General features: G+C 40.8%; 1 protein-coding gene across 4 annotated transcripts; it reads left to right on the plus strand.

Moving 5' to 3' along the window:
• Positions 1-6,238: 6,238 nt before the first annotated feature.
• Positions 6,239-104,144, plus strand: LOC117010386 (synuclein alpha interacting protein). Of its 4 annotated transcripts, XM_033084812.1 has the most exons (12): positions 6,239-6,441; positions 46,060-46,162; positions 59,984-60,056; positions 70,334-71,196; positions 72,821-73,000; positions 74,585-74,698; positions 80,056-80,181; positions 85,461-85,630; positions 92,908-93,000; positions 95,350-96,418; positions 98,185-98,252; positions 103,575-104,144. In XM_033084812.1, exons 2-12 carry the CDS (start codon positions 46,106-46,108, stop codon positions 103,657-103,659), a joined length of 2,898 nt encoding a protein of 965 aa, XP_032940703.1. In that variant the 5' UTR covers positions 6,239-6,441; positions 46,060-46,105; the 3' UTR covers positions 103,660-104,144. The 4 variants fall into 4 exon arrangements, 2 of the variants coding, with proteins under 2 accessions (XP_032940703.1, XP_032940705.1); XR_004420650.1 differs by lacking the exon at positions 98,185-98,252 and having other exon boundaries at positions 95,350-97,037; positions 103,575-103,661; XR_004420649.1 differs by lacking the exon at positions 103,575-104,144 and having other exon boundaries at positions 95,350-97,037.
• The last annotated feature ends 40,035 nt before the right edge of the window (positions 104,145-144,179 follow it).

Here is a 144,179-nt window from a genome sequence, read left to right on the forward strand (position 1 = left end):
GAAGCTCAGGCAGACAGGTGGTTTTAGTAAGCTCTGGTAAACATAGATTGGCCAAATAAGAAGTCATGTGAAGGGGGATTTTTATTCCTTGTGTGAACATTAATGTTCAGAAACCTGTTGTCAGAACTGAATTGAGAACTTGTCTCAACATCTGATCACAGCGATGATCCGATGCTACAGGTGAACTGGCTTTCTTCCAGGACAAAGCAGCACCTTTACTAAAGGTACTGTAGCCTTGTCTTGACACTTACACACAAAATGCCGATACTCAACCTTCTGTTTAAATGCCCCATTTATTTGCTGTCATCTCTGTCCATATATTGAAACTCTGTTACCAATTTTACCCCAAATAGTGCCTTTGATCATGACAGAAGTGTTTTCAGAGGTGGCTTAAGAAGGCATTATAATGAGAGTAGTCTGTAATGGGAGTCGTGTGGGAAACCCTCTCTTCTAAGTCAACAAAGAGTGATAAAGAACTGATGTTTACTTTCCAATGAATGATTTCAAGGCTAGTTTTAGTGGTCATTGTGTCAAGTTCTTTTCAGATAGGTATATATGCACATGGATATGTGTGCCTGTGTTGCCTGAGATTCAGTAAGACAAGAAAACAGGAAGCAGCCACCTCTCTATCTGCTTAGAAACACATTTTTTTTCTGTATCCCTCAAGTTCCCTCCACAGAGAGTTATTGTAGAACTCTTCAATTCAGCAGAGGTAACAGCCCCAATACACTGTTCAACCCCCAAACCTGAAGCTTTTCTGCCCTTTTTAATGGGAATTTGCCTTCCTTTTGGGCCTTTATTAGAGTCAGCTGGTTTACAGAGTGTTTTCTCTAGAGTGTTTTTAAAATCATTATTTTAGCAATTACTTAAAGGCTGTTTGAAATGTCTTGCTTTGATCTAATTCAGGAAATAGAGTCTGCTGCCAAGGGATTGACAGTAAGCATGGGTTTAAACTTTCTCAAAATAATGTTATTAATTGGGGCATCGTCAAAACAGTCAAATCAGTAGTGGTGTACTGGTTAAAGCTATAAAGTTTTTTATTAATTCACAGGGTTGCTGTGACCGGAATTCACTTCTGGCTCTTACAATAAGTTTGTGGCAGTACAGATTTTGCTTGAGGCTCAAGTGAAACATAATATTTGGTCTTAATCCAAGTTAATGTGTTCCCCAGTCAGGATTTCCTCTAATGACTCATTCATACCCCTAATGAATTGAAAAGGATATGTGTAAATTGACATTGAACCTAAACTCCAAGGCTTTTGACTTTTTATCTTATCTCTGAAGTGGCACCATACAACATCTTTATATTCTAATCACATTAAAAAAAACAACTCTTCTTCCTTGTTTTTCTTGCCTAATGAGGTCACATGAGAGAATGCAAGTCATATATACAGGATGGAAGAAAAGTGGACCATAGTACTGGACAGCCAACCACATGTATTCCCAGTGTAAAACAGTAGCCAAGTAATCCCACAAAGCTCTAATGCTGTAAGATAATGTAGAAACCGGTCAGGTTCAACTGCTTTGTGCTTCTGTCTATGCTCTTACCCTCTAAAAAGTGCAAATTCCCTTGCCCCTTAAACAGGAGCATTCGCCAAAGTGATCTGGCTTCAGCATGGGAGGGAGAAGGAGCTACACCAGGACAGTTATGGAGCAGACATGAAATCCACTCCTTCAAATTGTCTTGCCTTGTGGCAGCTTGCTAATGTGGCCAAAAGTGGTCTTGGTATATGAAGCAGAGGAATAAGGGATAGAAAAAAAAAAAATAAAAAGATTCATTACAATCTGTAATTTGTTGTGTGGATTACACTTAGAAGCTTTCCAATTTGCCAAAATTAATAATAAATTTATAATAAAATCTATGATGTCAATGATTCACAAATTCAAAGCTGTGGGCTTGTACTGCTGTTAAAGTATCAGGGAAATTTTAAGAAATCTTTTTAATCTATCCAAAAAAACTTTTGGAAGGGGGCTTGAAAGTACATAGATTATAAGAAAATCTTTAAAAATGGACAGCTTCCTATTTACATTAGGCAAAGTCAGAATCTCAAAACTCAAACAAGCTGAATGAGAAAATGGACAAAGCATACATAATTTAACAGGGAAATTAATGATCTATTACAACAACTTTGTTAGGAGTGTAGTAATCAAGATTAGATCACTTTCTGAAAAACATTCTCCAGTTCAACCAGGAATTGTGGGGCTTTATGCCAGAAATCAGAGTAGCTGGTTATGGTAATTGTCCCTGACCTTTTGATGCAGTAATGCCATGTACTAGCTTTCCAGCCATACATACTGTGTTCAGTTCTTCTGCACAGCTGTGCCAAATGTGTGAGCAGAACCTTGGATGTCACATTGTGAAATTTTCTGTGTGATTTATCCAGCAGAATAGATCAAATAAATAAGCATTTAATAAAGCCCAGGCTTTAGTTTCCCCTCCACCCACGATACTGCCAACTAAATGGCCTCATTGCAGAAAATACTTTCTGCCCAATCCCAGAAACAAAGCTATATGCACTGAAAGATGGTTTTGAACTAATTATTTGTGTTTTTGTATGCCTCTCTTTTCTTATGGATGAGGAACTGATCTGCATTCTTTTCAAGGCAAACTCCTGCTTTCTGAATTCTGCTGATGTCAGATTGGCCCACTGTGGGCTAGCAGATCAGGTTTAGGCATTACAAGCACTGAAAACAATGCAAAAACACAGCAGAAGAATAATTGTTTTACTGCAGTCCTAGCTATGTAGTCTCAATTTTTCTTAGATGTAGCACTTCCATGAATCTAGCATGGTTGACTTACTCATCAGCATATGTGTGATGCTGTTTGTCATAATCAAGGTGAAACAATAAATCATTACTTCTAGCAGTCAAGCAATATTGAGATTTTCTCAACCTAACAGGTTTGTGCCTATACCATTATTTGCTGTAGCCTCATGTGCTTCTAAGAATTGAAATGTTTTTTCCCAAATTGAGCAAAATATTTTATGTATTTATTGCAGGGTAGACTGAAGGTGGGAAAAATTAGAAATGATGTTTTTCGGAAGTTAGATGCATGGTTGACTTGATCTATGTCCTGTTTACCTCCACTCAGAATCTGAAGACAGGAACAATTCATCTGGTTTGGACTCATTTGAAATCAGTGCATAAATTCTGTCATGCTCTAAAAATGGTAGTTGCTCTTACTGATTCTCAAAGCTAAATGTGTTTTTAATATTTTTAATTTTTTTTTTAAATTTAAGAGAACACTTAAGTGCCCCAATGACTGCCTTGAATGACTGTGAGTCATCGTGGTTCATCATTTGACTGAACTAAAGGTTGTTCTTTATTACTTCAGGAGATACCTTTATATTGCAATTGCTAGGTTTTGCTTAATATGATACTGTTGGTAATGTTCCTTGGTGGAGATATTATACATCAGGAGTCCTGGATTACCATCTGCAAGTTCACAGGCTGCCTGTATGTATTAATTAGTCCCTAAAGTTATCAACTGTTAAAGTAACCTGTACAACACTGATTCCCAGCCCTAATGCTCTGGGAAAAAAATGGCAAGGTAGTGTATATCGCTTGGCTCATCTCTTCCAGGCTTCTGCTGCCTCCTTTCTGTTCCTGTCTACCTTTTGCGTCACAAGACAGCTGCACATATCCAACAACAAATACAGAGGCACCAGCGTTAGTCCTGCACAGAAATAGAAAATCTCCTGGAGGAAATGTCTCCATGGGTTTTGTACCTTAAAATAATGTGGTAATGTCTTTATGAACAGTGTCATCAAGCACCACACTTTTAAATCTGTCTCAAACTCAGCTCTGAAAAGAATTTCAAAAGTAATGGAGGGTTTTGTCTTGCGTTCATTATAGTCAATGTACGTGATCACTGATGGATGCTGTGATTGCTGCTGACTGCCATGGGCCCCTGATGTGGCCACAGATCAGTCTGTTCTGATGTGCATCCAGGCATACTCTGCAGTTGACACAGATACTGGCCTTGGCTCCACCACGTAGGAATACTGAGGTTCAACAAGCCACTAAATGATCCTGGACAAGCATACTAGAAAAACAATGGGCAACACATTTTTGAATCACTTTGCTCCATTGGGAATAGGATTATCCATGACAAGCTTTTTACTATGCCAGCAAATGTTTGTATCTACATGCACAGCAAAATCACAATTGTGTGATTTTATTTTAGACAAAAAAATAACAATGGGGCCATATACTTGGCAGTAAAAATCCATCCTGAAATTCTTAAAAAAACTTAAGTTGTATATCTTAATTTAAAGGTTTTTTACAGTCATACAGCCTAATCAGCACTTCTTATTTGAACAATATTTTCAGCAATGATTTCAGAAGTACATACACAAACATGGTTATCAGTACTAACTGAGATACTGTTGTATTTGACACATACAGAGACACTTGCCAAGCTTTTCTCTTACAAATTGTATTTGCATATGAATGGTATTTATAGACTCTAAATTAAAGTAAGATTTTTTTTGTTTTGTTTGTTTGGTTTTTATTTCATCAACGCTGTTTGTCAGGCCATACTCCTTTATGACATTTTATTCTGGAGCTGACCTGCATTCCTTTCAAACCATTTAATCACACACAGCTGACCAACATTCCTGGATAAAACCACCTAATCAAGTGCATTACAAATACCCCAAATGGTTACTAATCTCCATATATGTACAAGTGTGAAATGTGCAGTATCCAAATATCCTTTTCCTAAAAGCAGAAGACCTGTCCAAAGTACTCCTTTCCTCTTCAATGTGCACAGGTGGTTAAGATAGTATTGCACCACATAGTTGGCCTTGCAAATAGAATCCATCACTGTAATTCATATTCAAGTTTGTTTTGTACACATTTTAAAAATGTCATTTAGAAAGAAAGAAACACAACAGCTTTCCACTTCTGGGCAAGTATATTAAATAAGCTGAAAATGCATGATACTGCAGCTCCTAGATAGCTCAAGTAACGTGTCATGGAGGGCTGTGTTTCTTTTCATGTCCAACTTGCTGGGTTCAGATGACAAGCTTCTCAGCGTTGTTACTGTCTGCTGAATGTGTCTCAGGATTAAGCAGAATTAAAATGGGGAGAGTATGAGAGTTTAGGCACTTTCACTAGAAATCCCTGCAGGAAGAACAGAGACCTACTTAGCTGGAGACTAAAGTGTTTTCCCCAGTTCCAGAGACACTCGTCCAGAACAGACGTGCTGTCTGATGTGGGCATGCCTGTGGTACTGCTGAGTGTGCTCTGTGTGATCTGTGGGCAGTACTTTTCCAAAATGCCAAACTAATATAAATTCACTTAAATTTTCCATATACATCTCTCAGGCTTTTGCAGTTCTCACTCATCAGAGTAAATGAAATGTAAGATGTTCTGTGTTTGAAAGGCAAAAACACACGGAAGCAGTGGAAAGGTATATAAAGGGATACACTTTAAGGGACAGGATGGAAAACGTGCCTATGAAAAGGGGGAGACAAAACTGGCTAAATCACAGAGGACAACCCAGCCAAGGGCTCACTTTTTGCTCTCCTGCTGCTGCCATCCGATGGCTGGGTGGCAGGCAGAGCCTGTTTGGAGGACTCCTTTCTCTGCGCAGCCCTGCGGTGTGTGAGGCTCACCGAGCACCTGCGCCCGCGGCTCCACTCCGGGAGCGAACGCTGGCTTCTTGCCAAGGCAGGTTGGACCAGCTCGGTGGGAAGGTGTGCGAGGATTCCACCGTCCCCAGGTCCTCGTGAACCTAGGAACCAGAGGAAAGCAGAGAGGCTTTCCAGGTTTTATAGCAGACCAAAGTGAAAAAAAAAAATTTAAAAAAAAAAATCTCTCCCCAAACCCACCGAGTTTTATTTTAAACAGATGTGAGCGGACTGAACTCGCCATTTTCAGGTTCGAGCCTGCGTTTCCATTATCCTCAGCGCGGCGGGGGTGCCACGCGCTTCGCACTGGACGCTGCGGAGCAGCGCTTCCAGACAAACCCGCGGGCAGGACCTGCGGGGCGCGGAGGGGTGGCGGCAGCTCCGGGGACTCCGATCCCTTCCCCGGCTCTGTCCTTGTCCATAGCCCTGTCCCACAGCCCGGTCCCGATCCCTGTCCCGACCCCGCCGCCGCCTCACGCGGGGTCCCGCGCAGCCCCCGCCCCGCGCCGCCGGTCACGTGGCAGCGCCCCCCGCATTGTGACGCAGCAGGGCCGGGCGGGGCCGCCCCCTCCCCTCCTTTCCTTTCCTTCCCTCCTTCCCTGTCCTCCTTCCCTCTCCTCCTCCTCCTCCCGCTCCTGCCGGCCGCTGCCCGGTGGCAGGGCAGGGGCGGAGGGCGGAGCGCCGCCTGCAACCGCGGGGAGTGGCGGGGGGCGGCAGCCGAGAGGCGGCACCTGGGTCCTTCGCCCGTCTCCATCACTCGCGGCTGCTGCGGAGCGGCCGCGGCCGAGCGGAGCGCAGGGGTGAGGTGAGGAGAGAGAGCGGAGCGGAGGCTTTGTTGGCGCCGGCAGCGCTGCCCCCGGGGCGGCGGGAGAGGAGGCGGCGGCGCCCAGCCCGCAGTGCCCCGGGGGGTGCGGGCGGCGCTGGAGCCGCTTCCCCCCACCTGAGCGGGGCTGCCGGCGGCGGGAGACGCGGGCGGGAGCGGGAGCGGCGGCGGGGGGCCAGCCCCGGCCCGGGGAAGTGCTTTCCGCGTGAAATCAGGGCTGAACGCGGCGGGTTTCGCTGAAGCTGAGCACAGCCGTGATGGCAGTGCCGCGGACCCCTCGTAGCGCGGTGCGAGCCGCTGACACTCGCGGGCGCTGCGGATCTGCCGCCGCTGTGCCCGGCACCCAGCCTCAGCAGCCTCCTGTCCCGCCGGGCAAGCCGGAATCTGGAAGGAAATCAAGTAGGAGTTGCATGCTTGTAACTGTGGGGAAACAAATGCCAAGTTGTCTGGTAGAAACATGCTCCAAGGCTTATGCTTGGGTCAGTCCAAAATCGTGTTTTTGCAGCAGCAGGGATCAAGCCTTTCTCACTGAGTGTTTTATGTGAGCATATGTAATTTATATAAAGAAGAACTCGAGGATCAGGTTCTGATGGTACCGGATACAAACCAGCACCTAAACAGTCTATCTTCATTGTCACTGTTATCACCTCAGAGCACTTTCAATGGCTGGCTTAAAGCCACATCTCTTACAGAGCTATTAATCAGTCACAACTGTTCCTCCAAAAGTCCCCTCAGCCCAAACCCACCAAAAAACTGCTAGTGCCTGTGTTTTCCATGGAAAATCTTAGCATCTAAGCCTCATTTTGTGCTTCAGCATTCCAATAGCAAAAGGTAACTGAAAAAAAGTTTTTAAAAAATTATTCTAAAGCAAATCACTTGACTGTTAGACCCTCTTCTGTTATTTAAATGGCTAAAGAATCTTACATTCATATAGTCATAGCATTGGGAAATCAAAATAATTTTGTATTTTGTGCAAATAGGCTGATCCTGTAGCCAGAAATTATGTTGAATGATGTGCATGCATTTGGCCTTGTGCAGCATGCTGTAGCAGACTTTTAGTGGTGTCCTGCCCTTGCTGAATTTAGGAGTTATGTGCTTCCAGTGAGCCATAAAGAGCATGACCTGTTGCCTTACTACCATCCATAAACATGACTTTCTTCACCCTAAAATCCTCTACACCAAGCTCATGTGTGAGCTCACGGTTGGTGAACTTGGTAAGCCACTTCTGTCTTTGTATGCTAAGCCTGCAAATATGCCTCGTGCAATACTAGAGCCATATTTTAAAGATTTAGCAGGTAAGCTGAAAAACTGGTTAGAAAAGCAGAATTCGTAGGTCGCTCAAGAGATAGTTTAAAGACAATGAGAAGCACTTTTCATCTGAATAAGACAATAAGAGTTTGACCTGTTCAGTTGTCAAAGAGACACCTTCCTCATCGCTGTAGTTGCAGTATACAAAAACTGTAGCTTTTCCTTCAAGTATGCCATCAAGGTAGCCCACGTGTGAAAAGGCTCTAGTGAAAAGGCTCCCTTTGTAAGGTGTGGTATGCTTAATTTCTGCATGTTTTATGTGTCAAAGACTGACTTATGCAGACTGACCATTCTGCTTAATGCAGTCACTCACTCTTGCCTTATACTAGCAGTTCACTTATTTTTCAGGAGTTTGTGATTTCTGGTCTGTGTCATTGATTCAGTGTGCTGCAGAAAGCATGTGTGTGACTTGTAGCTTGTTGAAAAAGTGAGTACAATAGAACTACATCAGAGTATTGCCCCAGTGTAAAGTTACCTCCAAATTCAAGGAGCCTGTTGAAAGAAACCCTTCTTTTTCGAGCTATCAGTCCAGTGCAGGCTACTCAAAATGCTTTTAAGTGTCTGTCTTGGGTTACAACAGTGTCAAAGTGTCATTTTGTTATAAGGAAATGGGTGGTCTTTCAGGTGAGGAAGTTCTGTAGAAGACAGTAGCTTACATTAGGTAGAAGCTGCTTGTCTTAATATTTTTTTCTCTAATGACAGCAACATGGAAAGTAAGTATGTCATGAGTTCTTTGGGACCACCTTCTGGATTTTCAAAGAGCTGCATGTAAAATTAGACTGCTTGGACAAGGTGACTGAAGGTACTCTTGAAGATTCAGTCCCTTCATGGAGTTCTGTGAATAAGGGACAAGTAATTTTTTTTTTCATAATTTCAAAACCATGGTCCCAAATATTACATTAATTACATAATTACAAATATTTTGGAACTGTTTCTTGACTGGGCATCAGCAGAGCTTGAAAAATTATGAAGTGTCCCACTTGTCCAGTTTCCCTGGCAACTGAAATTGTTCCCATGTGGACTCCATAGGTGCAAGAAGTCTTCATCCCACACACACTTGAGGTGAAATACCACCTGGATTGGCACAGCTGTCTTTCTCACAGTCCTCTTCCAGGATGTCTCAGACTTAGACCTACTTCCACAGCAGCTCTGTGCTTGGACACTTGTCTGATTAGAAGCAGGAAGGTGAAAGCATGACAGCCCTGCTGCAGCTGCTATAGCTTCTGTCCTTTGAAATGGAGACACGCAAGTAGTGCTGCCTCCATGTGCGAGGAGATGCCAGCAGGAAAGGAGGAGCAGACAGCCAGAGGCAGCCCCAAGGGGTGATTGATTTGTCACAGGCAGCAGCACAGGAGTTGGCAGTGGTGCAGGGATGATGGTACTTGTGACACCACTTGGTGTCGTGGAGCAGTGATGCTGCACCTCATGAGCACAAGGACCAGTAGTTCAGCAGCCTTTGTGGGATGCAGCAAGTTATCTCCCTCATCTGGTGTTTAGACGTTTCAGCTGACTAGATGAGGTGTGTCGCAGAGGTTTATCTGCACTCTTGTCTGTCTCTGATGGTGTGCATGAAGTTCCAGAGGCAGCCCATGAATCATAACCAAGGAGGTAGGGAACAATTTTTTTTTGTATTTCAATTTTACTAGAATCAACCTGCACCTCGTTTCAGGTAGATGTCAAGAGGAGAATATTCTGATTCTTGCTTATTCAGCCATGATAATGAAAATTAATACCAAGTAAAATGAGGAAAGGTTTATATTTTTCATATGCAAGTCTGTAAATAATATATTTGCCAGTGCATTACTGTGTGTTGCTTATCAAATACAGTGGGATTTTTTTCCAGTTGAAATGTATATGTTCATTGTTAAAATGAAAAATATGTTAGAAAAAGTTGAGAAACATTGGATTGTGGAAGGGCAAATAGTAATTCTTTTTAACTCCAAATAGGAACCATAACTGAACTAAACTGAAGGAAATTGTGCTTAGATAATTGGCAAGAGGACTTGGAGTAGCATTGTATCTGCACTCTCTCTTTTTCTGGCAGATGTGTTGTTTCTTGAAGGAGGTAGAGATGATAGGCTTACATGGAACAGGTGTATAGTAAACACAAGGGAATTTCTCTTTAAATGCAAATGTGGTTCTACAATGGATTTATATGCACAGTGGAACCATTGGAAACAAGAAGATAGAACATATGCATCAGATACTTTATTGATTTAAGTCCCTAAGAGAGTTTTAAACTGACGAGGCAAAATAATTAATTAATTTTTGTGGTAGAAGTATTGTCTGCTGTTTACTTGTCAAAGGTGGAGCTGTCATTTAATCTTCTACATTAAAGCTCCAAGTGATTCAGAGGTCTGGAGGTCTTAGAGTTATCCAAGAAAGGTACAGTTCAGTCCTCACAGTTTGGCAATTGGGGTACTCCTTCGTTAGGTATATTTTCTTGTATGTTAAGGAGTGTTTACAAAAGCTTATTTTGAATATGAATATGGTTTATTTGCGCTTCATGAAGAATTACAAAGCAGCACTTGAAAGTGTATTTTTTCTGGTTAAAACATAGCATTAGGTTTGTGAGGTTTGCTGTAAGCATTTCCTTTTTGGTTCAGTTTCCTCCTGAGTTCTTGTTTGCAGTCAAACTGCTGGCATTATTTTTGTTTATGCCAGATAAAAAAGCATTGTCTTACTTATCTTTTAAACTCAATACAGTATACTACATGACTTCTTCTCATATATAAATCCTCCCCCTTCTCCCCCCTTCTGTTTTATTGTTACTGAATCAATCGGGAGCTTTCCATTTAAAATGAAATTCTAATCAGGAACTTAGCACTTCCCTTCAACCCCCCATTTTAACCAACTTGTTTACATCTGTGACTAAAAATCAGGCTGTGCTGCATAACTTTCTTGAAACAGGCTGCCCAGAGAGGTTGTGAAGTCTCCTTTCTGGACCAGCCTGGACATGATGCTGTTGTGTAGCCTGCTCTGGATGAGCCTGCTTTATCAGGGGGATTGGGTTCAGTGATCTCCAGAGGTCCCTTCCAACCCTAGCCATTCTGTGAATCTATGACGTGCAGGACAGGGGCATGTATGTGATTGTGATTTGAAGCTGCATTTCTCTGCAGGTTGTTCATCCCTGTAGTTCTTTTGCAGGATCTCACCATACTGACTGGCCTCTTTTTTCTTTTTTTTTTTTTTTAAGAATTAGGAAATACCTTTAATTTTTTTTGTTATGTGTATGTACATACCTCATGTTCTTTTTTACTAAAATTTGGATGTAAATATTCTGCCTTTTGTATGCTATGCTGTCAGTTCCTGTTTAGTCACAGTAGTAAATTTATGAAGATCCCATGAGCTGCTTTTGAATGGGCTTAAGATTTTAAATGTTGAAGTTGTCAGCCTGTTGAGACACTTATTTGAGTATTTGTAAAAGCTGTCTCCAAGATGCTTTTAAAAGAAAACAAAAAAAGGCACCAAACGAAATGAAGCAAAATATATCTGGGAAATACACTGCACACAGAAGCAGAAGAGTACTAGTAAGGTAAATAAGTTGTGTCATATTCCCTGACCCATTCTATTGTGCTAAGTGTAAGTGTACTCATTTCTTCTCTTGTTACATGGAAAGAGTCTTAGGGTATGTGTCTGAATTATGCTAATGTCTAGGATATTACCATTTTGCAAACTCATATGCTGAGCTCTGGATAAAGCACAATATTTGTGCTTGTTGCTAGGACATCGCCAAAAACTTATCCTGAGTTACAGAATGGAATCACCAGGAAAATGAGTTATAGTTACATCATTAATTATTTGTGTCTCGTTAACATTGAAACTCTGACAGGCTTGGTGCTGTGACCACTTCCCTAGAGCAGGAACCTTCCCCCTCTCTGTGAACAGCCTTTTCCATATCCAGTCTATACTTCCCCTGATACAACTTCAGGCCACTCCCTCAGTCCTGTCACTGCTCACCACAGAGCAGGGATCAGTGCCTGCCCCTCCTGTTCCCCTTACAAGGAAGTTGTGACTGTACTGAGGTCTCCCCTCAGTCTCCTCCAGGCTGAGCAGACCAAGTGCCCTCAGCCACTCCTCACACGGCTTCCCCTCCAAACCCTTCACCATCCTCATGGCCCTGCTTTGGGCACTCTCTTAACAGCTCAATGTCTGTTTTGTGTTGTGGCACCCAGACCTGCCCCCAGCACTGGAGGTTAGGCTGCCCCAGAGCAGGACAATCCCCTCCCTCCCACATCTGGTGATGCTGTGCCTGATGCACCCCAGGATGTGGGGTGTTGTTCTTTTGTTGACAAGAACTGAGGGTAGTGCTTGTGTAGGTACAAACTGACATTTATCAGGTAGAGGAATTTTTTCATGTGCTGGATGCACCCCAGGATACAGTTGGGCCTTTTGTCTGCCAGGGAATACTGTTGGTCCATAGTCAACTTGTGATCAGAACCATCGCATCCTGTTGTGTGGGACCATTCATTCCTTCTCCAGCCTCTCAGTCTGTCCTTACAGCTGGGACTGCCCTGTCCCAGGTGCAGAATATGCCTCTTGCCCTTGTTAAGCTTCATATGTTTGGTAATTGCCCAGCCTTTTAATTTGTCAAGGTGTCTGCAGGACATCACTTCAATGGAGTCAGCAGCTCCTCCCAGTTTAGTGGAATTTGCTGGAATGGTACTGTGTGATGATTGGAGGTTTTGCCATGTTTGAGCGCTAAAATGTTCAGGTCCGGACAACTGATTGGAGCACAACTATGTGTGTGTGAGTGTGTAGGGTTTCCACAAAGAGACAGGCAGCAGCACAGAATGTTTATCCCTGCACCCAAAACTTTATGTATTTCACTAGCTTGCTTCTTTCTATGATAAATTAGCCTGTATGTAATCCCTGCTGCTGTGATCCAGTTCCTACCAGATCTTTAATTGTCTGAGTCAACATTAGCTGTTGTGTGTCTGTATACTCTCTGGGAAGGCAGCAAAGTATGCTGAATAACTGCATTCCTTCTTACCTTCTCTTCTGGTTGTGATTTAGCAAAATGCACACAAAATCTCCTCAGAATGAATCATTCACTCTGCAGTTTAAGAGCATGCATGGATCCCTTTGGTCATTTGCTGGACAAATGTTAGTAAGCCATCCTTGAGAGGATGTGGTGTCTGTCTTGGTTTGTAGTCAGTAGAGGCTAGAGCCAGCAGAGTAGTTGTTTGTAGTGTTGCTGCCATGCAGCGAACCACTGTTGGAGGAGAGGAAGTCCTGGATTTGAAGGATTTTGTCAGCTCTGGGTTTCTACATCACAGTAAGTTCTGTCCCTGTTAGCAGCACTAATAGATAAAGGCATTGGTGTCTTGATGTTCTCCTGAAATGACTGGCCTTGAATCGGTAGATAACTGATATGCCTGAATGGGTTAGGGGTTCAGAGCCCAGCGTTGGTACTGCATTGGAGTGGAGTGTTGTTTACATGTCGCTAGGTTGTCCCTAGCTGCCTGTAGAGTGTACGGTGTCTCCTCATCATCAAACAGTAAAGCTTGGTGAAATCCTGTCCTTGAAGGTTCAGGTTAATGTGGCTTGACTGTGAAATCCCCACAGGAAAGGCCAACCAGCGCATGGTACAAGAGTATAAAGGAAGCCCTCCAGGAGTACACAGGAAGCAGGTTGTGTAGAGGGAAGAATTAGCACAATTCCAGCTAATGGAATTTAGCAAAATGGACACTCTCTCCAGCATATGTTTCTCATCAGGACCCATATGCTTTACAGTATGCTTCCAGGCTTTGCTTTTTGCAAATGCAGTTTTTAGATGTACGTATCTACAGTAGCACTATTTCTGGATGTGTCTGCACTGAAATCGAGTAGTGTGATTGCAGGACATGCAGACAGCTCTGCAAATGAATTGCTTTGATCTGTATGTGATGTGAAGACATGCCAGCCTAGACTTAAGAGAAGGCTTTCCAAGCCTTCTGGACAGATTATTTAACCATACTGAAGTCTGCTTTCATCTGTGTCTACTGCTATTTTTAACTGTCCTCTCTAGATTTGCACTGTTGTGGATACACCTGCACGTGCTGACATAAATTCACGACTGCATGCCCACTTCATGCCTCCTGCAGTATTGTTGGTGGATGTTCTGCATTTGGGTGTGTATCCCTTATTCTTTGTACTGAGATAGTCTGCTTTTTCATGGAGTTTAACTGACTGTTTCACTCTTTAATTCCCCTCTGTAAGGAATTATGGAAAGGGCAGTAGAGTGTCAGAGAGCCTCTCTTTCCACTCCAAAAATTAATTTTTGTAGTCCCTGTTCCAAATTTGATTCTTAAGTTCAACCTTAAAGAGCCATCATATCCAGGCCATGCATTTTTGTGTTAAAATCTAGATGAGAAACTGAGTTAAAGGAGCAATATTAGAAAGTGAGCATTTTAAAATGTGAATCACACATTTTGAAATCAAAACATTGAATCCCAAGTACAATTATGGGGGGGCAAAAAGTGAAATTATATGAATAAGAAATATCAGTAATAACAGTAAGGTCACCATAATATAAAAAACACAATCCAACTCTCTTCAAAGGATTTGAAATTATTTTTAAGAGAAGGAATGTATATGTTTTTCCAACATTTCAAGGAAGATCATTGCACACTGCTAGGAGTTTCTTGTTTTGGTTTGTGGGAAGATTTTGTTGGTTTTTTTTACTTTATGTGATAAGGGTTATTTTTAATTTGTCAGATTAATTTTGAAGTTACTCCATACTCTTGAAGATTAAGTCAGTGAACCTTCTTATTAAGGTACTGTATTGTATGAGTGAAGTTTGACAACAGGTATACTCGCACATCAGATTTTCGTAATTTTTTTAATGCAGAAATTGATTTTATTTCCTCATTAAAACCAATCAACCAACCAAAAAAAACCCCAAAACCTGCAGAAAACAGTAAAACTGATCTATATCTGAGGATATAGTCTGAAAACATCTGTCAAGTATCTAATTATTTTACTGTGCAATTTCCATGCTATTTAATGAAGTAAACATGGCTTAAAAGTTAGAATCTAAAAGGATTAATTAGTGCAATTTTTTTTCATGCCTCAGAAATGTTTCACGTAAAAGCAGTACTGTGAGAAAAGGGGAGTACAAAATAGACTCTAACAAAGTGTGTCTTACTGTGACATGAGATATGCTGTAAAGGATTAAGGTGAAGCTGAACTTTTCAGCCTGGCGGAATGCTACGTCGTATTTGTCTGCCAAGAAAATATTTTGTTTCTAGATAAATGGTTAAACTGCAATAAATAAAACATTCATCTTTCATCAAACAATTCTTTAAAAGAAGTGTTTCTTAGTCCTGTCCTTGACACCTTTCTGAGGAAAAAGAACAGCCTTAGTTCACTGAATGCTAAATAAGAATGCAAACTAAGCTTGGTTTCAGCCACATGTGCTCTTGAATAAATTATCTAATTATTTTCACTTCTAAAAAGAGAAGAAAATACAGTAGGGAACTGCAAATTGACAGTAGCAACATGTTTTTGTAATGTGACAGTCAAACAGTGCCTAATATTTTTGTTATGAAAAGGATTCATTCTTTATGTTGAACAGCTCCAGCGCTTTCAAACCGCAAGAATGCGGGGCACAGAGTGGGACATCCACCACTTCTCTGGGCAACCTGTTCCAGTGCCTTACCAGTCCCACAAATTAGGATTTGTTCCTAATACCCAAACTAAACTGGCTGTTTTTTACCTAGAAACTATTGCCCCAGTTTCATTTCCACAAGTCATGCTTTAAAATGCCTTTCCAACTTTGTTGTAGGCCTTCTTCAGGTACCAAAAGCCACGATGGAGTCTCCTCAGAGCCTTCTCCAAGGTGAACTATCCCAGTTCTCTTAGGAGACATATTCTATCCTTTTTAGCATCTTTGTGGCCCCCTTCTGGGCTTGATACAGCAGGTCCTTGTCTTTCCTGTGCTGGGACCCCAGAGCTGGATGCGTGGTTCCAGGTGGGGTCTCACCAGAGCAGAGCAGAGGGGCAGAATCCCCTCCCTCCCCTGCTGCCCACGCTGCTTTGGATGCAGCCCAGGACATGTTTGGCTCTCTGGGCTGTGGGTGCCCATGGCTGGGTCATGTTCTGCCTCTCACCCACCAGCACCCCCAAGTCTCCTTCCCAGAACAGCTGCTCTCAATGCCTTCATCCCCCATCTGGACTGGTAACAGGGGCTGTCCCAACACAGGTGCAGCACCTTGCACTTGTCCTTGTTGAATCTCATCTCGAGCCCATGTGCCCTGTTGAGCCTGTTGTTTGGATGGCATTCCACCCTTCAGGAGTGCCAGCTGCACTATCAGCTTCATGTCTTCAGCAGTCTTGCTGAGGAAACAGTTTATCATGGTGACCAAGAGCTGGCATAGGTTTCTCGGAGGTGGTGGAGCATCTCTCCATCCTTGGAAGCATTCAAGGGCCACATGGATGCAACGGTCCTGGGCAACAGGCTCTGGCTGAGGCATTGGCGAGAGGGTGGACTTGATGTTCTCCGGAGCTCCTTTCCAATCTCAGCCGTTGTGTGATTCTGTGAAACACTGAAAAGAAAAAACATAATTCATACACGCAGGGCTACACGGAATAGCCCGTGTCTCTGCCTCTGTGATGGTAGCCTTGCATGCTACTAAGCACAGCCAAAAACGTGGCATGGCTGTAGCCATGAAATATGTGTGCTTTCATATTTAGATTGTCTTCATGGAGCCTTTTGGTGTCGGGATGTATGTGGTAAGTGAACTGCAGTGAGAGCCGCCTCCCACTTCTGCCAGTGATCAGTGCAGTTTGGAGATGTGGACAGATACACAGAAACACCTGTGTGCTCCCATGCTTCTTGTTCTGGTCCTTCTGCTGTGTTTTTCTGTGGCTTCCTGTAAGCCCCTTTGTTCCCTGCGTCTGGATGGGGATAATAATGTTTTCTCATCCTGTAATCCTGTAAGGCTGTGAATGAGTTGAGGAATGCTTGTGAAACACTTGGACATTACTCATGAGCATCCATGAAAAAAACTGCAAGGATGTCTTCCACTTGCTATAGGGCTTTGGCAGTGTAAAATTTTAAGTAAATTTAGGCTAGTTAAATGCTGGATGGTGAAACACAAGAAATTAAAATGTACACTTGATATTAATGAGTAGTTTGGGTGTGCTGTTTGTAAGACAGATCACCTTTTGCAAAGCATTGATATGGCATCCTTCAGTTAGTCACTGCATCAAAATCAGCACATTCAAAGAAATGTGCTCATGTGTAAATTTTGTAATATCATGGTTTTCCATGTAGTGAGGTTTATTTCTTTAACATAGTTTCCTTTTTTTTGAGGTTTTTGTTTGTTTGTTTGTTTTGTGGAGGGTTTCAGGAATCTCTGAAGACACTACAAAATTTCAGCTTAAAATAATAGTAGTACTTGCATAATTGGCATTTCTACCACCTCATCCACACTTTATTACAGCACTAATTACTGCACGACTGAATACTAATACTGATTGTGTCTGCTGCCCATAACTTTTTTTAACAAATAATGTTGGATAGCAGTGCTGTAATAGGATAGCAGCAGAGGTGCAGTTGCAGTCTGTTTCTCAAATGAGAAAATAATGATAGTTTCAGAAGACAGCATGTCTCTTAGGAATAATTTAGCTGTTTTTCACTGCATATTCCAGTTTCCACCAAACTGTAACTGAAATAAAGGTTCTTTTTTGACAGTGGTTAAATTTACTGTAGTTTACTCTGTTTAACTTTTTAGAATTTTTGCAAACATCATAGCCTATGTGTACAGAATAAAGTATGAAAAATTTTGGAGTTCCTCTACTGTCTTAATTTTAACTTTATCAAAATGAAAACATTTGCATAGATGTTAGTGGTCAAGTGTCATTGCTAAGTCAGAGAAAAGTTAATGGTTGCAGTAGAAATAGATTTTTTTAGTATTTTTAGTATTTTTTTCTTTAAAAGTAAATACCTGTAATACATGCTTACAGTATTTGTCAAATTTCTTTTATTCATCAAGTAGTCTCAAAGGAAAGTGGGTTTGTCTGAGTGACAAGGAACGTGAGTTCTGGAGTGAGTTTTTTGAGTTCAAGGTTTGCTTTTTTGAGTTTGAGGTTTGGTTCTTTTGGTCCATGGGCACCATGTGCACAGATACATGCTGTGTGTGATGTGCCCTGTGTGAGGCTGGCTCATCTCCCAAATTGAAGAGTAGTTCTGGTTACCTACCGCTTCTCCCCGATCCTGACTGTTGCTGGAATTCACCTTGTATCAATGGGAAATTCAGCTATGAAATTTGGAGTATCAGAATTTGCTAGAGTGTAGCTCTTGGATATTCTAGTCAGTTTCAGGGTGCAAGGGATGGGTCAGTGGAATTGACAACCCAAAAATTTAAAAGAAGAGAACAAAAAAGCGTGTAGTTGGAAGACAGAATAGGAAAGTGGATTGAACCTTGTTGCAGGCCTCCCGCAAGAGAGCAGGACAGTGCACAGACTTCGCACAAATGGTGGATACACTTGGCATATTGTGATCCTTGAAGCAGAGAATCTACTTACGTTGGAGTTTTCCCTTGAATTTATAATTAAAGCTCACAGGAAGCAAAAAATCATCATGGGACTAAATGCAAGATTTTGGCAGGAAAATGTAAATAAGGCAAGTTCTAAATTTCTGACTTCAAATACAGCATTTGAATGTTGCAAACTTAAGAGCACTGTTTGGCATTAATTCTTTTCCAGAATATTTCCAGAAATAATTGAGCAGGCTGCTATGGGGCTACAAGGTGCTGAAATTCTACTGGACTGTTACTGAATTTAGGTTGAGTAATTTAAATGGGAAAAGGAAAGATGCAAGGAAGGTAGTGTTTGAAAAATTCCTTTTACTCATCCATGTAAAAATAAAAATAATTTAAAAAAACCTCAAACCCTAACATGACCTAACGGATGCTTTCAACATTAAAAGTATGTTAAGCAAAGATATTTTAGATTACCTGGTTTTATTGAAACAACCTTATAAAGGAAATGTGTTTTTCAGTGAAAAGAAAATACTGTTTAGGAAGATTTATAGGGATGGTATACTGATCAAATTGGTTCTATATTTTTCTATTAGTACCTGTAGAAGATAAGGTGAATAAGGATGCAAGGCTTTAAGGAGAAAAACTGAAGTCAGGATTTGTATAACAAAATTGCAGTATCAAATAGTATAATTTAGTTGAAATTATTGTACTGTGCAAAAACTTTTTAAGGATTACTACCCCAGTGCTACTGCCCCCAGTGCTGCTGCTACTAATTCAGAGAAAGAAGAGAAACCTCAGTGTATGATTTGAAATGAGAGTGCAATGAGTCACATCTGCTTTATTAAAGACGTTGACACAGAATCCTTCACCTCCTCCCAAACCAATGCATGATTTGGAAAGGCTGAGCTCTGCTATGCTTGATTTCATCCTTGAGTAAGTGCTGGAGCCTACATTAGCAGTGGTAGTTGCCATAAGCCCTGTGTTGCTCTGTCTTACATTGGGGCCAAGTATCTGGTTCCTTGTGGATGTGGTTACTAGGGTGTATTATTTTTGGATTTTTACATAAGAACGAGGCTACCAAAAGAAGGCATATTTTTTATTTCTGTAGTTCATGAACTCACAACAGCCCTGCAGATGTTCGTTATTCATTACCTTTGCCAAAAGGCTAGAAGTTGTGAGTGCTTTGACAGCATAGTACTTTTAAAATTGTACCTGGAGTAAAAAGATGGTAAATCAAAATATCATGCGTATTTTTTGTATCAGTTCCTTCTCAAGTTTATTGGGAACCTTATCAAGCCATTAATTTCTGGCATGTTCTGCTTAATTCTCCTAAAATGCACATTTCCAAAGTCTTACTCAAGTAAATATGATGGCAGTGTACACACACATTTTCTTCTGTGGTGTTTCTTTACTTTAGTGAAGTTTTGTGCTGCTTTTAAGTAGTTCTTGGGGATACATGGCTTTATACACTTTCAGCCACCATTTAGGATATTGTGGTTAAATTTTCATTTTTTCTGGGTATTTCCATACAGAACATGTAGTGGTTGATGTCTTGAGAAGTGGCTTATGGTGTGTTAAAAAGCCTGATAGGGAAGGTAGATGTGCAAAGCAAGACATTGCCTGTATTCAAACAGTTAATTCCTTCTTATTTGATGATACTGAAAGTTAGTTACACATCTGTGTTTTCTGAGTGTATGTTAGCAGTGTACTGCTTGCATAAAATACCTCAGGACTTGGGTCAGCTGATTTCCCAGTCCTTGCGTAGTCCTTGTTTAGTCCTTGTTACTGCCTCCTGAATTTAAGGGCATAAGCACTGGCTTTATTGTGGAATGCACTGTATTGTCACTAATATTCTTTGAAATAATTAAGAGAGCTGCAAATAATCTTGATGTGAAATAACACAGCATTTTATGTCACTCAGTGTTCCAAGTGACCATGGCTTGATCCGTGTAACTGTTTGGTTTGGTTTCAAATCTAGGTTTAATGGAGGATTTACAGAAATGCTGAACAGCACTTGTACTTCTACATGATTGATGCAGTGTTCTGTATATATTTTACAGTTCTGCATTATGAATTATTTGATGTTTAAGTATAAAAAACAGATGAAAACTTACAGCTTTAGTATTATGTATGCAGAGAAGGTGGGTATGTATACTTTCATGCTCTCTGTACTTGTGATTGTTGAACCTCTACATATTAAAATGTATTATTCATTTCTGCCAACAGTCATGAGTCAGGGGAAAATAATGGACGCAATCATTTGAAAAATGCACATTCACAATTTGCTTGTATTCATCTCAAAGTTCAGGCTGCAGATGTGTAACCATTCATTTTACTGTTCTCAGTGATCCGTGTAAGCCTCCTGAGGATTCACATTTTTGAACTTCCTGCATTGGCATTGGTAGAACAGATAGGTAACATGAAATAAAATTTATTTTTGCCATAGAATTCACTGATATTAGAGGCAGTTATTAAAAAGAATCAACACTCAACCTGATTTTGTTAGTTCAGCTGCTGAATTTCCGCTAGTAAAGTAATAAATTCAATTTGCAGTGGACTTTTCCTAGTAATTGCAAACATTGTATGTACGTTTTCTCTGGGGAGTCACACTTTGGAATAGCAATGGAGTTTTTTTCCTGAAATTTTGCAGGAAGTAGAGAAAAAAGATGAGCGTCTTTTAAGATTAGTTGGTAAAGAAAGTTTTTCTGGTTAGATTTCACACTTCTAAAATGACTGAAGAACAGATTTGTTAAATTTCTGATGTTCTACTCAGTCATAATTTTCCATGGAAAATTGTGTCATGCGCAATCTCCAGGTCTATATGTGAATGTATTATTTTAACCTGGGTTTGGTGTTAGCATTGAATTACCAGTACTCAAAACAAATGTATTTGAAGACTCTTTGGCTAGTTCTGCTTAAGAAAATATTTTTTAAAGCTCAGAGGAAGTACAATGAACTAGTTACTAGCTGCACAATTTAAACTTGAGCCTTTGTGCATTCAGTGCTACGAAATATATCAATGGCAGGTTTCCCACTGTTGTGCATGTTCTGTTTTACTACTGGTTTTTCCAGATTCTGGTTTTGGTCTAATTTAATGTTATTCATGACTTGATAGGATATGTAATTTTTTCCCTTTGGTTCAGTTGCTTTTGTTTTGGTTCAGTCCAGTCATTGATATGATGTCCTGTATGGTTTTTCACCATTCAAAAGCAAAGAAAAAAGCCCTTTCATAGACCCTGACAGAACTGCCTTTTACATGTTGCTGAGATTTTGTAGTTTCTGGGGTTGTGTTGATTATGGGGTAGTACGGTGTGATAAGTCATAAATTTAGTCTTACTAGAACGTCCATAAGAAAATATTGCACTATCTATTCATTGCTGTAATTTTGGCTCTTGAAACAGTTTGGTATCCTTTTTTTTTTTAAAGGAGGCATTTTTTCTTACTTTATTAATACTTTAAAACGTGTTAAGGTTCATGGCTGTGATGGGGAAGAAAGCAAAACCCATATTTTAATTACCGGTATAGGGTACTGTAATGTTCCCTAAGTCTATTTTTGATCTCCATCTGCAGCATGGAAAATTGAAGTTTCACCAGGACCAGGAGAAATAAATATACTCTTCCCATAAATGGAGAGGTTTAAACCAATTGTGATGCTTGAAAAATTACAGCGCTTGGAAAATATTTTTAAAATATTTACAGATTACAGTTTTTCTAGACATGGGCCTGCAGAATGGCAGCATAATAAATAAACTGCTTTGAGGGAGATGGCTTCCATAAAATTGAGAAAGTGAAAAATTCTCCAATTCTGGTATTTATATCACTGTAATTGTGCAGAGTGAACAAAGTCATTCTCTTTCTTGCTTTGTAAACTAAATTCAGTGTACATTAAAAAAGAGATAGTAATAATAGTTTTGCATCCCTCACTCAAACCTTGTGGTGTACTTTAAGGTGTCCTGTTGTGGGTGATGGAAGTGGTGATGGTTTGGCATCAGCACAGCTTCTTCTCGAACTTCTACATGATTCGCTAGTGAAAGTGGAAAGGTGGTCAGTGCTTGCTCTTTTGTAGATTCAAAGGGGGCTTTTCAAATATCTGAATTGAAAGGTAGATATATATTACAACTTCACTTAAGTTTATTTTTGGGGATTGGCTGATGTAGCAACTCTGGATTTCAGGTGGGTGGGTGAATTTTACATTAGAAAGAAATCCTTCCTTCTTCAGTGTAAATCTGAATTTTAGGTTCTAGGTGATAGATTAGGTAGAATGGGATATTTTATGGAATTGCTTATTATATTCAGTCCTGGTTTCTATATGTAGATAAGTATACAAGAGTGTATTTTCTGTCCTAGTGAGACTGCCAGCTAATTCTGAAAGATGCTGCTTAGACCTGGCTTTTGTTAAGGAAAGAGACACTCCTCAGCATCAAAGGACTGTGCATTCCATGCTTAAAAGGTCCCGCTAGGGCTTTAAAGAATTTGTACAAGCATTAACTAACTTACAGGCAAAACGAACGTTGCTGTGATCTTGCGGGGAAGAATGTAGCTTCCTAGGTATTTTGGTGATGGGCTCTTTGGATCTATCACTTAAGGGTGAGATTAGTGTCTTTATCACTTATAGTTCTACAGATGTGCCCAATCTCTTGTGGAAGCTTTCCTAAGCCGCTTAGTAGTTTCTTAGTGTGACTTTCCAGCACTTCATGGCTCTGCATGCTTTCCTGCAAATCCTCAAAGAACAGTACTGCTACAAAACCCAAATTTTGCTGGTCTGCACTTGTGACGCTGAATCAGTGAGTGTTTGAACAGCCAAAGACGGTGAAATTCTTCATTAATGGTCAGAACTTTGAGAACTTGGCTCTGAAGGCTGAAAACAGTTGGATCCAGGATTTCAGACAGATTGGATTTTGACAGCTGCAGACAATACACTCTTTTCTTTGTCCATCATGGTTCTGCTGGAATTGTAAGACATTGGCTCTTGTCTCCTAAGAGCGTTTGTGAGAGTAACAACTGACTTTTGGATAGCAAGACTATACTTTTTCAAAGACAGATTTGCTAGATAATAGGCAACCTAAGATCATATTCATCAGTAGCAGCTAACTGCTTAACTGACATAGCAATCCAAAGTTCCTTTTCAGACTGTGTGACTATGATAAATATCAGTGAATCATCTGTGTAACTGAAACACCATATGAACATCCTGGACCACATAAGGTTCATGACTTTGTCAGTATTCCAAAATTCAATTTCTGGGATTGGCAACACTTCTTCTGTGTAGTAGGATACACAAAGCAGGAAATCCTTGTTCCTCTTTCTCACCAGATGTAATGCCCCTTTACCTTGCAGCAAGTGAATGGAAAAGATTGGAGCTTGTTTAAAAGGAATAATCTTTTAAACAGTTGCAACTGGCGCTGATTTGCTCTAAGTAGTATAAAAGCTGTCTTCCCTTCCTGAAACAGGGAGACATCCTACTGGTGGCTTGTTTCAGTGTACATGTGTGTGAAAAAAGAGACAGTAAAATAAGGCCTTTGTTGGAAAAGATGGAATAACACTCTTACAACACTGCCTAGCCAATTGCATTTATTCCTGGTGAAGTGACTACACTTGTACCTTGGTCACATGCCAAGACTGATAATTTGTTTTATAGATGCTGAAAATTATGTTAATAAACTACAAATTATAGTGCTACTATCCACGAGCTCAGGCTTTCCTATGACAGTCTTGTTTACTGGAAAACTAAACATTCTAACATTGATTCTAAGTTGCTTGCGTAAATTTTTGAACCAAGTCTAGCCAATCAGTTTTTATGCTTTCTTAGTTGCAGACAACTAAATGCTTGCTTTGTCATGCTGAGGTGCTGTTTGCCAAAAATTGTCGGTTTGGGTTTTTTATTTTCCCTCTATTCTCAGTTTTTAATTTTATTCTTTTGCATCCTCCTAGAACTAGGAGTAGAAATGTTGGTTGGCATAATTTTTGACTGAAAAAGCAAGACAGTGTGGTATTTGGCCATACGTTTTTTGAAATCCCTATCAATAGATTGTGCTAAATGTAACAGCTGTTCTTGGTGGACCCAGGAGTGATCACTAGAAAAGTTTGTGAGTGTGGAGGTGGAGGAGTTGAGGGGGTCTGGAAATGAAGATAATAGCTCAGTAGGGAAAGATCAGTTCCTCTCTTTGTATGATAGGCAGTTTGGGCGTACAACTTACGTATTTTAAATTGCAGTTCTTCTCAGAGGTTGTCCTAAGAAACATGTTTGTATTGTTTCTCTTGTGAATGCTAGCAGCTAGAAACCAGAATGTGATGGTATTGGTTAGGTATTAGTTAATAGTAACCAGAAATTGGAATCATCTGGCTTTGGCATGCTTTTTGCAGGCGTTTTTGTTGCTGTGAACAGAAATGGATTTGTTGTGGAGCAAAAAATGAGGCTACCACAGAGTAAAAAGCTTAATTTCCAATCAGTCAGTAAGTGTGTATTTGTTGCTCCCTACTGGTTTACTGCCAGGGCCTATCTGATCATCTTTAGCTACTAAACATCCTAATTCACTCCCTCTAGATGACAGAGTTTTGGTAGGTTTGCGAATTACTGCAGGTTTAGTGAAGTTTAAGGAGGACATATAAAAGAAAATAAAAGATATTCTAATTTGCAAAAGTAAAATTTGTTTTAACAGTTGTGATAGGCTCGTCCTTATAATGTCTTGAGCCGTTTGGGGTACATTTGAATCTTTGAGGTCATGGCCCCAGTTTTCCATTATTTTGAGGCTGAATTTTGTTCGTTCAGCTTCATATGCTTTAAAAGGGTCTCTAGTTAAACTGTTTCAGTAAGCTGCAAACATTTCCTGTTATCCAACTCTGATTTTTCCTACTGTTGTCACCCATGTCCGTGTATTCTGAGGTTTTTCCAGACAACAAGGCTGCTTTTTGGCTCCTTCATTTCCTTTCCATGTGTCCTTGATTAACAGTGACACCCACAGAAGTAGCTAGAGTCCTTTAGGCAGAGCGCTTAAAACTTTGGGCTTTAAAAGAGTAACATGTAACACAGAGAAAGGAAGTCTCAATACTTTTTGGTCAGTAGAGTCCTGGATGGAAAGTAGTAGAAGTGCAAATGAAAAGTTTTCCTGTTTATTTTAGTAATTTATAGTGTGGATTCGAAACCAAGAGATAGATTTAAACTTCAGTGGTAGAACATTTGTGGTCTGGTTTCTAAGAGTAGTAGCAAGTTATAGTGGCCAACTGACATCCAGAAAGTTAAAAATACTATTGCAATATTTTTGCATGTAGTAAAGGAAAGCACAGTCATTTAAAAATTAATCTTACCATCTGTGATATTTCAACGTGGAGGACATTGGTTATAAGTTTCTGTATGTTTATTGAAGGGCTGACTTTTTTGTTTCCCTCCTGCATTTTCTGCAGCTATTTTTACAGATGCAGCATAAGTATGAGCATAATGCTGGTATATCAGAATAGAGGAGTTTAAAAACCACTTTTTACCAATTTTGTAAATTATACAGGTCAGAAGTGTATCATCCCCTTTCTTATCCATGCTGTCGTTTTAAACGCCATTTCAAGTTGCACAAATTGTAAAGGTCAGTTTTGTTCCAGTAAGTGGAAGACAATGAGGATGGGTGGTAAACAATTCTGGAAAAAACAACAGTTGAAAATGATGTGTGAGACAATATGCACAGTAAGTCCTGGCAGACTTTTTATTGCTACTGATTCTGTTTTTGATAAAAATAGATAATTACAGTAGGTGATACTGGATCACAGAGCTTTTCAGAAAGTAATTGCTAGGTTTCTGATTTGGAATATCAAAGAAACTATATTTAAAAAAAAAGAACTCAAGATACTTCTTGAATTTTTATCTGGTTGCATTGAGAATTTTTCCATGTCTGTAATGTGGTCTCATTTTCTGTGACTGAATTGCCTTGTTTGATGCAAGAGGGCAAAAACTGTTAAGAAGTACGGAAGAAAAAATAGTTGAGGACACCATTCTGTACATTTTGGAATGTGAAGAGTGACCTACTTTTTTCAAATAGTGAAGTTTTTTAAAATTTTCATCAGTGTTAGTTTGCCCATACAGAAATTTGTGACTTTTATATGTCCCTAATGGCTTATAGATATTTAGCTGAATGACAATTAGTAAGGGAGCTGCGTTGATCTGTTTGTGTTCTTTTTGACATATCAGTCAATAGTAATAAAAAAAAAGAAAAAAGAAAAAAGTGAGATCAATTTCAAAACCTCTTAGCAACCATATAAAAAATAACTACTGTATTGATTTTCAAAACCTCTTAGCAACCACATACAAAATAACAACTGTATTGATTTCTCTGATAATTGCCCTGGAAGAAAAAAGCCCTGGAAGAGCTTAGTGGTACAAACGTAATGAAATGCATTTATCAATAGAATGTGTGTCAGATAGGCTGCATTAGAAGCCTACAGTTAGAGCTGTCAATAGGGAGTCTAGTTGTAAACTTTTACAGATTCGTGGTAGTGCAGAAACCATGAAAATAGGAAAGAAAACAAATACTACAGAATACCTGTTGCAAGAGGCATACATTTGGAAGGAAAAAGCAAGAGTAATGTCCTCTTCATTAGTGTCGCAAGCTCCTTAAAAGGATGTGAAGCACAGTCTGCTGTACATATGTTGTAGATTTTATGTAAGAGACTTTGTGAGAAATATTTTCAGAGCCTGCTGGGATATAGTCAGGATTATGGCAATTTCCCATAAGAACATGTGTTTACCAGCTACAGCTTCCTTCTGAAACACTATTAAAGAATTGCTTTCATGAAGGGTTGTTTTTTTTGTTTGAACAGGCAGAACAAACAGGATATCTTGGCCATAATGAGCAGCATAATGAAATGATAAGTACGGTCTTATTGCAGCTTGTTTATGCCATGATTATGCAAACAATTATTTTAATAGGTATTTCTATTTCTACATATGCTAAAAAGCCTTTAAACTGTGTTAGCTCTTTTTTGTTCTTATCTCTGCTAAACACTTCAATATATAAAAAGGACACTAGAATGAAAAAGCATTGAAACCCTGCCAACCTGGAAAAATGCAAAATTAGTCCTGATCTCTTCCTTGGATTTAGTTCTCAGTCTTCGATATCTTATATTAATAGCATTATGATATCTTGTGCTTGAAATATAAATTTCTTATTACTGAGTTTCACGCATATTTATGAACTAGCAAAATAATAGAAAATAAATGCTTAGAGGAAGAAGTCATTGTTAGTATAAAAGCCACCAATACTGGTCTATACATAAGTTCAGAGACCTGCTTGAAAGAATCCCTTGGGTAGAGCCCTGGAAGGAAGAGTTGGAAAGAGCTTGTTGATCATAGAATTGTAGAAAGGCCTGACTGGGGAGGGACCTTAAGGATCATGGGCTGTGGTGGGATACACCCCAGAATAATGAGGGAACTGGCAAAAGAACTTGCCAAACCACTCTCAGTCATTTAACAGCAGTCCTGTTTTAGTGGAGAAGTTGCAGCTGACTGGAAATTAGCAAATATAGTGCCCATTTACAAGAAGGGTTGGAAGGATAATCCAGAGAACTATAGGCCTGTCAGCCTGTCACAGGTGAGAGTGGGAGCTTCAAACAAAATTTATTAGAGAAGCTGTCCCATTGAGACATGAGCTGCAGAAAGGACCTCCTTGCTTTCCTAACTCTTCATAAGAGGAGCTTGGATGCAGCTGAATCCAGTATTAGCCCCAGACTTCTGTCAAAGTTGAAATAACTTTGTCTCACAGAATTAATGGTGGCACATAGATGCATATATATATATTTATAAAGTGTATTATTTATGATGACCATTGATCAGACAAAATATCTTGATCAGAATTACTACACAGTTTTAAAACTAAAACTACTAGTTTAGTGTATATATGTATAGTATAAGATAGGATAGTGCACTATATCAAAGGAATTATATTAAAGCTAGCAAAAAATAAGCAATTATTAAGTAAAGATTGATGTAACTCACTTTACCAATGCTTGTGGACAGATCTCTTTCTCTCAGCCTTGAGGAGTATCCTTGAAGGGACATTCCCACTTCAGGGGAGGAAACTTCATACACACTGAAAGAAGGAATACGTTAGAAGAACCTAACCACGTGAGAGTGGACTGGACTTTTATACTATAAAGTGATTGATTGCCAGTCACATGTCTCCAGTTGCCTCAGTAATCAGGATGCTAGTTTGGGTTTTAGCATAATTCGATACCAAAAGCAGTACATGCCACTACTGATAGCCTTACAAATAGGATGTTGTCTAGTGGCTGAACTACATTCCAGGGCAGAGCATCCTGCTACGCATTCTAACCTTGGTCCTGGGAAAGGTTATGGAAGAGATCATCCTGAGTGCCATTGCATGTCACATGGAAGACAACCAGGGAAATGAAGCTCCTACTGGGCCAACCTGATTCACCTTCTATGGCAAAGTGACCTGCTTAGTAGGTGAAGGGAAAGTGTGGGTGTAATCTAGACTTCATTAAAGTGTTTGTAACCATCTTCCATAGTATCCTCCTAGAAAAACTGTCTGGCTTGGATGGGTTTATTCTTCAGTGGGTGCAAAACAGGCTGGATGACTGAGCCCAGAGAGCTGGTGGTGAATGGAGCAAACCCAGTTGTCAACTGGTCCCTAACAGTGTTCCCCAAGGCTCAGTTTTGGGACCAGTCCTGTTCAACATCTTTATTGATGATCTGGACATGGGGATTGAGGGTAGGTAGCCTCAGTGAATTTACAGATGGCACCAAGTTGTGTGGGTGTGTTGGTCTGCTGGAGAGAGACCTGAACAGACTCTGTCAGTGGGGTGAGGATGCTGCGGGATATTCAGCTGCAACCCCAGTGCCAGATCCTGCACTGGGATTGCAGTGACCCCCTGCCACAGGCTGGGACAGAAGAGACTTGAAAGCTGCTCATCAGAGAGGGACCTTGGGTGCTGGTTGAAGCTGGCTCAATATGAGCTAGTGTGTGTTCATCCCCTGTACTCAGCAGTGGTGAGGCTACACCTGGAACTTGGTTCTGGGCCCCTCACTTTAAAAAGGTCATGGAGGTGCTGGAGCACACCCAGTGATGGGCAGCAAGGATCTTCGAAGGTCTAAAAAACAGGTCTTGTGAGCAACTCCTGAGAGAGATGGGTTTGTTTAGTATCAAGAAGAGGAGGAGAGGGGGGAAATCCCATGGGTCTCTACAACTCTGGTAGGAAGTTGTGGTGAGGTGGAGCTGGTCCCTTCTGCCATGCCTGCAGTGAGAGGATTAGAGGAAATGGCCTTAAACTGACAGCAGATTTAGCTTAGATTTTAGAAATTGGTTTCCCTGTTAGCATGGTCAGGCACTGGGATAAGTTGCCCAGGGAGGTGGTAGACTCACCATCCCTGGAGGTGTTTAAGGGGGATCTATATCAGGCATTGGATCATGTGGTTTAGGAATTACAGTGGCAGTGCTGGGTTAATGGTGTACTTAATGATATTAAAGGTTTCATCTCACCTTTGTGATTCTATACCCCCAGTGATGGGGAGGGACAACTTTCGCTACCTCAGGTTCCTCCCATCCAACTAGGCCTTGAACATTCCAAGGATGGGGCATCCACCATGTTCTAGTGCCTCACCAGCCTCACATTGAAGAATTTCTTGCTAATGTCCAATATAAGCTACACTTTTTCAGTTTGTAATCATTGCTCTTTCCTGTCACTGACTTATTAATAGTTCCTCTCCATCATTCTTGTAGGCTCCCTTCAGGAGCTAGAAGACCACTATAAGGTAATCCCTAACCCTTTCTTTTCCAGGCTGACATAGAGTGAAGAAGTGTGAGGCTCTTCTCCATTAAGATTTCTCCAGTGCATGCTGACAGAAGTCATTGGCACAAAGTGAAACACATGCAATTCCATCTAATGCAAGGAAATGTTTTTTTGCTGTTAGGCTGCTCAAACACCAGCCCAGGTTGCCCAGGTACATTTGGAGTGTCCATTCTTAGAGATAATCAGAAGCCAACTGGGTGCAGTCCTGGATTTAAGCTGCTCTACCTGAAGCTGTGTGAGTAGAGGGGTTGAACTAAATGAACTCAGGCAAACGCTTTCAACCCAAGACATTTTGTGCTTTAACTTCACCCACTCCGTGCTTCTATTTTGGGTGATAATGTTGATCTATCTACTAGTTATTTTTGGGGATATATAAAGCAATTAAAAATGTCTTTGCTCACGTTTAGATTTCTTTCTTTGAGAAAATGAATTTTCTCTTTTCTAAAAATTGGTTTTTGTTGATGAAAAATAAATTTTTTATTGAGCTTTTGCAGCTTCAGTTTCTTCTTATAAATGCAGTGTTTATCTTAAGTGTCCTTTCTGAAACTGTAGGACCATTTCATTTGCAAAAATAAATTATATTTCATGGAGACTATGCTGGTCTCTTTTGTGGGAAGTGGCTATTTCATACATGAATGACAAGAATTTCACATAAGTAGTTTGCTTTATTTGCGACTGTTTCTTATGCCTCTGGGTGACAGGTTTTAAAGTTTACGCATAGGTAATTTCAAATGGACATTATTATTTCTTTTGTAATAGAGATTTGGAAATTATTATTCTCTGCACTAAGCAGAAACACTTTGTATTTTTAGGGTCATGCTGTCACAGAAATGTTTAATGGGAAGACTGAACACCCATTCTGAGAACAAATAGTAACTGTAGATAACATGACAATAAATACATATTCACAGAGCAGTATAAAGGAAGAAGCAGAAGTTAATTACCATTTAAAGACCATTTTTAAACAAGTGAAGGGAGCAGCCCTCATGCTCGAGTAGGGTCAGTAGCTGGCAGGAAGTAGTACTCCACAGCTTAGGTAAGTGTCATGAAAGCAGCAGTAGAAGTAAGTAGAACTACAGGCTATTTTCCATGCTTGTCTAGTTTAATGGCCATTAACAAAAAAATGGCTAAGAATGAATAGTGTGTTGTTTCATTTAATCTTGCCTGGCAAGTAGAGCCTCTTTTTTTAATATGGAAAATTACTAAATAAGGAATGAGATTACAGACATTAATGGTTAAAGTTAACCTGTGGTCCCTGTGTGCAAATATAAAAGCATGTCACAGTGAAGAGGAGAGGATGCTGCTGCAGTGCACTCAGCAGAAGTGTACCTCTGTGTGTGGTACCTGGTGCTTTTCTTACTGGCATCAGCTGACAACTGGTAGGTGGCAAAGCAAGACCTGATTCCACCCTAGTGGTAAAGTTAAGACGTTAGAAGTTGAAGTAAATCCCATCACCTGCTTTTCTTAGAGTTTGTCTGGGACTACGTGTGAGGCAGCAGTTGTGTATTTCACTCCAAATATAGTGTCCAGTGCAGCCACCAACCCACTCTGGCCTCTGTTGTCAGCAGATCACTTACCAACAGTGGTATTGTAGTAACAGATTGTGATGATGGAGTAGAGTTTATTCTTGCTCTGTCTTCTAGTGAGGTTTTTTCCCAGTCTTTCCCTGCTTTTACATGTATATGTACGTAATTATTTACAAAGGAAGTTGTTTGATCTGATTTTGATCTGCATGTCAGTAAGTCCTAAAGCGTATAGAAAGAGTTAGCTGGTCTGAAATAACTGAAACAGTTGCTTTATAAGCAAGATTGCAATGAGATAAGCGTATTAATTTTGCATGACTGTGGGATATTTCATATTAAGAACAAATAACCATGTAGTACTTCAAAGGGAATAAAACCATAAATTAATCAAATACAGCCAATTAAATATTCTTGAACAGATCAGTTGACCTCTTACTTGTTTTGATCCTGTCATCAAAGTTAAGCAGACAGTGTATTAGCTTTTTTACAGTGCTTGAATCATATGCTGTGGCAGTTTTGAAATAACAGCTATTAATTTCCAACTCCTAAGGTTTCTCTTTCAAGGCTAATTGAAACAAACAACTTTCTTTTTCTAGGCCTCAGTCCAAAATACTCAAGTGCGTATTTCTGGCTGAATGCTTGGAGTCCACGTTTCTTTATGCTTGAATATTGAAGGAATGTAAAACTATTGGGTGGAAAGAATGGGGTTTTTTAATAAGAAATCTGAGGTAATTTGCAGTGAGCAGATGCCTTTCCATTTGTGTTACAGTAAAAACAACTCTTCAGTTAGTCAGATCACCCAGTAGCCTGAATATTAGTTTCTTCTTGTTAGGTTGCTGTGTTATTTTGGAAATGAAGGAGTAGAATCACTCTCTTTTAATATGAAGTGTAATGGTTGTTCATGAGACAGCTAAATGGACCAGAATTTTAAAAAGCAAGAAGGAGATGCTTCCAACAGCCAAATAAACACTCCTTGTGCTAAGGTGGGTAGCATCTTGGTCCCACAGATATCAGTGGCAAAGCTTGCTTGTACGTTACTGCAGCTCAGTTGCCATCCTTAGGGTAACACTTGCCATTCTGCATGCTAAAAAAACCCCAGCAAACTGAGGAACTGTGTCGTAATAACCATGCTTTATCTTAACTCTGTGTATGCTGACACACACCTTACAGACTATATAGTGTCAGTCTTTGTAGAAGTTAAATATACAGTAAATTCACGAATACAAGCCGCACTGAGTATAAGCCGCATCTCTGGGTGTTGGCAAATATTTCGGTTTTTGTCCATAGATAAGCCGCACACGAATATAAGCCGCTCTGTCATTCGCAGCGAGGACCCGCGTGCAATTAGTAACAGAACCGCAGGAGGGCGGGGTTTACTGGCTGAGCTAAGGCTGTGCAGGCTCGGCCTGCTAGGGGCCGCTGACGGGGCCAGGTGGCCCAGCCCGGTGCTGCCGCTCGGGGCCGGCCGCCGCTGCCACTGGGCTCGGTCACCCCGGGTCGGCGCTGCCCCGCGGTGGCAGGCAGGGACGGAGCTTCCCCCACTCCTGCGGCGGCGGGCGGGGACGGAGCTTTCCCGCGCCCGTGGCGCCGGCGGCAGGCGCGGACAAAGCACCCCGCCTCCTCCCCGGGCCGCGGCAATGGCGGCGCGCACTTCCCGCCCCCCCCGGGCCGCGGCAATGGCGGCGCGCACTTCCCCCCCCCCTCCCCGGGCCGCGGCAATGGCTGCGCAGGGCTCCCGTCGGCTCCCGGAGCCGCGGCAATGGCGGCGCCCCCCCCCGTCGGCTCCCCGGGCCGCGGCAATGGCGGCGCCCCCCCCCGTCGGCTCCCCGGGCCGCGGCAATGGCGGCGCGGCCCCCCCCGCGTCCTCCCTGAGTCGCGGCAATGGCGGCGCGGCCCCCCCGCGTCCTCCCCGAGCCGCGGCAATGGCGGCGCCCCCCCCCCCCCCCCCCGTCCTCCCCGGGCTGAGGCAGAGGAGGGAAGAAGAGAGCTCTCCCGCCTCTCTCCCCACCCCCCGTGCTGCCTGCAGGGAGCCAGGGCGACACGGTAACACTGTAACAATTGCAAAATGCCAACTTTTACTGGCCGGTGCTTGGCTCGGCACTCTGGCTGGCACGTCTGGGGTTGTAAATGTCAGAAAATTATTAATATATTAGCCGCACCCGACTGTTAGCCGCACTTCCGGGTTTCCACCAAAATTTTTGTCAAATTGCTGCGGCTTGTATTCGTGAAATTACTGTATTTGATGTTAAAATGCCTGAGGTTATGATGAATTTTCCATTCATTTCATGGGAGTAGAAGAATAGGTGAACCGTATACTATTACCTACTTCCTACTACCTGCTTTTGACTTTTTCAAAATCGTAGGGATTTTGAAGGGTCATCTAGTCTAAATCCCTTGCAGGAACGTCTTCAACTAGATCAGTCCAACCTGACCTTGAATGTTAGCAGGTATAGTTGGCAAAAGACAAGTTGTCAACTTGTTCCAGTGTTTCACTACCCACATTGAAAAAAATACTATTTTTTATGTCTAGTTTAAACTAACTAACTATTATGATTTGTTCTATCATTACAATCCCTACTAAAAATCTTCCCATCCCTGTTGTAACCCTGTGCCCAGATGCCTTAAGAATGGGATGTCCCTGTAACTCTGTAACCCTGTAACCCCTGTAAAACTTATGGACTGACTCTCTGCAATGGGATTGGCAAGAAGCCAAGATCCCCCTCCCCTTTCCTGACCATTGAAAAACCCCGAGACCTTGTGACTCAGCCTCTTTTTCCCTCGAAACCTTAAAGGAATAAACTGAAGAAAACCCTGGGATAAAGAGCCTCTATATATCTTATCCTGTTCTACATGATAGCACCCCAGGCTAGCTCTGCAGAGTGCGTAGGGAGCAGGGCCAGCCTCAGGGTGTTGTATCACATCCCCATCTTTCTTGTAAACTCCTTCTGAAACATTGAAAAGCTGCAGTAAGGTCTCCTTGGACCCTTTTCTTCTTCAGATGGGACATCCCTGACTCTCTTGGCCTTTCCTTGTAATAAAGTTGTTTCCTCCCTCTAGTTATTTTTGTGGCCCTCCTGTAGACCCACTCCATCAGGTCCTTTCCTATGCTGAGGACCCAGAACTCATCACTTGAGCTGAAATCTCATGAGGGCAGAGTACAGGGACAGAATACTTTCCCTTGACCGCCTGGTCATGCTGCTTTTGGTTTGGCTTCCTGGGCTGCAGAAATTGTGCACATTGTGCATCTCTCTTAAGACTCCATGAGATTGAATAGTAGAATCACGGAAGTGTAGAAAATCCTAAGTCAGTAGATACACACAAGAATCATCAAAATCCAGCTCCAGGCCCTGCACGGGACAGCCCCAAGAATCACAAGGTGTACCTGAAAGCATTGGCAAACACCTCTTGAACTCTTCCAGGCTTGGTGCTGTAACCACTTCGCTGGGGAGCCTGTTCCAGTGCCCAGCCACCCTCTGGGTGAAGAACATTTTCCTGATATCCAACCTGAACCTCCTGACAGAGTTTCATGCCATTCTCCTGAATCCTGTCACTGTCACCACAGAGCAGGGATCAGTGCCTGCCTCTCTGCTTCCCCTCACGAGGAAACTGCAGAACTGCAGTGAGATCTCCCCTCAGTCTCCTCCAGGCTGAACAGACCAAACAACCTCAGCCACACCTCGTGTGGCTTCCTTTTGAGGCCCTTTACCATCTTCATACCTCTCCTTTGAACACTTTCTAATAGCTACACTGTGGTGCCCAAAACTGTACACTGGTTTCAAGTTGAGGTTGTCCCAGTGCAGAGCAGAGCGGGACAGTGGCTCCCTTTATGTGTACCCAATATGGATGAACACGTGTTCTCAAGGTCTAGGTATATAACCAGGAGAAGTTCAGCTATGTTTGACCAGGAAAGAAGACATTTGTTCTTATCTTAAATCAGTTCTCTATCTAGACTGGCTTCACTAGGAGCAGAACTGGGCTTGGTATTTGGTTCTATTCAGGGCTGTAGGTGGATTGTTTCCGTAGGTCTGGAATGCTGAGTTTTTCTGGAGTAAAATTCTGCAAACAGCATCTTTTGGTCTTGGAAAATTGTTCTTTGCTGAGTTCTGTCTTCCTGTCCTATCAGTGTAGCTTGTGCACTGATAGTATTTGAGTAGTGATTAAAAGCAGTGCTTTTATTTTTACTTGCCTTAGAAGTATCATACTATTATGAATTGCTGTTGTGAACTTTTAAACTCAGGAGTGTTCCTGAATAAATGTGATAAGGGATTAGGTAATCGTCGTTGCAGAAAAACATTCCTTCACTGAAACAAATGACATAATTTTTTAGCTTCACTGTAACTTCTTTTTTTCTCCTTTTTTAAATTGTTATTTAAAATTCATCTTAACTCTTTAATATCTCCTACCACTCCTACTGAGCCTTCCTTTTATATTTTTATGTTTAATATCTGACTTGATAGGTAATTTCAATGAAAAATTGTAGAAAAAAAGTTACATTGCATGATTAAAACAAATACTTTGGGAGATCTAGAGGGTAACAAAAATTGGTTGCACGGTGCAATTCAGAGTACGTTGTATTATCACAAAACTTTATATGATTTAAAAATACCAACACAGTCTAACCATGTGTCATGTTGCCATCTTACTTGAGTGCACAAAGTTAAAGTAGTATGCTTGCAAAGGAAATCAACCTCCATTTGAACTTCATTGTTGCTCTTTATATTCTTGAAATCATGTTGCTTAAAAATTTATTGATTATATCCAAGTAATTTCCCTTTAGAAATGATGAAGATAATAGAAATATGAGTTAGAAGCTGGGGTCATCTAAGAGTGCATATATGATGGTGTTAAATTTAAACAGTTACTCATACCTAGATGATCATGGTCCCTTCCAACTCAACTATTCTCTTCTATTCTAATGAAACTGTGTGCTTCCCATGTCTTTCATGCTTTCTATGTCTTTGGTACTTTCTCCTTGACTTCTACATTTATCATCTGCAAAAGCACCATCTGTATTTAGTAAATAAAGATGTTGTCTTGGGATCTTTTACAAAGCTTACAATGTGTCCTCTTCCAGGGCCCACTCTAGTGTATTTGGATTATTTTTATATTTAATTGGAATGCTCTTGCTCTGTTAGTAGACGAGGACACACAGCTATAGCAGAAGTTACACAGCTGTGGAGTGACCATGCAATCCCTGTCTCAAATAACATGTACAGTAATTTCACGACCATAAGGCGCACCGGACTATAAGGCACACCTCCCCGGAGCCGGCAAAATTCGCAACTTTGTAGATCAGATAAGGCACACTGGACTATAAGGCGCACTTTTTGTTTGCAGCGAGGCTCCGCCCCCAGCTCACCCCGTGCTGTTGCTGGACAAGGCCCCGCCTCAACCCGGCAGCCATTGGCCCCTGGGCCCGCCTCCACCCAGCAGGGGTGGTGCCGCAAGCCACCGGGCCCCCCTGGACCTGGCAGCCATGGGCCGCTGGGACTGCCTGGACCCGAGAACGGGGGTGATGCGGGCCCACTGGGCGGCATTCACCTGGCAACCATGGGCTCCCGGGACTGCCTGGACCCGGGAACGGGGGTGCCGCGGGCCCCCTGGGCCCCCTGGCCCCCCTGGACCCGGCAGCCATGGGCTCCCGGGACTGCCTGGACCCGAGAGGGGCGGTGCCACGGGCCCCCTTGCCCGCCTTCATCCGGCAGCCCTGGGCTCCCGGGACTGCCTGGACCCGAGAGGGGCTGTGCTGCGGGCCCCCTGGCCCCCCTGGACCCGGCAGCCATGGGCTCCTGGGACTGCCTGGACCCGGGAAGGGGGGTGCCGCGGGCCCCCTAGCCCACATTCACGCGGCAGCCATGGGTCCCCGGGACTGCCTGGACCCGAGAGGGGCTGTGCCGCAGGCCCCCTGGCCCCCCTGGATCCGGCAGCCATGGGGCCCCAGGCCCGCCTCCACCCGGCAGGGGCGGTGCCGCGGGCCTCCGGGCCCACCCCCAGCCGGCTACCGTGGCACTTCCGGCTCCCCCCACGGCTCACAGCTCACACTTCCGGTTTGGCAAATTTCACAATTTTGTAGATCAGATAAGGCGCACTGGACTATAAGGCGCACTTCCGGGTTCGAGAGAAAATTTTAGTCAAAAGGGTGCACTTCATAGTCGTGAAATTACTGTAATCTTTTATAGGAGACAACACACAGCCAGGTACCAGGGAGCATAAGAAGTGATGGGATAGCTAGAGAGGTGGTAGTGTTAGCCCACAGTATCTCTGCTAGGACCCAGCAGCTGAGATTTCTGCCTTCGTTCAGCAGTCCAGCTCTCACATCCCCCAGTTTTGGCAGTGCTCATGGACATACTGTACTGCTTTCTGCACATTGTGTATTAAATAGAGGTGGAAGGCCAAATTAATTTTTGGTAGAACTTAGGTGTTGCAGTAGAATATAAGAAGGAGGAACTTACAGTAATTTCACGAATACAAGCTGCACCAATTTGACTAAGATTTTACTCCTAAACTGGAAATGCGGCTAATACTCAGGAGCGGCTAATATGTGAATAATTTTCTGACATTTACAACCTCAGAAGTGCCAGCCAGGGTGCCGAGGCGAGCAGCTGCAAAGTCGGCATTTTGTGATTGTTACAAATCGCTACTCTGTTGCACCACGGGTGGAGCCTGGCTGCCTGCAGGCAGCAGGGGGGGTGGGAAGAGAGGAGGGAGAGGTCTTTCCTTCCCTGCCGCAGCCCAGGCGAGAGACGGGGGGGCCCCGCGCTGCCATTGCCGCGGCCCGGGGAGGAGGGGGGGACCCAGGCTGCCACTGCCGCGGCTCTGGGAGGTGGCGGGGGACCTGGGCCGCCACTGCCACGGCTCTGGGAGGCGGCGGGGGGCTCCGTCCCCACCCGCCGCCGCCGCCACGGGAGCGGCGGGGGCTCCGTCCCTACCTGCCACCACAGGGCAGCGCCGGGCCGTGGTGACCGAGCCCAGTGGGAGCGGCGGCTGGCCCCCAGTGGCCCTGCCAAGCGGCAGCGTTGGGCTGGGCCACCTGGCCCCGTCAGCAGTCCCTAGCGGGCCGAGCCTGCACAACCTTAGCTGAGCCAGTAAACCCCGCCCTGCCGCCGTTCTGTTACTATTTGGCAACTTTGTTGCACGCGGGTCCTCGCTGCGAACGACAGAGCGGCTTATATTCAGGTGCGGCTTATTTATGGACAAAAAACGAAATATTTGCCAACACCCAGAGATGCGGCTTATACTCAGTGCGGCTTGTATTCGTGAATTTACTGTAATTCAGTTTTGGGCATTTCCTAGCGCTGACGTCCCTTCCTCAACAGTAGATTTTAATTTGTACTCAGCTTTCCATTGCATGCTGAATAGATTTAACATAATGTAATGTTACACTGTTCTATTTGTTTGAAAGTGAGCAAATTTGGGGTTATGATCTTGGTATTTCTTAATGGTAGGGAATAAAAGCCAGATGCCTACCAGATTTCAAGCATTATTTGAAACACATACTGTGTGTTTAAATTAAAGATGTAAAGTCTTTCATTTCTGCCCGCAGATCTTGTTTATCTTGAGCTACTATAGCTCCTGATGCTTAAGAAAGGACCATATGTTTATTTTGTTATCTTAGACCTATAATTGAAAAATGTAACCTTATCCCCTAATTAAAAAGCAACTGTCATGGCATTCTGGCGTTTAAAGCCTGAATCTTTAATATTAACTGTGCTAAAGGAAACTTAGAAGTATTTTACATCTGATTAACTTTATATTTGATTGAAAGTTTAAGTAAATCCCCAAATATTTTGTTAAAGTAGTTCTGACATGTGGAAAATAAAATCCCATGTGGCATTTAGCAGGATTTCTTAGAGTTACAACTGAAATAAAGATTTAATTGACAGCAGATCTTTTATTGTTATTTGTTCTTGGTTTTTATGTATCCATAAATAATTACAATTATTTGCATTTTCAATTGCTTCTTTTATTTTGGCTCAGTAACGGACATTTTCCCTGTGCTCCCTCTTGGATTTAGCCTTTCATATGCTACACTAAGACTGTTTTTGTCTGAGATACTGGATCAGTTTGCTTTTGAAGCTAGTGAATTCACTACAGCCTTGTGGCAAAGTCATCACTACAAATCAGTTATGCTGTTTTGTTTTGCACTGAGCAGTCAGAACAAAAACCTGAACCTAGTGTTTGCACATATTCTGCCTCCTGTATCAATGTCCTCAATCAGTCAGTTAATTGCCTGACAGGAATTGCTCACCTGTAGGGCCTTGTTCTTGCCTACCAGCACTAGTAGGGTTTATGTGATAGAGCTGATCTGACTTTTAAAGCATTCCTGCAATTCCTGGCTCTGAATCTACTTCATCCTCAAAAGGCACACTGGCCCCTAGGGATTGCTGATGGTGTGACTGCTTGTTTGAACTGTGTGGAGGAAAAAATCCAAGGCTTGATCTATCTACCTTAGAAAGTAAATCTGTGAACAATTGTAAGCATTACATCTGTTGGTAATATGTGCCATCAATCCAGAGTGGATTTTTAGTGTTTGCAGAAGTTGATGGATTTTTCTCTGCAATATTATTCTGGAAATTGCTCTTTTTGTCTCTTTTTTCCTAACTCGTCTGATTGTATTGAATGTTAGCAACAGGATTTGTGCTCAGATGTTTAGTTTTAGCTGAGAAGGAAAACAACAGAGGAAGTCTGTTTTGAAAAAACAATGACTGCATGTTTGAAAAGGAGAAGGATGAGTTTGGTTGCAAATACTACTATCTGTTGCAATGCAACATATGCAATATATTATTATACCGATAATCCTAGTATTACCCCATTTCTGTGTAGTAGTTTTTAGCTTGATTTCTCCTGGTGAACTGGTTCACAAAATTGTAAAAAGCCACTTTTTTCCTTGAGTACATATGCGTGATGTTTGTGTGGTTTTCTTCTTTGAGTTGTGAATTCTGAGAGCTGATCAGATTTCTTTAACCTGGATAAAACATATATGTGTGTGCATATATCTCTCTGCAAGTTAAATTACCAGACAGGAAATGCTCTTTTTGGGGTTAAAATTTTGTGGAATTAGTAGCTTCCAAAACACAGTTAGGAATGTTTATAGGTTAAATGTCAGACATTTCTGCTGACGAGCTAGAGACAGTCATCTGTATTGCTTTGATGTTGACTCTGGAAACACATTATTCATCTCATGTCAGCCGCTGCGGAAGTTGCAATTTTGGTTACAATTATTTCTACCTTGAATTTGACCAGTTGTGCTTAGGATCCTCCTGTGAATCCTGTTCAGATTGTTTCTGCTTCTGGTGCTGTGCCGGATTCAGCCATCACAAAGCTCTCAAAATAGTCATAGCTCTGAGTACCATCCTTACCATATGGTTTGGATTATGCATGGTGGAGTTCTACTGTGTTAAATTGTTTGCAAAAAGTACACCTTTTGCATAGAACTCCAAGTATAGTAATGAGAAATCTTACTTGGTCATAATAATTGAATTGATGTGTTCAATTTTACTTTGTTAAGAAAAAAAATTAAATCTTGTAGCGAAGAAAATTAATCTCTTGCCCTTCCTTTTCATATAACTGAACACTATTTTCAGAAAGCTTTCCATAGACAAAATGTCTTTGTTTTGGTTATTGACATTCTCTTCAACCTTTTGTGTGTTCCATAGTCTTTAAGTTTTGAAAAGACAGAAGATATTATTTTGGGGAAGTAATGATGCAGGACTGTTGAATGACTTCATGGGTTTTGTACATCACTGGGTGGAATGAAGTCCTTTTGTCAGTTGTGCGTGGGTAGAGCAAATTTCTTTTGCTTCAATGGTTTCTTCCAATTTGGAGTGAAAAAATAAGATTGAATGGTTGAGATCATTCTGTTCTAAATCTTGAGATATGTGGTAACCAGGAATAAGAGTTACTTTACTAAAGTTGTAGAGTTTTTATTAACAGAGTAATTTCTTAAGTAACTAATTTGATTTTACTTTTAAAAATTATTTCAAAATTTAATTTAAAAAAATTATAATTTAATTTTAACTGAATACATTCAGTTTTTAGTTGAAAATAAAATCTCTAGGTCACTTCTTGATTCTTCTTTACATGACATATTTAAAGTAGCTTTATTTATCTCTTCTGTTGACTTTTAAATATAGTGGATGGGCAGCTTTCAAACCATTTAATTCCAGTGAAAAACTGAAACTCATTGAAGCTTTGGTTTGTTTTCAGACTATTTCTGTGTTGTATGGTCCATATATGTTTTTAACTTTTAAACTTATATTTTAATGCTCATTCCTACTTCACCCATTTGTCATCTTATGTGGTAACATAATCCTTTAATTTGTAGGACAGTACATATAGAATCATACAATCATACAAAAATACTCTGAGTTGGAAGTATCACAGAATCCAGCTTTCTACACAGAAAGTCCCAAGAGTCACACTGTGTATCTGAGCTCATTGTCCAAATAAACTTCGATCTCTATCAGGCTTGGTGCTGTGACCCCTTCCCTGGGAAACCTGTTCCAGTGCCCAACCACCCTCTGTCAGCTGGCTTATTCAGTCAGCATTTGTCAAATATTTGGCATAGACATTCAGCCTTTGTTGTACTTCGAAAACTGGTAATAATTTGGTTTGAGTTGGTCTCAGTAGTCACAGTGATAGACTGACAGCTAGGCTCTACTTCTCTGGAGAGAGGTCACAAGTCATGCCTGGAAAACTGTTTGTGCATGGTCTCCATTCTCCACATGCTCACAGGTCCTGCAAGGACTCTGCTCCTTGGACATCATGGACTTTCCATGGGATCACAGCCTGCTCTGGGCTCTCAGCTGCTCTGACTTGGGGTCCTTCACAGGTTCCTCCAAGGACTGCAGGGGCACAGCTGTCCTACCATAGTCTTCACCATGGGCTGCAGGGGACTTCCAGTTCTGGCACCTGGACTACCTTGTCCCACTCCTTCACTGACCTTGGTAGTGCATGGCTGTTTGCTCTCCTGTGCTCACTCCTCTGTCCTGGCTGCTGTTGCACAGTAAAATTTCCCTTTCCTAAATTTGTTTTCCCAGAGGTGCCACCACCATCACTGAGGGGCTCAGCCTTATCAGAGTGCTCTCTCTGGAACTGGCTCCATTAGACACAGCAGAAACTTCTAGCATCTTCTTTCAGAAGCCAACCCTGTAACTCTCCCATTACCAAAACCTTGCCTTGCCAATCACAGCAACACATTACCAGTGCACTTTGCCACAATTAAGCTCATATAAGAGAATTTATGTACTAAATACATAAATCTTTAAAAAATATACTGACATTTTATGTTTCTGTTAAGGAAAATCTGTAATGCAGAAATTTCTAGACTTGAATTTGTCATGCCTTTTCACAATAGCTATTTCCTTGCATTGTCAGGCTTTTGTCTGATTTTACTGGGTCCTGCCAAGAATAAACTTAATATTTAGGAACGGGCAAAATAAAAAGCTTCTGATGAGTTTCACAGTAACACACTTTTGGTTTTACCGTTCTGTAACCTTCTCTCTTCACACTGCTTCGCTAAAGTGTAACAGTAACAGTGAGAGAAAATTGTAGGTAGCTGAGGTTGTTCTTACATGCTGCTGTCCTCCACAGTGTTACCATACAATTGTCTGGAGAGTAGAAGTGAGAAAACCCTTGGGTTGAGATCAGAACAGTTTAGTAGGAAAGGCATGCATGTGCATGCAAGCAGAATAAAACAATGAATTACAGTAAATTCATGAATACAAGCCGCACTGAGTATAAGCCGCATCTCTGGGTCTTGGCAAACATTTCGGTTTTTGTCCATAGATAAGCCGCACCCGAATATAAGCCGCTTTGTCGTTCGCAGCGAGGACCTGCGTGCAATTAGTAACAGAACCGCGGGAGGGCGGGGTTTACTGGCTGAGCTAAGGCTGTGCAGGCTCGGCCCGCTAGGGGCCGCTGACAGGGCCAGATGGCCCAGCCCGGCGCTGCCGCTCGGGGCCGGCCCCCGCTGCCACTGGGCTCGGTCACCCCGGGTCGGCGCTGCCCCGCGGTGGCAGGCAGGGACGGAGCTTCCCCCGCTCCTACGGCAGCGGCGGCGGGCGGGGGCGGAGCTTTCCCGCGCCCGTGGCGCCGGCGGGCAGGGACGGAGTTTCCCCGCTCCTGCCGCGGCGGCGGCAGGCGGGGACAAAGCACCCCGTCGGCTCCCCGAGCCGCGGCAATGGCTGCGCGGGGCTCCCGTCGGCTCCCCGAGCCGCAGCAATGGCGGCGCCGGCTTCCCCCCCCCCTCCCCGGGCCACGGCAATGGCGGCGCGCGCTTCCCCCCCCCTCCCCGGGCCGCAGCAATGGCGGCGCGGGTCTCCCCCCTCCTCCCCGGGCCGCAGCAATGGCGGCGCGGGCTTCCACCCCCCTCCCTGGGCCACGGTAGGGGCGGCCCGGGTCCCCCCTCTCCTCCCCGGGCCGCGGTAGGGGCGGCCCGGGTCCCCCCTCTCCTCCCCGGGCTGCAGCAATGGTGGCGCCGGGCCCCCCCCCGTCTCTCCCCTGGGCTGTGGCAGAGGAGGAAAGAGGGCTCTCCCGCCTCTCTCCCCGCCCCCCGTGCTGCCTACAGGGAGCCAGGCTCCACCCGCGGTGCAACAGAGTAGCGATTTGTAACAATCGCGAAATGCCGACTTTGCAGCTGCTCGGCTCAGCACTCTGGCAGGCACTTCTGAGGTTGTATTAGCCGCTCCTGATTATTAGCCGCATTTCCGGTTTAGTAGCAAAATCTTAGTCAAATTGGTGCGGCTTGTATTCGTGAAATTACTGTAATTCACCATTTCACATGGGCAGGCAAGTGTTTGACCATCTCCAGGTGTGCAGGGCCCTATCATGCATGACACTGACCTGGGAAGATACAAACTCCATCACTCCAAACACCCTCCTTTTCCTTTCCTTCAGCTTTCTGTGCAGATCATGATGTCATCTGCTGTGAAATATTTTATTGAGTTAGTTGGGATCATCTGTCCTGGCTGACCCCCAGCCTGCTCACGGATGGGAAGGGGTGAGGAGCAGAAAAGTCTTTGTCTCTGTGTAAGCCCTGCTCAGCAGAAATGAAAGCATCCCTGATTTATCAACTCTGTTCCAGCACAAAACCCAATCTCAACCCCATACTATCTACTGTAAAGAAAATTAACTCCACCCCAGCCAAAACCGGAACATTCATTTAGTGAGAAAATGATGCTGATAGTGTTTCAGTAACTTGGTGAGAAGCAAAAATTTGCTTTTCCATTCTATTTCAGCTATTTCTATTTCTGGAGTTTTGCCTACTGGTTCTCTTTAATAGCTCTATAATAGTTGTCTCTAATAGCTTCTCAAGAACAGGTGTATTAAGGTCAACTTTGTGCTTGGATAGTGTATTAATAGGGGGAATAATTACTGAGGTTTTGTTTTGTCTGGCACTTACAGAAAAGATTGTTTTCAGACCACGTATCCTAGGACATTTTTAAATGCATGTAAAAGTTTCAAGCAGTGATTTTATTTAGGCCTACACAACTGCTTTCATTATTCATAAACATATTTTTTGGTAGTTGTTATATGAATACATTGAGTTTGTGTCATTTTTTTCCTGAAGGTGTTTCCTTTGTTATGTACAAGTACTGGCGTTTTTAATTTTCTTCTATAATAACACTTAATCCTTATCTAATGAGTCGCATTATTTTAAAATGCATTGTGCTTTTGTTGTTCAGCTTCCTTTAAAATACTTTCCCTTCCTACTTTCACTTCTGTTGCACTTGTCTATAGTGATGACACACTCCTTCATTATGATTAGGATTGACAACGAGGGGTTTATTTTTTTTATTTTATTTGATCTTCTGATTGTTGAAGCTTTAATTTATTCAAATCTAATATTGACTTTTCCAGCCATATTTCTTGCTTTGCAAGACAATTTGCTCTTCTTTTCCTCTTGCTGTAAGAAAATGGTTAATGCTCCTGATAATTAGTGATATAATTCTGGTATTGAATTTGCTGCCGTTCTGGGGGATGTGCACTCAGAACCTGAGGGGTGGTAAGCCATTTATCTGTAAAGCACCAGCTGCATTGTGTGTTAGTCTGCTTGTAAGTAGAGATAGGGTGTGATTGTCTGTGCACAGCAGGATTCTCAGTTCTTTTCTGGCATCTTGGGCAGAGGAAAACTATGGTGACAGGAGATGCTGTAAATGTCTCATCCTTATGAGAAGGCACATCAGCAACACAGCTGTCATTGCAAGGTCATGAGAGTGTTCAACAACTTAGGTCTTTGTACCTGTATTGAACTTCCTGAGGGTCTGAGTGATGCTGAATCAAGTATTTTCTACCTCTACTTCAAGTAGCACTTAGCTGCTCTCCCAAAAAAATTGAAATCTCTGCTTCACAGTATGCAGAGGTGGCAAATTGTTTTTATCTTCTAAGATTGAATTATGAAACACTTTAATGTTCAAGTTAGATGTTTCAGTAATGTAGCAACTATATGAAAACTCTTCTGTGTGATTTTGGCTCTATAAAGACAACACATTTCTGTTTTTCTTAATTAGGTCTTTATTAATGTGCTGACTCGCCCAAAATGTCCATAAGAGAATAATGGAAGCCCCTGAATACCTTGATTTGGATGAAATAGATTTTAGTGATGATATATCGGTAAGTACAACTCTTATTTTATTTATAAAATAAATTGTTCAAGTTGAGACAACCTTAGATATCTCAGTCCTGATGTAAAAAGCAACACTGTTGTTAGAAGCCACACTCCTTTTTACTTCATACAAAAGAATGTTTAGATAGGTTGAATCTAGAATAAAAATCAGATATTTTGTAAAGGAAATCTCTAAAATGCTTGAAATGAAAACTTGATTCCTTCAGGTGCTGAAAGTTACTTGTAGACAAAATTAATAAATCAACTTCATTTCTGGGTTGCTTCTCTCCTGTGTTGTCCTTAATGAACTATTTGTGCTGTAGTGCTAGCCTTAGACACAAAAATTTTAAGTTTACTTTTTTAATTCAATGAATTTCAGTTGTAAAAAACCACACTTCTCTCACCTTTGCCCTTTTCACCAGTAGCTATTTCCTAGTACAGCTCAATTTTATCAATAGGTGTGATGTAGTAGTGTACAGAAAGAGATAGACTTCAAGGGATTCATAGGCAACAGTTAATCTTAGTGTCACAAATAAACCAGCCCTAATTGCAAGCAAAAATGCTGTGTTACTGTGTTACTTTCCACATTTTTAGTGTTTTTATAGGAGGCACTGGTACTGTGTATTTCTGTATTACTCATAATACTACTACTACTGCCAGTGTTTCTGCTTTTTGTGCAATAGAGTTGTTGATATGTTGAATATTTGATTTAAAAAAATAGACTTGAATACATAAATTAATTCTCTTAGAAGAGAATTTGTTAATTCAGTTTTCAGATTAAAGTATGCCACCATCTCCTTCCACATGTTTCATAGTTTTATAGTAATTTTTTCTAATTTTTTTTTTTTTTTTTTTTTACAAAGGGCCTGGTTTTCCTGTTAACACTTGGGACTCTTGATTCATTTTAAAACATTCCAGATGCTTTATTCACTGACAAATTCCTTTTGAAGAGATTTTTATTCCCCCTACCTATTGTATTGTTGAATTTTTATTAAAGCAGAATTTGGCAAATGCCCAAAATATTACAAGACAATGAGGCAATCTTGAGTGAATACCTTATTATGGCAACTTTCTTTATATTACTGTTATATGCCAGATTATGTCCTGGTATCTGTTTCTATACTCAGTTTAGTAAAACTGTAAAACATAATAAATGTAACCTTTCCATGTCCCTCCCATTGTGGCTGTTGCTGCATACTGGTGGGTTAAGTTACTCACTTTTCTGCTGAAAAGCTCAGGCTGCATGCTTTAATAGGCTGTTCTTTTAGTGGATGCTGGACATTAAATAAAAAATCATCACAAATGTTTGAGGTAACAGTTTTATTCCCAGCTTTAGCAGGTAAGAGGACAAAGGATTTGTTGCCAGAACCCAGATCAACAAGAGAATTAATGGTTACTCTAGTGCTCTACTCATATCTAATCCCACAGTTCAGAAATACCTGACCTTCACATTTTATCATTAGCCTGCTCTGTTAAAAGCAGCTGCATAGCATCTGTATTGGTAAATTATATTATTCATGTTAGCCCTCTGGTTCTAATCCAATGCAGAAATGTGACTAATAATAATAATGGCAGAAAGAAGGCTGTTAAAATGATGCACTTACAAATGTACCTCATTTACAAAGCCACTGTTTGTAGTCCAGACCCTTGTTATCCATTTCAGCAAAACTGACCAAAATGTGATAATCAAAAATATAGATGTATCCTAGTTTGGTGGACAGGTGTCTGCTAAGAAAGGCAGGAGCCTCTCTTTGAAATACAGAATGTAAACCCCCTCCCTCCAAATTATTATAATTTTGAAATCAAGGGGCTCTCAGGCAAAGATATGGGAATTAGGAATAACAGTTCTTTACTAAGAAAATTAAAATAGAAATACAGTACTACAAAGAACAAACCCCAAACCCTGACAAAGTCAGAGTATAACCTGACACCCCGTCATGCAGGGTGTCGGTAGCACTTTGATTAAATGGTGGTTGCAGTTCTCTTGCAGTGACAGATGTGGTTCAGTTGAAGCAGTGCTCCTGTAGAAAGGATCCAATTTTCCCTCCAAAGGTCCAGTGATGAGAGAGAGGAGAGGTCCGGTTTTCCTCTGAAATCCAGTGAAAAAAGGGCTCCCCTGGTATCCCAAAATGTCAGTTTTTATCTTGTTAAGAAAGGCTTGGCTCTTCCCCCGGCTGGAGCATCTCCCAATGGGATGAAGTAATTTTATCAGTCACACAATGGGACTCAATGGGCCATTAGCAGAAGGTACCTCCTTGGAGGAAGGATGGGTTGTGAAAAGATAAAGAACACTGCCCCACCTGGTTTCAATGGATGGCCCATTAGCAGAATATATGCCACAGAAATAAGGATCACTGCCCCACCTGGTCTCAACAGACGGTTATAGAATAGATGCTTTTGATCACATCCTGTATTGCAACCCAAGACAAGATGGAAAGGTAGGAACTTGTTTTAAAAGGCAAATATATCTGTAAGTAAGGGGAAGTGAGAGGTGGGGAGTTTATTAGGGTTTTTATTTTATTTTCCTTTGGAATTTTTTTGATTGTTTTCTTTGTTTGTTTGTTTTTAATGTTACATTTGTACATGAGAAAAGGCCAACTACGTTTCTCCGATATCATGGAATCTTAGAATGGTTTTGGTCGGAAGGGACGTTCGAAGATTGTTCCGCACCAGTTTCCCTGTGATAGGTAGGGATACCTTCCACTAGATCAGGTTGCTCCAAGGCTCCTTGTGATGGGTTGACATTGGCTGGTTACCAGGTGCCCACCAAGCCACTCTGTAACTTCTACTCCATCAAGGAGCTTGTACTTTAAGGAGAAGGACTCCGCTCACCAATTAGTGTCATGGGAAAAAGAGAAAATTACAGTAAATTCACGAATACAAGCCGCACTGAGTATAAGCCGCATCTCTGGGTGTTGGCAAATATTTCGGTTTTTGTCCCTAAATAAGCCGCACCCGAATATAAGCCACTCTGTCGTTCGCAGCGAGGACCCGCGTGCAGTTAGTAACAGAACCGCAGGAGGGCGGGGTTTACTGGCTGAGCTAAGGCTGCGCAGGCTCGGCCCGCTAGGGGCTGCTGATGGGGCCAGGTGGCCCAGCCCAGTGCTGCCGCTCGGGGCCGGCCGCCGCTGCCACTGGGCTCGGTCACCCCGGGTCGGCGCTGCCCCGCGGTGGCAGGCAGGGACGGAGCTTCCCCCGCTCCTACGGCAGCGGCGGCGAGCGGGGATGGAGCTTTCCCACGCCCGTGGCGCCAGCAGCGGGCAGGGACGGAGCTTTCCCGCGCCCGTGGCGCCGGCGGTGGGCGCGGACAAAGCACCCCGCCTCCTCCCTGAGCCGCAGCAATGGCTGCGCGGGGCTCCCGTCGGCTCCCCGAGCCGCGGCAATGGCGGCGCGCACTTCCCCCCCCCTCCCCAGGCCGCAGCAATGGCGGCGCAGGGCCCCCGTCGGCTCCCCGGGCCACGGCAATGGCGGCGCGCCCCCCCTACCCGTCCTCCCCTGGGCTGCAGCAGAGGAGGGAAGAAGAGAGCTCTCCCGCCTCTCTCCCCACCCCCCGTGCTGCCTGCAGGGAGCCAGGGCAACACAGTAACACTGTAACAATCGCGGAATGCCGGCTTTTACTGGCAGGTGCTTGGCTCGGTGCCCTGGCTGGCACGTCTGGGGTTGTAAATGTCAGAAAATTATTCACAGATTAGCCGCCCCCGACTATTAGCCGCACTTCCGGGTTTCCACCAAAATTTTTGTCAAATTGCTGCGGCTTGCATTAGTGAAATTACTGTACTCCTCTTGGCAGTATTACAGTATTTTCATGAAAATAAGGTGCACCCTTTTGACTAAAATTTTGATCAAAACTCGGAAGTGTGCCTTATAATCTGGGGTGCCTTATATATGGACAAAGTTCAGAAATTTGCCAACCCGGAAGTGCAAGCCGCAAGCCAAACCATGAGGTGCGGCGGGCAGGGGGGCCAAGCCGCACCGCAAGCCGAGCTGTGAGCTGAGCCGTGCCAGCTGGTGCCAGGGACGGCGGGAGTGCCGGGGCCCTGGGGAGGGCGTCTGGGGCTGCGTTTAAAGGCTACACCAATCAATGAAAAATGTTTGCAAATTGAGCACCTGCTAGTAAACCCCACGATCACATGATTTCGTTACTAATTCGTTCTTTGTTGCGTGCGGATCCTCACTGAAAAAAAAAAAAAAGTGCACCTTATAGTCCGGTGTGCCTTATATATGGACAAAGTTTGGAAATTTGCCAACACCTGGAAGTGCACCCTGTAATCGGTGCGCCTTCTAGTCATGAAATTACTGTAATTTGTTGCCAATCAGACAGCGCAGGATGATGACAGACAAGGACTAATCTAGAAGCACCTTTTTCCCATCCCTCTCTCTTTGCGGTCCCAACTTCGCTCCTGAGTGGTTTGCCTTGCCAACTCAACAAGCACAGGGGGATGGGGGAGTATGAAGTTTGCATTCAGGTTAAGTACTAGTTTGAAAGCAAACCAGTGGGAAATCCCAAGTCAGAAATACAATCCAATAGGAAAATTAAAATAAATGTAATAGTACAGAAACAGTGACAGAGTCAGAATACAGCCTGACACCCCATCAATCTGGATTTTGGTAACAATCCCATTAAATGGTGGCTGCAGTCCTCCTGGAGTGACAGATGTGGTTGTGTTGAAGCAGTAGAAGGACTTGATCTTTCTCTGAAGATCCAGTGGTGGTTATGGAGCTCTTGTCCTCTGGGTATTCAGAGGATAAGGCTGTCTGTTGTATTCCAAACCGGTGATTATATCCGGGTAGGAATGTTTGGCTCCTCCCCCTGGCTGGAGCATCTAACCATGGGATGGTGTACAGTAATGTCACGACCATAAGGCGCACCGGACTATAAAGCGTACCCCCCGTGAGTCAGCAAATTTTGCAACTTTGCAGATCAGATAAGGCGCACCGGACTATAAGGCGCACTTTTTTTTTTTTTTTTTTTAGTGAGGCTCCGCCCCCAGCTCCCCCCGCATGGTTGCTGGGCGAGGCCCTGCCTCAACCCGGCAGCCATTGGCCCCTGGACCCGCCTGTATCCGCTGCTCCGTGCGGCATCCCCAGGACCGGGGAATGCCCGCCGCCGCTCCGTGCAGCATCCCCGGGGCGAGAGAAAGCCCGCCGCTGGAGAAAGCCCGCCGCCGCTCCGTGCGGCGTCCCTGGGACTCCGTGCGGTGTCCCCGGGGCCCCGCTGCTCTAGGAGTTCCCTGGTGCTCCAGGTGCCCCTATGCCGGCGGGCTCGCCCCACGCCACCACTGCCCTGATTCCAGCGGCTTTCCCTGATGCTGGCAGGCCCCCCCCCACGGAGCCCCTCTCCCCTCACATCCTGATGCTGCTGCGGGGCTACTCCCCACTCACAGCCAGGCACAGCCCCGCGGGACACCTCTCTCCTCACAGCCCGGCACAGCCCCGTGGGGCCACTCCCCCTCACAGCCCGGCACAGCCCCGCAGGGCCACTCCCCCTCACAGCCCGGCACAGCCCCGCGGGGCCACTCCCCTCACAGCCCAGCCCTGCTGCGGGGTCACTCCCCCTCACGGCTCACACTTCCGGGTTGGCAAATTTTACCACTTTGTCCATCAGATAAGGCGCACCGGACTATAAGGCACACTTCCGATTTCGGGGGAAAATTTTAGTCAAAAGGATGCGCCTTATAGTCGTGAAATTACTGTAATTTTATTGATCATGCAGTGGGACTCAATTGCACATTGACGGAAGATATCCCCTGGAGTTATCAAGGATGAGCCATGAAGGAGATAAGGAACTCTGCCCCACCTGGTTTTAACCACTTATGAAGATGGTGATGGAATGCATACTTTCGGGTACATCTTACATTGTAACCTAAGACAGGTTATCACAGTGTCTCTTCTGTTCCCTTCTCATCCTCTTCATATCTGCACCAGCATGGGGTTCCACCCACTGAAGGCAGTCCTCTGTTAACTTCTCCAGTGTGAGTCCTTCCCAAATACCACAGTTCTTCATGGACTGCACCAGCATGTACATCCTTTCCATGAGATAAAATCCTTCAGGAACAGACTGCTCCAGCAATGGTCTCACACAGGGTCACAGCTCCCCCTGGAAAACCTGCTCCTATGTGATCTCCTCTCTAGAGGAATTAGTTCCTGCCAGAAGCTGCAGGTTTCTTCAGGACACATCCACATACTCCAGTGTGAGCTCTTCTACGGGCTGAAGGCTGAAAACTGCTCTACCATGGTATTCTCCTGTGACTGCAGGAGAATCTCTGCTGCAGCACCTGGAACACTGCTTTCCCCTACTTATTTACTGACCTTGGTGTCACATTTTATTGTTCCTCTCTCCCAGCTGCTCTTATACAGTGCTTTTTATCCTTTATCCCAGAGGCTACCAACATCTCTGATGGGCTCAGCCTTTGCCAGCAGCTGGTCCTACAAAGAGGCAGCCACAATTGTGTGGTGGGCATCCACAATTTCTCTGTGCAACCTGTTGCAGTGTCTCACCACCCTCATTGTAAAAAATGTCCTTATATTCAATCTAAATTGATGTTCTTTCATTTGCCCATTGTCCTGTTCACTACAGGTCCTGGAAAGCATTCTTTCTGTATGTTTTTTATAAGGCTCCTTTATATATTGGAATGTCATAAGAAAGTCTCCTTGCAGCCTTCTGTTTTCCAGGATGAAGAATCCAGACTTTCTCAGCCTTACTTCACAGAAGAGGTGGTTCAGCCCCTGACTATTTTCATAATCTTCTTCTGGACATACTAAACAAGTCCATGTCTTTTTTGTCCCAGCAACCCCTGAGCTGGAGGCAGCACTCCAGGTGGATTCTCCCAAGAATGAAGTCCGCAGAAGGATAACCCAGACCTTTTGTGCCGCTCAGGATATGACTGACTTTCTGGTCTGCAAGTAATCATTGACAGTTTATGTCAAATTGTTCATCTTCCAGTATGCCAAGTCCTTCTCTGCAGGGTTTCTCTCAGTATCAGAGTCTGTATGGACACTGGGCATTGCTCTGACGCATGGACACATGGACACAGGATCTTGACCTTTTGTGCCGCTCAGGATATGACTGACTTTCTGGTCTGCAAGTAATCATTGACAGTTTATGTCAAATTGTTCATCTTCCAGTATGCCAAGTCCTTCTCTGCAGGGTTTCTCTCAGTATCAGAGTCTGTATGGACACTGGGCATTGCTCTGACGCATGGACACATGGACACAGGATCTTGACCTTTTGTGCCGCTCAGGATATGACTGACTTTCTGGTCTGCAAGTAATCATTGACAGTTTATGTCAAATTGTTCATCTTCCAGTATGCCAAGTCCTTCTCTGCAGGGTTTCTCTCAGTATCAGAGTCTGTATGGACACTGGGCATTGCTCTGACGCATGGACACATGGACACAGGATCTTGACTTCTTGAACTTAATGATGTTCACATGGGCCAACACCGCAACTCATCCCAAGGTCCCTCTGGCTAGCGTTTCATCCCTTCAGCAAATCAATCACTCAGCTTGGTGCCATGTGAGAACTTGCTAAGGGTGCCCCTGATCCCGTCATCTATGTCCTCAACAAAGATATTAAATACTATTTGTTGCATCCTTGAGGGACACCTCTCATTGAGTTTCACTTGGAGATTGAGCTGTTGATTGTAATTCATTGGACATGGACAGTTCCTTGTCCATCTGTCCATCAAACCCCTATCTCTCCAAATTAGAGACAAGGAGGTTATACTTGGATACAGTGTGCCAAAGGCACAGAAGCTGAGGCAGAAGACATCTGTAGCTCTCTCTCTTGGTTGTAGGAGGCCACTACCTTAGTCAGGAGCAATTTTCCCTTTGTGAAGCTATGCTGACTTTCTCCAATCACCTCTCTGCTGTCCATATGTTTCAGCATAACTTCCAGGAGGATCTCTCCCATGCTCTTACTGGGCACTGAGGCATGGCTGAGCTGCTAGGAGTTCCTGAGGCCCGTCTTTTCATCTTTGCTAAAAGAGAATGTGGTATTCACTTCTATCCAGTCATGGGAGACTGACTGCTATGACTGTTAAAATACTATAGAGAGTTACTTAGCAGCTACATCTACCAACTCCATCAGGGTTCTGGAATGCAGATATGGTGCTTATTTTACAAACTAAGATGGTTCCATTCCTGATCTGAATGGTGTAGTATATTTGACTGCAGTTCAGACAGAATAGGTTTTTGTTTACATTAAACAAAAATAATATTCTCTCTGCTGTGACATTAAGCAACCCAACTGAATATTTTAATTTATTTCTTCATTAATAACTGCTCACTGAAAGGAAAGGGGGAAAAAACCCTTTAGACTGCATTAAATGACAGATACATTATGAAATGTATGTCTTACGCTTTCACTTTTTTCCTGTTTCTCCTGATTTTGACTATAAATTTATTCCTGCTCTGAAGTTTTATGCTGTTGGTATGGTTACCTGAAGGTTTCCTAACCCTTTAATTGAAATGCAGCATTTACATTGCACTGGCAAATTGAGAAAATGGAAACAATTTTATTTTTAGGTCTACAGAAAAAATGCAAGATAACCTCATCATAACCAGAGTTCTTCATGATAAGATACTTGTTAACTGTTACAGATTGAGTGTATAGATAATTGCTCAGATCGTTCTCTTAGCTCTGTATGAATGAAAGCCAGGCTCAGTGGTGCCAGTGTGAGACTGTGCCTAATTTAAAGGTTTGTGCAGTACCAATGCAGTAATTGGGTTAAGGTCTAAGTAAACAGCTGTTCAATGACCAGATATTTTGGAACAGCTTTAAAACCTTGTGAATGCTCACCTGGCAGGGAAAACATAGACTTTGCATGGTCAGGAGTGTGCCCAAGCTGCTTGCTTCCTATTTACTCAGCACAGGGACCCTCCTGAGCCTGCTGCACCCTTCCTTGTCCACAGGAAGAGCTGGGTCACCCTTCAGGCTCACACACAGCCAGACCTTGCCTGCCAGCCATCAGTCCTGCTGGACTCAGCATGCAGGGTCCTACATCACTGTGCAGGCACAATCATTAGCTCCAGCAGATTGATGTACTTACCATCTATCTGAAGCTCGCTCTTACATCTCTCTCTTTTCTTCCTGTCTCCCATTTCAGAATGAAGCAAAATGCAGATGTCCACTAAGTTGTTCATAGGAAGTGTTAGTTTCAGACATTTTGTACCCCTGACAGTGTTAGTGGTGTCTGTATAGGTCCCCTTTGAAGCTAAAGGGAAGAATAACATATCAAGTGTCTAAGATGCACAATCCATAGCACGAATAACCTAACCAGTGCTTCAAAGACGCTCATCACAACTGTAGGAACGACATTTACAGTAATTTCACAGTTATAAGCCGCACCATTTTGACTAAAATTTTGATCCCACCCCGGAAATATGGCTTACACTCAGGAGCGGTTAATATGTGAAAAAATTTCTGAAATTTCCAACCCTGGAAGTGCCAGCCAGGGTGCCGAGCCGAGCGCCTGCCAGTAAAACCCCGGGGTTGCGCAATTTTTACAAATTGGTTACTCTGTTGCGTGGCGGGTGGAGGCGGGCTCCGTGCCAGCAGCACAGGGGGGGTGGTAGGGGGCTCCCCCCTGCCTGCCCTGTGGCCCGGGGAGGAGATGAGGGGGCTCTGTGCCCACCCACCACTGGCGCCGCGGGAGGGGGGGGCTCCATACCCGCCTCCCACCGGCGCCGCAGGAGCGGGTGGGGGGGCTCCGTGCCCACCTGCCACCGCCGTGGGAGCAGGCAGGGGCCTCTGTCCCTGCCTGCCACCGCAGGGCAGCGCCAGGCCAGGGCGAGCGAGCCTGGTGGCAGCGGCGGCCAGCCCCGAGCAGCCCCACCAAGTGGCAGCCCCGAGCAGGCCAAGCCTGCACGGCCCGAGCCAAGCCAGTAAACCCCACGATCCTGTGATTCTGTTACTAATTGGCAATTTTGTTGCACGCAGGTCCTCGCTGCGAACGACAGAGTGGCTTATAATCAGGTGCGGCTTATATATGGACAAAGAGCTAAAGGTTGCCGACACCTGGAGGTGCGGCTTATAGTCAGGTGCGGCTTGTAATCGTGAAATTACTGTAGTTTGGGGAGGCAGTATTTCTTACGTGCACTATACCAGTCTAATCTCTTTCCTTCTCTGTGGTGTTTTTTTTTTGTTTGTTTGTTTGGGGTTTTTTTGTTGTTTTTTTTTTGTTTTGTTTTGAAGCTGCTTAAATTGACACTACTATTGAGAAAAATCTTCCTGCCACATCAGGCCAAGTATTGTTCCTGTACTTATTCTCAGTATAACTTACTATTCCCAAATAAATGTCTCAGAAATATGGTGGCATTTCACAGTTAATAAATTATTAGGAAAATGCATTGTAAAATTAATTTAATAGGCTTTTAATATCAATAAAGTGTTTTGTTATCCAGTATCATGAATAACTGGAAATGAGACTGTTTACTTGGAAACACTTGGAAAAAAGTTAGCTGGAGGAAGGTAATGGAGGAAAGTGGTTTTTTTCAGTATCAAAATAAAAACAAAGAGCTGTGCATTTAGGGTCAGTACAGAGTCATTGGTGTCTTTATCCAGTCAAGATCTTTGGTGGTGGTAAAGGATTTGAGTTCTAATACTGCAAACAGTTGGACATGGTCTTTCATGCTAGGGGTGCCATGGTTATGATAACGTGCTCTGAGAGTCTCACTATGCATACAGCTTCGCGCTTGGATTCCGTTTAGGATACAACAGAGTATTGTAAAGTAACTCTTGTTTCTTGATTTACTTGGGTTTTTTACTATTTTGTATAATATTTCTTTGCTGTTACTCATGATCAGTTATTTCTTCTTTCTGATACTTCTAGAACACAAGTGCATCTCCAAGTGGTGAACAAGTGGCACAGAGCAGAACAGCCCTGTTAAAGATATTTTTCTTCATGTGTTTTGCTTAAAATTCATTGCATTAAAATTTGAAAACCATGTGAAATTTAAAAGGTTAACATTGACATTAATTCAGATTTTGTAACATAGTGTTACAAAATGAACAAATGTATTACAAGGGAAATCCCATTTTTCCCTGAATTAGCAATGTTTGTTGGGAAAAACTGGGAATATCTTGCATTTGTATAGAATACTTGCTACTGCCTCTTCTCTCATTTGCTGTTGATACTTATCTTCCATCAAAGTTCTTTCGGGGCTTACTAGAATTCACTATTTCGGGTTGGACATAGGCAGGCCTTAAATGCAGAAAAGGAACCCAGACCTCAAACAGTAATCAAAAATTCCATTGCATGTGTTGTCTTAGGAACAACCTCTTTGTTTGTTACTGAATGTCGCCATCAACCACAACAGACTTTAATTAAATAGCCAAGATCACAGTAAGCATTGACTAACAAAGTAAGGTGATGTGCTGAGCTCTTAAATTGTCAGTTATGCCCTTGGGCATGGCCCTCGGCTCTGACGTGGCTACTCCAATGATGAAACGTGAGAAGTGGTGTTTAATTTTGTATGCAAAAAAAGTTTGAAATTATTGAATGAAGAGTTGAAAGTGTTGTTGAATAAGCATTAAGTTTTAAATTCTGTTCTAATGAAGGACTGCAATCTCAACTTCTTTTGATGTCCTGTGTAACCTTGAAATTTACAGTGGAAGAAAACCTAGAAAACATTACTGATGATTAGAACTGGAGCTAGATATGTGAGAAATCAGTTCTAGTGGGAAGAGCTGGGAATTGATTGTTTTTATGGTTGGGAAAAGTCCACTTGAAGAAGTAATTTTAGTTGCTTCCTGGACCAAAAGGTGGTGCTTTACATATTAACCACAAAATACACAAGGCAGAAATGTAAATTTGCAGAAGTCTTTGAGGACAGAGGTAAGTGGGAGGAAATCTGTTAATGAAATCAATATTACAAACATTCAGTAGATTTTTGGTGGTGAGACGACTAACTGAATACATTTTAAAGCAATGTTGAAACAGAAAAAAAATCTGTTTTTCCAAGAACAGGAAAACAACAAAAAGAAAGACGGCTTTCTGTTTTTGAAGCTGCCTGACAAAACACATAGCAATAGAATACAAAAGGCCTCTTTCTAATTGAATTACAAACTGTGTAATATTTTAAACTGCAACAGCTGGTCTTATGAAGCTACCATATTCCTTGGAGACATACTCCTTGGATTCTTCTGAGATTCTTACTAGACTAGTTCAACATTGCATTCTAAGTCTTTGTGCTGAAATAGCAAGATGTATAGCTTAACAGCTCAGGCTTTATTAAACAATAACTAAAGTGAAGCCTAGCACATGGTGTGCTATGTCTGTGTTTAACTTGTATTAATTTGTCTTTAGTAGCATCCTTCTCCCTGTCTCGGCTCTGTGCTTTCTTGCTTTAGGCTGTCACATCATGAAGCAGTCACAGCCTTATACACAACCCCTTGTTTAATGGTGATTGGAATCATTGGGTAGTTCTGGAGTGCTGCTACACATTTTAATGAATAAGTTCAGTGTTGATCCTGGGAGTACTTAGGAGGGTTTCTTCATGTGGTTTAGGTTTCTCAATACATCCCTGAATTAGGTCGACGAGGGAAAAAGTAGAGCCTGGGAGGTTTTCTAGGCTTAATGAAGTAACTAGTCATGTGAGTAAAAGTCTTAAACTTGCACCAGAAAAGTACATTACTCTGCAATTGGTCACATGAGCTTGAATTTAGATTATTTTGAAGGAGATTGCCAGCTGTGCTTTAGAAACATGTCAAACACTGAATGACAAACTGTCAGCAAAACCGAAAACAATGTATCACCGTTTCTTCTTTGTGTGGAAAGTTCATATGGTTCTATGTGTAGTTGTTTTTCTTCATTGGTCAACAGCACACCAACTAAAAATATCTCTTTCTTTGAAAACATGTGGTGTTTGTGTATTCTTTGAAAAATTTCAGTTGTGCTAATCCTAAATGCTTTTTTTCTATTTAAGTTTCCAAAATACTGTTTTAATAGGGTCCTTTTTGTATAAGCAATGTAATTGATATTTCTTTCACAGACATAATGATTTTCATTTGTTTAAGTGGAGATTCCTGTAACATTTAAACGTTTAATGAAGGAAGACTTACTATAAAGCAACTGCAGTTGTATCAGAATGTATGGTTTTATAACAGTGGATCCTGTGTCCATCCAAAGGTATTCCACGAGTGTATAAACTAAAATATTCTGTTTAGTAAAATGCTTATGGTACCTCTGGGGGGATTTTTTCCATTTTAAATGGTTAATGCAGTGAATAAAATGCTGATTTCTATCAGATGTGTTTTGTCACATCAAAATAATAATACAATTTTGCTTTAATGAAGCCCAGGTTAGAGAAATGAGCCTGTCATCTGATATGTGCGGGTACACACACCCCTCTCTGAAATCAGACCTCTACAGCGCAGATATTCTGCATTCCTTTTACATACTGGTTTGTGAATTCAAATTTTTAAGCACAGTAATTGTTGAAGTGCAGCGCCATAATACGTGCACAGGTGGGCAAAGTGAGACCCTTGAAGTTTATGATGAAACCTGAATGTGGTCTGACCTCCAATGTATCTCTCATTGTATTGCATTGTATTTGTGCCTTGAATAACAGTGACCTGCAGGAAGGAGAAATCTGAGGTGAGGAGGTGCTTTGCTCTAGCTCTGAAAGTCTGTTTCATATGTCTCAAGGTGGGAAACAAAAGCAGGTGCCATCTGCTTTTCTCATGCAACATAAGATGACCATCAGGCTGCCAGAAGCAGCCTTGGTTTGTAGGTTTTGATAGTATCCATGACACTTGAACCGCTTGAAAATCTTACTTTTTATCTTTTTTAATTATTACCTCTACACATTTTTTCTCATTTTTTGCAGTATTCTGTAACTTCTCTCAAGACCATTCCAGAATTATGTAGAAGGTGTGATTCACAAAATGAAGACAGATCAGGTATGATGCCCATTTCTGTCCACCCATTATATTCTAGGCTTTTTTTAATCATGTACAATTTGGCAACAATAGCTTCTTGGCAGTGTCCTGTTGTTTTGTTTTTTCTCATTTATGTACAGTGTTCTGGAAACATGAGTTTCTTTTTTTTCAACAGATGTTAGTTCATTAGAGGGAAAGAAAGTTCCAAAAAAGGATTTGGCTGTATACAGATAAATGTAGGGCTTCATCTCAGCAGCTCCAAACCACAGTATGTGCAACAATTTACTTGAAAACCCAAGAAACCATTGGTGACAAGACGTAATAATGTAGGCGCCAATGAAAAAATGTTGGATGCATTTACTACCCATATGGCCGGGACCAGTCTGAGGGATGATGTTTTGCCAGAGTCTGAAACTATATCAAGGATGCTACATGATAGAATCTACTCTAAGGCATACTGTAATAGTTAAGATTAAAGCTGAGTTTTTTAGTTTAATAGTGTAAACTAAAGGAAGAATCATGGCATATAGATGAAAACCAGCTGGAGACCTTCCCTCTGCCCCCTGACAAAAAGTGCATTCAGTGTTGTTTTTCACTCTGTAAATCAGATTAATCCTCTTTTATTTTTCTCTTCCTGATGAAGGAGAAATAAATTGGTAAGAGAAGCATTTTTGTTGAGCTATGAAAAGTTTATTGTGCTTTTTGATCCTTTAATTGGACTTTTGTTAATGTTGTTTCATCAAGTAATTTTATAACAGAAACAGGAGATCTGGAATTCATGGGATGATACAAGGACAAGAACCATGCTATACTTCAGCAACTTTTATGTCTGTATTTTCTTTAGACTTTTAAAAATTTCTATTGTGTTTAACTTAAGTGGAAACTTTCTCATTGCTACTTCTTCTAACAGAGTTATTAAAGGCCAGGTCACCACATGCCACTGTCCTTGGCAAGAAAGAGAAGCAAAACTCTTCTTGTAATGCCTGCAGATTACTGCCCACACAGGGCACAGCAATGGTTGCACACACAGTATTACTTGTTACAAGCAAGAGCAGGGAAGAAGTGTAAAGGGTGAAGACTCCTGATCTACTCTTCTCAAATTTCCTTATCTCCTTCTACCCTAGTGTCCCCCCATTCCTCCCCTCCATCCTCCCCTCCATATTCCCCTCTTTCTTCCCATCCTGCCCTATTACACCCTTCTACCTTTCCCGTTTTCTTCTCTCTTCTTCCTTCCTTCTTGCTGGTTCTTCCCCCCTTCCTCATCCCTTGCATCCTGACATCTTCCCCCTTTGTTCTATTTCCTTCCCTCTTTCTTCCTGTCTCCTTCCCTTCTTTCCCATTCTTACTCCCACTCTCCCTGTTCTCTCCCTGTTTTCCTATTGTCACACCATTCCGCACTATTCTTCTCCCAGTCTTCTCTCATTCCTCCTGCCTCCTTCTCTCCTACTTTCCTCTTTTTCACCCACTTCTTCCTTCTGCTCCTCCTTCTTCCCTGCCATTCTCCATAGCATTTAATCCCTTATTGCTCCCCACATGCTTCCACCGTTCTCTCCCATATTCCTCCTCCCATTTTTCTTTCTCCATTTAAAATAGTAAGGATGAAATACTGCTTATGAGCTCTTCCTTTGTATGGTAGGATGCTGACAAATTACTTTGTATCTCTCTTGTTCCACGGTTGCCTCTGCAGATGGACATTTTTTGATTATGATTTTAATTACATCAGCACTCATCTATTCCCTTGAAAAGGGATTGACAGAAGTAAATACAGGGATTGCTGGAAGACAGCAGTAGCTCTGGGGAGTGTGCCAGTGGAAGTTAATTACAGATTGGTTAAAAGTCTTGAGTAAAAAGGAGCTCTTTTGCATTGATAGTAGTTTTGGCAAAGTGGAAACAGTCCTAAGAGCTGTGTTTTCTTGCTACTTACCACTTATTTTGGTGAATAGGAGATAGTACTGAAATATTTTTATTTTTACTCTGTTTAATCACTGAGTAATAATATAGTTCTGAACAGGAGTGTATCACTTTACATATCTGCCTTCAGTAACTCCAGTCTTGAAATATCAAAAGAGCTGGATTCATCAACATTGTGTAAAGGCCTCATTTGATAACTTTTGACAGTCTTTTGCCTTCCCTATACAAACAGATCATTAAAATAATTAGATCATTAAAATAATATTGCCAAAGTATTGATGATGCGTGCTGTTTTTTATGAAAATAAATTATATTATAAATCTTTCATGCTGTAGCATAAAGCATTCATACTATTTTATATTTGCATTCTGCTGTTAATTCAAGTTGTTACAAATAATAAAATTCAGAGGTTTTACAAAGAGCTGATCCAGCTTACTACCTCATACTGCCTTCTGCTTAGTTAGAGGTTGCACTTCTCCTTTGAAACTGAGAGGACTATGAAAGTAGAGCTATCCAAGAATTATTTTTTAGAACCAAAACTTAAGCAAATGTTGACCATAGATAAGACATGTCATAGTCTAAAAAGCAGTTGTCTGTCATCTTTGTCTTAGTTCACTAAGACAATTAAGACAAAATTATGATGAAAGATTCAACTTTATACTTGAAAAAATAATCATATACATATACATATACATATACATATACATATACATATATGCAACTATTTTCAGAACAGGATTGTTAGAACAGATGTAAACCAAACCAGTTCCTCATTATGGATTACTTAACTATATGGCTAATAATGTGGAAGTGTTACTATTCGTTGTTTGCAGATAAGTTTGGTAAGTAGCCCTGTCATTCTGATTTTCTTTTCCCTTTTCATGTAAACATTGAATAATAAGTTAGTAACATATGAAAGTATTGCTTACATTGTTTTCAAATTACTCCAAGCACTTTTAATTCTAGGCAGATAGTGGTGTTTATAAGTCAGTGGGTCTTCTCAAGCATGTCACATAATTCCTTTGGCAGATTTTTTTGAGTTCTTAATACTATTTCTGACTGCCTGTAACTTTTACTCAAACTACTTGTTCTTTTTGAAAGGGAGGTATTAGAAAGTCTGACAAACATTTTCCCAACGTGTAGTTTTTCCTCCTTGAAATGCCGCTATCCACTTGAAATGCCTCCCTTTATTGGACAGGACTGGCTGGTCGTGTGTATTGTTGGGAGGGTCCTGTTCCTGCCTCACTCTTTTGCAAGATGTACATGACAGTCATGCAGCAGCACAGTCTCAGTTCTGACTCAGAATCATAGAATCACAGAATATTCTGAGTTGGAAGGGACCCACAAGGATCATCACAGTCCAGCTCCTAGCCCTACAGAGTAGAACAGCCAAGAGTCACACCATATGCCTGAGAGCAGTGTCCAAACACTTCTTGATCTCTGTCAGGCTGGTGCTGTCACCACTTCCCTGGGGAGCCTGTTCAGTGCCCAGCCACTCTCTGGCTGAAAGACATTTTCCTGATCTCAAACCTAAACTTCCCCTGACAGAGTTTCAGGCCATTCTCTTGAGTCCTGTCACTGCTCACCACAGAGCAGGGATCAGTGCCTGCCCCTCCTGTTCCCCTCACAAGGAAGTTGTGACTGCACTGAGGTCTGCCCTCAGTCTCCTCTAGGCTGAACAGACCAAGTGCCCTCAGCCACTCCTCACACGGCTTCCCCTCCAAACCCTTCACCATCCTCATGGCCCTACTTTGGGCACTCTCTAACAGCTCAATGTCTTTTTTGTGTTGTGGCACCCAGACCTGCCCCCAGCACTGGAGGTGAGGCTGCCCCAGCTCAGAGCAGAGCAGGACAGTCCCCTCCCTTGTCTGGCTGTGATGCTGTCCCTGATGTCCCACAGGACACTCTTGGCTCTCCTGGCTACCAGGGCACTGCTGGCTCATGGTCACCTTGCCACTGACCAGGTGCCCCAGGGCCCTTTCCATGTGGCTGCTCTCTACTCATTCCCCAGTATGTCCATACATCCAGGGTTGCCCCACCCCAGGTACAGAATTTGGCATATTCCCTTGTGGAATTTCATACAGCTGGTGACTGCCCAAGCCTCTAATTTATTGAGGTCTCTCTGCTGGGCCTCTCTGTCTTCAGATGGAGTAATCAGCTCCTCCTGATTTTGTATCATCTGCATCTTACTTAGTATTCCTTCAAGTTTTGCATCCAAATCCATTATGACTTCTCTGAATCCTTCTTGGATTTAGGGAATTCTGACTCAGGAAAATTCCAAGACATCCTTGGAGCCAGTACCCCCAGATTACCAGGGTAAAGATAGATGGTATTGGCAAAAAATTGCAGGGAAAATTGTGGTTTATCCACGGTAAAGAGTGATTAAGGGAAATTGTTTTTTCTACAATCATGCATCAAGAGAATGTTCTTTTAGGTATCATAATAACCACTAATGTGGACATTATCTCAGTTCTTTAGAGCAAGGTGGTAATTAACTCTGAGGCTGTGGGTTTAAGGCCTGTACAGGCCATTCACTTACGAGCATTCACTCAATGATCCATGTGGATCCCTTCCAACTCAGAATACATTTTGGGATTCTGTAATTTTTTTTTCTCTTCAAAAATAGAAAATTAAAGAGTGTGGTTTAGAAATGGACCAAGTTAGCACATTTTTCCTGAAATGAAGCGTTAGCCAGAGTGTCCGCTGGTTTCCAGCATTGTTTAATGTAGACTGATGAACTGAAACAGAAATCAGTCCTTTATGCTTTCATTATTAAGTATGAAATTGGTTGCATCCTTTCTGGGCAAATTTTCTAAGGACACTTGAACAAATGGTTCAAGACAACTGTGTTCAGCAAGCTTCACCAAACCATGTCATTGTTGAAGTGTATTCTGTCACCTGTGACAACTTTCACTTGTCATTAAATGCGTGTTTCAAATACAGGCAATATACTGCTCTAGATCTTTACTCACAAATTGGTAAAAACAAATTCGCTTTTAATGTCTAGGAGTTATCATTCTGCACTGCTTTATTCATTCCCAAAGAAACTGCCATTTGAAAAAAAATTCAAAATACTAGTTTCCTAACAGAGAAAAATAAATAAATCAATGAGCATAAAGTTACAGAAAATTTCCATCTCAAGATCTCGGTAGTTTTTAGTTGTATGAGAAAATAAAGTAAAATTTTATTTGAAGCAGTGTTAAAAAGCATCAATTTCACAGGTATATCTGGAACAATACAATAATGATTGGATCATTCCTTGGTAGAATACTGAAGAATTTTCTAAGTAAAAAACCAGTTGTGCTAGCTACATATAAGTTCTTTTCTGGCCTAATTTTTGCATTCTCCTTCTTCCTTTTTCATACATTTTGTGCCAGAATGACCTCTTCTGATTTTTCATTAGAACTTTGCTTGCTACCTTCCTTTTACATCCATAGATCTGTCTATACAAGAGTAAACCAAATTTAGTGATTTCAAAAATTTTTTGCCTTTCCTATATTCTCTACTTTAGAATGACAGCTTTTGTATTATTCATCTTCAAGCCAAAGATAAAAAAAGATTCATTCACTGAGACAATTTTTGAATTACCTTGAAAAGGTATGCCATTATTTAATAGTATTAATTATTATTTACCCTTTCTTTCTTCTTTCTTTCTTTCTTTCTTTCTTTCTTTCTTTCTTTCTTTCTTTCTTTCTTTCTTTCTTTCTTTCTTTCTTTCTTTCTTTCTTTCTTTCTTTCTTTCTTTCTTTCTTTCTTTCTTTCTTTCTTTCTTTCTTTCTTTCTTCTTTCTTTCTTTCTTTCTCTCTCTCTCTCTCTCTTTCTTTCTTTCTCTCTCTCTCTTTCTTTCCTTTCTTTCTTTCTCTCTGTCTTTCTTTCTTTCTCTCTCTCTCTTTCTTTCTTTCTTCTTTATAATGACTTGAAATTCCACTTAAATGGGAACAAGCTGTCTCCATTCTTATCTGTACAGGCTTGTTCTTTAATTCAGGTTCTCATGCTATAGAGCTTATGTTAAAGGACTTTAATGTGTTTTCCTGGTACAAGTTATTGATATGTTAAAACTGTAAAACAGTGCCACCTTCAGTCAAAATGAATTCAGTTAAATATGAATTTTGTGATATTAATAAAGGAGTAAATGGATATTCAGATCTGGTTCTGATTATCCATTGATTTGTAAGAGACAGCCCTTCCTCTATCATATGGAGCCCACATACTTCTGTAAGTGTTGGAGATACATTGGTGACAACAACCATGAGTTTTTGGAAAATTTCCCTAGTGTAGTCAACACCTCAGCACCTGTGTACAAAGTCAGAATCACAGTGCCTGAAATGGACCTGGAATTAATGCGGGTCATAATTGATTCAGGTCTCTGGTGAAGGCATATCATAAGGAGAAAGCCCAGGCATTTCTTTCAGATGACAGTAGAACTCCAAAGAGGAAATTTTGTGTAGACTTGAGGCAGGTCCTCTCCCAATTTTACATGAGCAATATGTTGAAATACTGCATTTAAAAAAATATGGGCAGTCGTCAGTGATAGTCACAGACTTTTTCAAAGTAAAACATGGTATTTTCATTGTACTCAGGACAATTTAGAGGCACTGTGATGTTTGGCATTAGACTTAAGTATCACAAAAATTTCTGTAAGTATCACAGAAACTTCCTGTCACAAGTGTAAAATTTCATGTGTGCATGAGGTTATCTTGATGACTGGAGAAAACTCAGTTCCCCTGTAGTTCTACAGATGCTTGTATACCAGGTAAAACTCCACCTCTCACCATGCTCTAGACATAGAGATCATTGAAAAATACTTTGAAATCAAAAGATACTTCCAGCTGGAAACAGGTTGTAGGGATCAATTTTGATTCTTGAAAATAGAATCAGATGGGGATTAAATAGAAAGAGAAGTTACCTCCTAGTTGCCCCCTTTTCTGCTTATTTGCCCCCAGTAGTTCTAGGATATATATAAGTAAATAAATAGATAAGAAAACCTGTAAATAAGCCTGCAAGCCTCTGGACTAATTTGCATTTTGTCTTCCTCAGAAAAAGCATGGAGTACAATATATGGTGAAGAGCTACATCTGCAAATTTGACCCTTGCAGGTTTTTGTCAGATAAAGGTTTTTTTTGTGCCAAAGAAATACTTTGACATCTCAGGTCTATTGAGCAGCTAATGCTTCTTTACCGATGTGAATGAAGTCTGCAGCTTTTGCGTTCCTTGCTCTTCTTGTCTCAGTAATACAATAGTAGGATTATCTAAGTCTCTTATATTAATGAATAAAAGTTTGGGAAATAATTTTGACATATACCTGGGGGAAAAGCAATTTCATCACCTTTTAGGAGTATACCAGAATTATTTGTCAGATTCTGGAATCAAACTAGCTGCTCCACATTCTAGCCCCCTGCCTTAAAGTCAGGCCATCTTTTACTATTGTTTATAAAATAATCAAACAGTATTTATTTGACCCAGACTTTTAATGGCCCCTGTCTGAGTTCATAAGTATGGAGAGATGAGCAAGAGGCTTTTCCTCTGGAGCAGCTGTTTAAGACTACGCAGTGTAACTCCTGCTGTGCTGGTGCTTTGGAGACTGTGGACAACACTTGCTTTTGCTTCTTCAGGGAACAAGCAGCTGAAAGCAGAATGAAAGAGTTTCTAGCTGTGTCCTGGTCTACTCCAGGCTATGGCCTCAGTGTCATGTAGAGGGAAACCATGGTGTAACTGCCTAAGGACTGATGCAGCTCCCAAGAGTAAATGGCGCAAAGAGATACTGTGTCTGCTACTCTGACTTGCTTTCATCCCTTCAGCTATACGGTTAAATGCTGTGTTCTAATTCTTTATTAAAAGCAGTGGAAATTCATCATCTTAGTTAAGTGAAGAGGGTGTTTTTAAGCCAGTAAAAATATTGCTAACTGTTTTTCATGTTCCAGTTTGTTTTTGTTTTTTTCCCCTCTGGAAAAACAGTGTTTGCAAGGAAAACAAATCAATTAAAAATGAAGAAACAATGAAAAAATAATGAAAAATGGTAGTACCTTACTCAGCTCTAACTTTAATGAAAGAAAGGAGAAATACATGACTTCACAATTATCTGAGGCAGATTTGCAACATACATCATTGCTTCTCAGTGCCTGATTTTACAGTTTGGTCACCAGTGGTTTATGTAAATGCATGTTATTAAAGTTAAAAAGTGGAGAAAGTGAAGCAACAAAATAAATGTAAGCTTAAATAAAGTGATGACAAACAAAATGTTGATGCCTTTTCCTGTGCCTAGACCCCTGTGTTGAAAGCAGTGTTTTCATAAACTCAGACAGAATTCATTTCCATACTGAGTGCTTAATAGTTCCTGTCAGAACAAAACAGCTGGGAAACATATGGTATCCATTTCCCTGTATCACTTGGAAAAAATTTCACATGTAAATAAAACCAACATAAAAGTGTAGGCCTTTGAACCTAGAATCTTATACAATACATAAATAAGTCAGTACAGTGTGTTCTTTGTATTGGCCCACAAAGTTACATGCTTTTTGATTATTATTATTTTTATTTCTTCTTTGGAAATGTTTTCTTAAACACTTCCAAAGTATTAATGTAATTTTCAGACATACATAACTATTAAACCATACTAATCTTTTGCTTCAGATATTAATGTTGCACTAAAAATGTATGTATCTGTTTCCTTAGGAAGGTGTTCATGGCAAATTGTGTGTTTTGACCACAAATTAGATCCTACTGATATGCAGTTAGCACATGTTATAAATCTGCTTTGTCTAAACAGTATTCTTGACTTCTAGAGTGCATTAACTCTTAGTGTACATTGAAAGAAGCATAGTAACTACCTAAATGCTTTTATGGTTTTAGTGCTGTCCCTCAACGGAAAATAACATAAGAGAAAATTCTTTGCCAGAATTCTGCTTACTATGAAGATCATCCAATATCACCAGCTGGGACTATGAAACAGTGCAAATTCAGTGGGATTGAGTTCAAATTCAGTAGGATTAAGAGTTTGATTGACTTGAGCTCCTTCCCTTCTCTCAAGTCAGATTCACTGGTCAAACTATCCTGCAGTGCAGTGAAATAATTGTCTAGAAGGTCCAGAGCTGTAGGTGTGTATGTGGGTGTGGCTGTACATGTAAGGGTTGGGAAGTTTAACAGAGGAGCCCAACACAGAGAGGAGAAGTTCAGAAGGAAAATCACACCTCAATAAGCAGGGTCAATTTTTAGATAGAGAATCACAACATTGTTTAGGTTGGGAGTGTCCACTTAAGATCATCTAGTTCAATGAGTGTGCTTAAGCAGGGGCAGCTAGAGCCGGTTAAGCCAGGTCCAGTTGAATTCTGAGTATCTCTAGTGATGGAGGTTTCAAAAAGTTTCTGGGCAATTATGTCAGTATTTGACCAACCACACCATTTAAAAAGTGTTTTCTTATGTTCATATAGAATTTCTTGTATTTTACTTTGTTCTGGTTGCCTCTTGTCCTGTCATAGAGAAGAACACTATTACCTCTCCTTAATGATGAAGTTCCTCCTGATGCTTTCCTTCCTCAAGCTGAACAGGCCTGGCTCTCAGCTGATGTTTCTGAATTTCTAGTTCTTGTAAGAAAAATACATCTTCCAGAGGAAGCAGGCCTTAAAACTTGAGTTGTTATCGGTGCTGAAATAATCCACTAAAACGTTTTTACTAACTCTTTTGTTGTCCTCCCAGAAAATCATCCTACTCTTATGATGCCTCTCAATGCAGAGCGGAGTACAAACCACAGTTTGTACAGATTACCAGCAATCAGTTTCTGCACATTGCCTCTCCTCCTATTGCTGGCTACTGCTGAGCATAGCCTGGTCCATCCCCACAACACTCTCCCTTCAGATATTCATAGACATTGATGAGGTCCTGCCTCAGTTGTCTCTTCTCAAGGCTGAACAGGCTCAGCTCCCTCAGCCTTTCCTGGTAAGAGAGATGGTCCTGTACCTTAATAGTGACAGCCCTCTGTGGGACCCACTCCAGGAGCTCCATGTCTCTCTTGTATAAGGAGCCCAGACCTGGACAGAGCACTCCAGATGTAGTCTCATCCAGGCCAGGTAAAGAGTGATGATCACCTCTAGATCATTCCTGGCAATGCTTTTCCTGATGTACCCCAGGATACCATTGCCCTTCTTGGGCACAAGCACATATTGTTGGCTCATTGACAACTTGTGTTCTTGGTTAGAACTTGATTGAAACTAATTATTTGTAATTATTGCATTATACAGCCTTGAAAAAATTTTATTTTAGGAATGTGAAATTCTTCTCCTGATAGAGATGCCATTAAATCTGTTTGAGTTCAGCATGTTATCATATAATTCTTGTTTCCGGTGTTTGGCCAGGTGTATCTTTAAAGCATGCTATCATGTCCATTTCTCTAGTTTCCAGTAGCAGCTGGAACTGTGGGGTCTCAACTCTTCTTGGAAATGCACAGAAACCAACAGGAATTGCAGATGTGTGCAATAAATTCAGACCAGTGAAGAGGGTTTCTCCATTAAAGCACCAGCCAGAAAGCTCTGAGAACAATGAAAGTGATGACCAGAAGAACCAGAAGGGAGAATGCCAGAAAGGCAGTGATTCTCAGTCTGCACCTCCAAATGATGACCAGAGTCCAGGAGAAGGAGAGAGCCTTAAAAGCAAAAGCACTGAGCCTGCTGTTCTGCTTGGGGAGCTGGAGCACTATGACCTGGATATGGATGAAATTTTGGACGTGCCTTACATTAAATCAAGTCAGCAACCTGTTCCTTTTACAAAGGTAGCTCCTGAGAAAAAACTTTTAAGTGTGTGTTCAACTGTGAATGGTCTAAGTGTCAAGAGCTGTCCTGCAGGGAGCACAGAGAGCTCGCCTACTGGTGGGACACAGTTCTGTGTGCTGTCTCCTGTGAAAGGCGCTCAGCTGAGAAAAACGCAGCCCATTGTCCTTGATCAGCACAAGCATTCAGCAGAAGAATTAGAGCTCTCCCAGCCTTTAGTGAAGTGCAGCTCAGCCCATGAAGCTGAAGCCCCAGGCAAGGGCTTCCTCAGCAGGACACTTGCTGATCCTCACGCTCACAAAGCTGAGAAGACTATGCCGAACTGCCACCGAAGGACTTTCCACCTGCAGACAGCAGTGGCAGAGAGCAAGCAGCTGGAGGAGCTGGGTATGAGCTGGAGCAGTGCAGGGGGCCTGGAAGAGAGGAGTGAAGAGGTGAAAAAAATTAAGAGCATCTTAAACATTGTAAAGGAAGGCCAAATATCTTTACTGGTAAGTATCACCTTTTTCATAAGAAACATAGAATGAAAGTGATCTATGATTTGGTTTATTAAGCCAGCTAACCTGATGAAGTTAATATTTTGGACTTCTGCCCTTTTTATCTTTTGGACTCCTTAGAAATTCAGTGTATGAACTTCCAAATGGAAAATATTAATATTTAAATAAAATATGTGTCAAAACCAAGACATGAATTTTATGTATGCATGGCTAAAATTGATATTTTATGCAGTACACTGAAGTTATAAAGGCAGACATTTTAACTAATAGCATCATTTAAATATCAAATTTAAATCCTAACTGAGTTTTGCCTTTCACGTTTGTAGGTCACTTTGCTCAATTGTTGCTGGTTTACCACTGTTGTTATGTAGAGGTTGATGATGGGAACAGAGAGGCTTCTGTTGTATTCTGATTATTATTCAGGAGTGTTTATGCTGTCTTGCTGCAACAGCATTCTCAGGCAGGAGCTTTCTGTAAAGCCTCATTGGCCTCTGACCCATATGAAGGTTTTTTCAGTAAATTCTAGCACTGTGATCAGGCACTGTCAGTGATGGTTTCCAAAGTAACTGTCTGCAAGTTACCAGCACAATGATGCAGAGCGTGTGATCTCCACACAGAACAGCTGGTGAAGGCACGTTGTATGTATAAAAACTGTTTTTGTTAGATTTTTGTTTAGCTTCTCTGTTTAGCAGTCTAGCTCAAACACAAAGGCATACCATTAACACAGAAGCAAGAACAAAGGAAGATATTCAAAACTAGACAGAGGCAGAAGAGAGTATTAGATTACTCATTAAGAAATAAAAGCAAGTTAAATTCATCCTGAAATAGAAACTGGGGGGAAAAAGAGGACATCATAGGTAAGAAAATAAATACTTTTTCCAAGCTGGTTGAAGCCCCTTCATGAAGTGCACTAATGGAACAATACTCTGGCAAGACTGCATAACTCTAGGAACTTTGTTATTGCTACTCCTTGACTCTGTCTTCAATATTCTGTTTTTCTTTTGGAGTTTCTCAATCCAGTTGTTTTGTCTTTAAATTAGAATTGGGCAGAAATAATGTATTACATCATGGTGGTATAGAACTTCGAGTAAATATCCCAACAATTTTTTTCATGTAAACAAGCTATCACAATGAAAGTCTTCGGTCATTTTAAACTGTTTAAACTTCATTTTAAACATACTTTGCGTCAGCTACCACTTTTGTGATAAGCAAAATTAATCAGCAATGTCTTTCAGAAGTCATATAATGCCAAAGGAAAAAATAAAGAGAGAGAAAACTCGAAATAGGCAGAAATTATTAAAATGTGGGTATTTTTGCAGCTAGCTTGTTATCAGACTAGTGCAAAGACTGAAAGGCACTTAAGATCTTGCACTGTTGCATGACAATTGCCTGAGAAGGAGAGAAACTTGACAATGAATCAAGCCAGTGAACATCCCACTTCTGTCCTTATGCTAATAGTACTCAGATTCTGTACAGTGGAGTGAAAAGCTCTGGATCTTGACTTGTAAAAGAACATACCTATTGGGAAACCTCCTTGTGTTTGGTTTGTGTCTGGGGCTGTGAGGATAAATGTATCTTTTTATCCTGAGTTGTAACTAACATACGATTTTTTTTACAGCCACATTTAGCAGCAGATAATCTGGATAAGATCCACGATGAATGTGACAACAATCTGTTGCATGTAGCAGCATCAAAGGGACATGCAGAATGCCTGCAGCATCTCACTTCTTTGATGGGTGAAGACTGTTTGAATGAACGAAACATTGAGCAACTAACTCCAGCTGGATTAGCAATAAAGGTAATGGGCCCTTTCTCTACTGTAACCTGACATAAAGGTCATTTGGTTTCCTCCTGTGATGGCAGTAAGAAATGCATCCAGCAGGATGTTATTTTTCAAGCTTTGTAAGTGAGGGAAAAAAAGCCCCTGTTGGCTGGTACTACATAAACAAGGTAAAATGGATTACTACACAAGATGTAACATCCACTGTATAACAGTGACAATTTTTACGTTTTTGTCAATGCATATGCATTAATTTTTAAATAAATCTACTGAATCTAAAGAGTATTTCTTATATTTCAAGCAGCTTTCACTTAACTTGGATTCAGTTTTTTCTTTAGGGAGCATAACAGTTTCTTGTTTTTTTACAAATACCGTGTATAATCTTGTAAGACAACTGTGAGAACAAGTTTGCAAAGCATAAAAGCACCTCAAGGTGAAAATTCCCGATTGTCTAAAGGAGTTGTATCAAAGTTAAAATGTACATGTTGCAGAACAACCTCTGAGAATCTGAAAAAAATTAATGTTCAAGTTTACAGGAAAACTTACTATGTACGAAAATGTGGAAATTCAGAGTGTTGCTACACTAAAATAAAAAAGATAGTGCAGGAAGGCTGATTATTTAACCATAGTGGTTCTGGTTCTTTAGTGAGAGAATGGTTGAATGTTACTCCTTTTATCCTCTAAATACCTTAAGGACAAAAAGGGAAAGGGGTGAAACATAATACCAGAGTTTCTGTTTCTTTTGGGGTGGTTTATTGTTACTTGCTTCCTGGATAATTTGGAAAGCTGAGAAGACCGGTAGATTCCAACCTGCAGTTTTCCATATTTGAGGCATCATTTCAATGACCTAGGGCCCCAGGGCAGGTGGCAGGGTTGGGTACTTTTATTTTTTTGTGGGCCAAGCCATATGATTAGAAAATTAAACTGATATCTAGTTGTACTAATTAAATGCTTTAAATTCTTGGGCCATGTCAAACTATTGTTACAGTCTACCAGTTTAAAGTCTTAGAAAATTTTAGCAATTTTTCATTCTTGTTTTTTCAAGGTAGGTATGTAATGTGTTTGTGAGCCAATAAATTCTGATACTTACTGCTTTCATGAAAAATAGATGCACATCCCACACATATTGTACTATGGGTGCACCCCATAGTACGATGTTATGGGAGTTACAGTAATATGGAGGAAGAACAAGAAAAATAAATGTCATTCTATCAGTGTTGAAAACCACTCTAAAGTAAGGATCAAGAGCCACAAGATTTAGTTGAGCCAGATCTCGCAGAACTTTGCAATGACCCATGACAAGTCCATCATTAAAAATACTTCTTCTGGGGCACTCGCACTTGCAGGAAGAACTCCAGCACATTTATACTCTCTTCTGTGAATGACAAAGTATGTTCAAGTATTACTGGAAGTAAGGTAGCTAATTGTTAGATAAACCAGCTTTTCTACAGAAAAAGACAAAAGGGGTTATTGCTTATTCTTTAAATTCTTAATCAAACTGGAAATTTTTAATAACTCTGATAAGCTTTTTGCTCTCTGGTAGATGTGTTTAAAATGGAAACAGCTGGAATTTAGACCTTTTTTTTTTTTTTGCTTGTTTAGAATGGTCAGCTGGAGTGTGTTCGGTGGATGGTAAGTGAAACAGAAGCTATTGCAGAACTCAGTTGCTCAAAAGACCACCCAAGTCTTATTCATTATGCAGGTTGCTATGGCCAGGTATGACTTCCTCTTACTTTTTCAAATAGATTACTTAAATGCTTATAAAAGAATTTAAGTTAAAGTATGTGTGTCATTTTGTGGCTTTTAATTACAGGTGTTCTGAATTAGTTGAAGTATAGCAAAATCTTTCCCAACCTAATCTGTATAATTTTTTTTAGCATTTTCCCTCTAAAGTTGTTTGTTTGCTTTTTGGTTGGTTGGGTTTTGTTTTTTAAAATTTGAATAACAGCAAGGAGAAGATTAGGCCATATTAGCCATATTGGCATATTAGGCCAACCAGTAAATCCCAAGAATGTCTACAGAGATCAGCTGGCATCTAGAGGACTCACAGGACACATCAGAAGAGCAACAGCATTTTGCAATTTAAGAGTTCATTGTATTGGCAGTTAAGTATGGTGGAACGTGAATATCATCTGTCTAGCTTTAGCCACTTTCATTGAAAACTACATGCAAAAATAAGTTGTAGATTGACAGAATATTCTGATTTGGAAAGGACCACAGGAATCATGTAGTTCAACTCTTAAATAAATTGTCCGTATGGGGCTTGATCCCACAAGCTTGGTGTTATTAGTACCATGCTCTAGCCAGCTAAGCTAATTGTAAATCAATTCTGTTTCACACCTAACATGTCTGTTGACATAACAATGAGACACCACTGAAGTACTGCATTCTAATGCTTTGCTGGTATCTGGAGGAACATATATGCCACTTAATTATGCTACATTCTCTTCCCAAAACATCTATTTTTTCCTGAGTAGATCTTGCAATAACCCCTCTTGAAGGGACCTTCTCTAGGACCTACTGTGAAAGGAATAGCAATGAGTTTTTCTTCTCTAATCTCTTTGGCAGATGGACCATTTTATCCCACAGTTTCTTCAACAGACAAAGATAAATCATGGAATCAGAGAATCATAGACTGGTTTGGGTTGGAAGGGACCTTAAAGATCATTCCAGACCCCCAGGCATTGGCAGAGACTCCAGATCTCACTGATTTTGTGCTAATGCTTTTTACTCTTCTTAAGAGAAAACAAACAAAATATAACCACTAAGAAAACCATTCTTTGCTGGTGTGGTTGTCTCGTTCAATGCCATACAATTATTGTGGCATGTTTCTGCTGCTTCTGTCCAAGCATGAATTTGCTGTATGGATAGGGAGGGAGAGGAAGCAGGTTTGGAAGGCTATGAAGTCTACCCTTTCTCCTGCTGTTTCCATAGGCACACAGACACACAGATACCCTTGTTCTCATGCTGTGCAAACACCTGTTTTTTCTGAGCTTTCCTTTTTTATGCAGACATTACTGTTGTGAGGTAGGACCCTGCTGGATATACAGATTGCTGGTGTTAACAAGCTTGCTCTAAACCCAGCACTGAGGATACGGAGTATGTGAGCCAGATAAGAACTGGATTAGAGAAAAGAGTGCTTGCTACTGGGAAGAAAAAGTTTGGAAGAGAAAGTTGCATGTGAACTTGAATTCGTATCTTCACTTGATTAACCTAATTTTGTCCTCATCTCTAAAGATATATATACAAACTAAAGCCAGTGAAGTTTTGGGGTTTTTTTTCAGTGAACTATGCTATCTACTGCCAGATCTGGCACACTTTATCTAGATTCTTTTCAAAGCGGAACGGAAGCTCTACCACTTAAGGAACACCAGCTACAGTCAGCCACCCATGAAATTTGAAAAGGTGATATATAAATTGCTGCCAAATTTTCTTAGTTATCTGAATGCCAAAGAAAGTTCATATGTAATACTAGTTATCATTTTTTTAAATAATCCATAAACAATCTTCAAACATGAGGGAATATTGAGGCTGAAGGGGTGCCAGACTATCTTACCCAACTGTGTTAAGAAAAAAAAAAATTGAGAAATTTAAATGCTTACTTGGCACTGTCCTAGAAGCTTTAATTTATTTTACCATTACTTACACGAGAGATAATCCATGTAAACACTGGGCTTGGCAGAATTACAAGAGTAATATTTTTACAAGGAAGACCTATTATTGAATCCTTTTCTAAGAGAGTCAGTCCATCCATTGTTTCCCCAGACATTAGACATGCATGCCATACTTCAAGAATTATAATTTAGAATGAGCAACAGAAGGGAGTTCATAGCAAAGTTCCTATTTTAAAGGCCTCAAACTATGGTCATGGCCAGCCACCAAGGACATGTCAGCAATATTTTATTTTTTCAATAGGAGAGGGGACAGCATAAGTTAATCTGATGGTAGAAACAAAAAACTCAAAGTCAACCTGTAGGCTGGTCATCATAGCTCCTAGCAAGGGTTTCTTTAAGCATGAGATTATGCAAGAGAAACCATGATGGTTGGCAGCCCTTTTCACGCTGTGAAAGTCATGAGTGCAGGGCATGCCTGCTATGCCTGGCCGAGTCACCATGTCACAGGAACGTGGTGGTGCAGTCCAAGGTGCACATCGTCCTAGGCCTGACTTAGAGTTTCATGGGCTGAAATGTCTTTCCATCAGGGATGTTGTGGTACTATGGACTGCACAGGTAAGAGGCAGAGGGTGGGGAATGCCATGGGTTTGTGATTTCTGAACTCCAGAGAGTCTAGGGTGAATTTGGGCAACCATCCTGAAGTATGGCTGAGGATTGATAAGGGATCCTGTGCACATCTTGATGGTCGTACGGTTCTGGAGAGCACAGTGGGAAGGAGTGTGTGACATTCAGATATTCAGACACCTAACAAAACATCTTTGTTTTACACCTCAGGATATTTACCTTCCTGTCTGTTGTAATTTTTACAAAGGCAGTGTGTTGTTTTCACTCACTCCTACTCCTCTGCTTTGAAGGGATACTGCTGATTTAATTAATACCAAGTGATGGTGCTAGGATTAGCTGTGGAGTCAGTACTCTTCAGCATACTAGACCTTCATTTTGTAGGTCATGCCATGATTTCAATGGTCCATGTTAGTTGTACTTTCTTCTCCAAAAGTCATCTCATGGAACCACAGTCAGCAGCCTGTCCTGAATTTTCCTGAAATCTTTTTGTAGAGAGATTTGAATTACTGCAGGTCTAGAATAATAACGACCCAGAAGGGTGTTAATAACTGCTAAAGCAAAAGGATTGTAGGTCTTAAAAGTAACAGATATGCCAGATAGTTTGTCAATATTTATTAGCTCCTATTACTTAACAAAAAATCAATTATTTTTCATTGTCTTCATCTGATGAATTTTCTCACTATCTTTCCTTTTGTCTGAATAAATTGACAACTAGAAATCTATTCCGAAAACATTTTTCTTGCAAATACATAATATGAGTCTTAGTAAAGTGAAATGTGGCATATTTTGTTACGTGATAGTTTTGTTTTCCCTAGTTTTAAGTGAAAAATTGTATTTGTTTTTGGCTTTTTTGGTCAAGGATAAATTTGTTGGAACACAAACTGTTTGAATAGAGCTATGACCTTGTGCCTGTGGTCACTTAGTGCACAGGTAGTCCTAAGTACAGATGTTTGAACAGAATCACTCACTTGATTTCCTTGTTGATAAGATAAATTACTAGAAAGCATCGTTTGCTCCATACCGATTGTGATCATAATATTACAGAACATGCTTAACATTTGGTCCATAAAACCTTCCAAAGAAATATATAATTTCAAAGCTATAGTTGTCTTCCAATCCTGCAGATAAGTTTTGCTAAAGTATTTTTCTTTTCATTATTAAGACGTAAGGGCAATTCATAGGAGTGGAATAATCCTTCTTTCTTGCTGGCCAACATCACTGGCATATTGAGAAATTGCTCTGAAGTATTTTTAAAGTGATATGTGATCTGTAGACATCTCTGGCTGTCAGCTGTGTTGGGCATTCAACCAAGGAGAAGTCAAAATACCTATGCCTTCACCCTGTAATAAGAACAAAACTGCTGCTGAAGTGAAGATATGAAGAAGATAAGTATCAGACAGAGTAGTTTTCTGAAGTAATAAGCAGAGACTCAGGTGCTTGAATGGGCAGACTTATCCTGGAGTAGCTCTAGAAGGGTCTGACAACTCCTCTCCTTTTCATTGAGGTTAAAATTTCTGTGGTAATTTTACACAAAAAATGCAGATTTCCAATCTTTTTTTTCTTCATTTTTATTCTTTCTCTTTTTTGCTTAATTACTGCTCAGAGTCCTATATGTGTTTTCAGTACTGTTTTATTTAGGACTCCTTTAGTTTTCCAAGTTTATAAGTATTTACTTATGTGTCACAGAAGCTACTGAGATGCTGCAGGTTAAGTCTGTGGATCAGCATTTGCCTCAGCAACACTAGAATCTACAAAGCCCCTTACAACTAGAGCTCTGAGTCAGTATAACATGATACATATCAATGCAAGATATTAAAAAAAATACATGTTTAAATAAAAAAAGTTTTATACTAGGAAGTAATTTAATGTTTTCACTTTTTCAGATAGAAAAACTGGGAAAGCAGCTGTAGTCAGCTTTAATGGATTCCACTTTTCTATGCAATATATAGATTTATTCTAGATTTTCAGTATCGTATTCATTATGGCAAAATTAAATTTCGTCTGGAGTGGCATGGAAAGTTCCTAGAGAGAAGACATTTTTTTCCAAATAAACTCCCTGGAGAAAATAAGAAATCAAAGGAGCTTAGTGCACATATATAACTCTCCATTGTTAGAAAAGAATACCCAAATAAATGTGTATTGTATTTCACCTCCATACACACACACACACACACACACACACACACGCACACACACACACGCAAAAAGTTTCTACCTCAGTTTTGTCGTCCAGATTTTCAGGACAGGTTTTTGCAGTCCAAGTCTCCCCATTGTTCTCTACATTCAAGACACACAAATGGTCCATGAGTCAATACATTGAGTTCTTAGGGTAGCTTTATTTTCTGGCTTTAGTTGTGCTGCTTATTCTTTAGCACACAGAGATGGGGAATGATTATAGATTTGAAGAATTTAATCTACTCAGCTCTGTGATCTGAGCATAATCCTGTTTTAATTTTCCAGAGAGGTTTGTGAAGTCTGTCCAAATTTCACAACCTGATTTTCAGATTATTCTCCCTCAGGTTTCATCACTAACACAGAGGCACCCACAGTCTTTATGTACAATTTTTCAGAATGTGTTACAGTACTTGTATTTTTCCTATTATGTCCTTTTATAAAACAAAGTATTTCAGCTTTTTTTCTTGGGGTGGAAAAAAACCCCAAAACCACCAAAAAGAAAAACCAGAGTCTCTTGATGTGCTAAGCCTACAAAGTTAAGAGGGACTGAAACCAAGGAATTATTGGATAGAATTAGTAATAAATGACAGCACCAGTATTCCTCTAGTATATTTAGCTTTTCATTATTTCTTATCATTTGTGATATTTCTTTGCCCGTAGGAGAAAATCCTCCTGTGGCTTCTTCAGTTTATGCAAGAACAAGGGATTTCACTGGATGAAGTTGACCAGGATGGAAATACTGCTGTTCACATAGCTGCTCAACACGGCTATCTAGGATGCATACAGGTAGAGTGATAGCTATAGCAGAAACCTCTAAACTTCAAGCTTGAATGACAAAAAAAAATTATTATGGGAAATCTGAGTGGGAATAATTATTGATACATTAAAATATATCAGAAGGAAGAACTTTAAACCAGTAGGAGTCGGACTGAAATACTGAAAAGCTCTGGGTTTTTGGTTCTATTCTCTAGTAAGCTGTTGTAAACCTAAACTAGCTTGTATTGCAAGATGAAAGCATGATTATATTGTTTATACATAAGCAGCTAGTGTATATGTTTTTGTGGTACAAAAGGGCAGCCAGTGCAGATATGCATACTTTTCTTATTACTGTGGTATTTTCCTTCTGTTTCTTTTTGCATTGAGTAGTTGTAGCTCTCCAGCTCAGGGAAGATATAAAAGATAGCTTTGTTGAACAATTTACACCTTGAGTAAACCCTCCTTTTCAGAGTGATGCTGATTTCTAACTAATTTTCAGTGAGTCATCTTGGCCACTGGAAACAATATAGTTCTGTTTATAGAGGTGCTAAAAATGATAATTTGTCCAGCTGAGAAGGCTTACACATCTACAGTACTTATGGGAGCCAGAATAAACCAGTTTGGATACCTCTGTCCAGTACCTGTGTTCAAGGCAGACATGCCAAAAAAGTCATGGAATTGAACTGGATGGCTGGCTGTAGAGCCGTGGAGCCATAGAAACATTAAGGTTGGAAAAGACCTCAAAGGTCATCACATCTGACCAAACTAGCACTGCCACCGTGTTAACCATTAAAGCATGTGTTCAAATGCCACATCCACACTGTTTTTTTTGTCTACTTACAAATGGACGAATGACTCCACCACTTCAACGATCAGTCTGTTCAGTGCTTAGCAACCCTTTTGTGAATTTTCTTTTTCCTAATAGCTGATCTAAACCTCACCTGACACAACTTGAGGCCACTTCTTCTCATCCTGTTAACTTGTTACCTAGGAGAAAAAGCCAATCCCTACCTGGCTACAACCTCTTATTGGGCAATTGTAGAGAGCAGTGTTCCCCCTCATTGTCCTTTTCTCCAGGCTAAACAGCCCCAGCTCCCTCAGCCTCCCAGGGCTTTTGCCCCAGACCCTTCTGCAGCTCTGCTTGCCCTCCTCTGGATTTTCTCCAGCCTCTCAATGTCTTGTTGTGAGGGACCCAGAAATGAACACAGCACTTGTATGCCCTCACCAGTGCCAAGCAAAGGGGTATGGTCACTGCCCTGGTGGCCTTCTTGGCCACTTGTGCACAGCTGGCTCATGTTCAGCTGCTGTCAACCAGCACCTCTAGGTACTTTTCTGCCAGGTGGCTTTCCAGCCTCTCTGCTTCAAGCCTGTTGTGCTGCTTGGGGTGATCCAAGTGCAGCTGAATCTCATCTAGTTGGCCTCAGCCCTTTGGTCCAGTCTGTGCAGATCCCTCTGCAGAGCTTTCCTGCCTTCCAGCAGATCAGCACTCCTGCCCAGCTTGGCCTATCTGTTAATTTACTGACAATGAACTTGATACCCTTTTCCATATTGTTGATTACATTAAACAGAACTAGCCCCAGCCGTGAGCACTGAGGACCACCACTATTGGCCAACCACAATCTGGGTGTAAATACACTCACAACCGCTCTCAGAGCTCTGCCATCCAGCCGAATTTTCACTCAGTAAATCTACACCATAGGCAACCAGATTCTCCAGGAGAATACTGTGGGAAACTGTATCAAAGGCTTTACTAAAATCTAGATAAACACATCCACAGCCTTTTCCTCATCCAGCAGGCAAGTCAATTTGTCCTAGAATGAGACCAGGTTGGTCGAGCAGAACCTGCCTTTCATAAACCCATGCTGTGGTTGAGATCCCCTGGTTGTCCTGTACTTGTTGCAAGTACAAGTATAGCTGTTGTACTTGGAGGATAGTCAAGATGATCTGCTCTGTGAACTTACCTGGCACTGGGATCAGGCTGAAAGGCCTGTTCTTCCCTGGATCCTTCTTCAACCCTGTTACACATGGGTGTAAAGTTTGGCAGCTTCTAGTCAAAGGTACCTCCCTAGTTCATCAGCACTTCTGGTAAATTATTGAAGGTGAAGCAACTTTGTGTTAATTGCAGATGTACCCTTTGTCCATCAAATTTGCTAGAACCATTAGTCACAGGAGTACATTTCAGTGTTTGTGCTGTCGGCACTTTGAGCAAAAGCTGTTTGGAGAAGAAATAATAATAAAATTATTCCAGGAAATTGCAGAGAGGTATTTGATAAACAAGCTAGTCATTGGAGAAGAACGGATAAAAGAAAAAATAACCTCTTGGCAGAAGGGCAAGAAATAAAAATTAAAGTGATTAAGTCAAGTTAGGGAGGAAAACATGTCTAAGAAGGAGTAGTAATTCTCAGAGGACTCAGATATGTATCAGTAAACATGTTATTCCTGTTACCACACATGAACCAATCCACGTCGCTCTTCAGGCCAGTGCAAATACAGAACATTTGTATTAGTCCAACCCTAAAAGAAATACAGAGAGTGAATTTTCATCAGCTAACCTCTTCAGAGAGCTAAGTGTGTTTGTGCACACTGTTATGTTGGATCTACATCTACAGAGCTATTATTATTACTGTTATTGTTACTATTATTATTTAATAGAGTCACATATTAACATATATTTGGTCACCAAGAAGACACAACTCTGTAAAAGCCAGTTTGAGAGTATCGCATAATAAAAAAAGAAAAACAGGATGAGCTGAATGAATAGTCTTGAAAAGAAGACAGTCAAAGAGATTTGGAGAACATGACGATCTCTGCATTTCTTACTGAGGGGACATGTCTTTTTTCTTAAAGATGTGAGCAATGGATCCTGTAGAAACTCATACAAGAATAAAATAAACAAACCCTCACATCCATGCTGAATCTAGTGGATTTATTATTGTATTGGAGACAATTGCTTTGATCAGTTGGAAAGAATGGATAGAATAAATGTTTATGATTATGTTAGTGGGGGGCACTGTTGTGGTAGAGGATGTGCTTAGGGTTGCTGTGGAGTGTGTGTTTAGGGTTGCTATCTCAACAGTACCTCATCAAAATTGCAGTGCATTCAGAGGAGAAATGGGTGTAGATTCTTTTTGAACAGAGTGGTGGCATCTGCCGGCTGTTTTCATGGGTAAAACTAAACAAAGAAGAGACTAGCACTGCTTTCCGTGGGAAGAACAAACCATAATAAATGGCTTAGAATTCTAAACATTATTTTATTTTAGGTAAATAAGCAATTCAACAAGTGCTTTTTGTTAAAGTGAGGCCATGAGAAATAAGTTATGAAAATGTCTAGTGGTGATAAAAATACGCAATGTCAGTAATATCACTTCACTAACAGCTCACAGTCTTAAGTGTAGTTGATATTTTGTGATGTGAAATAAAATATGCCCTGTGCTCACTAAGCTTACAGTCTAATTTAAAATACTGTACAGTGAATAATCTGGTAAGAAGAAAGAAGCGATAAAGGAAACGGGGAAACTATGTGCAGCAGCATAAAAAATGAAGAATCACAGGCTGTCAGTGATTCCTTGGTCTGCTTACTCACTGTGTTTATGAGCATATGACGCTCCTGTAATGTTTCAAACTATGTGATTACTTTCTGCAAGGTCATAAATCTCCTTTGTTTTCTTTCTTGACAAATTAAGCCCAATCTGTTAATATATGATGCAGTGCAAGAGTTCATAACTTTACTTTCTGTATGGTTTTAGCAGACCAGACAGACCACCCATTCCACTTCTCTGTCAGCAGATGCAGAGGTCTCCATGTCTGCTGTTTGTGGTCAGCCAAGTCACTCCAACCCTCAGTGGTTTACCAGCTCTGCTTGGATAAGTCATCCAAGAGCTCAGCCATGCAATTCCTCTTCTGCATGTGTATACATAAAGTTAATGACGCTGTAGTTTTTGTCTGTACAGGATCACAAGATTTCCTAGGGGCTGGTATCAGTGTGTATCAAAACATTGCTCAGAATAGTTAGTTCCTATTTTACCTACTCCAGTAATGCAAATAGTTCCTAACTCTGATTATCACAAACAGATCATAAAGGGGGAAGGCTTAGTCTCAATCTTGCTTCAGTTATTGGATGTCTTGAGATCAGCTGGACAGAACTTTTGCACATAGAACGCTTTTTATTCTAGTCTCAGAATAATTCAAATGCCAATGTTACAATCTGGATAGTTCTCCAGCATCAATCTAGGACTCTCTGCTGGCACTGTGAATAACAGATACATCAGAGTATAAGAGTAACAGAAATACATCAGAGTATAAGATACTATTTTTCTTGAAGACTAAAAGCTGACATGTTTCGATATGTCTTCAAAAGAAAATAGTGGCTAATCAAACAAGTGCAAAGCAATGAGACTTTTCATCATTAAAAAGCCCCAGTGACCTAACCCCCCCAAAATTCCAACTAAATTGATAAAGTCATTGTACAGTTCTTTGTCTGCAATGAGAAATATGTGCCTATCTGACCTAAAGTATCTGCCCTATCTTTCATATCGAAGCCTTACTTAGTTAAGGAGTCAGGACACTGAGACTTCCTATTGAGTGTTTTATACATAAGGATTCTGCTGTGGTAGAAAATGGAGAGGTAAACAACAAAAGGAGCCAGCAAATACTGTATCAAATACATAGCTAAAATGAGATTCTAAGGGTGTGTTGCAATACCTTGCAGTGTGGAGATCCACTATAAACTGGTTAGCCATGTGTTTATGCTGCCTTCGACCCAGATGTAATCTAGAACAGATGTCCTGTGTCTTCTTTTCTAGGTCTGTAGGTGTGTAAATTTATCATAATGTTCTGTAATGCGTAGATAGGTGCATCTGCAAAAGTTTATTACTGTGGTGCAGGGGAGAATCAATAGGTGGCCAAACAAAAGTCCTCTGTCTCCATTTGATAGCCCCACTCGCTGTATGAATTCTACAAGAGATGCTAGGCTGTACAAATGAATGAACAGAAAACAAATTAATTTAGTAGAACTTAAAGCGGAGAGGAAAGAATAATATATAAAATACCGTCTCTTTATAATTCTTCTGAACTGAAGCTCCTCTTCTATGTTACTGTTGCACCTGAGTGGTAGATTTTATTGGTATGTGGTTTGAATTCAATATGCAAACAGTGTCAGTGACTGAATTTTAAAAATTACTGGCTTAGACTAAAATTTTTCAAGCATTTTATTCAGGAGTGCTTTTTCTCCAACCATGCTTGTGTTTATCAGAAGTCACAGCAGAGATTTGCACTTACAGATGTCACTGTTCCCTTTTATGTTTTTACAGACATTGGTTGAATATGGAGCAAATGTCACCATGCAAAACCACGTGGGAGAGAAACCTTCGCAAAGTGCTGAGCGGCACGGGCACACCATGTGTTCCCGCTACTTAGTAGTTGTGGAGACATGTATGTCACTGGCCTCTCAGGTTGTCAAGCTGACTAAGCAGCTGAAGGAGTAAGTGTTTCATAGTTGGCAAGAGGGATTGATCTTAATACCGTAATTTGTCTTCAGTTTATTAGCGGTGTCTATTTTCTTCTTCTTGTATATTTTAAAATCATGTTTCTACCTTATTTCTCCACTCCTCCCTGCTGTCAAGTATTTGTCCCTTCACCTTTAGCAGCTCAGTTTTTCAGCTGTTCTTTTTGTGGCAGTTTGTGAACATGCATGGAGGGAGTGGCAGATGAAAAGGGTGTGTGTGAAGAAATCCAGTCCCTTTTCCCTTTGCATATCTTGCAATCACATCATTACAGATCATAATTTCCGGTCATTCAACATGCTTTTATATATAGACTGCAGTACTGGGTGTTGATGTTGGGAGGAATAGTAGAAATAATAGTTGGAAGGATTTTTTTTCGGTCCTGAAAAGTCACTGAAATCTACAATGGCTAGTCAGAAATACCTTCTATTGGCTATTTCTTCGTATGAATTGGTTTTAATATTTTGGTATGGTTTTTATTAAACATCTATAAAGAGCCTATTATGTTGAAACAAATTATTCTAATTGCTTGCTTTTAACTGTAGATGTAAGTTACATGTCAATATCCTCGGAAGACCCTTAGAAATCACCAGCACTGACCTGACATTGTTGCAGCATAGATATGTGATCAAGATATCAACTATCACAGTCCATGAAAGTGACTTCTGATTACCCCACGTTTCAAGGAGACCAATATCATTTTATGGTGATAAATGTGTAGCTAATCATATTGGGTATAAGTTAAAATACTTTGCTGGCAGGAGAGGTGTAGAGTGGTCTCATTGAGAACAAGTGAGGGGTTTACCATTGCTAGATAGAACTCTCTGCAGGACACAAGCTAAGCCCCACTGGTCATTCTTGTAGCACCTCTGTGAAAACATATCTGAAAAAGAGAAGAAGATGCCAGAGAGGCAAAGAAAACAGAAGACTGACAGTCAGAGGCCAGAGGAGATGGAGGTGCACCAAGGTGGAGAAGGCACACCCCCAAATGGTCCATGGTAGAGCAGGTACATCCCTTGAAGGGGCTGCAGCCCATGGACAAGCCTGGAGCCAGTGATTTCCTGATTGGGATACAGCCACAGTAGAGAAAAGGGTGCGAAAAGAGGAGCAGCAGAGAGAAACTGCATGAGCTCTGACCTGTCCTGCATGTTGGCCTACTGAAAAGGCTGGGGATAACCTGCAGCAAGGACAGGAGGGCAAGAGAGGTGTCTGGACTGAAACCTGGGAATGGTGAAGAGGAGCTAGGCATGCCAGTGAATCTGGGAGAGAAGATGGGCTTGGAAAAGGGGAGGATAGATGTTTTAAATGTCTGTGTTTCTTTGTTTCCCAGCACCCAAACCAGTAATGAAATATTTATGCTAATTAACCATGAATTAAGTTAAATTCCCAATGTTGAATCTCTTTTCTCCGTGACAGAAACTGGGAAGTGATCTCCCTATCTTTAACTTTACGTTTTGCAGTATCTTCATGCTTTTACATTTATACTCATACATTTATGTATCAAACATACATACACTGAACTGAGGATCATTATAACATTTACCATTTTGATAATTTTACAGCCTGACAATGTTCCCTGGTTATGTGAACGTACCTGGTTGTACTTGGTCCATTTGCTGAAAAATACAATCATCTACCACAAAAGAAAAAAATAAATATAGGGCATTTCCCTAAAAGACAGCATTAGCATCTGACTCCTGTCATATATATTTTCCCCATAGTTCAGCACAAAAAAAATGAAAAACCACACACACACACCAGAAAGTAGAGGTGGCAGCCACAGAATACCCATATTGCAGTTATTTTCTGTTCTCGCTCTGTACTTGATAAAAGTTTTACCTGTCATACAGAAAAAAATGAGTTGTTATATGAGTCAGCAGGCTGCTTACTCCTGCAGAAATAGTCTAGTTGTGACTTTCATGACAAAAGCATTATTAACATTTTTCCAAGTATCTCGTTGTCTCACAGACTGCATCCACAGGAAGTCATTGAAATTATCCTTATCTGGCTCCTGATTAGTTTCTTTGCTTGTTTCAGCTGGAGTTAAATCTGCTTCCCTTCAGCAGTCTATTTTTCAGGCTTCAGATTAGTTTCAGTAAGTGCAGCAGCAGCCTTTTCTCCCTCTTCAAGAGACAAAGATACGTTTCTTGTGCAACCCTGTTACAGTTTACTAAGGCAGTGAAATAATCTATTTTCTGCTTGAAGGAGCAGCTTCTGCATTGCTAAGGCCTCAGACCATGAATGGTTTTGGTAGATGGAATGCACCATGTTCAGAGGCTCAGGAACCGGAAGGGAAAATGGAGGAAGACTCTCACCCTGTTTTGCAGTCCTCATCCTTCTGAAAAGTCCGAGGATGGTAGAAAGCACCTCCGTGGAGCAGCATGTCAAGGGGACTTTTATTACAGCAGGAGAATTCACTGACTGCAGCACCTGTGAAAATACTGAAAGCAGTTCTGAAGATCCTGAAGACATTAGATGGCAACAGATGGAAGTCAAGTTTGCTATCTAATTCTTTCAAATGTATATAATGTAGCTGTTACGTGGCAATAACTGCAACCTGGGCTGTTGAGCTGGCTTTCCTGGATTTTCTCCGGCTACTTCTCCCAGAGTTAATGAACATTGTTTTAGAGATATGATGAATTACCTGAACAGTCAGAATCAACACTGAGGGCTCTTACGTCCTTCCCAGCCTTCCCTCAGCTTCCATAAGCATGAGCTGATCATGTAATCCTCTTTATTTTGAGTGCCTTGTTGATGGAACAAAGGAGCCTCACCTGGTAGCACTATTCTCCCAGCCACAGGAAGACTGGAATGGTTGATGCTCTGCAAGAAGAAAAGCAGTGCAGAAACTCTCTCAGACAAGCACTTATCAAGACCTTTATCTTCAAAGCTTTTAACCCAAAGAAGGATGTATCATCTTCATTCTCTTTTTATGCGTTCTTTCAGTCGTCAAGCAACACAGAGGAGTTCTAGAGAGAAGTTATTCCAAGCTATCATACTGTTTGGAGCCATTACTTAACAGAAGGCACAAAATTAAAACAATAACATCACATTTTTCCAGTTTCCGCATCTTTCAGCTCTTTGAACCAAAGCAGCTCAGTTGACAAATACAGAGGAGTATAGAAAGATATTCAGAGTTAAGTCTCCATTCGGGGCAAAAGCCTTTATATTTGTAGTGGAAATGACAAATGTTCCATAGATTCTTCACAAGAGGATTAACTAAGAGTTTCCCCCAAAAGGGAAAAAGACAAGGAATTCTTTCCATAGATAGAAAGAAAAGTGACCCACAAAGAACTGCTGTTACTGGCTTCAAAATGCAAGGCTTGCTTTAAATCTCTTGCTAATTACAGAAGTTTTTTCAATGCAGTATGCCTTTCTGAGCTAAACAAAATACTTAGGACAGTCAGAAAATTTTCTCATAGACATTATATAAAATAATTTGCTTTCATTTTACAGTAATTTCACGAATACAAGCCGCACTGTTTTGACCAAAATTTTGCTCTCATACCGTGAAAGCGGCTAATATTCAGGTGCGGCCAATATGTGAATAATTTTCTGACATTTTCAACCCTGGGAGTGCAAACCAAGTCAGTGCAAACTGCAAAGTCGAGCTCCTGCCAGTAAAACCCAGCATTTACGCGGTTGTTACAAATTGATACTCTGTTGCACGGCAGGTGGAACTGCTCTGTGCAGGCAGCACAGGGGGTGGGGAAGGCGGGGCAGCTCCCTCCTGCTGGCCCCGTGGCTCGGAGGAGGCAGGAGTAGCTCTTTTCTGCTGGCCTCGCGGCTCAGAGGAGGCAGGGACAGCTCTCTCTGCTTGGCCCCGCGGCTCGGGGGAGGCAGGGACAACTCTTTTCTGCTGGCCCCGCGGCTTGGAGAAAGGCGGGCAGCTTTCTCCGCTTGGCCCCGTGGCTCGGGGGGCTCCCGTTCCCACATGCCGCCGCAGGAGCAGGCAGGCTCCATCCCTGGCTCCCATCGCCGCCACAGGTGCCGGCGGGCTCTGTGCCCCCCCTGCCACCGTGGGGCAGTGCTGGGCCAGGGTGAACGAGCCCAGTGGTGGCGGCGACCGGCCCCGAGCAGCCCCGCCGAGCGGCAGCGCCAAGCTGGGCCACCCAGCCCTGTCGGCAGCCCCGAGCCCTCATGGCCCGAGCTGAGCCAGTAAACCCCGCCCTGCCGTGGTTCTGTTACTAATTGACAACTTTGTTGCACGTGGGTCCTCGCTGCAAACACAGAGCGGCTTATACTCGGGTGCGGCTTATTTATGGACAAAAAATGAAATGTTTGCCAACACCCAGCCATGCGGCTTATACTCAGTGTGGCTTGTATTCGTGAATTTACTGTACTTCCTGAGGTTTTCACATTCTTACAATTGTAGTTATTCTCTCACTGATTTCATCTGTCCAAAAAAATCCATAGCTGCCAGTGTAGAAAATTCCTACATGCAGTATAACTTGTATTATTTGTGTTTTCCTGGTCTGAAGAAAATATGTCAGAATTAATGACAAAAAGTGAGTGCTTCCATAGACTTCTTTTGCAATGCTACCTGACAATGGACCTGCACTTCCAGACTGTACTGTCCTACATTTATGAATCTGGATGGCAAATCAATTAACGAGTGAGATACCTACTGATTCTTTTGATATGCTAGCAAGCCAAAATCTGTCGAGGCAAAGATCAAAACAAACCATGAGTCAAAAGATGAAGTTGGGAAAATAATCTAATATTCTCTGTTGTAGGTATTTTCTGTGTTGTGTGAAAGAAATCCACGATTTTCCTGGAACATCTTGGGATTAGCTGCAAAAATAGCTGCTAAAAAATCTCTGTAGTTGTATGGTAAAGTGTGTGCAAGTTGCTGTGTTTTTTGGTTGGGTGGAGGTTTTTTAGGGTACAGCATGTTATATAGACATATAGTAAGAAACCCAATATAAACTTTGCAATGTTCTTCTCTTTTTTTACTTAGTTAAGCCATTTTATGTTCTACTTTGTAGTGTAGTCATTCTTGTATTATTTAAAAAAAAAAGAAAAAAATAAGGAGAAATAAGAAAACATCCTATGAGAGATACTCCTGCAGAGTCCAGTGCCTCAGCCTATTCTCTCTTCAGTTACTGAGCCCCATGATTTCATAATAAGGTATCTGGGGTCTCCAGATGCCTAACTAGACACCAAAGGGTCCTTGCATGTTACTCACTGAGAACATTGGCTAAGCCAAGATTCCCAGAATTTGACCATCAATTATAATAAAAAGGAAGTATACCCTCTTACCCCTGAAGCTACAGTCATCTTGTCTCCTAAATCAGTCTGGCTTTAATACTTTGCAGTATTGCTATTCCAAGAAGTTGTGATCCACTGTTTCCAATGTTATCTTGGAATACGTATGTGCATATTATTTATCTTTAGTGCTGGCAAGATGTGTGGGTGTCTGTGGCTTATGTACTAACTAGTTAAACTGTGAAAATGGAGTAAACTTCAAGTCTTCTAGCACAATAAATTGTTTAAGTAGAATGAGAACATTACCTCAAGAAGACATCTCAGAGATCTCCACTGAAGCTAAAGACAGAAAAAACTGTTAGCTGCATTATTTAGAAAAATAAATTGAAGGAATGATAAAAAGAAAGCAGACTAATCAGATCACAACCTGAAGAGATTTTCACTGGCTCTTATAGGAGAGTATCTGGGGAGCTGCAATATAAGCTAATGTTGACAGATGGTAGGAGTAATTTTAAAATACTCTAGGGAAGTGTGTAGGCCAAGAGGAAGGAAGATGGAAAATAAAAGGAAGAAAGGATCTACATAAAGCATGGCTGTGTTGTAAAGTGCAAGGCAGTATGTCGAGATCACACCTTTACTTCTATTTTGCTTTTCAAACTCACTTTGATATATTAAAAGTAAAACATTTGTTTTCTGCCAGCCCTTCAAGTGCAGCCTCTAGTCTAAAAAGTGATCTGGATTCTTTCTCTCTTTGACATTGCCAGTTGTAAGGATTTCATTTGGAACACAGCTAAATCTTTTGCTGATGGCATGTGAACGAGGAAAGTGTCCAGCTCACTAGTAGAGAACTGCCTTAGTTCTGCATATCCAACAAGAATGAAAGTGCTAAAAACATACTTCTTAAACAGCAACAGAAGCAGAGCCTGGGGGAAGCAGTTAAAAAGTAATTTTTCCATGATCATTTGGTCAGGACCAGGGAATATAAAACTCTAAATCTCTAATCTTGTAGAATTTTTCTAATAATTCTGATTAGATGCACTGGTAATTACAGATCACAAAACAAATGTTTCCTGTGGTGGTCAACAAAAAGGAGTGTTTCGATATGAGAATGAAATGTCTGAATTTTATGGAAGCAGGGGAAAGAAGACCTCTTTGTGGCAGACTGATCTGCCATTTTTGTAAAACTGCCTGAGGATTTGCAGGTTTTAATGCTCAACTTTGACCTTCCTAGGTAAATAGGTATGTTGCAGGACAGCAGATGTGATAAAAGGTGATAAGTGGAAAATGGAGTTTGTGCTGTGAATATCATTCTCATATTACTAACAATTTTTTGGTCCTGTCGCAATTTTTTAATTGCAGGTCTCTAAAGTTATTTGAAAAGCAGTCTAGATCACAACACCACACTGAAAGTGATAAACTTGGGAGGGTATAGCACAGGGAAAAGGTGGATGCAGAGCCCAAGTAGGACCTTTGGAAAGGTTGTGCCAGAAGCAGATATGGTACAGACATCAAATACCTAACTCCATCCTGCAACTGTAGATGCTTTCCAGTGGGCAGAAACTTCTCTGACTTCATTTGCAGATAAAAAGGGAGAGTGCAGTTGCCTGAGCTGTTGCTCAGATGATGAGGGCCATCCACCGAACAGAGAAAGTGACTGCTTAATCTGTCTGCTTTCCATTCTTTTCCATAAACAAGTAAGAAACAAACAACCCAAAGTTTACCGTATTTCTGTGTCTGTGAGTCACTGATTTTCAATTTACTATTGCTTATGATCACACACTTGTCCTTATATGAAGTATAATAATCTGACAAGTAAGTTTTTCTCAGTTGTTCTTGTACAGGGATCACAAAATGTCAGTAGAGATTCAGACAGAAGTACAAACTCTCTATGTTCTAATTTGTAAGTTCTCTACTCTGTACATAAAGTACAGATGAAGAGAACTTCTTTCTTTAATACAAAATTGAAAGGGTAGCATCAGTTTTCCTGAAACTTACTTATGCAATCGGTTTTATAGTTTGAGGTAAACAGTTTTACATTTTCTTGCAGGCAGACTGTGGAACGTGTAACATTACAGAATCAGCTCCAGCAGCTTTTAGAAGCCCAGCGATCAGAGGGCAAGTCACTGCCCACGTCCCCAAGGTAAGGTGACTGGAACTCTACTGCAGCCTGTATTTGCACATTTTCATAATGTATCAGTTATCAGGAGAAGCTTGGATCTGTCTGAATACTAGATGTGTTCTGTAAAGAAAATGTGAGGGTACCTCGTGGACTCAAAGTTGACCTTCTTGAATTTGACAGTGAGTAATGCTGACAAATACTGGAAATTTCTGAGTATAAACTAAATTGACCCTGCCTCCCAATAGAGTGAAAGCCAGTTTTACAGGGGAATGTAGTATATTTTGAATTAAATGAACAGCAGAAGATCCTAGAAACCTTAGGAAAGATGTAAAGTTTAATGTTTTTTGGTCTATCATACATTATTTTTAGCAGGAAGTTATAAAAAGTTACCAAAAAAACCTGCTTTCATATTGATAAGGCTTCTTATATTCATTGAATCTTTTACCTGCTGTAACTTGTATAAAAGTCAAAACTCTGGAAACTTTATGTATTGCTTACGTATCCTGTCAGAAGTCACAGAAAGAAACACAAGTTTCAGACATTAAAGAGAAAGACAGAGGGCTGAATCTCTCTGACATTGAGAGATCTGCATGGAAGCAGATGAAGCAAGCATGACTTCACTCTCACAGCAATCTGAAGATCATTTTGAAAGAAATAAAGTAGCTCATATGCAAATAGAGCTCAATTTATTCTTATTTTTAATCTATTTTCCTCTCTTGAAGCCATATACAGTGCTTCTCCTGTTCCAGAGTTGTTAGGGAGCTGTATACATGTGAAATTAAAGCCAGCATAAAGCTTCTGCTGCCACTGACAATCAGAGCTTTGGGTCATCGAGTATGAAATTGTAGGGTCAGTGACTGCATTTTTCTCAATTCTCACAGAATCCTGAGCATCTTTCCCAGGTGCTCTATGGCACTGAATTTCTTGTGTTGCTGTTTCAGACAAGGGCAAACAGTTGCAGTTGTAGGTAACAAAGACATTAGGTTTGGATATGCATTTTTGTGAAGGGACTTTGGCTAGGAAAGGGCTGTAGAAAACCACAGTGGAAAGAGAGTTTTTTGCCTTTTTTTTAGGAATCTTTGTCTTCCCTGTGTGCCAGCTCAACAGGGACAATGGGAGCATAAACTGTTTTCCAATTCATTTGGTTTGATATTTGCTGCCTGATCTTTCCAAGTGGTCTCTCATCCAAGTTCTTGTGTGAACCAGGACTGTTTTACTTTCAGTATCAGATAGATCAGGTGAAAGCAGATCCCACATCATTCATTATTCCTGTGAAAGGGTAGGCTTCAACATCATTTTATTTAAGTGAGTAACTCAGAAAATTACACTCTATTTATTTTATTTCATAGTTGGCTGCTACTTTTCCTTCTAGTTGGAGCTCACTTGTAGATATTTTCATCATCCAAGGAGGCAGTAGCAGATCTAAGAAAACATATTCCTTTTGTTAGGAATGTGTGCTGTAGATAAATGCATATTTTTCAGTGTTTAGGTCTGCCAAAGGAAAAAAACTCCATAAAATTAATTGAAATTTAGTTGTTTAGTATAGGTATGTGAATTTTTTACACTGTGAAAACTATGGACTCATTGGAGCAGAAGGTGCTTGCCAGCCTCACAAGAACCTAAATTTTATCACCTTGTCCTTGCTTAGAGGAAAAGTGGTTAAAAGTAAGTATGTGAAGTGTTATGAGCTCTAGCATATTTCACAGGAAAAGAAAAGGTCTCTGCAATTTACATTCTTCACAAATCAGGCATTGTTGAAATTGAAGTTTTGTTCTGTAAAACAGTTGGAGTTCTAAATTCAATTTATTATACTATTAGTATTGAAATACATTCATGTCACCTTTCTCTTGCTTTTCGGTATTTCAGGTTTTGAGTGCAAATTGCCCTGACTTTTTATGAGGTCTTATATGGTTGTTATTATTAATACCACATGCAGTTTAGATTTATGAAATCATTGCTATGCAGAGAGATGATACATTACAGGACTTAGAATAAGCTGCTTTTGTATTGTGATGTGACTTGGATAGTAGGCATTTGGCCTTGTGAGGTTTTTTGCATGTCAGCTCACATAAATATGAGTTTCTCTCAAAGTCATATTTAGTATTTGAATAACAATTCTAAGTTTTGATTTTAAGGAGGGGCTTTTTTTGTAAGCGAAAGTGAAGATGCTCAAACTCTACATAGGATTAGAAGCTATTACATCCTTCTCTATGTAATCTTTGCTGTGGCATCACAGTAATGAATTCCATGTGAGTAGTGATGAAAAGGATAAGTAACAATAAAGTGAGACAGACACATACATTGGAAATGCCAGTTTCACATTTTAGATATGCCTTAATTTTGCTGTGACATTTCCTCTTTTTCTTTAAGCTTGCCGTCATCTCCTACTTCTGCAAAGCCCCAGTGGAAACCATCTGAAGCAGATGAATTGTCTCCACCAAAAAGTAAATTGAACACCCAAGATGGGATTCAGATTCTTGGCAGCTTGGGAACAAGCACATCTAGTCGAGCTCGAGCTAAGATAAAAGATGAGGATTCAGATAAAATCTTGCGCCAGTTGTTGGGGAAGGAAATCTCTGAAAATGTCTGTATGCAGGAAAAGCTGACTTTGGAATTTCAGGATGCTCATGTATCCTCCAAGAACGTGAAGAAGATTTTGCCAGAGAAAAGGGAGTTAAAGTTAGCCCGACTGAGGCAACTGATGCAGCGGTCTCTCAGCGAGTCTGATACAGATTCAGCTAATTCTGAGGACCACAAGAACACTCCTGTGAAAAGAACTGACAAACCAAGACCTCAGCCTATAGTGGAGAGTGTTGAGAGCACAGAGAGCTTGAACATGATGCTTAAGAAGCACACTTCCACAGCAGGACGGCGCTTCCCTTTTGGTATCAGGGTTTCCAAGTCTGTGGATGGCCACAGTCCTTCCCCGACTTCAGAGAGCAGCGATCCAGATAGTGAAACCCCATATCAGTCTGGTACAGTCCCTCAGAGCCAGTTTTGTGGAGACAACTCTCCATCCAGCACAGACAGCACTGCTGCCCAGAAGGTTGCCACCAGCCCTAAGAGTGCTCTCAAGTCTCCATCTTCAAAGCGCAGAACCTCTCAGAATTTGAAACTCCGAGTAACTTTCGAGGAGCCTGTGGTGCAGGTGGAGCTAGCAGAGTCAGAACTAAATGAGGAAAAGGATAAAGAGCGGAGCAAAGGACTTGTGCGGGCTCCAGCCAGCTCTGGGGAGCATGCAGGGGATCAGCTGAAAAGGCCTTTCGGAGCCTTTCGGTCCATAATGGAGACACTGAGTGGCAACCAAAATAACAACAACAACTGTCAAACAGCAAACCTCATCAAAACCTCCTCAACTCTGCCTTTTACCTCACTAGGAAGGAAGACAACAGAAAGCAAGGCAAATCCAGCAGTTGTCTCAAAAGGAAGAAACAAGCCAGTGAGTGCACTGAAAGAAGGAGGGGCCTTTTTCTTGTCTTACTGAGTAGTGCCTAAGTTTGACAGCTTCTTCCTTCTGCCTTTCTATTGCAAAATGATGAACATAAATATTTTATTATATTTGACCTAGAGAAAGCCCATCCACTTTTTAGTTTTGAAAAAATTTTATGTGTAGAGTCTGTGCTCTTAGGACATATGATTCACATATTCTGTGTTGAAAGCTTTCCAGATGTGTGATTCACATGGAAATGATGTTTGGTGTTGCAGTGAGTGACAAAATACATACTGAGAATGCCAGTCTTGAAACCATGGGTTTTCTGAGGAGTAAATAACTGAAGGTCTAGTCCTGTCCTGTCCTAGAAAGACTGATGAGGCCAACAGAGTAAGAAAAATAACAAGGAAAAATTGCACAAATGGTCCTTCGTGCTTCTGTGGGAGTTACAGCCAACCCTAGGTGTTGAAGGTGTCGTCAACAAGTCTTCTTTGACCACCTTCTCTTCACATCACAGAATCTTCTTGTGTCAGAGCATATGATTGGCCTGTCAAAAAACATACTGGATTCAGATATTCCCCTCTCCACAGTGAACACAGTGCCTTTTCTGGGAACCCAAAGGAAAGAGGTGTGTGTATAGTTAAAAGGCTAGTCCTCTTGTTTAAAAGGAAGGAGAAGATACTTGGAACAAATGCATCTTACAGGTTTTTAGGTCGTGGGTTGGGCTAGTTGATCTCAAAAGTCTTTTGCAACCTAGTTAATTCTGTGATTTTGTACTGAATAGAGAGACAGATGTAGGAAATACTATGGGTGCAGTATGTTTGTGGAGTGAAGTTTGAGCATCTGGAGATACAATAGAGGTGAGTGAGAGGGAATGGTAGTTGTTTTAATCCTCTGTGGAAGACAGGGAGGGAGGTGGTAGATGGAAAGACATGAGGTGAAAGAATAATTTCAAGAAGAAAAATAAACAAACCATAAAGTAGGGCAATGGGAGGAGGAGCAGCAGTAGTAAATTATGTACTGTAAAAAATATGACAAGGTAATGGGAGAAAAATACAGGAAAATCTTAGGCAGAGGAGGTAAAAGAAAGAGTGGAAAGAGAGAACTGGAAAATAGTGAGAAGTCCAGATTAGTGGGTGCTGTTAGACCTGTAGTGCTATAGCTGACAGAAATGAAATTAAATGAAACTGAATGAAAAATTCAAAGGAGACCTAAAAGGCTAGATTGAAATGGGACTGCATTTCTTAAAGATTACTCAGAATCACAATATGAACTATTGATCTGAGTCTTTAAAGACATGCACCATCCACTTGAACTGCCCATTTAACAAAGAAGTATTTTTATAACACAATGGCTTTTTTTTTTTAATGGGTGAATCAGATTTCATAGTGACAGGGGAGAAGACAGTCTGTCTTCAAAGATGTTCTGATAGGTTGTGAGGCCATAAGCAATTTTTGTAATTCCCTAAGAAAATCTGAAGGATTGTATGAGGTAATTCTAGCAGTATTGATGCTTGCAATGTAAAATGCTTGTTTTGTGAAAAGACCATGTTTGCATGTCACTGCTGCCAGCACCACAACTGGAAAGAATAAATTTTCATACCAACCCAAAGGACCACAGCACATATCTCAAAGAGGTGACAGATTCAGGGACAAAAAGAAATCTGTTAAAATGTTACTGTGGCTATCTGACTGCATGTTTTAGTAGATTTCCATGTTATGCATGTGGGAAGCTCTGTGCATGCTCTTAATTGATACGATGTTGTACTTCCTTAGGATCCTTACTTCAGCTACATCAGTCTTTCTTCTAGCACGTTGAATGAAGAACTGTGTAACTATGCTTGGTATGTGCTTATGCATGGTAATGTTTAGCATCTCTGTTGCCTTCTTTTCTCAAATTGTTTGTGTTTGTTAACATTGTAACTGAAATACTGGAATCGATGCACGAGAGGGGAAGTAGATGAACATCTAAATTCCTAGAAAAGCAGAAATTTATGATGAATTTCTGCTGATGTCACCATTGAACCGGCTACAGGATTTCAGTTCCAGGCAACTACAGAAAGTATTCATGCTCATAAATCCACCAGGGTGTATAGCAGCCTTTGGCTGAGTATTCTGCCTCTGTTGAATAAAAGTCAAGTACCAGATGAGAGTGGAAATTAAATTTCCTCTCATGAGAAGAGCAAAAAGACCACAGTTCATCTCTAAATAGAGGATACAGAGAACATAAAGCAGAATGCTGTACTTTAAGTCTAAGTGCTCTTCTATTTTCACACATTTTTCTTACTGTCCCTTAGACTTTGAAGTTAAATACATTTTTAAAAGTCTGATTAACTCTGACTGTATTCAAAGATCTTGATTTAATCCTGTTGTATTAGGACTATTCAGGCAGATAGAGAGACCAGTCCTTCCAATTCCATAAAGATATGTTGACAAAATATTGACAGAACAATACTTGATAAAATGTTTATTTTATAACCAAATGCTCTCTAAAAATGTCATTTTCACCTAACACTCACAAATTCCTTTTTTCTTTTTCTGTTAACTAAAGTTAATTTGATATTAGTTATTCTGCAGTTCAATACCCTAAGTCACTTTCAAGTTAATGTTTTCTAAGTATCTAATACTTAGAAAGGAGGAAGGGGTGGCGGAGGGTTGGTCCATTCACTACTTTTCTATTGCCAGGACCTTCCCATACCTAAAAACTCAATTTCTGTAACGGAAATGTGAGTCTTGTTCAGAAGCCATTGGCACAGTATATGTGAAATGAGAAACTGTAACATTTCCAAGAGGTTTTCATTCTCTCCTGAAAACAAAGAGGGAAACTTCTGTGCAGAAAACTGGATAGCAGCAGTTTGAGGGAGCATCAGTGGGCAACTTCCAGTCAAAACATCCAGCTGCCTGTCCAGATCATAGAGTAATGCAAAATGATTGATCTCATCCTTATGTTAGAGCCATTTTCCATTTGTAGGCAGTTGCAATTTGTCACGTGCCTTGTGTAACTGCTCTTGTGCAAGAAATCCCTGTCAATATGGCATTTTCCCAGAAGTGAGAGATAGGAAAAGTCTGGCTGCCACTGCAGGGCTGTGGAGTCACTTCCTGAGTGATGGCTGGGCATAAACTCCTGGCTATCCCACTAGGCACTGCTGGTCCAGGCACCATGTCCTAAATCTACCCCCATTACCATGGACACATGGACAACCAGAGAGCAGGAAACAAGGAGCAGAGTGCACGAAGGGCACAGCTTGAGGAGGCTGTTACTTACAAATTAGGAAGAGGGCAAACTGTGTGCCAAAGTCTGTGGCACAAGATTTCCAGGTATCACATAGAAAATGGAAGCTGTATTTTGCTTTTCAGGTACCAAGACACAAACCTGAAGGTTCTCAGAGCTTCTAAGCTGGCCTTTGTAATGACCTTTAGCATATGTTGTGATTTTTGAAAAGCCAAATGTGTGCCTGTCATTTGTCAACTACATAATGCCCAGTAGTTGTGACATTTAAATCTTAAAAAAATATCACCATTGTTAGCACTACAAGCTCCTGGACACTTTTTGAATTTTCCATGAGTAGTCTAGGGAGACTACATAATTACCATTTCAGAACTATTTTGAAAAAAAAAAAAAAATTCTTGGAAAACAGGACGACCTTTGGTGGTTAAAACATTTACAGAGTTTTATATTGGGCAGTTACATTCCTGAACACTGTCCCAAGCCCATCTTGACACTACACCCTTATAACAGGAAATTTCATTAGCATTTTCTGAAATTTGAAGTCATTATACAAAACCTTTCAGTGAGATGACAATCCTGTCAACTAGTTTCCAGCACCTTTTTCTTCAGCTTCTGTTATTTTAATTTGGTTTTTTGTTTTCATTCAAAATACCCCAAAGTAGGCTTTGTAGCTTACAGTAATTTCACGAATACAAGCCGCAGCAATTTGACAAAAATTTTGGTGGAAACCTGGAAGTGCGGCTAATAGTGGGGGCGGCTAATATGTGAATAATTTTCTGACATTTGCAACCCCAGACGTGCCAGCCAGAGTGCCGAGCCAAGCACCTGCCAGTAAAAGCCGGCATTTCGTGATTGTTACAGTGTTACCGTGTTGCCCTGGCTCCCTACAGGCAGCACAGGGGGTGGGGAGAGAGGCAGGAGAGCTCTCTTCTTCCCTCCTCTGCCGCAGCCCAGGGGAGGACGGGTGGGGGGGCGCTGCCATTGCCGCGGCCCGGGGAGGAGAGGGGGGTGCCGCGCCGTCATTGCCGCGGCCCGGGGAGGACGCGGGGGGGGCGCCGCTGTTGCCGTGGCCCGGCGAGCCGACGGGGGGGGGGGGGGCGCCACCGTTGCCGCGGCTCCGGGAGCCGACGGGAGCCCTGCGCAGCCATTGCCGCGGCCCGGGGGGGGGGGGGGGGAGTGCGCGCCGCCATTGCCGTGGCCCGGGGAGGACGGGAGGGGGACGCGCCGCCATTGCCGCGACCCGGGGAGCCGACAGGGGCCCTGCGCAGCCATTGCCGCGGCCTGGGGAGGATGGGGGAAGTGCGCGCCGCCATTACCACGGCCCAGGGAGCACGGGAGGGGGACGCGCCGCCATTGCCGCGTCTCGGGGAGCCGACGGGAGCCCCGCGCAGCCATTGCCGCGGCCCGGGGAAGAGGCGGGGTGCTTTGTCCGCGCCCGCCGCCGGCGCCACAGGCGCGGGAAAGCTGCGTCCCCGCCCGCCGCCGCTGCCGTAGGAGCGGGGGAAGCTCCGTCCCTGCCTGCCACGGCGGGGCAGCGCCGACCCGGGGTGACCGAGCCCAGTGGCAGCGGCGGGTGGCCCCGAGCGGCAGCACCGGGCTGGGCCACCTGGCCCCGTCGGCAGCCCCTAGCGGACCGAGCCTGCACAGCCTTAGCTCAGCCAGTAAACCCCGCCCTCCCGCAGTTCTGTTACTAATTGGCAACTTTGTTGCACGCGGGTCCTCGCTGCGAACGACAGAGCGGCTTATATTCGGGTGCGGCTTATTTATGGACAAAAACCGAAATATTTGCCAACACCCAGAGATGCGGCTTATACTCAGTGCGGCTTGTATTCGTGAATTTACTGTACTTTTTCAAGCAGTTCACACCTTAACAGTAGAAGACTGTGCTAATTTTTTGTGACCTCTTTAAAATTGATACACCCTACTTTTCTTAAAGTCTTGGGCAAAATTTTGGATGTGCAAGATGGTTTGGGATATTTTTTCCTCTTTTGGAAGAATTAGCCAGGTTTTGTATATTACAACTCCAAGCAAATACATGTAGTATTTTTTTATCTTAGGTGTATGCCAATGAACAGTTCTTTCCCACACTTTAAGTCATCTGAGATCTGCATTACGTTAAAATAAGCAGTAACTCACCATATCAATATAAAATCCTGTATTAGGTACAGCTGTCCATAGCAAAAATTGCCTCCTACATGGAGGCACTCAGCAGAATCCATCATCTGTCAGGTAGTAAAATGGGCATGCTTCTAAAACAGCAAGTGGACCTGACCTAATACATATCCCACTGGATCAATTACGACTTCAAATATATCCTCCAGAAAAAGAATGCTTATCTATATGTCTGACAAAATAGTAACCATTCGTATCAGTAGAGTGTAACATGAATGTGAAAGTACCTTTGTCACGGATTTACGTTTGTTCTCTTGTGAACTGTTGTGATCATGCATCACTGCTTGTTGCATGAGAGGATGTATTAGTGGTGATACAAGCACTAGAAAATGTTAGAAATTTAATTGGAAATATGGTTGCTAATTAGCATTATTGATAATACATTTTCTCCAGGTCAGAAGGTACGGTTGTAAAAGCCATGTCAGTTCAGTATTGTTACCTAGAGATATCTGCCTTAGCTGAAAATTTTCCTCTTTGATTGCAATTGTAAAGCTGCTAAAGGGGGTCTTTGATGTGCCTAGTGAGTTTCTAAATGGGAAACTCACCCACAAGTGTTTTTCAACATTGCAAGCCTAAGCCAATGCAGCAGGTAAATCTTAGCCTTAGAAAGCATGCTTTAATTGGTTACGCTGTGATAGCAGCAATGCATGTAAATGCCAATGTGTAGGTATGGGAAAGAGTTTTAAGCTCCTCTTTTACCTCCTGAGACTCAGTCCTGCAAAGTCTGTCTCACCTGGCTCAATTCTGTGCCTTTTTCTCTTGCTTTGGTTATGTGACAATTGTAATTTAGATGAAAAAAGGAGGAGTTAAAAGAGAATGATCACTCATGAACTTATTAGGACCCAAAACTATGGTCCATGAGGTCAGCTTCTGTTAAACCCTGAAGTAATCACCAGGTTATCTAACCATCCTAAGTATAAATTTTTTGGGAATATTTGTTTCCTTGTGATGGTTGTAGACTGAAATAAAGCTGTTCTGATTTACAGGAGACAGGCTTAGCAACACTCAGTAAGTTAAAGGCAAACTTCTTCATACACACTCTTGCTCTCACGCTGTGTCTGTCCTTTGCAGCAGCAAACCAGCTAGTCATGATTGTATTGTAGAAGTTTTGCCCTTCAATAGTAATAACTAAAAATGGAGCGGGTTTGAAAATTGACATGGACTGGATGCCTAGTCAACAATCAGTTGGAAGGTTAATTGAAGAGAAGGGGAACATACTAAGAATTCAGAACAAGAGCATGTGAAAAGAAGTGAAGAAAATGAGTGCTACAAATATGTTGTGCTTAATTTTTATACTCTAAATGGCAAGCTGTCATTCAAATCTCTTACACAATAGATAGGTTAATTTCTCTCTGTTGATTATTAATGGGGACAAGATAATTCTGTTACAGGCAGAGTCAGAAACCAGTAGGTTATGTCTAATGTTCATTGTAGTGGATCTTTCAGTCACTGTCACACTTTCTCTAAAATACGAGGATTTTTTTATATTCTATGCATTATTACCAGAACATGACAACAGCACACTAATTAATACCTCCTCCTCATTCCATCAGTTTTCAGGTTTGATTTCAGAGTGGAAGTTATAAATCAGAAAAAATCCACAATATTAAAAAATATTTTGTGTAGTACATGTCTAGAAAAATAAGCCCAGAGAAAAATATGAATTCAGATTTCAAATGGAACAAACCAGGGTAAATAAACACATTGCCAACCCGTTTATATTTTTATTATTACCGCTGAGTCATTTTCTCCTTTTTTTCTCCAGGCATGACGATATCAATTGGAAAATCCAGAAATCTGACAGTCAAAAGAGTACTGAAGAACCAGAGCTGCAGGAATTCTTCCTCTAAACCATGTCATGATGTCTCACTTAGTTTGAAATACCTGAAATGTAGCCTTTTGAAACATTAATATGAGACATACCCCTCACCAGCAAAACAGCAGCTGTTAGGATGCCTTAATTTGTATCAGTTAGACCATATACAAATCTTTTTTATGATATATGTGTATATGTAACTTGTTTGTAAGCTGTGCTGTGTAAAGGCATGGGTGAGCAGAAGTAACAATTTGAAAATTGTTATGACACTTGCAACCTCCAAAATGTTTGTTAGGCCACAGAACACATTTTGTATTTTGTGTCTTGCATGGATATATTGTCATATATCTTTATTTCCCTTTGTCAATGGCATATACTGTCAAATTTTCATCCAGGACTCTGCCTGCGTAGCTCCTCAGTGAGATCAAGGCAAAAGTGTTGAATTTTTTTTTTTAGTATGTTTTGTCTGTTGTTATTTCTATTTTTTGTAAAAAGGAAATAAAGACAATGTTAATAGGACACACTGAGTGGAGACGTTTCCTATAATTCATTTCCTCTTTGGAGCTTTAAGTTTTTTATTATTCTTTTTATATTAAAAAATCCAGTTTCTGGATTTCAGTCAATTAGTTGTGTCAAGGGTTGCTTTAATGTTTAGTAGTCCTTTATCAGCTTTAAAATTTATAGAAATGAAAAGTGTATATGCAGTTTTAAGTTACCAGTTAGTGCTACTTGGCCAAACACTGGCAGTATGCTCTGCCTTGTTGAAGTTACTGCAGAGTCTGCTGAAACTCTAATCCACATTCTCTCAAAGCTGTCATGATCCCTTTATTGAATGTTTTTTAACTTTTCAGAGAAAATGAATTAATTCACTTTGTTTCTGTGGCAAACTATGAGTACATTCTTCAAATGTGTCCTACAGCACAACATCCAAAAGCAGGCTACTAGACAGTCTTTCGTTGTCACATTTATTTATAGCAAATATGGGGGTGTATATATTTGCTTTATTTTGATTATGTTGATTTATTTCCATTTGAAGACTGCAACAGTTTGCTGAGAAAGATCCAAATTCATTAAGATTTATTTTGCTGACTGTTCTAATAGAACACAGGGAAGTCAAAGAAAGTTTGCCAAGGAAATTTTTTATTTGTCACAAAGACATTCATAGAATCATGAAGTGGTTTGGGCTGGAGAGATCATTGAGTTCCAACCTCCCAGTAGTGGGCAGGGACATAAAAATTATGATCCTGTGGTAATTCTGCAAATGCAGAACTAGTAACTAAAAAATGTGGGCGCATGAGGATTTTGATTAAGTACAATGGAGTTGCTTTCTGTGCAGTTTCTCTTGCCTTTTTTTTTATGTTTATCTTGACTGTTGGGCTTCATTTATGGTCAGTGATTGGAGAGAAACTTCCTGAATATGATTAATTCTACCTATTAGATATGTCTTATTTGCCCGGAGAAGCAGTTAGTCCCTCCTAGTTACTACAGGGGAGCTGAGATAGTAAAGCTATTGGAATAGTTACTTACTATTTGGATGCCTTTAATTAGGTGTGATAAATGTCTTTCTTTGGCTACACAGCTTGCATGGACCAAGATGGGTAAATGCCCCAGGCCCCCTGTTTGTACTACTGGATAATTCAGGGCCAGCTGAGACATCAGAAAAACAAAAAAACACACAAACAACCACAAACAAAACTCAAACAAGCAAAAGACCAAAACAAACACACACACACACAAAACCCACCCCAAAGCCCACAGAACATTACAAAATAAAAACCTGTACTTGCAGAAATGAAATTTAGAAATTCCTTCCACAGTTTTTATCTGCCACTTGGCAGCACTCGGATTTTTTAGCTAAAGTGATAAACCTAGCACTCTAGCTGACCTGTTTAAAGAAACAACCAAACCTCCAAAAATATCTGAGCCAGGAACAGCAGTACCTCTAACTGGGCCTCCTGTCATCTGTGTGCATATGAAAAATCTGAAAGCAAAATGAGAAGAGACATGTGCTGCAATTGCCAGAGTGGTGGAAGAGAGCTAAAAAGGAGAGATTCTGTGTCTGGTAGAGGGACTTAAAATGGCAATTTGCATTTTTGAGAATGTGAAGAGAGTTGGCTGTGTTCATGCAAATGGCAGAAGCAGCAATCCTGCTGAGTGATCCTGAGTGACTGGAGAAGTGTAAAGTCGGCCCTAGTCTGTAGTACATAGCTGAAGCAAGGGAGAAAACTGAATTTCAGCGAAAGGATTTGAAGCAGACCAAGATGTAAATATTGTCAAACTCTGGAAGTAAGAAACTGCCTACTCTAGAGACTGAGGATTTAAAAGTTTTCTGCTCTCTGCAAAGTAGCAATTTCCGAAGTATATTCTTATACTGCGTGTGGAGAATCAAATTATGCAAGTATGCTAGGGCAGTGCAGATTACATATTATGAGATAATATGATGCTAGGAGATGTTTGGGGTCTGTGGTTAAAGACATCCATGACTCCTGAGCACATTGCAACAGAAAGATATTTTCGGGCAAGCTAGTACAGAAGAGAGGCCTGTTTGATTTAAGTATGAAAAGTAGTGTCTGGAAGGCTTGAGGTGAACTCATGTATAAACTGCTGATTTTATTGTTCCTAATTTGTAGTCTCTTTCCTACCCAGGGCCCCAAAGCCTGCACATGGTACACTGTGATGTCATGCGCCTGTTAGAGGAATGCTGAGTCTATGATCTTCAGCTGGCTGATGCCTGTGTGCTTTGTGTAATTGTATCCTTAGCAGCTATAAAATCCAGGTGCCATTACTCCTCCTGTTTAGTTTATAATTCTCCAAGCATATCCCTTCTGACATGAATGTAAGTCAGACTTCTGCCAGCAAAACATAAGCATTTCCCAGAGGCAGAAGAGGTGATCAGGGAATTTCCACTAAACATCTTCAGAAAATATTACTTACCAAAAGCTTTTAGCAGGAATATAAACCCTATGATTGCAGCTCTTGCATAAAAGATCCTCCTTCACCCACTCAGAAAATTTTGATCAAAGAAGTCAGTGATTTACTAATCAATCAATGTGTGTCCTAGTAAAACTGTACCAATGGATGCCACAGATACAAAGAATAACTTTTCATGATCTGTCACCCAGAAGATGTCAGAATAAGCCTCTCAGTGTTTATCCTGTAGTTCTATACTAAAGGTGATAAACAGGGTGCCAGAGAGCAGTAATGAATTCCCAATTTCAAGTAATCTCTGACTCCTTTTTTGAAAAATGAAAATCATTTGCTAAGAGTCTTGTGATTTTTTCATGGTTGACTGATTTATTTGGTTGTGGTATTTGAGACAAGCAGTATATCATATACATGCAGCATCAAACTGCAAGAATAGAATGCTGTAATTGCATCAGCAGAATGGTGAGCTGTGCTTTGTCCTGCATTAGTAGAGCAGCATTTTCATAATATTCCATTTATTTGCCTTTCAGTGTCCCAGTTAGGGGTCAAATACGTTGATTTTGTAAGGTATTAATAAATGAAATAACTATAGTCATCACAGTTGTATTAAGTGGATGGAAGAGACTAGTTAGTTTAGATTTAATACTTATTTCATTGTAACTGTAATTCAGAAACCTTTTTGTAACATCAAAATGGCATAAGATCAATGGCATAACAAAATATGACTGACAACATTACAGTAAAAAAAATTCTCCCAACATCCACTTACTTATAACAAAATGTCTCAGAAATATGCTCTCTAAGAGCTGATTTGTTCCATGTTTCATGACCTATCATCACAAGAAACGTCTGAATATGATAATGCATCACAGTCAAAACTAAAGTAAAATTGTCAGCACTCCATATGCCAGGTATGATTTAACAGACTGGTGAACAGATCTCAAGGTGAGACAACTTCGCATGTTGACCAAGATTCACTTCCTCATATGCTTGAAATATTTCTTAGCCTTTTAAAAACCTACTTGATGAAAATTCAACAGAAAGGTTTGTTTAAAATGTAGTCCCTGCATTTGTAGCCTCGAACTGTGAGGTTTAATTGTCTGTCATGAAATATTTTTTTCTATGACATATTAGGAATAATTTCTCAAAATATATTTCATTTCCTATCATAAGTTCTCAAATGTCTTTCCAACTGTACATCAGTTGTGCCCAAGTAGGGACTATTACAGTAATTTCACGAATACAAGCCGCACCATTTTGACTAAAATTTTGCTCCCACACCGGAAATGCGGCTTACACTCAGGAACGGCTAATATGTGAATAATTTTCTGACATTTACAACCTCAGAAGTGCCAACCAGGGTGCCGAGCTGAGCACCCGCCGGTAAAAGCCGGCATTTCGCGATTGTTACAAATTGTTACTCTGTTGCGTCGTGGGTGGAGCCTGGCTACCTACAGGCAGCACGGGGGGCGGGGAGAGAGGAGGGAGAGCTCTTTCCTTCCCTCCTCTGCCGCAACCCGGGAGAGAGACGGGGGGCCCCGCGCCGCCATTGCCGCGGCTCGGGGAGGAGGCGGGAGCTCCGTCCCTGCCCACCTCCGCGGGAGCGGGGGGGGCTCCGTCCCTGCCTGCCACCACGGGGCAGCGCTGGGCCAGGGCGAGCGAGCCCAGAGGCGGCGGCCAGCCCCGAGCGGCCCTGCCGAGCGGCAGTGCCGGGCTGGGCCACCTGACCCCGTCGGCAGCCCCGAGCGGGCCGAGCCTGCACAGCCCGAGCCGAGCCAGTAAACCCCGCCCTGCCGCGGTTCTGTTGCTATTTGGCAACTTTGTTGCACACAGGTCCTCACTGCGAATGACAGAGCAGCTTATACTCAGGTGTGGCTTATTTATGGACAAAGAACGAAATGTTTGCCAACACCTGGCGATGCGGCTTATAGTCCGTGCGGCTTGTATTCGTGAATTTACTGTACTTAGTTAGCTTTTGTATAACTTTTTTTCTCTGCATTTTGAGGTTGGAACTAAGCAAACATTTGTGAAGAAGTATAGCACATGCCCTGCAACCAACCAATGCATCTTTCAGGCACAGAACTATGGTGAGCACTGTATGCACAAGTGAAAAAGCCCAGGCAGGGGATTACCTGCAGTTCGTGCTCTGCCTGCGTAGAATATCACTGCCTTATCACCTTCTTGCATACACCAGACATAATACTCACTATTTATACCCATCTTTTCCTCATTATAATGGCCACTCAATATGTAACTCTGATACCCAAGTATCAGAGACTTTAGACAGGAGAAATCAGATACATTCTTAATATACCACCCAACCTCTTCCAAGTGAAGAAGGGTACATAGCACCAACTACCCATCCTCTTTGCACACATTTAGTAATGCATCACCACTTTTCCAGATACTTCAGATTTTGTAGTGTGGATGGCTTTTGTCTAACATATATGGTCAGCTGTAAATAATAGCTCTAGCCATCTGTTTCCTGGAGAACATTTCTTTGACAGCTGCAGAGTCACTTCCTTTCCCACTCTAACAGTTAGGTGTTTTGCCAGTGTGCTTACTGGCAAGCAGTGTACAGGAAGAAGGAAAATAATTATTCAGGGTATATTTGGGAAACTGATAAGAAATCCTGATACTGTTAGAACACAGAGCTAGCTTTTTATCTTTATTTTCAGAAGGTAGTACTGCTCCAAGAAAAGAAAATCATATGGGTCTGGAAGTGAAGGGAAAAGGCCTCAAAGGAGTTTGCCCTCCTTCCTGTTCAGACGTTAATATAACCTTATGTTTTGATAGGGTATGAAAAAATGGTAGCTTAGGGATAAATTCAGGGGCTTTGCAATTCAAAAAGCAGTGGTCTGGCCTTATACCTATGTGTTTGAATATACATGATAATGTTAAGACAACTGTAACAGCTGTCAGTTAAGACTGACAGAACAATCAGTACATAGCTAAAAAGGAGGTTGGAAATAATGCCGCTCCTTGTTGGTCCGCACTTTTTCTACTAGGGGCAGAATGAGAAGCAGTAAATACAGAACTGTAGCAAAGAATATGGAGGTCATATGTTAGCAAAACTTTCTGCAACTAATGATAGCTCTGGAAACAATAGGCAGGAGTGAGATTGGAGAGAGTTGTAATTAGAGGATTTTAAGAACAGGTGGGAGAAGCAACTGTCAGAAATGACATGCCAGGAACAACCATCAGAAATTCCATGAGGCAGGCAGTTGGGCTTGGATGACCTCCTGAGATCCCTTTCAAGCAGTTTTCCTTTAATGGGTCTGTGATTCTACTGTAACAGAATCAATTTTAAAGGGAAAACTGTGAGGTCGTCTTACCTTGTGACTTTTATAGCACTGTAAAGACAACCAACAATTTGCCAGTGGTCCATGATATGGCATTTATTTTCTGAGAGCACTGGTCAGATAAGATTCACATACAGGTTTGCTAAGGAATCAAATAAGAGACTGAACTTCAAGCTTTCTTGAAAATATCTACCCAAATGTGACAGCTTCTAAAATATTCTTCTGGACTTTTAAGATAAAATCCTCGTGTTCAGTGCAGTGCCCAGTTTTCAAGGGGCACCAGGAGTTATAAGAAAAGGTATGTTTACAGGATTCTCAGGTTTCATTGTACATGCAATAGTGGCACAGGAGAAAATAGAGCCAATGTGTCCAAGAAGGCAAATGGAGCTCTGGTCTGCATTCAGAGGAGCAGTGCCAGCAGGTCAAGGGAGGCAATCCTGCCCCTCTGTTTGGCCCTGGTGAGGCCTCACCTGGACTGCTGTGTCCAGTTCTGGGCTCAGCACAAGACAGACATGGAGCTCCTGGAGTGGGTGCAACAGAGGGCTATGGAAGGGAGCTGAAGCCCCTCTTACATGAGGAGAGGCTGAGGGAGTTGTTTAGCCAGGAGAAAACACTCTGAGAGAGGGGCTCGTATCAGTGTCTATGGATATCCGAAGGGAGGATGTCTGGAGGATGGATCAGGCTCTTCTCAGTGATGCCAGGAAACAGGACAAGGAACACTGGGCAGGAACTGGAGCAGAGGAAGTTCCACCTGAACAATGTGGAAAGCTTTACTGTGAGGATGACTGAGCCCTGGAACAGGCTGCTCAGAGAGGTTGTGGAGTCTCCTCTCTGGAGATATTCAAAAACATGTCTGAACACAATCCTGAATAATGTGCTCCAGGGACCCCTGCTTGAGCAGGGAGCTTTGACTAGCTGACCTTTAGTGATGCCTTCCAGACCTAAACATTCTCTGATTCTTTGATGGCTTACAGAGGGTAATTGAACAGTCCAGCTCTAATTAAAAGGAAGAATCTTGAGCAGCAACTAAAGATACACTTTTTGGTGAAAGGAAGTTGCTGCCACCCCAAGAGTTAGTAGAGCAAGTGTGGAATGACAGAATGGAGATCCTGGGACTGACTGATCCTGTCCTGTACTTGGCACTCTTAGCTCCCTTCCCTGTTGTTCAAACATGGATTCTGTCATTCTTTTGCTGGACATGTGTATAAAAAAGCATCTTAGATATACCAAAACAAAAATAAAAACAAACCAAACCAACCAAACAAACAAACAAAAACCCCAAACAAACAAAACCAAAAAGAATCCTTCTAGCAGCATAGGAAAAATCTTGCCATTCCAGTGATAGAGTCAGTTCTTTAGAATTAAAAGGGCACACTGGTGAATTGCTCTTTAAAGACAGAGTTGCTGCTGATGATGGCATGTTCTGGTAGGAAAAGAGTACAGAAGAGTTGCATCATCAGCATTAACTGCTTCACAAAGTATTCAGGCCTCTCACTGAGGAGCAATAGTCACTATAATTTGCACTGCCCTAACAACCTGCAAAGTGACAGGAGGGCTGATGCCCTACAATCTGTCTGCTTTAGTAGCAGGGAGCAAGGCCTGTGCAGAAAAGAGCTGCGCTATGAAAGTGTACATGTAAAACAGCTGTTGGCAGTTTTTTCCTGTTTTTCAGGGGGAATTGTTTGTAATTGTTTGGGTGAATTGGCCACAGGTACTACTAGCTCTCGTGGGTACCTCATTCTGCAGTGCACTCACATGCTGCAGTGCTCAGTTTCCTGCTGGTGTGAGGGGATGATTCATTGATGTTGCTCAAGAGCTCACTTGGCAATACACAACAGGATACTGATTAGATCTGTGTTATTCCAGGTCCTTTATTTACCAAGTAAAAAAGTAAATAAATCAGCCAATTCTTTTATTTCCTGGAGCATGACATCTGACAGTTCACTTAGAGGAGACAATAAACTTCCTCTTACCATGAAAATTTAAATCCCAAAAACATGTCTGAGGCAGCTGCATTTGTGTAAACTACTTTCTGACACACTTGATAATGAGAAAATCCTTTGTGTACCCCTTACAGATGTTACAGGTCACAATTGCCCTTGGATTTCCTAAAATCTTAACAGAAGAAAGACATTTCCTCAAAGTCTATGGCCTATAATTACTGGATCCACTGGAAATGCATTTGCAAGAGGTAATTTTACATGCATTGCTTTTAAAATAGTACAAACAGCACTATGGACAAAGTGCTGACTGATCTCACCTAGAAGTCACTTGGATGTCTCAGTCTTGAAGGTGTTTCCTGATATGTTCCTGGGCATACTCCTAAGATTCTGAAGCTGTTTTGCTTTTCCACTGTGGAGTAGAAAACAACCAAACATATTGATGAGCAACTCTAATTCTGTGGTAGAAAATTGCCTTCCAGTGACATCCAGTGTCAGCACTGAGGATAATTTTTGCCAGTTTTTAGTAGAATAGCAGTATGACTTCACAACCTTACAGTACTGAAGGTAAGTGCTTTAAAGCATATTTCAAATCATTAAAAGAAATTAAGAACAATGATAACTACAAAGAAAGCCTTTGCTGTTTAACAGTCTAAGCATATGCTGAAACAGACGACAGTAAAAGAAACAGGGAGAAAATCTGTTTTACACTGTAGGAATTTAAAACCCCAGGCATTCTCCTGGTTTGCTTTTTATTATACTTTTTAAACAAACATTTAATAGGTAGTGTTAAATAGACAAAATATTCATCTGGACATCAAATGCATATGTATGTTTCATTTTAATTTGAGGTTGTGTCTGTGAAAGTCCTCTACTGGAAAAGTAGTGAACTTGTTCCTTTGGAATTTCTGGTTTTGTTGAACAAAGACATTTGCTACATGACAAATAGTAGGCATCTACAGGGAGCTGTTTCAGTGCCTATTTTAGCCTTTCTCCTGAAATACAGGAGAGGCTTGCACTTCCACATGAAATTTTTAGACCAGAGTCTGCGTGTTTAACATGTCTGCTATGTGTTCTGAACAGTCTTTAAAACAAAGACTGGACCATATCCAGCAGAGACTAAGGAAAAGAGAGTTTGGTGTTGATTAAAACCAAAGCAGCTAAGCCTCGTGGAGATTTCCATTGCTGTCTCTTAGATAAGTGCTTGGCAGTCAAGAGGCCCTCTCATGCTTTTCCTGTAACTGCACCTTTTGAAGCAGTTGGAAGCCATCCTCCTGAGGACTCTTAAGTCAGGTAGGACTGAAAGAGAGTATGGTTATCCAGAAACAGGAGAAATCCATTTCTACAGAGACTGATTTTTCATTTCTACCTGGATCTGGATGTGGAGAGGTAGACACTCTTTTATATGTACATTTATATGTAAATTTATGGATACACATCAGAAGAATTTAAGATGTCACACAGGTGTAACACAAAAGATAACTTGGCAGCTACTGTTAAACTAACAGGTTTTCTCTGACATTTTATGTTCTTGATCTAGATTTATGGAGCAGAACATATGTCAGTCAAACCCTGCCTATGCAGAGTAACAGTAACTTCAAAGCACTAAAAGTATGTTGTGCAAGGCAATAGGGAGCTATTTAAGAAACATTTCACATGAAAGTCTCTTTAGGGGCCACAATTCTCCTAATGATACATTTAGAACTCAATTCAACATGACTTGGAAAGATTTTACATACAAACTTTGTAGACAATAAGTTCAAACCATTTGTATTGGAATTCTATTTGAAACTCAGTAACTGCAAAATCACATGTCATTAGTATGATTATCCAATTAATAACTATCCTCAGAGTATTATTTTCTGTATTCTAGACGCTTTTTTTATGTAACACTGAGTGCAACATGCTCCAGGCTTTAAAGCATAAGTCTCTAACATTTTCTCTTGCTTCAGGTACTAAAGGAACATTTTTCATCAAACTGTTGACAAAATGCAGGGACTAAGCTGTTAAAATATAAGCTATGTGGGTAAGAATGCAGATATTGTTTGCATGAAATTGTTTGTATTTTGAGTGACAAATGAACAGTGGAACAGTGTGGACCACAAGTGGCAGAAACACATCATGGGGCTGCTGGCTGCCCTGTGGCCTCGCTGATCACCAGAGGGAGACAGAGCGTGTAACATTTTAAAATAGTGCTGGAAGTGGCAAGCAGTGCTTAAGGTAAAGGTAGCATGAGATTATGTGAGTTTCCAAAACAGTGACAGGTAGGAATAATAATGAGACTTCACTGCTCTGCTCTGTTTTCTTTTGGGTGGATGCACACATGACAGGAGACAGATGAGTAACTTCATACCAGCACAGGACAAAATATTTCTGAATATAGGCAGACTTACTAGTAATCATTTTGTTTTATTCTAAGTCAATGAAATAAATATGTAAACACAAATGGTCTGATGAAATCAACTCAGAAGCATATGTGCTTTTTGGGGTGCTGCCATGTTGAGAGAGAATGGAAGGGGTGTTTGAGACCCCATCCTCACACCAGAGGGAACCTTTTGTTGTTAAAAAGGACATGTCTACAATGATATTCAATTATTTTAAAACTTCTTAATATGACATAAATTTTGATGGTGAGAACACTGAGTAGTACATTCTCTTTTGTAGACACACTTCTTGTAATTAACCTGTATTACAAGAAGGATGAAAAGACAGCAGAGATGATCTCTGCCTGACACCTGCAGAGCAGTGAGATCATCCTGTGGATGATGAACTCAAGCCTTTACTGTTTCATCAACCAAAATAATGATTTAGAAGTCCACTGTGGCTGTAGTGACTGTTGGAAAAAATCTAGCAGCCGAAAATCATGGTACTGCTCCAGGCAATAGACCAGTAGGTCTCAGAGGCCTCATAATTACCTGGATGAGATGACTTCTCACAGGTCCCATAGCTAATCAACATCCTCTGCTCTCAAGAACTTGCATTTGCTAACTGCCTATGTGGCTAAATTACTTCGTTCTGCTTTCTATCTTACTTTATTGATAGGAAAGGAAAAACTGGCAACTTAATGATTTGCAAGTAGTTGGGCTGTCAGACAGTTTTTCCCTGAAAGCCCATTCAGTGTCATTTCCCTGACATGTGTTGGAGCAAAACCATTCTGTAATGGTCAGGATAATGTGGACTCTCAAGTATTCTGTATTCCATAACACACACACAAAATCTATCATTTCTTCTGTGTACCAGACATGATTGTAGGAGGAATGGATTGCTTACACAGCACTCATTTTAATTTACCAGGTAAAACAGCTTTTATCTGTTTGAACAGAGTGATATGAAAAGTTATTTAAAGTATAGAGGAGAAGAAGGAAAGACACTGAAACTTCCAAAGCCTAGCAAGGCAAAAATATTTTTTTTAACCAGATAGTTCATTTTTTCTGTTCAAAATAGCACCTTCATATATGACTGTGGCCTTGGCTCATTTTGGCTATTGCAACTGTTTTAAATTTAGTGTGGAAAAAGTGTCCCATAAAAAGATGCCAGTTCTATGAACAATTTCTTTTGTAGCACTGAAATAATGCCATTTCTCAATCAGTCAAGCCAACAGGATTACCTGGTTGTTAGTTGTTTGGGTTTGGCTTTACTGAAAGTTTTTCACATTTAAAAATAAGCTGAAATAGATAAGCAGATACATGCAGTTCTTTTTTTCTATTTCCTCTCAGATATGCCAAGTTTGTGCTGGTTCTCACTGGCAGAATGAATTCTATATAGTGACTAGAGAAAAGAAGCTATATATATTTCTACAGGTAGGACATGCACTCACATGAGTATTACCCGAACTGGAATTTACTCTGATAGTGTATGGTTTGCTTTAGGAAATCTCTGTTAATGCACACAGAAACTTAAAACAGGGAAAGACTTCTTCAAGACAGCAAAAGCCTAGAATTACATCTATTTTGAGCACATTTTAAGATTGCTTTAGGAAATATATACTACTATTGTTTTTATTTCATCATGTCTTTTCCTCCTTTATTTAGTCATTTACACAGTATCCATCATGATAAAATTTAACCATCTGTACTATGTCACATGAGCCAAATATTCCTTCTAATGGAGTTCCTTGGGAATATTGTCATTAATTTCCAGCTATACTGGGAATTTTTCCCAGTGTTTAAAATTAAGTGATATCTTTCATCTCCAGAGATCTTCAGAGTTTCTCACATGCTGTGGACCTGCCCCCAGTCATACTTAATTCTTCAAAGAATTTGCCTCCAGTGATGTGATTTAGGTTTTAGTTCAGCACATGCCGTGTTGGGTGTGTATATATAGTGTTTTTATATCAAAAGCAAACACGTTTTGTGTGAGTGCTTGAGCCTGCACATGCACACAAGCAGGTTGTGTGTTTTAAAGAGCCATTGTTTCACTTACTGGCAGAGCGTAACACAGGAGAGGCTGACGGGAGGCAACGAAAATATTAACTATTTTGGCACAAGAGTCAGGAAGATAGCTGAGATCCAAAGAAGCAGTTTGATGCTTTTTCACCATCTGCAAAAGGATTTTTCTCAGTTGGTTGGTACAGGCAGCTACAGACCATGAGTGAGCTCATGCCTGTGTCTGTCTGACAGAGCTTCCTGCTGCAGTTGCTGGAAAGCCCATTTTCTCTCTCTGCAGCTTCAGACAGCTTTGCTAAGGAAGAAGCATGAAAGTGGAACATATAAGAGCTTCCTGTGAGAGACCAACTTCCAAAAACTAGTTTTATTCCTTTTATTTGATCCTTTGGCTTTGAAAAGAAGTTAGAATTCAATTGTAATAGGAAATTACTAATAACCTTTCTTCAATAACCATGAGTCTTGTTGGAATCTAAACCTCTTCAGACACTAATAGCTGCTCAAACTGTACTTTACTTTTGTCTGTGTTCTTTCTCCATTCTTCTTCTGGAGAGAAGGAAGGGTTAAGCCCACATCCTCACAGAGGAGTAATAGTTCTGCCCAAAAGACAAGTCACAACCAAACTATTTAATTGTAAACGTCTCACTGAAGAATTGGTACACGAATGAGACATGACTTCATCCTTTAACCTACATGCTTCACTGGTCTAGGGAACCCTGATGGGTTTGGCCCATTTTAGTCATAGTTGTCATGGGAGATCCTTAATGACTTAGTAAAGTAGCTTAAAAAAATCTCCATACAGAATCCAGCATATGGTATATTTATTGGCAAATGGTAATCCCCCTAGGAAAAAGTTCTGTAGTAACAAATGATGAATTATGTGGCTTCATAAGCACTCATGTCATCAAATGCACCACTGACCTTTTTACATTTTCTGGGGGATTTTCTACTGTGTGCAGTTTCTCTGGTTTGGAAGTAAAGCAGTTTAACACCGTGTCCTGAAGGAAACAGGTAATCAATAATTTCAGTTTTGGTTACTGTAAATGGTAAATGAGGCCTGTGTATTTGTTGGGCAAATAAGCAATACAGGGTTTAACAAAGCTTAAGCAGGACCTAAGAATGAACTTGCATACTCATAGTGCAAGGACACAAAGTAGACTTCCTTTACAGGAGAGAAGAAGTTAAGAGTAGGCCAAAAAGGCCAGTGTAAAAACAAACTGTGTTGAACAGTGCCAGAGTTTAAAAAAGAAAAAGATAAAGGGGAAAAATATTTCAAACATGTTTTCTGAGGGAAAGAAGGAAAAAAGCTAAGCTGGGAAAAAATACTTCACTCCTCTGAGCAAAACTGTTATGAATTTCAACAGGAGATGACTGTAAGGTAGCCTGTACTTAGCAACAAGCAACCAAGAGGATGAACTCCCATTGAAGTTAATCTGAGAGATTATCTGAATCTGTTGCCTGGATGCTATGATTATAATTTTGGTCTTGGGCTTGTCTGGAGGTGGAAACTCTAGGAACTGTACTGAGAACAAAGGCCTGAAATTACCAAATTGAGAAAGAGAGCTGAAGTCAGGATGCAGCCGTGTGTGGCCATTTCCATAACTTGAGGCTAAACTGCCCACAATATCAGTGTCTGAACACCATTTCAGCAAAGTAAGATTGCTTCTGAAACCAGAGCACCTTTTTCAGCAGAATGATTTTCCAAAACTAACATTTTAGGATCTGATAGAAAGAAGCAGCTGTTATCATGGGTATATAACACACACACCTCTGTGCATTCAGCATACAGTCAGTGCTGCACACAGGTAACCACAGGCTGCAGTACAGACAGAGGTTTGATAACAAATGCTTTATTTTTCTTATTGGCCATAAACAGTGTTAAATTCAAAGCTAAACTCTTTGTTGAGCCAACAGATGAATTTGAGTTCCTCAGTTCTTGACTTAATCACTGCTGCGCTCTGCATTACCCAGCAAGAGCTGGTATCAGGTAAGGCAGCCCCCATGGGAGAAATTGAACCTATATTTGGCAAGGTACATCAGTGACCAAGTGAAACAAAGGAATCCACAGCTTCAGTGGTAGTGCAGTTGGTTTTGGTTCTGATTTCTCTGTGTTGGTCTGTCTGACGGATGAGATGAACTAACAGAACACTGTGTTGTAGTGCATGCATCCAGCTGTGGACAGACAGGTAGCTGTTGGAAACACCTTAGCTCCTATGGCTGGATCTGTAGGAGGCATGTAAGCACATAGTTAAATTATCTTGATTGTAAGACACTTGTGTAGTAGATACCAGCATAGTTCTGAGGAATTGCTAATATTATTTTACCATGTGTTGCACTACAATGCCACTAAAATCTGTCCTAGGAATTGTTCAGTGGGAAGGAGTGAGTTGCTGGCTGAACCACCTCTGTTTCTTTCTTTTAATGTAAATTCTATGGGGCTTTTCTCTGTGGCTTGTGTGGCTGCACCATGCTTTACTGTAGAAACTGAAGAGATTGCAAGTGGAGCTAAGCTAGTAGTGCCACCTTCTCCATTTTTGTGAAGATTGACCATAACCACAGAAAGCTGCCCAGAAAGCTGTGAACTTCTGCAGCTCCTCTCTTATCTTATGCCTCAGGACACCCATACAGATCCACAGGCAATGCTCAACAGAGATCTGTCAACCACCTTTCCCTGCTGCTCACCCTCAGGCCCCAAGTAGATGCTTTGTCAGCACCACAGAAACAATCCTTGAGGTACCACTAACCTGAAAAATAGGAGGCAAACAAAGTAGACTAGCACAGGCACACTGGAAAACACAGTAATTTAAGCAGACTGAATTGCTTGGAGCTGGGGTTGCCAAGAGAATTTTTGAGCCATGAGAACATTTATACATGCTGGGCCTGGGCTGCCTTCTCCGTCCCATCATGACTTCCAGCCCTAATTGATTGGAACTGCCAAGCCTGGCTGCCAAGCAGAATATTTTTACAATCCTGGTTCTATTTATGCACTGACAAATACAAAACTTAGTGTCAGAAAAGAAACTGTGAAGCAGAACTGCAGAAAAAGTAAGGAATTGGCAGAAAGGACTATGAAATTATGAACAAGGCACCGACGGGTGGTGCCATTGTTAGTACTGTGCCTGGTGTGAGCTAGTGCTGAGAGCACTTCTAGAAACATGCCTATACAGGTCTCTGAAACACCCTTTGGCAAGATGTTTTATTTTGAAATGTGCACTGGCCTCTGCTGGAGATGAACTTGCTTCTCTGCTTTCAATCTGGTTCAGAGGCAAATGACACCCAAATTTATCACCTTTATCAGAGCATTTTAAGGCATGGAACCAAACCTATTAGAAAATGAAAACCACAAAGATCTCAGTAGAAGTAGAATGTTTTTATCATCTATGACAGAAAAGGAAACATGTTTTGGAAAAAAAACCCCTTCTCTTTCTGAGGCAGCAAGACAGCCTTTTTAGCCATGGAGGAAAAGGTAGTGTTCTGGTTTGATTTCTTCTGCTAGCCAGAATTGGTGCATGTTCACTAGTTATAAAGTAATCAGCTTGGACAACCACAATTTTCTTAAGGCTGTTTTTCACACCAGTACCTGACAACCCAGGTATTTATTACAGCTGACTCAATCTAAAACATCTTTTCTCTTTCATTGCTACCTAAAAAAGACACAAGAATAGGAACAACTTCTCTCACAACAGCTTCTCAGCTCAGTTTCTGCTTATGTAGTGATCACGAGCCTTCATGAGTTTGTCACTCTTTCAGTTAGATGGGACTGTTACACTTGTTGCACTTTTATACATGCATCAGGCTTAAATAGCATGCTTGGTAAAACCCAGAGAATATTTTGAGCAGCCCTTAAGAGATAGAGAGATGAGGGTATTTTGTAATGCGATGGGGTTTTCTTTATTTGAGTTTGGATTCTCCCTGCTTTTGCTGTTTTGCTATTTGGTATGATGAACTTTCAATTCCTGTCAGTCTCTGAGCTTCCTACAGCACTGACTGCAGCTGCTGATCTAAGAGTTAAAGTGAGAACTGGGTGCGTTTCCAATATTTGGTAAGACCTTGTCTAAACCCTTTCTGTGGGTTTCCTGGCTATAGCCATGAGCAATGATATGCCCATGCAGAGGCTGGAAGCAGATAAATGTATCAAAGGACAGTAACAAAGCAAGTAGGTTCAATAAGAAGCTGTGATACTCCTTGTGTAAATACAGCTGCTATCACAACACTGAAGGCAGACTGGCCCAGAATTGGTTCAATGTAGTAAGATCAGTGTCCCTTCTCAAGCATTAAGTACGTGACCTGATCTTTTACATGATCCACCAGGAGTGTTTTGTAAGCAGAACTGCCATAAAGTCATTTGTCACTGCAGGACTGGGAAGATGACTGCTGAGTTCTGCCCTTCTGTCTGCCTCCAGTTATGAAAATTGATTATGTATTGATTGTATGGTATATTGACTTGCTGCTAACACCATGAATAAGGACCATTTTCTCACAGCTGACCGGATGGCCTCGCTGCTCCCGCTCAGGGAGGAAGCGGTGCCGCAGGTGGGAGCTGCGCTCGGGCTCCGCGCTGCAGCAGCGCCGCCGGCCGAGCGGGAGCGCAGCTTTCCCGGGAAGCTGGCTTGCCCTCGGAAGGCAGCAGAGGGGGCCCTCGCCCCGCGGAGAGCCAGGCCGTGCGGGGCTGTCCCGATGTTGTCCCGCTGTTGACTGCTAGGGGGTCCGACGCCCCGACCCGGGAAGGATCCAGCCTTCCCAGAGAGAGGGACTGCCTTCCAAGAGGGTCTTCCCGCAGGTCTAGCCGCCGGATAAACCTCAGCAAGCTGCAGCCTGTGGCCACGAGTGATCAGCTCTGATCAGTGATTTCAGCTCTGCTTGCGAGGCCATCCCAGGCTGACTCTGGGACAGACAGCGTCGTATGGCTGCTGCACAGAGATTCCTTTAGTACCCAGCAGCTCTGAGAGCAGAGCCAGGAACAACACCTCCACCGACAGCTGGGTGAAAACCTGGGGTTTTGTGGGGGAAAGCAAGGGTGGTACCAATGGGGAAAGACAAAGGGTTACAAAGGATTTACATGGGTACTGGGTCCTGGTGGGATCACTGAAGCCTTTGGGGATAGCTCACCATGACAGCAAAAGCTGTGCCAACCCAAGGAGCATCCTTCCAGGAAGGTAGAGACAAGTTCATCACATCCCTTTCAAGGAACATTCCATTCAAGGAATGTTTCTCCAGGGCAAGGCTGCGGGCAGAGCCATGGCAGGCCCATGGCCTACACGAGCCCTCGAGCCTGGCTAGCTCACCACCTTCTCCTGTGGCCTGCTAGCAGGGACCGAGCCAGAGGAGGAAGGAAATCGGATTTTCAGCTGCTGTCCCTGAGTTTAGAGGGTGCGCTGGAAGGTTTCTGCTGTCAGCTGTAGCGTGCTGGCCCTCTGCAAAAATAAAATTAATCTCAGCAACCCAGGAGGCGCGTCACTGTGAGCAGCTGTCTTGCGCCGGATGTCCCTTCAATCCTCCTTCCCTGGAACAGGCAATCTGAGAAAACGCCTTTCCCATCATGCCCAGTGACTTGTGCAAGCACATCTGGTGTCACCACGTTTACCAAGGCATAGTTGGGTCTTGCATGTTTTTGGAATGGGCAGGCCTCAAATACAAAATAAGAGAAATGCAGTGAGATTTAATTGCTTCCTGTGTATCCAGGAAAACCATCCTCAAAGGGTGTAATTTTCTCAGTCTTGTCTGATTTTCCAGGAAAGTAATTTGTTTGAAACCATCATAAATCGAGAATTTGAAATGAGGACTCTCCATAATATTTTTCCTTTGCTTATCGAGTGTATTGAATGAAAATTATAAAAAAGATACAGAAAGAGCTTTCTCTAACAAGGCAGCATTTTTTTAATCATACATAGAATCAAAGGAAGGGCAGTGAAGAATTGATTTAACACTCATCACTAGAATTCATTTTATCTCTGGGTCTGAGTCCACAGCACAACATTAAGGCCAGCAGGATAGTGCACAGAAACATTGGAGAGCAAGCCACTGTAATACCTAGTCTTAAAGTACGATCATGATTACAGCCACCACTGCCAAACAACTTGTTCTACTAATTATCATTTCCTGTGATTTCGTGTTCTCTGTGGGAATAAAAGAGTGAAGAGTTGTTATGCATAGTTCAAACTCATTCCATTTGCATTTAATAAGCAAGTACTATGTACCTGATCATAAAATAAAACCAGTTCCTGATGCAACAGCCCCACTATTCAGAGACAAGATAAACACATAAAGGAAAGGAAGGATGAATGGCAAACCCCCCAGTTTTTATTTCCTTATGGTGTTTAACATTTCCCTGGATTTCTGCCTTGTGCAACCATCTCACTTTTGGGGGATGTCTTCAGGTGCAATATATTATATTTGGTTCTTCAAATGACCCAAAAGTTTCATGAAGACCTGGAAAAGAGCTTGAGTGGAAATTGTAAACTCCTTCCTCTTTTTATCTTTTCTAAAACATCAGGGTAATAAATAGACAGAAATTAAAAAGAGATAAAAGCCCCAGGACGTATCAAATCCTATTCCAATAATAATTTTTGGTTTTTTGCATAAAGGAGCTAATATTGGTTTCAAGAGTTTTGAAGTAGTCATTGGATTATTTAAAAGCTATGTATAGTGTGCATTTCTGGGGAAGTTTTTCTCTATAGGAAAATGTACAAGAAATGTCAACATTAGTGCACAGCTGATCTTTATGGAGTACATCTTTTTAAGTAGAAGTGAAATATCTGTTTATTTTTAAAATATTTTTTGTGTGAGTAATTTTGTCATCTTTTTCTTTTGTGGACTAGAAAGGTTTGGTTTCCTTGCCAAACAAGGGAGAATAGAGTGAATGATGCTGACATTATGCTAATGATTCAAATGGAGTCCTTGAACTGTCAGAATTAGTGTTTTGTCAGCACAACCTGCTTTGGATAAACAGGAGAAGCCAGCCAGAAGACGACTGCTAGGGAGGTAAAAATGAGGAAAAATGCAACTCAAGAATTTGGGATCAAAGTTACCTATCTTCTCCAGAGCTATGCAACAAACCCATCTCTGGGAAGGCATGAGAAGGTATCACCAAGCTGAACTTGCTTACAACCAGCTGGGGCATCAGTTCACTGCCTGCCACATGGATATACCAATGTGCCCCTACAACATAAACTCCACTGTGGATGGAGTCTAAAACTGCGTTTGTGGCTCTTTGCAGCTCAGGAACCTTTGCAGGTTCCTCGTTTTTGCATGGTCCACTACCTACTGTCAGCTCCTTCTGTGAGCATGTTTGTCCACCTTCCTCTCCTTAGGCAGGTGTGGCAGAAGTGGAGTCAGGAGGAGACAGAGCAGCCAGGGAGGAGAGAATGGACTACTCTTGGAAGAGCCATGCAAGCAGACTGTGAACATGGAGAGTGAAAGGTTCACTCTTTGGCTGGAAAGACACTGGGTGAAAGTAAGGAAAAACCAGAAACCTAGACCACTTACTTGCATGCACATGTCTCTGCAGTCTTCGAGTGACATCATGTCACCCTTCTGTCAGCCTGGAGCCATGGAGTCATTTGATGGACCCACATGTCAGTGGGTAACCAAAAAGCACAAGGAGGCTGGGACTAGGTTGGCAATTATCATCCAGTGATGCTGAACACTGAACAAGTTTCTAGTGACCTTCATACTCGAACTTTGAAACCACTCAATGTTTCTAATGCTTCTCTAAATGGGGTAAAGAAGCAAAACACTGCTACTCTGAGTTTTCGATAAAAGTACAGTGGCAGAGAAGGTATGTGAATCTGTCAGCCCTGAAACATCACATGAGCAGTGTTTCTCCTCCCACCTCCATGCTCAGTGCTGTTCCAGGGTGTCACTTCTGTCACTTTCCTATGAGCTGAATGCTGGAAATTTATGGTGCATGTCTACCTGGAAAGAGCGAAACCTTCTTTGATATTTTGTGTCATTCATCCATACAATCATTCTTTAGGGTTTTTACTTTTCAATGGGTCCTGGTTTTACAATAAGCCCTGTTTGGGGGGAAAAAGGTTGGAGTAATAAATAAGCATGAATAGGGTGCCTGAATAATGATCTGAGATCTGTTCTTTCACAGCATTCAGGGAAGCCATCCTTTTCTTGCATTACGCTGTTGAGATGCTGCTGCTAACCTGATACTATTTCTTGTCCATCTTGACTAAAAAGGTAGCATTTGATTTGGAAATAGTACATTTTTTATTTTAAATGGAATAGAAAAAAATTGATTTTAAGCCCTAATTGCATACATGTCAAATAACATGTCACATTTAAAGGCTGTTGTGGGAGCCAACTGGTGTAATTGTATATGGACAGTGTTATCTAATTTACCCTGCTTTGTATGATTTACTGGTATGTTTTACTGTGGGTTGCATTATTTAGTTGTTTGATAATCTCTTTTCTTTCTGTAGTGATTTATGACATGGCATTTCTGCTTGTTTTATGCCAGTGTGTTATTTTGTCAATCAAAATCTCTTTGTGCAATGGCAATATACCAAAAAGATAGTGGAGAACAGCCCATATAGTGTATCTAATGTTTACTTTAAACAGATTATTTATGGCAGAATATATCAGAGGAACCAATTTGCAAAGCAATGGTTGGTTATATGTAAAGAACAAATGCTGCAATCAGCACTCTATGGGTTTACTTGTGTATGTTTTGTGGACCTGTACAGTTGTCTAAATGATTAATGGGCACAAAACGAAAACTCTTTTTTCCCCCTTTGAGCCTTTGTACTTTTCCCTTGTTTTTCCTGATGGTGGAGTCAGGAATATCCTCTGTCTTTGCTGCATCACATCTCCTCTTTCCAACCTTCTCTGGGACCGGAGTGCAGTCAGGGTCTGGCTGTTGCCTTTTCCTGCTGGAAGCTGGGGAGGCGCTGAGGATTTTGGCTGCTGTGGGGCTGTCTGTCCCTGAGGCACAGATGATGAGCAAAAAGACGATGGGATGCATCCTAAAGGTTCAAGACTGTGTGCTCAAGAGCCTGTGTCAGCAAGCCAAAGGCAAGATGTCTGATACATTAACTGTGGTCCTCCATTTGGTTGCTTTCTATACAATTATCAAGCTTTGCAGTTCATAATATGTAATTTTACAAGCTCTTTACCAATCACTCACTGAGCTCTTTATTTATGAGAAGGAAATGCAAGAATTTACTGAAATGAGATAAAATGCACTTTAGACTTGTGAAATATATTATTTACTATGAACTCTCCACAAAATATAGCAGTGGAATGACAGCAATACTAATACTACCATATGAAATAGAAAGAGCAATCTGTAAGTTAATGCTTAAAAGAATTTTCAATTACCGTCTTTTCCAGACTGTACAGTAGAACCAATTCTGGTAAGACAGGCACTCATTCAGAAAACCAGCTTGAGTACTAAGCAGTTGAATGATGATACATTGTATATGCAAGCAGCCTTCTTAGATAGTTGCAGAGAGCATGCTGTGTTAAATTAGTGCTGCTTAGATTTGTACCTGTATGAATTCATGCCACTGTTCCCAGCAAAAACAAAAATCAAATTGGCTTCTGAAGACTCAAATTCACTCATTATATTAATTTACCAGCTTAAACATGAGATCTTTGACTGTGACCTCAGTATATGGATGTCAGCATGGCATAATCAGGACTTTAGATGGTTATAAAGAGAAAACGAAAAGAAATTGTTTTTAGTGAGAGGGAGCAAACATGCCTGAAGTAGCTTAGGAAGGTGGAGCGCTTTTGTTGATTTCAAGGGGAATGTACAAGAGTGTTAGGTTGCTTGAATTGTACTTGTATCTTTAATGCCTCTCACATATTTGTCATGGGGAAAAAAGTGAATCTGTTTTTAGAAAGAAACCTTGCCAAAAAAAAAGGGATCATGAGAAAGTGCAGTTCCCACCCCAGCTGCGAATTGGTATTTCCGGGTTAAGTGACCAGAGGCTTTATGGCCCTTCTCAGAATTACAGGTTTACATGCTTGCTTTCTCTGGCTTTATCTCTGCATTCACAGGCTCAGTAGATGCTAGGTATTTAACCAAAAGATGACAATTTATTCACTTGAAACAAGAAAACGTGACAGGTCCAGATGACTTTAAAATTTACAACATGAACAAAAGCAAGACGGAAAATAAATAAATGCTTCACATCAAAGCTGCTGCTAAGAGTATCATTATTTTCATAAAATATCTTTAAAGGGCATATTTTTGGAAATTAGAAGACAAGAGTGGTGCTGGTGTAGATGGAAGAAATAAACAGGTACTCTATTTTGTTATCTTTCCAACAAAATACAAAAATTCAAAAAATTAACTGTGGAGGCACTGTCAGAGTGTATATAAATCAAAGGCTTTCCTTTAATCCTTTGCTAATCCCTCACTTATCTTGCCTACTGTACATGCATTGTTAAAAAAGATACAAACGGCAAAGACATACAGACATACTAAAGGAGTTAAATTCCAGTATTTCAAAATGCAGAATGCCCACCACTGAAAAAGTCTTTGAACTGACACAGGTATAGTTAGTTATTAAGATTAATAAACATTCTCACAGTAGTTAGCAGATCACGTATTTTGGAATTATTGAATCACTTTTTCTTTTACAAAAGATTTGTAAAGATCATATAATGATCACCTTTGGATTATGTACTAGATTCTTATTGTAATCTAGGAAAAAGTAACAGAAATGTGATTAAAATGCTTTATTTTTATGTGTATTTTATGAGAGAAATTCAACTAATATATTTATCTTTTGTTAGAAAAATACTTCTAATAGAAGAACAGAAGATGGTCCCTAAGTAATATGTCAGTCCTTTTTTCAAAATTTAGTTCAAGATGAATGTTGTTGAAAATAATATAAATTATTGGAAGTGTCACTGCTTATATCTGAAGAACAGACTTTTCTTGGTGATAAAGAATTTTGACATTTGAGTATTCCAGAGAGTTGCAGTATTTTCTTAAGGCATACAATGCAACTGGAATTTTCAAGACAATTTGTTTCAGACAATTCAAAAGAGATATGACTACAGAACTGAAGCACAACTTTGTTTAGCTTAACCTTGTGTTGTGTTTTGTTTTATTTTATAAACTACCCCAATCATCTTGATTTTAAAATTGAAGAGGCAAACCTTTCCATATATTACTTTTATAATCCAGTGTCATTGATTCCACATCCTTTAGTGCATATTTTAATGGCTAAATGTGAAGGATTATCGAGTCATTGAGTACAGAGTGTCTGTGACTGTATTATTTAACTCTACATGCTTTTCTGAAAACTCTACACCACTGTTCATTGTGTGTATTCATTGTGTGTATTCATTGTGCTGCTAGAGGAGGTATGAAGCAAAGTTTCAAACAAAATAAACTAAAAACAAAATCCCAAACAACCAAAAACCCCAACCAAAAGAACCACAACTCTTTAGAGACTGGATAAATAGTAAGAAGCATGTTTAATACAACTAATTTATAGATGAATGTGGTGCCAAGCTAGAATACATTAACAAGGTAAGGCTGCAGGGCCTCTAGGTAAGATAATATATTGCTTTCATTAAAAAGCAATCTGCATGGACCATATCCACTAACACTGGAAACTCTGCAGCTGTCACCTTTATCAGGGGAACAAGAGCAAGCCACTACATTTTAATCACTGGAGTTTGTCAGGAACGAAAAACAGCCAGCTTCCCACAAATCAACAGACATGTATCCTGATAAGGAGAGTGAATTGGAAAAGGACAACTACACCCCACACTACACCACCTATTCTGGAGTGATCAAAGCGCTGTAATTGTGGCAGATAAATCTACTGAATTAGGCTCTGGGATGAAACACTCGTCTTTTCACAAAACAAACACAGGTTTACTTGAGTCATCTGTGACATATTTCATTTTTTAGTTTGAGTATTCCCAGTACTTGCCACAAAGGCAACAATAAAGAGAAATAGGATGCTTGTATCCAAAATCTAGTGGCATTTCTTTCCTGGTCAGTACACAGTTATTAATGTCACAACTGCTGTTCCTGGGGTATTCTTTTGCATAGCTCTGACAATAAAATTAAACATGGTTATTTATTAATACTCGTTGCCTTTGGATTTGTCATATCTGATATGCATGAGAGCATATACTGTTTTTATATGGTAGATAATTAATTTTCAAAGAGAAAGAACTAAGGAATTGAAAGGGACAATGCTTGGGACAAGAAGAACTGGAAAACTGTTGAAGAAGATGTATTACAAATTTTAACCTCAAGCGCAATCATAGTTATATGACAGTTTTATTTTAGGCACTGATAGCAGATGTGACCCCTGAAATGGATAATATAACAAGGATTTCCTGTAATGAAAGATGCATTAAATAAAGGCTTTCATGGAAAATGTTTCTGTCCAAAAGAAATAAGAAAATCTGCTTGTTTGTGGAGGGAAGACTGTAACTTTTTAAAGCAGGAAGGGACTGATAAACAAGATTTTTTTTTTTTTTTTTTTAATGAAAAAACACAATAAAAGGAAATTATGTTTTTTAGGGAGAGTTATTTTGATTCCAAGAGGTTGGGAGTACTGATTAAAATCAGTTTAATGTGACAGAGGGGTCTTTTATAAAAGAGTTTTTCTTCTACTGTGCATACAAGTCTTGGAGTGAGTAAGATATATTCATTTCATAGGATTTGCAGTTCTGAACTCCCTACCATGCACTAAATTTGGTAGAATTGCCCTTTTCTTTGAGCTGGTATGATCTTTCCTGGCAGTCCAAATGAGAGAGCTTAGCTAAATAGTTTATTATCATTCGTACCTGAAGTTTGAGATCTTAATCAGCAGTGAGGGGGAAATAGCATAAATACTGTCTCAGTGGTAAGATACCAGTATCAGTACTAATCTTGAACAGTAAAATGCACCAAGGATTATTACTGTGATCTGTAACTTGCTTCTCATGCTACATGTCTTCTTACTTATAGTATTACAAAACTTTCCAGCATTCAGAAAATATTCCAAATAAATAAGTTAAATTTGTATTATTGGAACCCTCCGAGGCAGTTTCATGAATGAGATCCATATTGTTGCATATTTACCTGCAGTTAACAATCACCAAATATCAAAGCTACAGATCTCAGAAATTAAACTGAGTTCATAACTAGAAAAGCTACTGTGAGGCTGTCCTAAGAGCTAAGTTTCAGAGGGACCATCCTGTGGTGCATTCTCCACAGGATGTGAGGACACACATCCCATCTCTGGGAATTTGGGAGGCGTGTGGATGCAGGCACCAGCAGCTACAGACAGATCAGCACAGAGACTCTGGGAAGTGCCTGAGCAGTTGAAGGATGTGCACCCAAGGCTCCATCAGAAGCCTTGGACATGGCCAGCCTGACTTCCCCAGGCTCTCTGACAAGGTTTGGGGTCTGTGGGTTGGCTGCTCCCCATGCCCCAGCACGCCGTGGTGCAATAAAGCAGATTCCACAGGGCTGTCGGCCGTATCTCGGCGCTGCTTGTAGGTCTGGCTGGCTATCCATGAGTACAGCGAGGGCTGATTACAGCAGTCACTGCCCAGCAGGTACCTAAGAAAACCAGCCCCTGTCACTTTCTCCCTGTTTTTGTTCATGCTGAGAGCTCTGCTATCCAGGCATCACCCCCAGCACTCACACTCCTAGAGAGAACTGCAGGTACCAACACTCTCCCTGCGTGCTCAACCGCCCTGTGGAATCCATTCACAAACACATGATTTCCCCTGTTTTCGCTGAGGGATTTGAATAATTAGTTAATTTCAGTATCACAGTGGTTATAAATGTCTTACCATGACAGAGATGGGGATACTAGAGCCTATTGCAATGGGTGCACAAAGCTCACTAGGCACCAAAGATGCACCTACCTCTGTTTCCAGGTAGTTTAATTCTATAACTGACCTCAAGCTATGAGAGAATGATGTTGATGAACACTTCTGGAAAATAACAGGGAATTGTGTGTGCATTTTCTAAATTCTCCACATGTTCATGTATGAAAAAGAAACAAAAAAAATTGAAGCTGGATTTATTTCATATGCTTGAAATCTGTTGGTTATCTGAAAACCAGAAAACCAAACATGAAATTAGTTTATTCTGATGTTTCACCTCTCAAAATCAATTATTTTTATCTCCTCTGCATTCCAACAGCCCTTCTAGATGTAAAGTAATATCCAGAATGGCAAGAGAATCGAGGGTTTCTTTTTGGCTATCATTTGCTTCTGGAATAAAAATTTGGGTCATCCATCATCTGGAGAGCTACTGAAATAAAATCACCAATATTCTGTCAACTTTATGGAGGAAGTCCCATTGTCTTTCTGTTTTCTTGTACTTTACAAGAGAAGACCTGAGTATTTCATGTTGATTGCTTGATTGGCTGCACTGGGACTCTTGAAAAATACTAAAAAAATCAAGTCTGGTACAAATCAAACACAGGCTTCTATCAATCATGAGCCTGGGGTATTATCTGAGGTTTTTACCCAGGAACATGTCATTAAAAGTTGCAGAAATTAATTGGTGCCATTGGCTGTAATGGCTTTCCTGACACAGTTTCTCAAATGCAAAGAAAAATTATGGATAAGGCAAATTCCTCATGGGATTTTTATAGATGTCTGCTTTGTTCTGTTATTGTTTATTGCAAATGTTATTACTGTGATCTATTGCCCCATCATGCTTTGTCTATACTGCTTAAACCATTTTGCAGCCTGCAACACAACTGAGGGCTTCTGTCACTGACCAAGATAGCACTTATTTCTAAATTCTATGTTTTATATATTCCTATAGTGATCTCTAGGCGTTAATTTTGTGTGTTTAAAATTTCATACTTAAACAGATCTTGTTCTGATTGAATAAATGTTGCCAATGATCTGCCTAGGAGAATTGTGAATCTTGTCTCAGTGTGAGCATCTGCTGCTGCTAGTTGGTAGCTGTTCAAACCTGCAGGAGTTACTAATTTATTTCAATTGTTCTGATTTGCATATCTAAAAAGCATCTATTAGATGACACTTTCACTCCCTTTTTTGAAAAAAATGTTACTTATAAAACCACCTTCTTGATTGCAAGTTGTTTTACCCTTTCAGAAAGGTAAATATTTTGGGAGCAGAAAACTAAGAAATGCAGCCTACACCTTACAGCAGTGCAAAAATAGCAGTAAGTTAATTCCCCCAAATCAGATTTGAAAATCACAAAAGATTTCATACTTAATACCAACAGGTCATCTTAATACCATCACTGAAGTAAGATTATACAATTACATGCATTTCCAGTCATGCAACTATATTGCATTTTCTGTTCTGGGGCTTGAATGATCATTTAGGACTGTAAGTTTCTCTTAAAAATAGAAAAACAAACAAACCAACCAACAAACTGCTGTGAATTAAACTTTAAAGCATATTTTTCTTCATTAAACCCGCTCAGAATATTCTGTGTATAACTGATTGGACCTTTGGGTTAATATGTTCAGTGTTTTCTGTAAAATGCTAATAGGTTGTATGTGATATACTCTGTCAATACAACCAAAACCCAACAAACACGGGCATAAAGGAAAATTTATTGCTATATTACAATCCCAGCAATGTAGGTGTTTCCTTTTTCCCCTTTGGCTTCAGGCCTATTACACATGTGTGGGAAGAGGTGTAAAAGGATCAGCATCATTAACCATCTGCACAGCCTTCAGTCTGTAAAACAGTGATGTTTAGCCTGTCATCTTCCAGTTTTAATCTCTTTCTGCTGTGCACATTAGTAGCCTGTCTTCTGCCCCTATGTTTTGATTCTGCCTGGTGACGCAACGCCACTGCACTCTCTAGCTCTGGCAATGTCAGTATGCAGCTTCCAAACACACGCTTTATCTCTTTGTCACTGTCACTTTGGTTTTGATTGGATAGTTTCAGAGCTGTGCTTTCTGAGTATTTGAATTGATTATCCTGTGCTAAAGTTGTAAATCCTTGCAGAGCCCCAGCCAGAGTTCAGTGAAAACAGAAACAATGGGCTGTGTGGTCTCGTGGGATCAGTAACAGAAATAGAGATTTTCTTTCATAAGGGTTTTTTGCTGTGTGCCTTGTCTTGCCACTGAAAGCCTTATTCTGCAAGATCAAGGTTTATGCAGTGATATGTATGAAAGGGTAGGTTTTTGGTGACCTATTTTACATGACATTTTAAAGGCATCTTCATTGTCATAGCCAATCATCCCTCTAGCAAAAGAATGACAGCAAAAGTCCAAATAAAAGAGTATTTTTATTTGAACTTTTGCTATCATTCTCAAGAAAATAAGGTCTGAATTTTAATACCTCTACAGGTTATGGCCTTTCTTACAAAGATTGTTCCTGCAGGGCAGCATTTTTAGGCTGGAGACATTGATAAATCCCATTCTGTGGGAAAGGCTTTCTTTACCCTTCTTTTCCAAGAGTAGTACTCTACATTCTTTTTTTCTTCATGTTTATTGTTCCATCTTCATCTCTCCCTTATGGGTCGTACATCCCATATCTTTTAGTGACATTCACTAGGGAACTGCTAAGAGCAGCTGTATTTGGGGTTACACCATGACTTCAGAAGATCAAAGGGGTCTAAGCTGGAGCTCCCAGTGACACTGTTCCCATCTGAAATTATTTCTTTTGGGACTACAAGCACCACCATCCCTTTAGGTAGGTAGTGGCACTACAGCCAGGGTACATGTATTTTGGCAGTGTCTGGAAATTAAAGGCATGCTTAAGACATCTTGCCTACTCTTGTCTGATCACCTTCCAACTCCTTGTGATGTTTTAGGTGCTTATTACGATTATGAGGCTGAAGCCTTTCAGTGAAGGTGTCAGCATGTCAAGTGATGTGATAGCTACAGCAAAAGCTGTTAATAGGCAATGTATTTTTATTTTAAGCCAACTAAATTAACTACTTATCACAAAATTTAGACTGCTAAGTATTTTGCAAAATTTTAATATATTCTGAAACACCTCACAAAAAGGCTACATTTGTTAGATTGTTTTCAACATTCAATTCAATATATATCCTGATAAAATGATATACAACATAGATACAAGGACACCAGCTTGCTGAAGCTCAGCCATTTCCTCTGCTTCCCACCAACTTCCAGCAGTAATAACCAAAAGGTCTCAGATCAGTATTTCCTAATTATACCCCGTGCACTGCTCTTCTGACAGTCATCCTTATAAAGAACAGCCATAAAAATCAGCTTGTCAATGTGCTCAGGGAGCGGAGTTAGGTTTTCTTAGAGAAGATGGTTCTGATTTATTGAACCTGCTGATCACTTCACAAAATCAACAGAGAGAAACCTTTATTTTTATCATCCACGTAGCCAGGCTACAAGCCTCTGTGTGAATGTCCTGCAGCACACATGGAAAAGGGCTGTGGTGGCTCCACACACGGTGGTATTGAGGTGACTGCAGAGGACCTGCTCCTATTTTCTCACTGGTGTAGTTGTGCTGTTCCCAGAGTGTAGTCAGGTTCTCTTAAAGCCCTAGAACAACAGGATCCAGACCTCATCATTTTTCAGAAATGAGCATAGGTTTGATCCTTAGTTTGTGTAAACTGGCACAGTTAATTTAAAACATTTGAGAGGCTGGCTTACCAAGGAAAGCAATGAAAGAAGAGACATAGACCATTAAAAATCTGTTGATAATAGAGTTTTATATATATATATTCTACAGGTTTGTCTTTAATCTTTGAAATTTACGTAATTTGCTGTCTCTGAGATAGAACATTGAGTGTTTTTGATATATTTTCAAAGGTCAGGCACAAAGTCATGCTCCTTTGGAGGCCTTATGGCTGTTTTTGCTTTTTTGATGTTTGTACCATCATGCAGACCAGATAAGTAGATGAATGACCATGATAAATGTGCATAATGAGAAAGTGATAAGAATTGCAGCATCTGACATGAATTATGTGTCTGTTGTCCAGAAATGGAGATGTTCTACTTTTATCTTTGCTCTCTAATTTCTTAATTAGGAAGAAGGAATATTTTCCACCTAGTGCATATATATTTGGCAAGGATGCTGTGTAGAAACAAGATATGTCAGCCAATGACCTTATTATATATACTGTTGTACTCTTTTTGCTTAAAAAGTCTCTCCTTCTAGTAGAGCAGAAGACGTAGGATCAAGGTTTATGCAGTGATACACACCAAAAATTTCTAGACATAAAAAAATTAAAAAAAAAAAATTAGCACCCAATCCAGCAAGAATTTGAAAATAGATGCTCATTTTTTCACATATAAGGACTGATTCAAGTTTCTGGGATTAGTTTTATGAGTAATGACACACAGATGTATTTTGAAAAACCTAGCAATTGAGATCAGATTCTAATCTGAGTTGCCCAGAAAGTCTGGATCCTGGAAGCCTTATAAGGGCAAAATTCCCTTTAATGAGATTTCTCCAATTGATAAGCCTCTTTAGAAAAACAATCAAAATGTAGCCATTGAAACAGTCCTCTAAAATTGAACCACTGCATGTTATTGGAGAATTAGACCTGTGGATTTTTTAATGAAGTGCAGTCTGCATTCAAGGACCTTAACTTTGCAGAAATGAACAGAGTGGTCTGAATTAATTTATTCCCAGGACTCTTTCAAGCCAGTGATTGTTCGCTGTCTTGCATCTCTACTCCACGAAGATTCACACATTTGCATGTGTTTTCATGCCAAGCACTTCCACATTTGTGGAAGCAGAGCTTAATGGATTGAACCTACTTCTCTCAAAGTGAGTGGCAAAACTGTTCTCTTGAATGAGAGGAAGATAAGATTAACAGCAATAAAGCTATACCAAGCTAAGAAATTCTGTATGCTGTGAGCTGCAAAACTGTATTGATTTCAAAACCATAGAAAGGAAAATTAAAATTAATCTCTTCTGATTATATACTGCACAGTTGTTGTAATATAGTATTTCATTCTGCCATTTAATTATTTGCATTACTTTTCTCTAATAGTATGAAATTACTTGTGCTTAAAAGCTGTCATGAATATTTGAAAGCAACTATCCAATGTAACTGCAAAAGCATACAGTGCACAGGTTTTTGTTTTTCTTGCATCAAAAGCCAAAGTTTATAAAATATCAGCAGTACTACATGTAACAAAGAAGAGAGAAACATTTTGTGGAGGGTGTTTATTTAGATTTCTTGGTTTCCTTTCAAGCTGAGATTTGTTTACTAGAGGCATTACAATTTAGTGAGACAAATTAGGCTAAACTTTTTATCTCTGGTGGTTTGCACATGCACTGATTAAACTAGTATTTCTTCTAAAGATTGCCTAGGAAGATAAATGAACAAGAGGAGCAATTAGAGTAAGGAAAAACTAAAGATTGGCTGACATGATTTAAGTTTACCTCTAAGGCAGTTTGTCATTTTGTCTCTATAATCTCTATCAGAATTGACTAAAACCGTAAACATAAATCATTATACTAATTTATTTCACCACACTGTGCTCTGGGAGAAGAAGATTTCATTTTTTTCAACAGACTTTTGGGAATTCAAACATTTTCAGAACTTTTTTAATGTAGTATAAAAACAAGTCAGCCTAAAGCACCATTGATTAGTACTTCAGCTTCTTAAAATCTGATTTTTTCAGCGTTAAGGCAAGAAATGTTCCTGTTACTATTGGTAAAATATCTATTAAGAATTTGGAATACAGGGGCATTGGATTTGATTTTCTAAGTGACTGGATAAAGCATGACAAAATGCAGTGCAAGGCCGTCAGTTAGTACTTCATACTAGATGAGTTAGTAAGAGCCTTCTCTCCTGAGATGCATCAGAACAAAGTCTGTAGGACCATGGGATGCCTTTGCAGGAGGGAAATCAGTAGATGCCTGAGGACATCCTACAGTGTAAATCTCCATGAGCTGCCACAGGACCTGTTATAGACTCTCCAAAAATAGAGTCCTGTATATCTTCATTAGGAACTGCCCTAACAACAGTGTCCACCTATAATTTTATTCAGATGCCACAGTAGAGCAAGGATTATATTATGTTGTTCTTGTCAAGTGAAGTATTCCTTATCAGTTACTTTAAGGAACAAATATTCCAATGCTGTTTAAACATCTGTGTCCTGCTGCCTGTTTGTGAATGGTCTCGTTTGGTTCGGTGGAGCTGCTTGAATGTGCTGATGGCAGCAGGGTCGCTGCCTAAATTGTCCCTCCAAATCTCATCAGGCATTTTGTCTCCATGCCTGTACTCCCACAGAGCTTGATGGCACAGGCTGTGGGTTGCCTAATTTCACCACCTGCCAACCCTACCAAAACCAAAAAAAATAAAAGACTCTTTCTGGCAGAAAATTAGGACAGGGAAGAACATATTTTCAAGTCTGGGAGGGCAGTCTGCAGTATGGTTAAGTATATTCTAAATATTCTGAAAATATTTTTAAACCTGAGCTAGGGGTGGAACTTTTCTACCAAACCCTAATTTAAAAAGAGCTAATTTCAGGGTGGCGAGAATGTTGGGAGTTTGATTTCCTATGAATTTGTGTTTCCTGGTTTATTTATTTAGTAGTCCAAGAACAAAAGTATTTGGCACAGTTACAACCCCTCTCAGATTATTTATGGTCTCTGTCTTGGCACCTATTTTCATGAAACTTTAAGTAAGTGAACCCAACTTCATACCACTCTCGCTGCGTCGCCCATAATCCCATGCAGTCAAGGGTTCTAATGCTATTAAAAAGAAATGCACAGATGAACACTATCATACCTACATGATTCCATAAGAGGTAGAAAAAGACAACTGAAATCCCAATCTTTCTTGAATCGGTATTTCTGGACCAGAGCTAATGAAGTTGTGTGAACAGCTCTGAGCACAAACAAAAACCTGTGGCTCTATACAGTCAAATTTACACAGAAAGCAATAGCACATCAAAGGTTGTTTTTTTTCTTGTAGATTTTTTTTTTTTAAGATTTAATTTCATATATTATTTCTTGAAAGTGTGCTTTGAAAGGATAGGTTTCTTGTCTTCACACACACACACACACACACACACACGCACACATACAAAAACCCTGCTGTGATGACTGTGGCTGGCTATTAAGCCTGGAACAGTAATTTACATAATTAATGGCAGTGTGTGGGAACAAGAAACCATTCCTGCCCAGAAATGTTAAAGGCTTCTAAACGTCTTTAAAATAGTTCTAAAGTTGAGATAAGCATTAATGATGTAATGAAACAAGGATTAGCTCCACTGCTGGCTTGACCCCAAATAAAAAGATGTAATTCCAAGGAGCAAACATTTCAGTGCTAACTATGCAGGTAAAACAGGCTCAGTGAAAAACTCCTGCTTAGTTGTAAAGTCACTCAGCCACGGCAACAGGCAAATAGTGCAAAGTCTTCTGCCTGAAGAGGAAGGATGCGCTGGGAAAACACTCATCCCGGCTTTGAACTCCAGAGGGCAATAGTCCACAGCACGACGGGTATGTAGGTATGTGGTCACTGAAAAAAAGAAAAAAAGAAAAAGAAAAAAAGAAAAAAAGAAAAAAAAAAAAAAAAAAGAAAGAAAAAAGGTCGTTCCCAATAGCTTCCTAGATACTACCAACAGGATGAGAGTCATGCCAATAGACCCATAGCCTTGGTGGATGCAGAAGATCAGCCAGGGTTGCCAGAAGCACAGCTGGTAACAAAGTGTGGGTCTCTTTGGAAAAGAAAGGGACATTCTCCCTCTGAAAATAGTCTAATGGGAGTTTGAGGAAAAGCAGGATAGGATGCAAGTGAAGAGAATATAGGTCATGAAAGCAGGGTTGTATAATTTGGATAAGTCCTGATGGGTGGTTACTAACAACGAGTGTGGCAAGTGTATAAAATCTTACAATTATTTATTCTGGTTTTGCTTTTTAATATTGCACTTTTTCCACCTTAAGAGAACGTGAATTCTTTCAAGCATGGTTGCAAAAATCTCTTACACAGCTTTTATAATGCAACATAATGTTTGACTCTGAACCAAGAGCAAAAACACCTTAGTACCACTAAATTCTTTAATAATGTCTTTTTATTTTTTTTTTAATTTTTTTTTTAAAGAAGATGCACTAGACCGGGCCTATGTTTTTTTAGTAAATCACTCTGACTCTGGCAATACCAGAAAGCACACTCTAACTTCTCTCAGAAGGTCACTTCTATCGTGGCTTTTGGTACTTTGTGGAGCCCAGGAGTAATTTTAATTCCTCTTCAAGATGTTTACTGCCCACCCTGTCATTGGTGGCACCGTGCCTCTTCTCCCATTAAGCAGAGGAAGTTTCCTTGTTCTACTCCAGCTCTAGGCAGAAATGAACTCATGTGGGCATCATCATAAGTTTAATCACACAATCAGCAAAGCAAAGCTTGAATAGATAGAAGGTAGACGAGAGGCAAAAACAAGAAGGAAAACATAGGTGTCATTTCCCTGTGCTTCCATGCATCACATTTTTTTAATAAAGACTATGCAGCGTTTATTGTTGCGCGCTAACACCACTTCTGTCCCTGACATAAAGAAGAGCTGTACCTGCCTGCCAAGCCTTTCCTAGGGAAGAAAAGATCAGGAAGAAGTAGGAAATTGGTCAGACACACATCTCTTATTCAGAGACATGAAGGATAAAAAGTACTTCTCCACACATAGATAGTTCTGAATATCTTTCTTTTTTAATTATTCCCAAATTGGTATTGACTAAATGTTCATGTTCCTGTAGTTAGTTGTTTGCATTCTAAAGAGAACTCATTATTTGGCTTTATTATTTTAAAGCTTTCTGTGGTTTGTCTTCCCACACTTGTTTTCAGAGTGGATACTGTACAGATGCATTTTGTTGTAGTTTAAAGAGACAGTGTGTCTGTAAGGTCTATTACCTACTTTTAATGTAAATAGCACTGTCACAGCTACTCAATGAACAATTTGAGGGCTATGTCTGGTTCAGGTTGAGTATGAGTAAATTTCAGACAAATCTAGGCTTTTTCTTTTTTTTTTGTTTATTGTTGCATTCTTTTTAAAACACCTGAATTTTAGGGTTTTTTTGCACCATTAACTGGAGCAACAGCAGTTTCCTGCTTATTAATAAGAACAAAATTAAGGTGGTATTACTGACCCAATACAAAGGTACATTGAGGAAGAGGATCGTATCTAAGATAGAAGTAAAATTCAAATTTATATTTAACTATTTGGGCTCAATGTCCATTAAAAATAGAGGGAGCAATAATCTCTGTGTGACAACTGTGGCTGATAAATTCACAAGTCAGGCAGGGTTTATAAAAATATGTGATACCACCCTGAACTTTACAGGTTCATAATTAATTTACACCTAGTATACAAGCAGCTTGGTCTCCCAAAGTTCAATACCATTCTTCCATAACTGATTTTGAGAAGAAGATGAAACAAAGCTATCTGGACTTCTGCAGAGCATCTGATATCCTCTAACTTGGAAAACCACCATGTAAGGTAGATGCTATTATGAGAACTGTGAGGTTGGAAAATGAGGTGGCAGCAGTTTCTTTTGAATTGGGGGGTGGAGGGATGTAAACACCTTCTCCAAGGTGGGCTTTCTGAGAAGTCACTATGGGGAGTGATATCACTTAGCAGTCTTTACAGTTGTTCAAGGTGTAGGGTTGAGAGGAAGCATCAGCCAAATGGGATCTATGTCCTGCAGGAACAACCAAATAATGTGAGGGCTACAGTGACACAAACAAAAGGAAACTTCACAACAAAAATGGCCAGATTGATACTGGTGCAGATACTGGTACTGGTAAAAAAGATCTGTTTCAAGAGAGAGAATTTGCATTTGAAAATGAGAGAGGGAGAGACATTGCAATGATAATAGATTGCAATGTAGTTCTCAGTGATGGACAAGAAGAAAAAACAATAGTAATATAGTAGACCAGAAATACTGTATAGCAACATTGTAAAAGACTTGTTAAGACTTCATGGGGGTGTACAAGGCATATGAAATTTTAGTGTCTGTTAAAGATAAATGAAGTCTGAAGGTGTTGAGAAAGAAGTTCAGGTGAAATGAGTTCCTTCAATGTGTTTTAGAGGTGAAAAGAGTTCCTATTGACTCAATCTGATGTTACAAAGGGTGACTCTTTATTTGTGGATTTATGAGTCTCATTAATTTTGTAACTTTAATACTTTTCTTTCACTTTCATACACTGTCACTCCTTTATAGTCTTTTTTTTCTTTGAGGGCAAGACTTTCACAGCTTAATTTCAACAGTATATTCTTTCTGAGTGGGGAAATGCAGTATCTTCTGACTTTTGCCAGACTGATTCTTCTTGTCTTGTTTACAAGCTTAAAGTCTAAAACTTTTCCTTTGTGCCATGCTAATATCAATGGCATAATGAACCTCAATGTTAAATTAAGGTTCTTACATTGTATGACAGGACACGTTAGGAGTGGTAGGTGTGTTGCAGATACCTTTGGATCAATACCTTTGGAGTCTACCAAGTTGAGGAAGTTACACCAAAATGTATTACACCTCATCTGATGGTGTGACAATGTAGTACATGTCAGGCTTTAGTTCATCAGCAAGGCATCTTTTCCATAATATTTAAATCCTGTGCTGGGTAGGATAGAATAATAAAGAAAAATGATTGAAGTAGCAGCTCACATGAGATGTCTTTGCCTGACTGAGCAACTTGGCTTCATTATATTAGAAAACCCTAAAACACATAATAGTATCACTTCAGTTTTACTTAAATATTCAATTAAAGCTACTGTGTGTTACCAGAATTTCCATTACTGCTGATATCTATTAATGCTGACACAGGTGAAAGCAAAAATTTTGTTCCTAGCACAAGCTTTGTCTATAGTGAAAGCTTATTTTATTTTTTAATGCCAGAAAACCACTACTTTTCTGGCATAAAAGTTTTGCTCCCTGTATATTTTATCTCCCAAATTTTTATCTTACCTTTCTGACCTTTTGAGACACTGCCTAATACCTTTAGAGTGCTGGTTGTATGCCACCCTGACCCTTATTCCTTGAAAAGTGTATCCTGTGAAAGAGTGTCTCATGTGAAGGCCACAGAATTCCTGCACCTCAACACAGCTCTCATTGTTTCTGCGCAGGGCCAATGAAGAAGCATTGCAGGGAAAGTAACATGGGGCTGTATTTTAAAGTGTGATCAAACCCTCCTGTACCAAAACGAGCAATGAGCTGTGTTTAAGCCCTTTTATTCATTTTTCTAGGACAGATTCATTTGGATACCATACTGCACAAGCCCACACCACTCAAGTATATTTTATTCAAATACATCTTTTCAAATTGGGAGAAAAGGCATGACAGACAAAACATGTGACTGTTAACATGAGCTCATCCAACTTTCAAAACACGACGTGGCAGGCATCTCTTCACTCTCTGGGCAAATGGCACATGGTACCAGGAGACATTAGGTTTTTAAAAGTGAAGTTAAACTGATAAATTAGACCTCATTTATTGAACAGCAGTTACAGCCAATTGCCCAGGGAGTCATTTGACACCTTTGAAGACCCTGCTAACTTAATTGGTGATAGTTTGGGGGCTGAAGGAAACATTTAAGCCCATAGCAGCAGGACACCGTGCAGCATGAAAATGGAGAAGACAAGCATTCTCACTGACAAGGGGAGTCATATATAGATTTTTGTGTCCATTGTTTTTGCTTATTTGTGTGTGTGCTTTACTCAGTCAATCAAATATAATTGACACCACTGGGTTCTGTTGTTTTGTGGATGACAGGAGCTAATGCAAGGGAAAAAAAGCTGGGAGTAAACTTCCCCCTGAAAGGATATGTAAAGGTTTTTCCGCTGGGCTTGTGACATTTTTTGCTCAATTGTATTAATTGATGTAGTGACAAGGCAGTTGGGAAGATGATGGATACTGATCACTACACTTTTCTTTTTTTTTTTTTTTTAAGTATCTGGGCATTAACATAAACTCTGCTTTTGTGCAAGCAGTAGGAATGCAGGCAGTAAGAATGCAAGATGAAGATTTCAACACCTGCAAACCAAGTTTATAGGACTCAACAGCTGCAGCTGAAAATTACTACAGAATGAAAAAGGGAGGTTGCTTTGGGACAGACTTTTACTCAGGAAAACCATATTCCCACCTTGATTTTTTTCCCCTTGTGTTAGAAAACTTTATATTTACTGTCTCCTTCCATCAGTTCAAGGGGTGTATTTAATTGAAGCTAATCTGGTTCTTCCCTAGAATTAAAGTATCTCCAAACTCAGCTTGGAAACCTAACTGCCTGGCTGAAGTGGCTAGAGAGGTAAGTTTCTCATAGGTAGTCACCACAACTGGGTCACCAGCTCTGTACAAACAAGGGTAGGTGGTCCCTGGATTCAAGTTATTACAGTGTAGATACTATCCTGAGCATTTCTGTGACAGTGCTGACATGATCACACATAGTTCCATTTATTATTATGCCTTCCAGCTTTCCACAGAGGACACTACAGCTCCAGCATAAAGGAGATGCCCTCCTGTGCATGTGGCTGAGTGCAGAGCATAGAAAAAATGTGGTAACACAAGCTCAGCTTTGCCTTTGAAGACAGGTGCTTGATCTGAGTTAACACAGACATCAATCAGTCAGTTTCCTGAAGGACATCATCTCTGGAATTGCCTCAGAACGTAAATTGCATAATTATAAGTACAGTTTTTCTGAAAAGACTTGTAAGTCAGTTCCATGCTTCAGGACTACATTCAGAGGAGCTGGATAAAAAGGAAGTTTGTAAGAGTCCAGACTTCAAAAGAAGAAAGTCTGAGACCCTGACACAAAATGTAAATGCACCTGTGAATCAACATTAGGGGGAGCATAGGCATCATCTATGAACACGCAGCTGAATAAATATTGAGCCAGTCATACTCTTCCATTTATTCATTGTCTCTGTTTATTGTTACCAGGCTAGGATGACAAACATATTCTATGTTAAGCTCCTAATTACAAAACTTGATTTTGAATGTCCCACTGCATACTTCTTACGTAAGACCTACAGGTAAGAGGGATAATTGCCTAGAGAAAGCTGTTTCCTAAGGTCTCATACAGAACCAGAAATTCATGAAGAAAATTGAGGCAAATCCAAGAAAACCAAAGAATTTTTTTCACAAATACATTTTCCCACAAGTGTCCCATCCATATTTCCTTTAGCAAATTGACATAGAAGACCTGTGCTAGAGATTAAGTGATCGGAATTCACTTCCTCCTCTACCAGAGACATTGTTTATGATGGTGGCCATTAAGGGTGAGAGGCACAAAACAAGTGAAAGGAAGAATGTGGAATGGTGAGACTCGGCTCTGCTCTGAGAGGCACCTCTTTTAGCCAAACCTGTAGCCAGATGCCACCTCTTTTCTCTAGGTTTCTGAGTTGGTTCTTCTCACACAATGTGTGTCAGAAGTGGATTACAACAAATGATGTCTGGTCGTGGGGTCATGGCTTAACTTCCTTTCTCTTTCTCATACAGAGCAACATTTGGTGTCTGGACTTGGGGATGCTTCACGACACCATATCTCTATAGGATACCAGATGGATGTGATTCCATTGTCTTGCTGAAGCTGTTTTAGGACAGGTAGGTCCAGCCAGCATGAACCCTACTTTTTCTGGTGATGGTTGTGAGCACCTCTCATGAACTATGAGCAGTATGGTGTTGTGGCATCTCTCATTGTGCAGCAGCACAGCAGTTTTACCAGCGGACATGTAAGAATCTGGAGACTGCCTGTTTTTGCATTTAAAAACTACAAAATTATTTTACCCCTATTTCCATGCATCCCCAGGAAAAGTAAAACAAAGGAAATCCATTGTTTGTTCCTGATTTCAAGCTTCACAGCTTTCCCCTTTGGATGGCTTGGTGTGACTGATCATAATGCATAGTGTGCAATATCTGAAACAGTTGGATCTCCTGCAAGGGCAGATACCTGCAGAAAAAAAAGTGTAAACATTTGAAATTTAAGTGGTAGATAACCAAATGAAGATATTAAAACAAAGTAAACTCTGTCAGTGTAGAATTATCTTCATAGTTCAGCTGAAGAGTAATAAATTCTTTCTTACTATTGCTCAATATTACATATTGATGCAGCTTGCTTATTTGGAAAATGGAGATTCATCAACACAAACCTGTGATCATTTC

Source organism: Catharus ustulatus, chromosome Z, assembly GCF_009819885.2.
Source record: "Catharus ustulatus isolate bCatUst1 chromosome Z, bCatUst1.pri.v2, whole genome shotgun sequence".
Lineage (NCBI taxonomy): Eukaryota > Metazoa > Chordata > Aves > Passeriformes > Turdidae > Catharus > Catharus ustulatus.

Bases quoted from the DNA above. Each gene is read 5' to 3' on its own strand.
- LOC117010386 (XM_033084812.1), top strand. From the start codon at position 46,106: ATGGAAGCCCCTGAATACCTTGATTTGGATGAAATAGATTTTAGTGAT. The intron at 73,001-74,584 runs GTAATGGGCCCT...TTGCTTGTTTAG, and splicing joins CAGCTGGATTAGCAATAAAG to AATGGTCAGCTGGAGTGTGT. The intron at 96,419-98,184 runs GTGAGTGCACTG...GTACTTCCTTAG, and splicing joins CAAAAGGAAGAAACAAGCCA to GATCCTTACTTCAGCTACAT.